The sequence below is a fragment of the Hemibagrus wyckioides genome, linkage group LG26 (genome assembly GCF_019097595.1).
Source record: "Hemibagrus wyckioides isolate EC202008001 linkage group LG26, SWU_Hwy_1.0, whole genome shotgun sequence".
NCBI lineage: Eukaryota > Metazoa > Chordata > Actinopteri > Siluriformes > Bagridae > Hemibagrus > Hemibagrus wyckioides.
Window position 1 is genome coordinate 17243917 of NC_080735.1, and position 120000 is coordinate 17363916.

Sequence of the window (120000 nt, forward strand, 5' to 3'; positions counted from 1 at the left end):
AGGATAGATAGATAGATAGATAGATAGATAGATAGATAGATAGATAGATAGATAGATAGATAGATAGATAGATAGACTCATTGATTGACAGATGGACAGACAGATAGATAGATAGATAGATAGATAGATAGATAGATAGATAGATAGATAGATAGATAGATAGATAGATAGATAGACTCATTGATTGACAGATGGACAGACAGACAGACAGACAGACAGATAGATAGATAGATAGATAGATAGATAGATAGATAGATAGATAGATAGATAGATAGATAGATAGATAGAGACAGACAGACAGACAGACATAGATAGATAGATAGATAGATAGATAGATAGATAGATAGATAGATAGATAGATAGATAGATAGATAGATAGATAGACTCATTGATTGACAGATGGACAGACAGACAGACAGACAGATAGATAGATAGATAGATAGATAGATAGATAGACTCATTGATTGACAGATGGACAGACAGATAGATAGATAGATAGATAGATAGATAGATAGATAGATAGATAGATAGATAGATAGATAGATAGATAGACTCATTGATTGACAGATGGACAGACAGACAGACAGACAGATAGATAGATAGATAGATAGATAGATAGATAGATAGATAGATAGATAGATAGATAGATAGAGACAGACAGACAGACAGACAGACAGACAGACATAGATAGATAGATAGATAGATAGATAGATAGATAGATAGATAGATAGATAGATAGATAGATAGATAGACTCATTGATTGACAGATGGACAGACAGACAGACAGACAGATAGATAGATAGATAGATAGATAGAGAGAGAGAGAGAGAGAGAGAGAGAGAGAGACAGACAGACAGACAGACAGACAGAGACAGACAGACAGACAGACAGACAGACAGATAGATAGATAGATAGATAGATAGATAGATAGATAGATAGATAGATAGATAGATAGATAGATAGATAGATAGATAGATAGATAGATAGATAGATCAGCCACACGCTGTAAACCTTATTCAAGGTAAAGAACTTAATTCTACAAACTGACGACTTTCTCAAACCGCCTCCTCCTCTGTTGCCGTAGCGACCTGTAAAATACAACCTGATTAATCAATATTAAAAACCAAACATATTTTCTGCTAGCATGCAGCAACCTGCTAACGCGGATCCTTTAAAGGTGCTAAGCAGACGCAGCAGGCATGAGCCCGACCCCTGGGGTTACCTCCAGTCCCGCGGCGGCTGTGAGCTCGTGTGGGTGTGCGGAGCTTTGGCAGCTCGCCTGCTGTGTACTGATTCAGCTCACATTAACATATTCAGCAGACTACTCCAGTCTTTCCCTCCTCAGGAACAGGTGTGGTGTCAGAACCGTGCGCTAGCTCACTCTCCACACACACAGGTGGGGTCTGTTTTGGTTTCAATGCCCTCACCTGAAGGCCTTCGCCGAACACACAGCAGTGTAGCGTAAGATATAAGAAGAGATAATGTTTAACACTCAGTCAGTATTGTTCTGGGTATTGAACTAAAGTTAATACACTTACAAAAATTAAACTGATCTGTTGTCTTATCTTCCATTAAAGTGTACTCAAGACAGCAGGTCAACTTTCATTTTTTAGATCTGGAGTGTCATAAATGCTTAATATACAGAATATAAATATATAAAATATTTTTTTAAATATTCTCCAAAACTGACAAGATAATTTTTATTTATTTATTTATTTTTTACTTACTTCTTCTATATTTATTTTTATTTTATTTTATTTATGAATTAGTGAATATTAAATATTTTAATTTCCCCTATTTTACTCAAATCTTATTTATTTCACGGCTCATTTCTGTCATTTTCCTTTTTCCTACGTTTCCTTATTCCTTTATGTTTCATTGTGCCATATATAAAGCTCTCTCTCTCTCTCTCTCTCATTGGTATTGGATTTGCTGCATTTATTATTATTTTCCCAGCTCAAACCCTTTATAGAAAATGCGCTCAGAACTAAACAAACTTGAACTCGAGGCCGCTTGCCTCCGTTGTCCTCCACACCTCCTCGTTCTTTTCTCTCCATCCTACACAGTGGAGGAGATTTCATAAGCCGGCTCAGATGGCCCTTCTTCTGAGCAGAGAAACTGAGGTACTAAGGCCATAAGGGGACAAATAACACTCAGGCGATCGCTTCATTATCCGCGAAGTGCACGATTAGGCTGAACAAGAGCTTTTCTTTTCAGTGGATTGAAATGAAATGCTTCAGAAATGACCCTCTGAACTACCAGGTATATTATTCATGTTCAGTTTTTTTGAAAAGAGTATAAACACTGGATATTATATATATATATATATATTTTTAGCTCAGACCCAAATGAGTTTAGTATAAAATCGCGTATATGTCTGTATCGTTCATACACACTCACTAATCTGTACCTTTAAATCTTCTTTGTTAGTTTTCTACTCATATATATCTTTCTCAACTTTTAGACTTTTATAGATTTCTGAAGAAGAGGTATAAGAGTGATAGACAGAAAGAGAGAGACAGACAGCTAGGCAGATAGACAGGTAAATAGGCACAGACAGAAGGATAGATAGACAGACAGACAGACTGACCGATTCATTGATTGATGGACGGACAGACAGACAAAAGAGGCCGATCAGGCATAACATTATGACCACCTGCCTAATATTGTTCTTAATATTATTCTGACCCCTTTCTATCAGAACCAGCATTACCTTCTTCAGCAATTTGAGCAACAGTAGCTAGTCTGTTGGATCGGATCACACGGGCCAGCCTTCTCTCCCCACGTGCGTCAGTGAGCCTTGACCACCCATGACTCTGTCACCGGTTCACCACTGTTCCTTCCTTGGGCCACTTTTGATAGATTCTAACATCAGCTTTGAGGATAAAATGTTGACTTGCTGCCTAATATATCCCACCCACTAACAGGTGCCATGATGAGGAGATCATCAGTCTTATTCACGGCTCCTCTCAGTGGTCATAATGTTATTCCTGGTCAGTGTATATTAAACTCCACTTTTATAAATAAAGGTTGTTAAATGGTTGTCACGGTGAATGACGACCGAACAAAAGGTGGTGGGGGGGGGGTCTTTTAAGAACCGTTTACTGAAATGTTATTTGAGGAACCAAAGACGGTTCTTCAAAAATGGCATCGCTGTGAAAACCCCTTTCTGTTTCGTCCTGGCACGTTTATTTTAACTCATTATTTACATTCGTATGTATATATTATGGCCGACGGAACGGTCCTCGCTGTGAGCATGGTTTGGATTAAACTCACTCAAACCAGGTGCTATTAACAATAAGAGCTCGATATTAACAGAGGGGACTGTGGTTTAGTGGTTAGCATGTTTGCCTCACACCACTGGGGGTTAAGGGGGTTAATTCCCGCCTGTGAGGGTGGGTACACTCTCCCCGTGCTGTAAGGGGTTTTCTCTGGGTGCCCCGTCTTCCTCCCCCAGTGACAGACATGTATTGTAGGTAGCGTCTCTGATTGGCCGTGAGTGTGTGACCTTAGCACCCTGGGCTTAGACTCTGGGTTTCCCATGATGCTTTGTTGTATTATGTGGGACAGAAATTGTAAGGAACTCAATCATAAATATAAGAACCTTATTGTGGTGTATAACAGAATTTGCCTCATGAATCCCAAAGAATTAATAAAAATGGTTCTTCACTGATTATTTAAGGCTTTGACGCTATGATAATGAAATGTTCTCCACTTAAACACAGCCATTCTGTTGTAACGTCTCAGAACGTCTCAGGACCAGGTTCTACAATGTCTGAGAGGGAAGGATTATATAAAGAGCAACTTTGGTGTCAGAAATCTTAATATTAGTAGGTGGAGCGCTGGTGCAGTGGGTAGCACTGATGCCTCACAGCTCCAAGGTTCCTGGATCTATCCTGCGCTCGCGTTATTGTGTGTGTGTGTGTGTGTGTGTGTGTGTGTGCGGAGTTTCATATGTTCTCCACGTGCCTGTGTGGGTTTCCTCCAGGTTCTCTGGGTTTCCTCCCACCTCCCAAAATCGATGCTTGTAGTTCGATTTGGCTGGCGTGTGTGTGTGTGTGTGTGTGTGTGTGTGGTGCTCTGTGATGGACTTGCATCATGTCCGGATCCCTGACACTGTTTTACGGAAAGAATTATGAAATATAATCATTCAGTTAAGCATAAATTATGGAACGTTTGACTGAATTAAGAACAACAATTGAGGTATTCTAAAGCTTTTAGAAGAGAAATGGATAAACATGTTGTTTTAAAGCACTCCCCATTTGTTTTAGAAACTCTACAGAACATTAAACACGTAAACACTGCTGTTGTTGTCACCTATAATAGAAGAAGTCGGGCTTCCTCACCTCCTAAATCCCAGAGCTCTGTCTCGAGCCAGCTAGCCACCTCAGCTTTATTTATAACTCTCAGTCAGTCTGCTCTGACCATAATGCCGAGCTGATGTTATTGTCATCGGTTTTCTTTTCCTCCCTTCTTTCCCACCCGTGGAGGGAAACTTTGCTAAAAGTGCTTGTTTTGATGTTTGGCTTAGAGTAGTTTTGTTTTGTTTTGTTTTGTTTTTTTTCTTTACAGGCGGTCGAGTTGCGTCTATGGAAACGAGACTACGCGAGCGAGCACTTCCAACCTTGTTTTTAATTTCTCGGTATTTCCTGGCAACAACGTCATGCATGCGGGGCATGGCCTGTTTCCAGCCAATAGGTGGCGTGTTGCGGGAGCACGGGACTATAAAACCAATCGAGCCAAGGCGCATAAAGTTTAGATACGCGTGCTGCGGAAGGAAGTGCGCGCGTTGACGGAGCGGAGCGTGCTGTAAATAAGTGTATCGGAGGGAGAGAGAGAGAGAGAGAGAGAGAGAGAGAGAGAAAGAGAGAGATTTTGGACATCATTTTCAGCCAGAAAAAAAGGAAACGCGTCTTGGCAACTTGGTACAGTAAACAAACCGTTTTTTTCCTCCTGGAAGTCTGTTTTTTATAGCCTGTTAATTTCTTTTCGTTAATATTTACGGAACGCACGAGATGTTTGGACAGTGTGCGCTATAGTGTACTCTCATATATTTTATATGTACATATATTAATCAAAACGAAAAACAAACAACAAATCCCTGCTCTCTAAATGTGTCACATATCAACCAAAATGGAGCAACCGTTTTATCATGACGACTCGTTTCTCTCTGCTTATGGCACTCCAGACGCCGTGGCCCTGCGCGACTACAAGCTCCTAAAGCAGAGCATGAGCGCCAGCTTTGTCGAGCCTTACCGCAACTTCAAGAGCGACTTCTACCCGGCCGGGAGCGCAGACGCCGGCTCGCTGAAACTTGCCTCTCCGGAGCTGGAGCGTCTCATCGCGCAGAGCGGCGGAGGCGTGATCACAAGCCCAACCCCGGGTCAGTACCACCTGTACGGTCGCTCCATCACAGAGGAGCAGGAAGGCTTCGCGGACGGATTCGTCAAAGCGCTCGACGAGCTGCACAAGATGAACCAGGTGGCGCCGCCGAACGTGTCGATCGGCGCAGGAGGAATTCCCCCGTCCGTGCAGTCCGAGACGCCCGTGTACGCCACGCTGAACAGCTGCAGCCCCAACACTAGCGTCCAGCAGCCCGCCTCGCCTGGCACCTACCCCAGCGCCACCATCAGCTACCTGCCTCACCATCATCAGTACCACCACCAACAGCAGCAGCAACACCACCACCAGCACCACGCTTTCCAGCACGCGCTGCACGCGCCGAGGCTCTCGGCGCTCAAAGAGGAGCCGCAGATCGTCCCCGACGTGCACGGCGCCTGCACGGACGGCTCCCCGCCAACGTCGCCGGTCGACCTGGAGCAGCAGGAGCGCATGAAGGCCGAGCGCAAGCGCCTGCGCAACCGGCTTGCGGCCACCAAGTGCAGGCGGCGGAAGCTGGAGCGCATCTCGCGGCTGGAGGACAAGGTGAAGGTGCTGAAGACGGACAACGCCGGGCTGTCCAACACCGCGAGCCTGCTGCGGGAGCAGGTAGCCCAGCTCAAACAGAAGGTCATGACGCACGTGAGCAGCGGGTGCCAGCTGATGCTGACGCCTAAAATCAAATCGTACTGAGAAGTTCACGGACTCATGGACAAACTGTGTTTATTTTATTTTTTTTATTTCATTATTTTTTTTAAAAAAAGGGTAAACACTGGAAGATTTCTTGATGTTGTTAATGCATTGCAGCACCGAATGAATACGAGCGTATTTTTCTTGTGGAAAACTTTTAATGTGTTGCTGTGTGTATGTTGTTGTTTTTGTTGGTGTTTTTTTAAGCATTTCCTTTATAAATATATTGTTCATATGATAGCAGACGAAATGCATACAAAAGAATAATGAAAAGACTGTCAGTCAGCAAAACTTCATCATCTTTGTGCGAGTGATATCCTATGAATACATTCAGATAAATTATTTTCACTGTTTACGTTCGGGTTATTCCGGATAAAACTGTAAATGTTTGGGTTTTTTTTTTATTTGTATTTAAGTAAAAGTTAAAAAAAAAAACACGCATACCTCTCAGTGTGTGTGTGTGTGTGTGTGTGTGTGGGGTGTGTGTGTGTGTGTGTATGGATCGATCCATACTTCTTAACTCCCTCCACAGTTCACGCGCGCTGAGCGTTAAAGTACGGGCGGTGTGCGCGCAGCGCGTGCTTACGTCAAACACAGAATCCCAAAATGGGCAAATATTTAACATGTACGTCATCGATAGTCGACACTGCCAGGAAACCCCGCCCACACTACCGGTTTAAGAAGAGTTTTGGTGTTTTTTTTTTCTTTTCTTTTCTTCTTCTCGAGCCCGGCTTTGAAGTTCAGTGAATGGGCCGCGTGTGTGAATGGGTGAAAAAATTAGCAACTCGGGAATTTCCCCCGACTCTCGAGTTCCCAAAACAGTTTCGGCGAAATGAAAAGCTGAGATAAAAATAAGAACCGCGGACATTTTCCGGGTAGCATGCACAAAATTAGAGCTATCGCAAGCACAAATGTCATGAAAAGAAATAGCTGAGAGAGAGAGAGAGAGAGAGATATCCAGGTCGCTTGGGTGAAAAGTAGTCCTATTTATAGACACGCGCTCATTTTCACACACTCTTAATCCACCTTTATACCTGTTACTGGGTCACGTGACGCATCCTTAAAAAATTAATAAAAAGAAAAACAAAATTAGTGAATCACAGATTGTCAAAAAAATATATAATATAGCTCACTTCCTATGTATCAGATCTACAATGTCTCTATCTATCCATCACTGTGTGTGTGTGTGTGTGTGAGGAGCAGCAGTGAAAGTAGTGTTAGATCTTTCAAGCACTTTTAATGTAACTGGTCTGATAAAACGACACACACTTTCTTACACACTTGTTAATTATTATTTTATGTTTTTTTTAGTCTAGTCAAAAAAGTCAAACCCGGGCAACGTTTTAAAGATTCACTGAAACCAGCAGAAAAGTGTTGTTTTTGTATTATTTGTCGTTTTCAGGTTTTTCCACAGGCAGTGTAGCGGTGCAGCGGTTAGCGCAGTCACCTGTGTGGAGTTTCACAATCTTTTTCCCCTTGCCTGCTCGGGTTTCCTTTTGGGTTGCTCGGTTTCCACCAACAAGTCGAAAACAGGGTGGATCGCTGATGTTAATATGCCTCGAGGCGTGAAGACGGACTGGCGTTTGGCCTGTGGTGAATTCCTCACCCGAGCGTCCAGGGGTTATGGGAAAGGATCCGGGTTTAAAGTCATCACTGAAGATGAAGAAATGTAAGGAAAAGCATTTCACTGCGCGCCTTTCTGCGTAGACGTTATGTATAAGCAGGTACGTTGTGGTTGTAAGAGAGTCCTGGCTTCGCTCCTGAGGCCGCACTGTGAGGAACTTTTGAGGTTCTGGCTCTTCACCCGCCTCCATTTCTGACCTGACCATCAACTAAACATCACCGAACATCATCTGATCCACCGGGTCAGGGTCAGAGCCGTGCTCAGAAGCTCCATCACACAACTAATAGCCAGCTCCACGTGGTGTTTCCTCAACACTGCTGAGATAAGATCGTTTTAGGATTGTTTACTGGACTGGACATTTTAGGATGCTCCCAAAGTGTAAGATTCGAGCGCAGTTCCTATTTAGGTTTCTTGCTCGTTGTTTGTCGCTTCACCATGCCAATTTCTGTAAATATGGCATGTGACCCATTTTGAGAGGCGCACCATGATGCAGCAGTGTGCAAATAATCCACGCCTCTTCAGACAGAGCTAGCATTAGCGAGCCTAGCGCAGTCTGGGTAACCCCAATAGAGGCATGATCTAGGGCACTTGACCGAGTCAACATTAATGCATGTTTATTGTACAGTTTGTAACAGAGGGCTAGCACACGATGGCCAATTTTGCTTGCACCACAGGCACATCATAGCATAGTCATAGCTTATATCTGTTTATAGCTACAATTAAAGCGTAATGTGAAACAAGTAGCTTCCTGTTATTACTTAGACGATGGCTATAAACAGTCATTCCCTGACCAGCTTCTGTTCTTTTCCTTCTTTTGAAGTTGAAACACATAGCTTGTCATGTTACCGAGAAACCTTCAGAAATAAGACAGCTGACTGTTACAAAGCGCAGAAACTGGAGACTCCTTTTTCAGTGAGTTTTTAAATCTATATATTTTTTAATGTACAGTGTGTACAGGGGTTAAACTGGTGGCTGAGAGCTTCTCTTACTTGCTAGCTTTGTAACTTCACACACTTAAGATTTATATTACAGAAGATAAGAGCATCATTATTTACTGCTGTGACGAGCATGACCTTAACCTCTTCCTCTAGACACTGATCATCAGAAATTAGTGAAATGTCTCCAGCTAGTGGTGAGTTAGGCTCACTGCAGCTTTAATACCTAGGAGAAGGTCTCCGTTTTCCAGGCAACTTTTATTTCTTAGAAGTCATCTGGAACAAATGCGATTCTTTTTTTCCTCCCTCGTTGTCATTAAACTTTTACATCAAGCTTTATATTGTGTATTCGATCAATTCTAAGTCCCTTGCATGTCCTCAGAGGTCCAGGGACTCTGGCTAGAGCCTGAGCTCAGGGGTTTAGTGTCTGTGTGGAGTTTCAAACGATCTCCGCATGTCCAGTTGGGTGGTAAATGACTCTTGGATAAATTCTCCAGCTGTGAGAATGTGTGTGTGAATGGACTGGTCATCCAGACCAAGGCATATTGGACCCGGTTCAGCTCACACCCTGCGTTCTGGTTCTGTACCTGATGACGTCGAGTTCAAGTGGATTGTTTGGCAGGGAGTTCAGGTGATTTTGGTGACATGTGTACACACGTAAACTGATGGAATTTACAGAATCCCAAAGTAGATTTTAGGGAAGGGGAGAGGAGAGTGTGTACGCAGATACACCGATCAGGCATAACATTATAACCACCTGCGTAATATTGCGTTGGTCCCCCCCTTTTTTTGCTGCCAAAACAGCCCTGAGGCATGGACTCCACTAGATCCCTGAAGGTGTGCTGTGGTATCTGGCACTAAGATGTTAGCAGCAGAGCCTTCAAGTCCTCCAAGTTGCAGGATTTAAACGATACTTACAGGACTTAAAGGACACTTTTGATAAGATACTGACCACTGCAGACCGGGAACACCTTCACAAGAGCTGCAGTTTTGGAGATGCTCTGATCCAGCCCTTCGTCAAACTCGCTCAAATCCTTACGCTTGTCCATTTTTCAAACATCAACTTTGAGGACAAAATGTTGACTTGCTGCCTAATATATCCCACCCACTAACAGGTGCCATGATGAGGAGATCATCAGTCTTATTCACCTCACCTCTCAGTGGTCATAATGTTATGGCTGATCGGTGTGTATGTGATCCGAAATGACCACCAGGAGAATAACTGTGGAAGACTTGAATGACAAAAACACACAAAACGAATAGAAGTCATCCCTGAAGGTGTTCTCCAAATGCGATTCCCTATTAAATGATTTAAAAAAGGTTGTTTTTCTTAAACCACCATCTTTATTGGACACTTCTAACACAGCAGGAAGGTTCACACAGCAGGCCTCGATGGTTAGCCAGTACAAAATACTGCATGCTGTTTTATTCATGACAGGAAATAAAAACAGACTTAAATTCAGGTGAGGTAACGGCAGACGGAAACAGGAGTCGTGTTAAATGTCGGGATTCACTCTCTAAGGCTCATAAACAGCAGAAAGAAAAAACAAAACAAAACCAAAAAATCAGAGCTCAGCATTAAGTGCTTCAGTGTACCCCGCTGTCCGAGTCTCCGGGGCAGACGTGAGGAGCGCCTCACTGCTTGGAGAAGAACTCCTTGCTCTTCTGAACGTCAGGGACGATGGTGTCACTTCCAGGTTTCCAACCAGCAGGGCAGACTGCAGGGTAAGAAGAGACAGAAATGAGACACACTGAGGAAATGGAAGATGGAAGTTGAGCTGGAGGACACAGTCATTGCTTGCATCTTCACTGGTAGGAGTTTTATAAGGAGAATCTCAAGCACCAACTCCACAAGTCAAATTTCACAACAAGCTGATTCAAGCAGTGAAATCTTGGAGGGACTGAATAATCAATCGCTGTGGATTTAAAGCCATGTCCACTTTTTCTATCCGTCTCGTCGTCCCGTCCGCACCGAGACGGAAACTTATCTTGTTGAAAACGCTCTCCAAAGTGGATAAATCTGATAACGCCGTTGTGTGTGGACCGTGAGGACGGAGGCTTTCGAAAAACGATGACACGTTTTTAGTCACGTGCACAAATTCAGCTAAGATGGAGTCTGCGTTCTGGCTCAGTTTTGCAGCTTTATACTCCTAAATAAACGCCAGGCGGAAACACAGGTGGAAACGTCTTACGCTTTACTCACGTGCAGTACAGGGACGTGAACGATTCAGACGTTTCAGTGCGGATGACCGACTTTTGGGAAATGATAAGAGAGCAGAGTGATTTTAGACCAAAACACCATTTTCAAATTTATCTGGATTATAGTGTAGACGTAGCCTAAAGGACCCTTTTTGTCTAGATAGATAGGTAGACAGATAGAAGGACAGATAGATAGATAGATAGATAGATAGATAGATAGACAGACAGACAGACGGAAGGACAGAGACAGACAGACGGAAGGACAGAGACAGACAGACGGAAGGACAGAGACAGACAGACGGAAGGACAGAGACAGACAGCTAGAAGGACAGAGACAGACAGCTAGAAGGACAGAGACAGACAGCTAGAAGGACAGAGACAGACAGACGGACAGAAGGCCAGATAGAAGGACAGGCAAATGGATAGATAGATAGATAGATAGATAGATAGATAGATAGATAGATAGATAGATAGATAGATAGACAGACAGACGGACAGACAGATAGCTAGAAGGACAGAGACAGACAGACAGAAGGACAGATAAATAGATAGAAGGACAGGCAAATGTATAGATAGATAGATAGATAGATAGATAGATAGATGGACAAAGACAGATAGATAATATTTTTATATATAGATATACATTGTAAGTGTATTTATGCACTTTATTTAAATTCTTTACAAATGTAGAATTCTGATCACACTGAAAAATGTAGATTTTTACACAAGGTTTTAATAGACGCTAATTTAATTTAAAAAAATCTAATTCAGATTTGAGGTTTATTAAAAACTCCATCCGGCACTTTGAGCCGTTTCAGCCAATCAGCGGTGGAGAAAGGATGCCCCGCCCCCAAAACTAGAAAAAACATGCTAAAATTTCACACATAATAAATAAATAAATGTGATTTAGAGAATCAAACCCCAGCAGTACGGCAGGACTCGGGCACACGTCCTGCGAGTGCGCAGGGTTGCCAGGTTGAACTCACCTTCTCCGTACTTGTCGGTGTGCTGGAAAGCCTGAACCAGACGCAGGGTCTCGTCCACCGAGCGTCCCACGGGCAGGTCGTTGATGGTGATCTGCCTCAGGATGCCCTTATCGTCGATCACAAACAGCCCTCTGCAAGAACAAACAATAAGCGAATGAAGTCGCTGCATTAGATCATCGTGTGCAGACAGCATGAGTGGGAGGTACTCACCTGTAGGCGATGCCCTCGTCCTCCTTCAGCACGCCGTAGTCGCGGGACACGGACTGGGTCAGGTCGGCCAGCAGAGGGATGTTCATGGAGCCCAGGCCTCCCTGCTTCCTCGGGGCGTTGATCCTAAAAAGGAGACGGATGATAAGACGTTCGGTTCGAGTTTGGTCGCCAAAGCCGTAACCATAGAAACAGTTTATAGCTCAGGTGTGAGATGTAAACCGCAGGTGATCAGGACAGTACAGCTGATGATTATAGATTATACAGGAACTGACCTCTTGTCCTGGAAAGAGCACACCTGGTCTCAGTCTTACTTTTATTAATTAATAATTAACTAATTAATAATTACCAGGGATTCTCATTTCAGCGAGTTGCTTCTTCCTAACCATATGCCTGCACTGGTCACTCCCTCGTATTACAGACTGATCAAACTCATGAGTTATCAGCAGGTGTTAATCTTCTAACCTGACACCAGATCAGTAAGGAGTCAGCTTGCAGTCACGTCTGTATTTCAGCCTGGGGGGCGTGGCCTCATTAATGACATCACAAACTTCTTGCTAGACTTATGCCTTTGGGTGAATTTTGTCCTTGTTGGAATCAGGTGAAGAGGACATGCTTTAAGCTCAGCCTGGACGTTCCAGAAGGTTCTAGAGCTAAACGTCCGTTACTCTTCTGTGTGTATCTGCGCTGCTCGTCCCATCGCTCTGCTCTCGCTGCTCTTATCAGGCAGACGCAGGTTAACAGGGGCAACGTTCGATAAGGCTGAAGCTGGTAAATCTTCAGACAAAACACCAGTCCAATGTGCACAAAGGCACGTACACACACACACTATACTACACACACACACTATACTACACACACACACACTATACTACACACACACACACTATACTACACACACACACAAGACAACACTATACCACACACACACTCATCTATACCACACACACACTATTCCACACACACACAATCTCTCAGTACATCCCACTGTATAAAATCTTTGTCATAAGATTTTTCCAGCAGTCAGAACCCAGAACACATGTAACAGATGTTCAGGATGGTGGCTATCAAAAAGCAGAAAAAACACACCATGTGTGTGTGTATGTGCATGTGTGTGTGTGTGTGTGTGTGTGTGTGTGTGTGTGTGGTAGACGCTCCTCACCAGGCCAGGTGACTGAAGTGAGAGTCGGTGGAGGCAGCGAGGACCTCGCAGCCGATCTTACGGAACTCTTCCACGCGATCGCTGAAGGCGATGATCTCGGTGGGGCAGACGAAGGTGAAGTCCAGAGGATAGAAGAACAAAATCACATACTTTCCTGGATGTGGAAAAATAAACAGAAATAAACGGTGTGCGTGTGAAACAGTGTCTCTCTCTCACTTCCTTTTAGTGTGAGAAGGAGATGATATGGGATTCCTGAATATTTATCCATCACATGAATGGACGTAAACAATATCGCAGTTATTATTTTCATAAAGGTATGTCCTGAAGCGTTTAATTCCATAGCAGTGGTTATGATTTCTTAAATAACCGAATAACACACATTTTATTTGTTTATATCCACATTAATTGATTAAGCTTCTCATTTCGGTTACAGCAGCTATAAACAGTCCTCTCCCCACATTATTCTCTTAATTGTAGTCAATAAAAAGCTTATTTGCTTAGCTTATTAGTTTAAGCCTTTTTATAGCGATAATACAGATTATCATACAAATCTGCCTGAACCCACACCTTCGGACCAATCAGAATCAAGCACCGAGCAAGGCGCATCGTGGCTCACTGATCAAGCCGAAGCTCACGTAGACATCCAGGAATTGAGTCTCGATAATTCATAATTAATCCGGATCTTCACGGAAAAGACAGACACGCCTTCTCGAACCTTGCCTGAGGAAACGGTGCATAGCGACGGTTGCCAAGCAGGAAACCCAGAAAATGAAAGGCTGGATCACTCAGCACATCCGATCCTATAAACAAACCCTTTACTTGTTTGACTTCGACGTACCTCTGTAGTCGGAGAGCTGGACATCTTTGAACTGGCCGTCCACCACTGCAGTGACCTTGAACTGAGGAGCGGGATGACCGATCTTGGCGTTTCCGGCAGACATCTTGAGGGCTTGGGTTCTGCTGACGATAAGAGCAGGTTTTAGAGCACAAAACACGTAACGCGCTCAACTTCATCTCCTACCGGCTTAATTAAAATCCCTTTTTAAATAAACGTCACTGATGTTCTGCCGCCACTGACCACAAAACCTAAATATCTCGAGACGAATCACGTTCAGTCTTCAGGTGAAGGTGATATGAAAATTATATGAAGCTATGATGCACATGTAAATGTCGTACAAAAATTCTGTCAATAAACTGACTTCAGTCACTAACAATAAGAGCATGAAAACATGAAGACTTTCCTGTGAAGGAAAAACGCTTGTCATGCATCACTGGCACTGGAGACTCCTTCCCTAAGTTTTACAAAACGGTGTCTGTACCGAAAATCAGTTAGTCTCGGATCATGTGAAGAGTTCGCCCTGTGAAAACGCCGTTTATATAGTAACGATAACCTGTTATGGATGTACATCTGCACTACAGTCAGCGCCAAAGCTAGACACCATTAAATCAACAGCTTCTGACCAATGAGAAGGGAGAATTCAGCAGGTAGAAAATAAACAACATCTGGAAGCACACCGTGGGTCACATGTGGGTCAGGAGGCTTTAGAGGCTTACAGCCAGGAGAGGAATTTTCACTTAAGCCAAAGCTTATTCACAGAGAGAAAATACTCCAAAAGGAGATCAGGGTGGTCAACTTTTCTTTTTTTCCCCTTGATAAAATAACACACACCCTTGACTTTGGGGGTTGTGGAGAGACTGATAACACAGAGCACAATGTTTAAAGCAAGATATCTGAACAAATACAATGTCAAAGCTGTTTAATAAAGTGTGTGTGTGTGTGTGTGTGCGCGCGCACGATAAACAGATAAACTGGGCAGGTCAACAACCCTCGAAACGACACGTTTCTTTTAATCCCAATCGTTTTCGAAAACTCCAGCCTTCTGCGCTGTGATTGGCTAGTGCTATGTGGCCTGAAGCACTATCCAATCACAGGACAGAAATAGGAGTCATGACAACCAATCGAAGCACAGTAGGCGGGGTCTACCCGAATACGGGTGGGAAAAATCTAAGTTATCGTTAGAAGGCCGTCAGGGAGCTAAAACCGCGAAATAACGCACAAGACACGCAAACCTGCTTTTATTGACACACCACAGCTGGTATTTCTATTAAAAGTGCCTGCACGCGCCATTTTATGTTTATTTGATTTCTATTTGTTTTGCTAATTAGCATGTAGGCTAGCCGGGATTAAAAAAAAAGTTACAAGCATGCACACTCATATCAACAACCACGATCGACATGACAAAATGCATGAAATCTGCACGTTTAATATTATAAAATAAACTGAAATTGTATACTAATAGATAAATAAATAAAAAACAGTTCCTGCACTGATTCTGCAGATTCTTTTGTCCAACACTGAGTCGTTTATACTCCAAACCTGACTCATACAATTCCCTAAACTGGTCATTTAAAGCTTTAGATGTGTAAAAATATAAATCAGAGATGTTATGGTGGCATTAAAAACTTACATTTTGTGTTCTCGGACAGTAAAAGTGGCTTTGGACGGATAGAAGACACTCCACTCTCCTTCAATGCACCGGCTGAGGAGGCTGGACTCAACCACGAGACGCACAGAAAATACGTAGGGGGCGGGATCTCTGTCATGCACCATTTGCATAAACCAATCGTAAACCAGAAACAGCCTCGAGAGAAGAGTTTGCATTGACCAATCAAAACGCGAACTGCGTTCAAACGCGAGGTAACGGATTATTGATTAAAAATGTATGAGGCTCGTGAAGCGCTGAATATTATATATTTATATATTGAATATAAATTTCGTATATTTGAATTATAAAGCCTTAATAAACCTCACATTAAATAAAAAATATTTTTTTAATGTGGTGTATTTAATAAATGTACAGTTTTGCCTTTTTATTTATTTATTTTTTATTTATTTATGCTAGCTCTAATTTATTTATGTATGGCTCTAATAATCTCAGGATTATCTGTCAGAAAGTCATCTGTTACACGGGTGGAATGATAAGGACATGTTCCAGACGACTTTCTGACAGATAATCCTGAGATTATTAGAGCCTGAAGTCAAGGTTAAAGCCAGCCTGCTACAAGCCTGTCAGCACATAGACATTAAACAGAACACTTGAGTTGAAAGTATTCAATAGTTATGTCTTGTAGGTCCTTCAAGGTCCCAGAGAGAAATGAGAAACCTTATTGTTGAATTAATGTCAGTGTTTCTTCTTTATCTGAATTTAGGAGAAGGACGTTTGTTGTGTCAGTCGTAGTAAGTCTGAGTACATGTGTGTGAATGAAATGGAGGGAAGTGGAACAGTAAGATTACAGGGTGAAGAGGTGAAGAAGGTACAGGTGTTTAAGTGATTGGGGTCAACAGTCCAGTGTAATGGAGAGTGTGGGAAAGAGGTAAAGAAGCGAGTTCAGGCGGGTTGGAATGGGTGGAGAAAGGTGTCAGGAGTTCTGTGTGATAGTAAAATATTGGCAAGATTCAAGGGGAAGGTGTACAAGACAGTGGTGAGACCGGCCATGCTGTATGGTTTATGGTTTAGTATGGTCAATGAGGAAGAGACAGGAGTCAGAGCTGGAGGTAGCAGAGCTGAAGATGTTGAGGTTCTCTTTGGGAGTGACAAGGTTGGACAGGATTAGGAACGAGTACATCAGAGGGACGGCTCATGTTGGACATTTGGGGGACAAAGTTAGGGAGGACAGATTAAGATGGTTTGGACATGTCCAGAGGAGGGAGAGTGAGTATATTAGTAGGAGAATGTTGGACATGGAGCTGCCAGGCAGGAGACAAAGAGGAAGGCCAAAGAGGAGGTATATGGAGATAATAAATGAGGATATGAAGCTAGTGGGTGCAAGTGTTGAGGATGCAGAAGATAGGGATAGGTGGAGAGAGATGATTCACTGTGGCGACCCCTGAAGGGAAAAGCCCAAAGAAGAAGAAGGAGAAATAAGTTTGTAGTCATTTTGTATCTCTGTCCTGCTGAATCTTATGGAACTGATCGGTTTAATTCAAGTGAAAGCCAGAATCATGTTTGCAAATTAAGACTCAAGGTTTTTTATATCTCACATATATAATTACGTACATGTGATATAATGTATTGAAATGGTTTTCCTTACTTCCTCATCCCACAATGGAACAACGAACAGAACCGTCAGCCAACGAAGGCCCTACACACACATTAAAAACACACACAATAACAATCTAGTGTATAAAAAAACATATCAACATATCTAGTAGACTATAGAGAAATGTAACTCGAACCAAACCAAATAGAAACTATATAGTGCACAAAATTTTAACTACTGTATTCCGAGTAAGTCCGCTAATGGGAGTACTGAGACGACGCAGTGTCCCGGGGCATGTCCGTATCTGCATCGGGATAAATATAACAGGAGAATTATAAAGGAGGCTAAAACGGACCCTTGTGGGACACTATAATGTACTTATTATGGTCTGGAGATTTGTAATTACTGCTTGAGTAAATATTCCGAAGGTGTTAAGTGCAATCTAAACAAGTCAAGACCTTGAGTATCATGGGTTCTGAACTCCACTAATACCAGGATAAAATTCATGCCTTAGGAAATATGTGCCTGGAAAACCTTCTGGAAACTAAAATGAACAATATCATGCATATGATTCATATTTTGATGATTGATGAACACTAATAAAGTCTCCTCTGAAACTATTCAGACTTGTACGAAACACCATTTTTGCACAATTTTAGGTCACTCTAAAAGAAATTCTTTCTTCTACCATTAATTAGTTTTTGAGAATAAATTTAGATGAGTGATTCCATCTAAAGGTTTCATTCTAAGGTGATTAGGTTCTGTGTCTCTGAAACAGTGCCCTATTCTTGTTCTCTACAGGAATGTAAAATATCCTAATCAGATAAGAAGCAAGTTTAAACACACTTACGGGCTTGTTGTTGGGGTTTTTTTTTTTAGTTTGGCTGGTTCGTTTTTTTTTCACTTCCAGCTGACTTGTAAACAAGTATCTTGATCCTGAGACTGTTCTTTATAAGGAATTGGTCATAAACAGACTAAACGGAACACTACGGCATGATCTATACAGCTCAAGGTCAGAAAAACTGTTTAAAGTCCCATCTGATAATGTTCAAGTTTCATTACAACAATAACAGGAAGAGGAAAACAAAAGCCATACAGTAGAAAGTCAGTGCCATATGTAATTAGCATCCATAGTGAGACACAATTAGAGAAATAAAAAGCCTTGAGATCTCCTCACTGAAGAAGATCTTCTTCACAATTACTTCACGGTGTGTTGTACGTGTTAGGACAGGCTGCTGAGTTTCAGTCTGGAATTCAGTCAGGACTACCTAGGACTCATTCAGCTGTGGGTCAGTAGAACCGCGCTTGGAAGAGTTGGGAGTACTAGAAGTTCTGGGTTCGTATCGTGGACAAGCCTATGTTTTGGGGCAGTGGTAGCTCAGTTAAAATGTTAGACTAGATATTTTTCATCTCTGTTCTGGTACCGAGGTGGTGGAATGAACTTCTCCTTAGATGTTCCAACAGGTGAGTTACTGGCTTCATCTTCAAATGACAGATGAAGGCCTACCTCTTCCTGAAACACTTAAACTAGCTCATTTATGTATTTATATATCTTTAAAAACTGTTATAATTCATCCCGAAAAAGTTTTATACTGATGGCATCCTAAGTCTGTGACCTACTGGTCTGTGACCAGTGTTGATGTATTGAATGATAGAGACTTCAAAAGTACTTTTGTACGTCGCTCTCGATTAGGGCGTCTTCCAAATGCCAGAAATGTAAAGAAGACGCATCCCAGCATTTCCAGCATTCCCAGCAAATCCCAGTATTACCAATCTGCCACTGCTGGACTCTCAAGCAAAGATTTTAGTCTTCAACTGCTCAGATGTACAAATAAGATGAATGTAAATTGTTTTGGGCCACCAAGATCTGTGTCCAGAAAAGCCTTTCTGACCTGCTGAATCCTCACACAGCTAGGATCTGTTGATGAAATTCAGACACAGGGATAGAAGCAAATCTCCATCATTGTCCATTCAAGTACAGAGCTGGTTGAAGAGCTGATGGGCTGAGACCTGGGACCATGGGATTCTCTCTAACCGGCCATTAATCCCTTAATCTGTAACATAATTTAACTTGGAGTTGGTTGTGAAGTCCAGTCCAGTGCTGAAGAAATCTTATGTCACTTCCTGAGGATTCAAGTGTTGTCATGTTTTATCCTGTCCTCAAATTTAGCTTGTAATTTTTTTGTAAATTCCTTTATGACACGCTTTACAATTGACACCGATCAGGCATAACATTCTGAGCAGTGAGAGGTGAAGTGAATAACACTGATGATTTCCTCATCATGGCACCTGTTAGTGGGTGGGATATATTAGAGGCAGCAAGTGAACATTTTGTCCTCAAAGTTGATGTGTTAGAAGCAGGAAAAATGGACAAGAGTAAGGATTTGAGTGAGTTTGACGAAGGGCAGAATTGTGATGGCGGATAGACGACTGGATCAGAGCATCTCCAAAACTGCAGCTCTTGTGGGGGTGTTCCCGGTCTGCAGTGGTCATTAATTATTAAAAGTGTCCTTTAAGTCCTGTAAGGTGCGACTTAGACAAATAAAAGAATTCAAATGTTATCTTTATTACGGTTCAAAGTCACAAGAGCCGTGAAAAATAGTACAAAGTACAGTCTATTCAAACTACATTAAGGTTAATTAATAACTGTGACTATTTAAAACAAATCCTATAAATACAGAACACCTTCATGAATCCTGTATGAATCCTGCAGACAGACTGATACGTCGATCAGAAGTCGATTAGAGAAATGGAGAGACTCGTGGTCTTACTCTCATTGTTTCTCCTCACCACAGCTGAAAGACAAGGTTTGTCTGTCGCTTCGCATTACTGAGAATATGAATGGATCGTGTTTAATGTATTGTTTACGATTTTTTTTATTTCCAATGTAAAGATCTTTCAGGTAAAATGTTCACGTTTCCTGTGGAGTCCAATACTCATCACGTGCTCCTGAGTCCTGAGCTGAATAAGATCATGTTCACCGTGAGCGTATGTCTGCGTTCCTTCTCCGACATCTCCAGAGCTCAGAGCCTTTTCTCACTTTCTCTACCATCGGCGGACAACGGATTTTTAATTTACAAGTCGAAGAAAGCGCTGTACGAATTGTACATATTAGGTGCAACAAACACTTTTTGGGGTTTACAGGATGAACCGAATGTCTGGAATTCGATCTGCGCTACCTGGGATGCTACCACAGGGCTCTCTCAGCTGTGGGTCAACGGAATCCCGAGCTCACGAAAAGGAATCAAGGCAGGAAGCTCTTTAATGGGAATTCCAAAAATCATCTTGGGTCAAGAGCAAGATTCCTACGGTGGAAAGTTTGACACCGCGCAGTCATTTGTAGGGATGCTGACCGATGTGCACATGTGGGACTCTGTTCTGTCTCCGGCTCAGATTGCGTATTATACATCCGGCGGACAGTTTCAGCCGGGAAACGTTCTCAACTGGAACTCACTAGAATTCACTAAAAACGGGTACGTGGTTGTGGAAAGCAAGGAAACGTCTTATAAAGTCGGTTTTTAGGATCAAGATTCGGATGCATGCTAACAAGTCATAAATACTCCATAATTTGAAGTTACATACGTTGAAAAATCCCATTGAAAAATCAAATGATTCATCATCTAATTCATTAGTTTTTTTAGGTGAGGGTCAGGACATAAAAAGTCATTTCCATGTGTAAGTTTAATATAAAACAATAACACAAACACCTAAAAAGAAACAAGCTCATTTATTTGAATATCCCGCCTTATGAATGTAAATATATTCAGGGCACATGACCGTAAAAGCACATGGCCTAGCAAAGACAACATAGATAACATTTCCCAAGAAAGCACAAACATGGTGTATAAAAGTTTGATACTCAGTTAGATAGTTGAAAAACAATAAAATCAATACACAAACAAAGCTAGTGGCTCGATGGATAAACATTATTATTTGAAACATTTTTTTAATTGGATTCAAGCTCATAGGCGATATATACGGCAGAGCGTTAGGGGATATCATTTAGCATTGAAAACCTGTCCAGCCCGTTACAGGCCGAAGCCGCACGTCTCTTTTTCACCGAATCTGTACATTTTTTCTCACGTTTCAACTCAATATGAGAACACATTGTTATTGTGGTATGCTAATGAGGACACGCGGAAGTGTCACGTGACTTTCTGCCCTTCTCCTGTCTCATTAGCATACTTGGATGGTTTTTTTTTTTTTAAATTCTGCTTTATTGTATTGTACTATTTGATGTTATTGAACACGGCTCAAAACATTGTTTATTTACTTGACCTTTACATTAAAGCTTTCTTTCTGCTCTATTTTGAGATGTACATGTTTTTTGGACTGTGGGAGGAAACCGGAGTACCCGGAGTAAACCCAAGCAGGCACGGGGAGAACATGCAAACTCCACACAGAAAGGCCCCTGCCTGTTCCCGGGATTCAGACCCAGGACCTTCTTGCTGTGAGGCAACAGCGCTAACCACTAAGCCACCACGCTGCCCCAATTGTCAGAACTAATCTATAACTCTACCATATTAATGTTGTGTGTTTTGTTCCGTAAAACCCAATAGACGCAAACTGCTGGAATGGTGTGATTTTTTTTTCCCTCCTCCCTCTTTTTATTTAGTAAACACTGAATTCAATCTGAAATGAATTTAAAGAAAAAGATCACATGAAGCTCATCCATGTCATACAGGTGTCTGTTTCTTCTTGACTGTTAAGACAAAAAGAAACGTGTCGCTCCGACTCCATTTAAATCCTCCTTATGATTTAAAAATGTGCTTAAATTCTTTAAAAATAAGTAAGTAAAAAAAAAATTCTGTATCAAAATAACTACTGAATTGAGAAGCAACAAGAAATCGGACCATGTTGTGTTACGAATCTGTAAATGACACCAAAATTAGATGCTATGGAAAATATATCGTGTTAGAGTCACGCCAACGCCGGATTTCCACCTGACCACATCACAGCCTACAAACACCTCGCTCCTTCATCACCACGCTCCTACACACCCCATAATAATCAGACAAACCTGTTCCCAGTCACTCCCTCACCCTGCACACACTCGCTTCACACTCTCACAGTGACTGTTTCCATAGTAACGCTTAAGCTACGTCCGAAATCGAGTATTTAACCACTGTTCTGTTCTGCTGTGTGGTATAGTGTGTTCACGCTCCAACAAGAGCACTTTAAAAACCCTGCTTCTTCTAAAAAGGCACCACTGTAACTCTTAACGCTGGTATTTTCACAGCACTGTATGTCAGAAGACTACAGACACGGTGAATCACGCCGAATCTCATTTCACACTGTTTTGCTGACGGTTCATATCTTAATGAAATGATAAACGATGATGGTGTTTTTTTGCACTTGGGGGAAAAAAAAGAAATGTTAAAAATACACTATATTGACGTCTGCCTTTACATGCCCATGACTGTAATATGGAGTTGTCCGGAAGAAAAAATAGCGACAAAAGTATTTGAGGCAAAAAAAAATGTGCTGAATAGCAGAAACTGAAAAAAAAAAAAAAAACAGTGTTTGCATTTTAAGGTTCTGCAATTCAACATGGTTGCATAATTAAGCTGTGATTTTTTCAAGTGGAGACACAAAATTGTTTAAAATTTCAATATTAAATATTCAGATTTTTAAAATACAACCTTTAATAATTGACAGGACATTTCGGTGCACATTATTTCACTTCAACAAATTCACTGATCCAAATTCGCCAAGAAATTCAACATTCTACATCCGGGTATCGCAGGAAGAGAACTCGAACATTGACGCATAATTGACACCTGCTGCTTGTCTGCTTCACCAGCAGGTGGTACAAGTGAGTTTGATGCGATAAAAGCAACAGGTAGACCCAGGCTATCACATCACACTCAGGGATTTGCCAAAATGGACCACAAAAGCATAGTTTACATTAAGTATATTTGTTTTTATCAGCCTTACTAGTCAAATAAATGAAACAAAAATAAAACGACAACATGTAAAAGAAAAACATTCAGGCCCAGATAATCATACATCTACTTACCCATTGGTCTATTTTGGCAAATCCCTGAGTGAGATGTGATGAGCCTGGGTCTACCTGTTGCTATTACCTCATCAAACTCACTTTTCAGCATCTACATATTCCTATAAGGCCACGTCATTGACAGGCATGGAGTCCATTGCTATGCCAATGATACTCAGCTCTATGTGAGATTAAACCCGACCTCTCTGTTGTTTCCATTAAGTCTCACTTGTTGCCTGGAGGAGATTACGGTGTGGATGTCAGAAAAATTCCTTCAACTGAATTGCACTAAAACTGAAGCCCTTCTAATTAGCACCCCTACCAGCTTTGTTCCTCCCCCATTACCTGTATCTCCTTTTCTGGCCACACCATTACTCTCTCCAATTCTGTTAATAACCAATTGTCATTTGAATCTCATGTCCACTAACTCTGTAAAACTGCATTTTTTCATCTCAGAAACATAGCCAAACTCCTCCCCTCCCTTTCCCTCTGTGATGCTGAAAGGTTGGTCCACGCCTTTGTCCCCTCCAGGCTTGACTATTGTAATGCACTCCTCATTGGGATCTCTGGCAAAATTTCCAACACATTCAAAATAGTGCTTCCAGGATCCTTATGAGGGTGCGGAAATATGAGCACATTACTCCAACCCTTCAGACACTCCACTGGCTCCCCATCCACCTCTGTATTGAATACAAACTCTGTCTACTCACCCACCAGCGCATCCATGGAAATGCCCCACTCTATCTTAAAGAACTCCGTACTCCACAATCTACAACAAGACACCTTCGCTCCACAAATACCCACTGTCCCTGCCCCCCCAGGACAAAACTTTACACAATGGGGGATCGAGCCTTCTCAGGAATGCACTGTCTGAGAACTTGCGGGCACCACAGACTGTGGACTGTTTTAAAAAATAGTTAAAGACTTTTCTGTTCAGGAAAGCTTACTAATGGGGGTGCATTACTCTTTTATTTTGTTTTTAATTTACATGTGTCGCACTTTGAGATTTGCCTGTAAATGTAAAGTGCTTTATAAATAAAATGAATTATTATTATTATTATTATTATTATTTATTTATTTTTTTTTATTATTATTATTATATTTTTTAGAGGCTGAATGAAGTGGGTTAAATTCACATCTCATCATCTTTAATATCTAACCCTCAACCTTGATACTACCCTCATTATTATACACTGTTCATTAACGGCACAAGAAGAATTCTTCGAGAGTCGATCGTAAAGAAAAGAATGAAACCACTGACTCCATCTGCTGAAGAGTTTAAAGTCGTGGTGCAGCTTAAAAATCTTTTTTTTTTTTCAATTGAATTTTATTAGTAGAGTGCTTTTAACAATGGACATTGTCTCAAAGCAGCTTTACAGAACATAAGAAAAATAGTCCAAGATTAATGTGAGACAAAATCATCCCTGACGAGCAAGACTGAGGTGACTGTGGCAAATTTATAGAACGTCTTAACGTAATAGTGATTCAAAAGACCGAACAAACTTTCTTCTTTAGAAATTAAGTGACAATAATTCTTTTTTAACAACACTAAACAATATCATTCTGTAAATATTTACAAAGTAACACTTCAGCGTCTTTCCAAAAAAAACCCTCAGTAATCATTTTGGTAAAAGCAAATAAACTTTACAGAATGTAAAAAAAAAAGACAATACAGTATGTGAAAAAATTCAACTTTAAAGTAATATAAGTTCTCAAAATAGAGCAGAAAGAAAGCTTATTTAATGTAAAGGATGGGTAAATAAACACTGATTAGAGCCGTGTTCAATAACATCAAATCCCCCAAACTGTACAATAAAATAAAGCAGAATTTAAAAAATTACAAGTTTTTTTTGTATACTAATGAGACTAACGAGGGCAGAAAGTCACGTGACACTTCCGCGTGTCCTCATTAGCATACCACAATAACAATGTGTTCTCATATTGAGTAGAAACGTGAGATTCAGTGAAAAAGAGGCGTGCGGCTTCGGCCTGTAACGGGCTGGACAGGTTTTCAATGCTTATTGATATCCCCTAACGCTCTGCCGTATATATCACCTATGAGCTCGAATCCAATTTAAATTTCCATCGAGCCACTAGCTTTGTTTGTGTATTGATTTTATTGTTTTTCAACTATCGAACTGAGTATCAAACTTTTATACACCATGTTTGTGCTTTCTTGGGAAATGTTATCTATGTTGTCTTTGCTAGGCCACGTGCTTTTACGGTCATGTGACCTGAATATATTTACATTCATAAGGTGGGATATTCAAATAAATGAGCTTGTTTCTTTTTAGGTGTTTGTGTTATTGTTTTATATTAAACTTACACATGGAAATGACTTTTTATGTCCTGACCCTCACCTCACATCTGACTATAAAAACTAATTAATTAGCCTATCATTTGTCAGAATGTATATTACTTTAAATTATGGAGTATTTATGACTTGTTAGCATGCATCTGAATCTTGATCCTAAAAACCGACTTTATAAGACGTTTCCTTGCTTTCCACAACCACGTACCCGTTTTTAGTGAATTCTAGTGAGTTCCAGTTGAGAACGTTTCCCGGCTGAAACTGTCTGCCGGATGTATAATATGCAATCTGAGCCGGAGACAGAACAGAGTCCCACATGTGCACATCGGTCAGCATCCCTACAAATGACTGCGCGGTGTCAAACTTTCCACCGTAGGAATCTTGCTCTTGACCCAAGATGATTTTTGGAATTCCCATTAAAGAGCTTCCTGCCTTGATTCCTTTTCGTGAGCTCGGGATTCCGTTGACCCACAGCTGAGAGAGCCCTGTGGTAGCATCCAAGGTAGCGCAGATCGAATTCCAGACATTCGGTTCTTCCTGTAAACCCCAAAAAGTGCCTTCTACACCCAAAATGTTTAAAATGTACACCCCTTGCTTCAACTTGTAAATTAAAAATCCGTTGTCCGCCGATGGTAGAGAAAGTGAGAAAAGGCTCTGAGCTCTGGAGATGTCGGAGAAGGAACGCAGACATACGCTCACGGTGAACATGATCTTATTCAGCTCAGGACTCAGGAGCACGTGATGAGTATTGGACTCCACAGGAAACGTGAACATTTTACCTGAAAGATCTTTACATTGGAAATAAAAAAATCGTAAACAATACATTAAACACGATCCATTCATATTCTCAGTAATGCAAAGCGACAGACAAACCTTGTCTTTCAGCTGTGGTGAGGAGAAACAATGAGAGTAAGACCACGAGTCTCTCCATTTCTCTAATCGACTTCTGATCGACGTATCAGTCTGTCTGCAGGATTCATACAGGATTCATGAAGGTGTTCTGTATTTATAGGATTTGTTTTAAATAGTCACAGTTATTATTTAACCTAAATGTAGCTTGAATAGACTGTACTTTGTACTATTTTTCGTGGCTCTTGTGACTTTGAACCGTAATTAAGATAACATTTGAATTCTTTATTTTTCCAGTTATTATTTTACCAGGTTTCGTCAGTCAGATATTATATATTATACACCCTGCATCAACAATGTTTCCTCATTTAAAGAAGCACATAGTTGTTGAATGGCTTTATTGGGTGCTGTTCAATAAACAAAAATCAAGGACAAAAGCACAAAATAATAAAAACAAACATGTACAAGCTAGCAAGTTATAAAGTGTGTCATGAACAAATTTACAGAAATTACAATGCAGCTAAATTTGAGGAGTGGAGAAACATGACAACAATTCTCAGGAAGTGACATAACATTACTTCAGCCCTGGACTGGACTTCACAACCATCTCTAAGTTAAACAGGTTTTATGTTACTGGTTAAGGGATTGATGGCTGGTTAAAGAGAATCCCATCTCCTATAGGACCCAGACACAGGATGCACCGTCTCAAGCCTTCAGCAGTTGCTGGGAATGCTGGGATGCATCATTGATTGGTAATGCTGGGATGCATCTTCTTTACATTTCTGGCATTTGGAAGACGCCCTTATCTAGAGCGACGTACAAAAGTGCTTTCAAGTGTCTCTATTAGTAAATACATCAACACTGGTCACAGACCAGTAGGTCACAGACTTAGGATACCATCAGCCTAAAACTTTATTGGGAGGAATTATAACAGATTTTAAGGATATATAAATACATAAAACAAATAGAGAAAATAAGAGCTAGTTGAAGTGTTTCAGGAAGAGGTAAGTGTCACGTCCGGGAGCCCCTACCCCGTGTGGGGTGCGAACCCGGACCTCCGTGGTCACTGTGAGTGTCCGTACGCCATGGAGTAGACCCATACGCAGGATTCAAAAGGCACTGCTTTATTAACATAAACACAAGAAATGGGGAAACTAAACTAATAACGAAGACATGACAACACTAACAGAAACCTAAACACTAACAGAAACCTAAAACCTGAATTCCAGACTGAAACCCAGCAGCCTGTCCGAACATGTACAACACACCGTGAAGTAATTGTGAAGATCTTCTTCATCTCAGGACAGAGAGCCACATGATGAACATTGGACTGACCGGTCAACACTTTAACTGAAAGTTCTAAACAATGACAACAATATTTTGCTTTTGATTGGACTTTAAACTGTTTTTGTGACCTTGAGCTGTACAGATCGTGCCATAGAGTTCCATTTAGTCAGTTTATGACTAATTCCTTAGAAAGATATAAAGATACGTTTTTATAAGTCAACTGGAAATGAAATTAAAAAAAAACAACCAGCCAAACTAAAAAAAAAACCCAACAACAAGCCCATGAGTGTGTTTAAAGATGCTTCTTATCTGATTAGGATAATTTACATTCCTGTAGAGAACAAGAATAGTGCACTGTTTCAGAGACACAGAACTTAATCACCTTAGACTATTCCCTAGTCATCTAAATTTATTCACAAAAACGAAAACATGAAAATTTGAAAAATTATGAAAGTCTGTAAGAAGAAGAGGTCAAAGATCGAGATAGAGAAGTAAACCAAGTGGTGGAAGCTGAAAAAGGAGGAATGTTGTGAGGAATTTAGACAGAGGTTGAGACAGACTCTGGATGGTCAAGTAGTGCTACCAGATGACTGAGAAACTACAGCAGATGTGATCAGGGAGACAGGAAGAAAGGTGCTGGGTGTGTCATCTGGAAGGAGAAAAGAAGATAAGGAGACTTGGTGGTGGAATGAGGAAGTTCAGGATAGTATTCAGAGGAAGAGGTTAGCCAAGAAGTGGGACATGGACAGGACTGAAGAGAATAGACAGGAATACAAGGAGTTACAGTGCAGAGTGAAGAGGGAGGTGTCTAAGGCCAAGCAGAAGGCGTATGATGAGTTGTACACTAGGTTAGACACTAGAGACGGACAGAAGGACTTGTACAGGTTAGCTAGGCAGAGGGATCGAGATGGGAAGGATGTGCAGCAAGTTAGACTTATTAAGGATAGAGATGGAAAGGTGCTCACAAGTGAGGAGAGTGTACAGAGAAGATGGAAGGAGAACTTTGAAGAGCTGATCAATGAGGAAAATGAGAGGGAACAAAGAGTACAAGTGGTGAACTCTGTGGAACAGAAAGTAAATAAGATTAGAAAGGATGAAGTCAGGAAGGCTTTGAAGAGGATGAAAAGTGAAAAGGCAGTTGGTCCTGACAACATCCCGGTGGAGGTCTGGAAGTGTTTGGAGAGGCAGCAGTGGAATTTTTCACTAGTATGTTTAACAGGGTTTTAAAAAGTGAGAAGATACCTGAGGAATGGAGAAGAAATGATCTTTAAGAATAAGGGTGATGTGCATCAAGGGGAAGGTGTACAAGACGGTGGTGAGACCGGCCATGCTGTATGGTTTAGACGCAGTGTCAGTGAGGAAGAGACAGGAGTCAGAGCTGGAGGTAGCAGAACTGAAGATGTTGAGGTTCTCTTTGGGAGGGACACGATTGGACAGGATTAGGAACGAGGACATCAGAGAGACAGCTTATGTTGGACGTTTGGGGGCAAAGTTAGGGAGGCCAGATTAAGATGGTTTGGACATGTTCAGAGGAGGGAGAGTGAGTATATTGGTAGGAGAATGTTGGACATGGAGCTGCCAGACAGAAGGCAAAGAGGAAGGCCAAAGAGGAGGTATATGGATGGAATAAATGAGGATATGAAGCTAGTAGGTGCAAGTGTTGAGGATGCAGAAGATAGGGATAGGTGGAGAGAGATGATTCGCTGTGGAGACCCCTGAAGGGAAAAGCCCAAAGAATAGGAAGAAGAAGAAGAAATAGTGATGACAACAAGAGAATTATAAGGGAGGCTAAAACAGACCCTTGAGCTCTTCTGATTTCCTCCATAAAGTTCCATTGTATGGGAGCCAGGATGACAGAGAATGGTAGGATGGGATCAGACTGACACTGTGAGTTTTTGACTTCCATTTGGCGGGACAGCACGTCAACTTTGCCGCTCTTGGAACCTGGACGGTAGGTGACGGAGAAGTGGAAGCGGGTGAAGAAGAGGGCCCAGCGAGCCTGATGGGGGTTGAGACGCTTGGCACCGCGCACTTAGGCAAAGTATCCTGTAAGGATGAGCCGGAGGCTGCAAGAGTCAAATCCATGCACGGATCTTTATTTATAAACACACAGGCTAAATCGTAGTCAGAAAACAAGTTTGAGTCAAAACCGGAAAAAACACTGATAGGAGAAAACAAAACCGAAAGCACAAAACAAAGCGTGCAGGCAGGGAAACAGGCAGGGTCATACACGGGAATCACTATCAGAGACAAGGCAAGAATCAGTCATGGAAAACAGGCAGGAATTATACACAATAATAGCAAAACAACATGCTCGGTAAGTCATGTGAGGACGATACTTCGCGTTAAACAATGGGTGCGTGGGGTATTTATGTCCGTGGGAAAACAAGCGGCGTGTCACGTGAGTAATTAGTATTCTGAGGAGGGTTCTCGTTCATGTTGGGATCTAACACTTCTACCATTAATTAGTCTTTGTGAATAAATTTAGATGAATAGGGTCTAGTCTAAGGTGATTAGGTTCTGAGTCTCTGAAACAGTTCCCTATTCTTGTTCTCTGCAGGAATGTAAATTATCCTAATCATTTAAGAAGCAAGTTTAAACACACTTATGGGCTTCTTGTTGGGTTTTTTGGGTTTTTTTAGTTTGACTGGTTCCCTTTTTTTTTTACTTCACTTCCAGTTGACTTAAACATGTATCTTGATTCTGAGACTGTTCTTTATAAGGAATTGGTAATAAACAGACTAAAGGGAACACTATAATAATATATAGATATAATAATGACATAATATATATATATATATATATATAATAAAATATAATATAATAATGAAAGGTTTATCTTATCTTATCTTATCTTATCTTGCGGCACGATCTATATAGCTCAAGGTCACAAAAACAGTTTAAAGTCCAATCTGATAATGTTAAAGTTTTATTACAACAATAACAGGAAGAGGAAAACAAAAGCCATACAGTAGAAAGTCAGTGCCATATGTAATTAGCATCCATAGTGAGACACGATTAGAGAAACGAAGAGACTTAAGGTCTGTGGCTGAATGACTGTGGCTGAATGACAACTTTTGCCTAAATGACATCTTTATATCATTTAGAATGGAAGTTCATTCTGTTTCAGAAAAGAAAAAAAATATTGTTGGCATTGGTTAGATCTTCATAATTGTTCAGTCCAAAGTTCATCCTGAGATGAAGAAGATCTTCTTTACGATTGCGTCACGCTGTGTTGTACGTTTTAGGACATGCTGCTGAGTTTTGAAGGTAAAAGCCAGTGTCTGGAATTCAGTCAGGACTACCTAGGACTCATTCAGCTGTGGGTCAGTGGAATCGTGAGCAGGAGCTTGGAAGAGTTGGGAGTACTAGAAGTTCGTATCATGGACAAGCCCATGTTTTGGGGCAGTGGTAGCTCAGTGGTTAAAATGTTAGACTAGATATTTTTCATCTCTGTTCTGGTACCGAGATGGTGGAATGAACTTCTCCTTAGATGTTCCAACAGGTGAGTCACTGGCTTCATCTTCAAATGAGGGGTGAAGACCTACTTCTCTCTGAAACACTTAAACTAGCTCTTATTTTCTCTATTTGTTTTATGTATTTATATATCCTTACAATATAGTATAATTCATTCCAGTAAAGTTTTAAGCTGATGGCATTCTAAATCTGTGACCAGTGTTGATGTATTTGACTTGAAAGCACTTGTGTATTTCGCTCTAGATAAGGGCGTCCATAAGCGAGGGGTGTACATTTTAAACATTTTGGGTGTAGAAGGCACTTTTTTGGGTTTACAGGATGAACCGAATGTCTAGAATTCAATCTGTGCTTCGTGGGTCAACGGAACCCCAAGCTCATGAAAAGGAATCAAGGCAGAAAGTTCTGTCTCCGGCTCAGATTGCGTATTATACATCCGGCGGACAGTTTCAGCCGGGAAACCTTCTCAACTGGAACTCACTAGAATTCACTAAAAACGGGTACGTTTCAACGTTAATATGAGAACATGTCATTATTGTGGTAAGCTAATTAGGATGCGCGAAAGTGTCATGTGATTTTCTGCCCTCCTCCTGTCTCATTAACATACAAAATACTTGTAATGTTTTAAATATGTTTTATTTTATTGTACAGTAACGGTTTGGGGGATTTGATGTTATTGAACACGGCTCGAAACACTGTTTATTTAACCGTCCTTTATATTAAATAAGCTTTCTTTCTGGTCTATTTTGAGAACTTTGAGTACTTTAACGTTGAATTTTTTCACATATTTTATTTCACTTGTCTTTTTTTTGCATTCTGTAAAGTTTATTCGCTTTTACCAAAATGATTACTGGGGGGTTTTGGAAAGACACTGAAGTGTTAATTTGTAAATATTTCCAGAATGATATTGTTTAGTGTTGTTAAAACTTTATCAGAAAGAATTATTGTCACTTAAAAAAAATTTTCAGCCTTTTGAATCACTATTACATTATGATGCTCTATAAATTTGCCACAGTCGCCTCAGTCTTGCTCATCAGGGATGATTTTGTCTCACATTAATCTTGGACTACTTTTCTTATGTTCTGTAAAGCTGCTTTGAGACAAGGTCCATTGTTAAAAGCGCTCTACTAATAAAATTCGATTGAAAAAAAAAAAAAGGTTTTTAAGCTGCATCACGACTTTAAACTCTTCAGCAGACGGAGTCAGTGGTTCCTTCTTTTCTTCACGATCGTCTCTCACTAAGTTTTGGAGAATTCTTCTTGTGCTGTTAATGAACAGTGTGTAATAATGAGTGTAGTATCGAGGTTGAGGGTTAGATATTAAAGATGATGAGATGTGAATTTAACCCACTTCATTCAGCCTCTAAAAAACATCATGGCAGAAGAAGTAGCAGAGGAAGATGTCCATCTTCAGCGCTATGACACTGAGGCTGGATGATCAGCTTATGGATACTTAAATGACACCCAGTCTACTAAGAATCTCTGTAGATTTCCACCTTAACTCTTTTTCCTATCTTTTAGAAACCAAAGAATAGAGTTTGCTCCTGTTGTTGTTGTGTTCTCCGAGTGCTTGTCCATCTAAAAAGCAGCTCAGATTTTATCTTCAACCAGTAAAATTCTGTGTAAGGTTCTCCAACAGAGGGAAAAACACGCGTCTAAAACACACTGAAAGCCGACAGACTCGTTTTAGATCAGACTGAACATCATTCATTACTTTACACTGATTGAAAATCTCCCATAAGTCCAGTTCTGTTAGTGAAAGTGAGACTGGATCAGCAGTGAACTGGTAAAATGGTTAATGAGAGTTCCACTCGTTCTTCATCACCACCAGGTGAACATCTACTTCTGCTTTTGATGAAAGACTGATAGCACTGATAGCAAGTTTGTCCAGAATTTGAGTCTGTGTTCATCCAGTAAACTTCTCCAAATTGCATAAAAAAAATAGCAGACTGGAAAATGTCAAAAAATAAAATGTTATTCTTCTCTATCGGCCCTCATTCCTGCTGTTTCAAAGAAAACAATTCGATATTTGATATTTTTAATAAGCAATAAACAAGTCTTCTTCAGTGTCATGCCATTTTTGCATTACAGTTCCTCTTTATACACTATATTGCCAAAAGTTTGGGACACCCCTCCAAGTTATTGAGTTCAGGTGTTGTTTTTCAGGGGTTGAGCTTCAGCTTCATTCCAGGACATTTTGGACAATTTCATGCTCTTTGTGGGAACAGTTTGGGGATGACCCCTTCCTGTTCCAATATGACTGCACACCAGTGACCAAAGCAAGGTCCATAAGGACATGGATGAGTGAGTTTGGTGTGGAGGAACTTGACTGGCCTGCACAGAGTCCTGACCTCAACCCCATAGAACACCTTTGGGATGAATTAGAGCGGAGACTGTGAGCCAGACCTTCTCGTCCAACATCAGTGCCTGACCTCACAAATACGCTTCTAGAGGAATGGTCAAAAATTCCCATAAACACACTCCTAAACCTTGTGGAAAGCCTTCCCAGAAGAGTTGAAGCTGTTATAGCTACAAAGGGTGGGACAACTCCATATTACATTCATGTGCATGTAAAGGCAAACGTCCCAAAACTTTTGGCAATATAGTGTAATAAAATAAAAATATAATGTTATTTTTAACATTTCTTTTTTTCCCAAGTGCAAAAGAACACCATCATCATTTACAGCAAATTATGATTTCATTAAGATGTAAAAGCGTCAACAAAACAGGGTAAAATGAGATTCAGTGAAAACAGAATATTTTATTTTTTAGTATTATTTTATTCAAATCAGCTGTCGCCCATTCAAAAAGATCTAGAACATTCAGAAGCTTTGATTAAAGTGTTAAAAAGAAAATCACGAGTGTAATTAATGTCAATACCAAGAGGTAAAATGATTTTTTTTTTAAATAAATGCAGCAAATGTGTCTTATTCCTGATTAACACACACAAACAAAATAATCTAAAGCCATAGTGAATATCGTGGCTTTCTCATGGTGTGTATTTGATGGTAGGATTTCAGATGACTTTCAGTTTTCAGTCCTAATAGTTCAAATCAAAGGATATGAAGCACAAGCAGCAAGACCGCACATGTTCTTCCCTCGCTCGATGTAGAAATATCTGCAGGAAGACAGGAAGGAGGACGTAATGTTTACATGTCATGCATGGTGCACATATCGGGGTATTTTTAAGAGTGTAAGTATTTAAGGCATGCCCAGGTCATCGTACCCGTCAATGCCCCAGGTGGGGCCCCAAGAGTTCTTCACGATCCAGTAGGGGGTGCCGTTCTCCTCGGCGTAACCCACAGCGAGCACGGCGTGATTCACCGTGTCTGTAGTGTTCTGACATACAGTGCTGCGAAAATACGAGCGTTAAGAGTTACAGTGGTGCCTTTTTAGAAGAAGCATCGCTACCGTGTAAGAAATCATCACCCTGATGGTGTTAAAGAAAAATATTCAAAAATAGTGAGAAAAAGAGGAGCTAGTTTTATCTCCATGAAGATAACGATTTTCTGATATCGTCCCATCTGATCTCAGTTTTTAAAATTTATTTTAATTATTTTTTATTCAGAATTTCTTGTGTATTTTTACATACAAATATTTATATTTATTATATCATATTTTTATATTTATATCTATATCTATATCTATCTATCTATATATACATACATACCTATATCTATCTATCTATCTATCTATCTATTTTTTTTTTTAATTTATCTTCCACTTAATTTCATTTTCCATTTTCACACAGCTAAATTCAATTGTACCTTACTGTATTTGATCTTTTATCTTATTCATTATTACTTAATTTTATTTTAATTTTATTTAATAAATAATATTAAAAAAATATTTTAAAAAAACTAATAATTTTATAAGAATTGAGCCCCTTTTATTACTCTATTAGATTATTTTCTAACACAGACAGCTACGGGAAAAAAAAGGTTGTGTTTTTGATTATGTATCTGAGCCATAAATTATAAATCTAATTTAAATTCTGAAGTGTTTTAATCCTGTTTATTTTTTAAACCACAGAAAAATTTCTTGAAAATGATTAAACGGTGGCTCGGTTTTTCAACATGTGCTTGTGGATACTGCTGGAGCCAGTGGGATGAATATCTATCTATCTATCTATCTATCTATCTATCTATCTATCTATCTATCTATCTATCTATCTATCTATCTATCTATCTATCTATCTATCTGTCTGTCTGTCTGTCTGTCTGTCTGTCTGTCTGTCTGTCTGTCTGTCTGTCTACCCATCTATCTCTCTCTCCATCTATCTACCTCTATCACTGTCTGTCTGTCTGCCAGTCTGTCTATCTATCTATCTCTCTATCTGTCTAGCTATCTACCTTTATCTCTATCTATCTATCTATCTATCTATCTATCTATCTATCTATCTATCTATCTATCTATCTATCTATCTGTCTGTCTGTCTGTCTATCTACCCATCTGTCTCTCTCTCCATCTATCTACCTCTATCTCTGTCTGTCAGTCTGTCTATCTATCTCTCTATCTGTCTAGCTATCTACCTTTATCTCTGTCTGTCTGTCTATCTATCTATCTATCTATCTATCTATCTATCTATCTATCTATCTATCTATCTATCTATCTATCTAATTGCATGAATGAGCAGCTGTTCCTGAAGTGCTGAATGTCATCCCTTGTTTTATTATGTTATGATCTGATTTATCATCGATCATTTTAAAGATCAGATCGTTTTAAATTATTATTATTATTATTATTATTATTATTATTATTATTATTATTTTAATACAGACGACTCAAGCTCCTCACCTGGTGTACACTCCGTCTTTGTAGTGCATGAAATCCGAGATGACCTCGAAAGCGATGCTGACCGGGTTGAGCCTGGCCACGGCGTCCACGATGCCCATCTCGTCATACTGACACAAACATCACAGACTCTTAGCAGCAAAATCTCCTTCTTTTCTTTCACTCAGTTCTGTTACTACACCAAGGTAAGGGGTCACTTACTTTTGTGATGTTCACCACATCCTTCACAAAGACAGCAGCAAGCTTGGGGTCGAACTTACACTGTCCATCCTGTGAGCAGGTCGGAGTTAAAATAGTTTATTACACAAGAATACAAGTTATTATATAGTTTATTACAGTCTTTGATGGATGTTAAGGTCGAGAACGTGCTCGTTTCCTCATGAAGATAAAACCTGCTGTAATGGGGTGGTTTTTTCTTCTTCATTTCACTTCCCTTTCACTGAATTTAATCGGAAATGAATTTAAAGAAAAATACCACATGGATATCATCCATGTCATACACACCTGTCTGTTTCTTCTCGCCTGTTAAGACAAACCAAACGTGTTTCTCCGGCTTCTTTTCAATCATTTTAATCCCCCAATCATGATTTAAAAATGTGCTGAAATTCTTTAAAAATAACTAAATAAAAAAAATATTCTGCATCAGATTAACAGCAACACGAACTCGAAACATGTTGTGCTACTAAAAGACACCAAAATACGTAGACAATATATCTAGTATATCAATTGTAGATAACATTCCTGTTGAATGCTATGGAAAATATATCGTGTTAGAGTCACGCCAACGCCGGATTTCCACCTGACCACATCACAGCCTCGCTCCATCATCATCACATTCCTACTCACCCCATAATAATCAGACAAACCTGTTCCCAGTCACTCCCTCACCCTGTACACACTCGCTTCACACTCTCACAGTGACTGTTTCCATAGTAACGCTTCAACCAAAATCGAGTATTTACCCACTGTTCTACACTAGGTGTGGTATAAATAGTGTGAGGTGTGTTCACGCTCCAACAAGAGCACTTCAAGAACCCCGATGATGAACTTATACGTATTGACCTTTGGAATGCTGGACACTTCATCAGACTCGACTCTTGCTGCTTTGCTTACGTAGCAGAAGAGGGGCGGAGCTACCAGCTACGCTCACGCCAAGTTAGAAACGGTTTCAAGATGGACGACGACACGAGACGTCTTTCAAACATTTTTTAAATTCAGCGGGTTCTAAATGCTAAAGCCACTTAAGCTGCGTCAAGCTATGACTGGGAGACGGCTCGTACGTCCGGTACACTAGCCGCTAGAGCACATAGAGACGCAGCTTTAGCGTGCGATTGTCTGACTTCCCAAGCCTTTTGTTTACAAGTATTTGCTCTTCTGTAATTTTTGGTTGTGTATGTTTTTAACCTCACCTTGCTTCCTGGAGTCTGTATGTTGGATTTTGCTCTAGAGATGTTGTTCTGCTTTATTAGATGATTTCAAGTTACGAGTTAGCATCCTGTTTACAAGTTACGACTTAGCTTCACGTTTTGGATTTGTTTTGGCAGATTAAATAAAATGATCAAAATTTCTCTCTAACCCTTGAGTTAGGTTTCTTGGCTGTAATTCCACACATTTCATTTCTCGCCTACGACACTGAAAAATAAAAGAGGAATATAACGGTGCAATATAATTACAAAATAAATTGCTAAACAGAAATAACTCTTTCCTCTGTGCACTTTACAGTGTATCTCTAGTGTCAATGAGTCAAAAACGTCCTCCTTTTTTCCTAGGGCTGCTTAAATATGTGTGTGTGTGTGTTTACTCACTCGCCCGACATAGGGATAGTCTTCCTCTGTCATAAGCCCTTTGTTGTACATGATGTACTCAAAGGCTTGACTGGGAAGTCCACTGAAACACAAAAGGAAGTACGATTTAAATACGAACCCGAATGAGGAAATAAAACATCGACAACAACAAAACTGTCTGAATGTAGCTTTTACTCCTGACTCGCGAGTCTGACAGGATCAGGTTGTAAGCGGCCAGTAAACATGACACAGGTGATTATATCTGTGTGTACTTTTTATTCAGCAGGAAAATCTCGCTCTTCGCTCTCAACAAATCATCTCCCGCCAAAAACCGGACGGAAAATAAAACGCAGAACAACAAATTCTAAAGGACGCATCAGACAGAGTAGAGATGCTGCAGTAGGCTTCATTTAATATAGACTTGAAAAGAGGTTTGACCTGCTTTACTCACTCACCCGTTACAGCCGTGGTTATTGAACGCACCAGCGCAATCCACCAACTGCTGTTCTGACTAGAGAGAGAGAGAGAGAGAGAGAGAGAGAGAGAGAGATAGATAGATAGATAGATAGATAGATAGATAGATAGATAGATAGATAGATAGATAGATAGATGCTAAATGGCCAGTTAATTCAGTGCTCATGCAACCAGTACACGCTCTGTGAAAGCACTGGTCAGGATCCTGGTCAGTAAAGGGATCTTACCAGTAAAGGGAGTTTCCCCGTGGCGATGGCCGTGACGGACTCCAGGCAGCCTGTGGTAGAGAAAGTCCAGCAGCTTCCACAACCACCCTGAAAGAGAGGGTCAGAGCATTCAGTTTCCAGTCAGAACGTCTGATCGCCAGTGTGATCACATCCACGTCTGATTCATCAGAGAAAATCTGATTCATTTCACTACAGGCACTCGAGACAATGCAGGCGAAGGTACAGTGTCTGTCATGTGACATGTTTAGTGAGTTTGGTGATGATTATTGATCACTATTGTGTTCTACGCTCACGCTGAACCTTATCGATGAAGACGCCTTCATCCAGAGCAACTTACATTTATCTCATGTTTATATAACTGAGCTGTTGAGATAAGATAAGATAAGATAAGATAAGATAAGATAAGATAAGATAAGATAAGATAAGATAAGATAAGATAAGATAAGATAAGATAAGATAAGATAAGATAAGATAAGATAAGATAGAACATTATTAATCCCAAAGGACTTTTTTTTGCCAGAGACTGCTTGAGATTATACAGGAAAAAAAATATAAATTAAATATTATATTAGATTCTATTCTATTCTATTCTATTACATTACATTACATTATATCAGATTCCATCATATCATAATATATTGCATTATATTAGATTAGATTCTATCATATCGTAATATATATATATATATATATATATATATATATATATATATATATATATATATATATGCTAAATGTATATAAAATGTACACAAAAGGTGCTAGAGAATTAAGACGATATTGCACATGATATGATGTTGCACATGATATTGCGATACTTCCCAGGATTTTACCTCACAACCTTCTGATCAACATCTTAACCATTAATATACACAACATATCTGACACATTAAGGTTAACGTTAACAATATCACAAGAGCTTTGCTCCTCACATGTCATAATGATGGAAAATCCATCTAACAAATAATAAAGAATTGACACAATATAGATAAAAGTCCCAGAACGCAATGCAGCTATTCAGCTCCGAGACTGCACTCTGCTAGTTCACGACCTACGAGATGACGAGTGATGGTGCCGATTGATGAGTTAGCATGAAATCTACGGAAGAATTGATCTGAACAGAGTGTGGAGGAAAGGACTAAAGCGCCGCCGCATCCTTAGCCCTAAAGTGGCCAGGTGAACAGAATGGTGTGTAATGTAGGAGAGAAAGTGTAAACAGATCACAAAGAGAAGAGACGTCCTGGATGCCTTGAAGGTCTACATGTTAATTATAAAGTTGTTCAGAGTAGATTTTTTATTTAAGGTACCTGATTTTTTACTTCAGAGACATAGTTTCCTTTCTTTCTCCAGTCAATGGAGTCTGGGTACAAGGCAGCACCTCGAACGTGATTCCCTTTGGTAGCGTTGCACTCCTGCCATGTTGGACAAAACACATGTTTAATATAAAGACCAGAAGATTCAGATGTTAAGAGTAAACGCTGTGTGTCACAAAGAAATCACATGATACCTGAGGCTCCTTGAGGAGGTAGAATTTCTTGAATTCAGCAAAGGTCATATCTGAGAACTGGTTCAGTCCCACTGGATCATAAAATAAATGACAGATTTACTTTTTTACAGCCAAACACTCCAGATTTCTCCTGAAAGATCAAGGTTTGCATTTCTGAAGCGTCTAACGTCAAACCTGAACACGTCTGAGACCAAAATATTACTTAAAAGTATAAAAAGGTGTAAAGTGGAAACCTTGTATCTGCTTTGACATTATTCATTTTTTATGAATTGTTATTTTTAATTTTAGTAACAACTTCCACAGACATTTAAATAAATTTGTACACATTGCTGGTGTATTACTGGGGGATTGGTGTTTAGAACCACCATCATAGATTAAATAAAAAACAAATTAAATCATCCATATAAGGCTTCATTTTTGGTATTTATCTTAGCTCTGCATTACTTAGGATTGACCAATCTCCATAAGTTCCAACAACTAATCACTGATTAACATTGTTATCATTGACCAATCACTAATCACCATTTTTTTATTGGCCAATCACCATTAGTCCCAACCAATTACTAATCACCACTGTTCCCACTGGCCAATCACTAGTCACCATTTTCCTATCAACCAACCACCATGAGTCCCAACTAATCAGTAATCACCACTGTTCCCATCGACCAATCACTAATCATCATTTTCCCCATTAACTAATCACCATAAGTTTCAACATCTACTCACTGACCAACCATTGTTCCTATTGACCAATCACTAATCACTATTTTCCTATCAATCACCAGTAGTCCACACTAATCCCTGATCGCCATTGTTCCACTCAACCAATCCCTAATCACCATGTCTCCCATTGACCAATCACCATAAGTTCCAACAACTAATCACTGATCAACACTGTTATCATTGACCAATCACTAATCACTATTTTCCCCATCAACCATTCACCATTAGTCGCAACTAATCACTGATCACCACTGTTCCCATTGACCAATTACTAATCACCATTGTTCCCTCTGACCAATCACTAATCACCATTTTTCCCATCAACCAATCACCATTAGTTCCAACTAATCACTGATCACCACTGTTCGTATCGACCAATCACTAATCACCACTTCTCCCAATAAACCAATCACCATAAGTCCCAACTAATCACCACTATTCCCGATGACCAGTCACTAATCACCACTGTTCCCAATGACCAATCGCTAATCACCACTGTTCCCAATGACCAATCACTAATCACCACTGTTCCCAATCACTAATCACTATTGTTCCCACTGACCAATCACTAATCACCTCTGTTCCCAATCACAAATCACCACTATTCCCACTGACCAATCATTAATCACCTGTGTTCCCGCTGACCAATCACTAATCACCATTTTCCCAACAAACCAATCACCACAGGTCCCAGCTAATCACCACTCTTCCCATCGACTAATCACTAATCACTACCAACAACATATTTCTATTAGAAACAAGGTTTGTTTGTGTTTTTTTTTAATTCAATTATTTTAACTATTCTATTCAAGGCTCTTCATAAAATTTTCCCTCTTCACAGAACCTAATCTTTAAGACGATGGTGACTTCTTCAGTCTTTTCGAGCGCAGGCTGTCCGGTGTGAAGTATGACCTGTAGAAAAGGCCAGGGTGCAAAGTACAGTGTAGGACAGTTCTGTTGACCGGTGTTTTTTTATTCTGAGGAACTACAGCTTGAAACCAGAATCCGTCTATGTAAATCTGTGTGTGTGTGTGCGTGTGCGTGTGTTATATTTAGCATATCATGAGCCCACATGATCACCATGCATCGCTCGACTTATCTCTCAGACTCACTTCTGAACTTGTGATTTCCAGCATTGTGTGTGTCAATTTTCTTCTTGTTCTCGGTGAAGATCTGCAGCCGGTGGTAATACTCATCCAGGTCGTACTGTTTACCGTGCTGTAGATCATCAGCATGATGGAAAGAAAAAACAGGAAAGGTGGTTGGCTGTTGTTTTCATGGTGGAGGGGAATTTCTACATACAGTGCACAGTTTCACTTCCTTGTTTGGGTAAAGTAATAGCTGGAAGAAAAGAAGTTCATCTCGGGTTTTGTTTTATAAAAGGATCGAGTTTTTTATTACCTCAGACATCCATGTTTTGAAGACATACTCCTCTGCAGCAGTGAAGAAGTCACAACCCAGGGGGCAAAGAGGAACAGATTATTATTATATATTATTATTATTATTATTATTATTATTAGGCATGAAGTCAAATCTCTAAAGCTACACAGTTCGTGCTGTAAAGCTGTCTTATCGTTTATAGCATGCTTAAAAGAAGAAATTAGGGTTTTTAACCAAAACAAAACAAAAACGAAAGTAAATGAGAAAGTTTAAAGAAGGAAAGCTCATGTCCTACCTTTTTCTGTAAAGAGAGGAGATGCACACACGCAATGCAAAAACGCAGCAGTTAAAATGAATAGCTTCATGTTTGAAGCGAATTACAGTGTTGCCGTGTGTGTGCGTGTGTGTGTGCGCGAGACAGGGAGAAAGAGTGTGTGCATGAGAGTGTGTGCAGAAAAGGCGCGTGAATACAACGTGTCTCTCAGCTGCAGCCACGTGACCCGTCGCCCGGGTTTAGTTAGCTTCTAACTTGTGGTGGTGAAAACGATTCTTATTAAAGACTCGGGTTTCGTTGAGTCACCCACTGAAATGAATCGAGTCAGTGATTCTTTTTGATTCAGTGATTCTTTTATATCCCTCGTTTCCTGTACAAACTCTAATCATGCTGGGAAATAGTGGTGGATTTGTTTTCACCCTATAGTAATTGAATGGTGGGATTAATGCAGGTGATTCTACGCTATAATAATTTAATGAGTATAGTTATGTACTGTTATGTGATGCCGTGTATGTAATAGTAATTGCTGTTTTTAGAAAATCTTTGACTGTTGCATGATGGGTAACCAACCGAATTTTCATGTTTGCCCCAGGGTGCAATGTGCTCTTGTTCCCCCACAGACAGGGGCAATAAACATGTCCCTGTGTAAAAGAATCAAGACTTACCACACCAGTGCAACAAACATTTATTTTAAAGTGCCACACAAACACACACACACACACACACACACACAAACTTTAACACAAATATAAAAATAAAAAATGTGCAAATCAGTTATATTAACCAAAAATTAAATATATTAAATGTAAAAGTATCCAAATGGAATTAAAATAAATATCTTAAATAAGGAATAAAACAACCAAACTGAACAAAAATGCAAAATGTGCTACTGTATATACATAAAGTGCTTTGCCTATAAACTGGCATTTAAGGATGTCAGTTCACACACTTTGGAGGTGCTGAGACTAAATGTAAGATTCTCTGCTGAATCAGTCCAGGACCCTGGTCCGCGAGTCCACTGAGAATCAGCTGAATCAGTCCATGACCCGACTCTGCGAGTCCACTGAGAATCAGCTGAATCAGTCCATGACCCGACTCTGCGAGTCCACTGAGAATCAGCTGAATCAGTCCATGACCCGACTCTGCGAGTCCACTGAGAATCAGCTGAATCAGTCCATGACCCGGCTTCGCGAGTCCACTGAGAATCAGCTGAATCAGTCTATAACCCGACTCCGCGAGTCCACTGAGAATCAGCTGAATCAGTCTATAACCCGACTCCGCGAGTCCACTGAGAATCAGCTGAATCAGTCTATAACCCGACTCCGCGAGTCCACTGAGAATCAGCTGAATCAGTCGATGACCCGGCTCCGCGAGTCCACTGAGAATCAGCTGAATCAGTCAGTGAGCACGGTAGCAGCCGTTTTCTTAATACATTAATTTCTTATACTATTTTTTTCTCTCTGCTATGTTTAATAATTACATGTATAATGTTAATGTATAATATATAATCTTCTGCATTGTTTCATTAAACAAAAAAGCACGGTAGCAGCCATAGGACAAATAAGAATCGGGTTAATTTAGACCTCAGACTCATGAATCATGTGTTGATATACGGACTCATTTAACTCGGGTGAGTCAGTCAGGGCCAGTACTACTTCCAACCCCCAAACTGGGAGCTTGAAGTTTGTGATGCCTTTTTACTTCTATTTCCGGACATTTTCAAGAAATAAAGTCTTGTCTCTGTGTAGACTCGATGTGAAAATGGGGTATTTTTAATGCTCAGCTCACTCACTCACTCAAACGGAGAGGTGAAGGTGAAAAGGAAAAAGAGAGAAAAAGCTCAAATGATCCCTTCAGCTCTTTTAATTCACATTTATAAAGCTAGTTTTATATTCTTCCCTTCTTTTTTAAACGACATATCTAGATTAACAGTAACACTAAAGTGGATATAAAGTTTACACAGCCCCGTTAAAAGTACAGTTGTTGCTCGAAAGTTTGCATACCTTGGGAGAATTTGCATGATGTGGACCGTTTTCAAAGAAAACATGAGTGAGAAGGCAAAAGAGATTAATTTTATTTTTTATAGGACTCTGTTATGTAAGGCATAACAGAATGGCAAGACCATGTTCCCATTTTTAACACGGAAGTTAAATGCTGCTGAAGATTGGTGTGAAGCGCTGGTACAAATGAGCGAATCTCAAAAAACATTGTAAGTCTTCTGAAACTGTGGTGAGTTCAGTCCAGTTTGGTACAGCGGTGTCCATGTTCCTGCCCATGAGATTCCCCTAGGTAGCCTACGGGAAGTGAAGGATGAGGATGAGCAACCAAAATAAAAAAAAAGCAAATTTTATGGAAAAATGGAAGGATGACGTTACAGAAAATGAGCAGTTTGTATAGTTCACAGTCAGCACTGTGGTCAGTTAGCCATATAGTGTCTCAAATCTCTGCAGTTTGGACCTGACTAAGAAAATTGACCTGATCCAGTTCCATGACAGTTCAAGGACTGAGATCAGAAAAAACACGGACAAAGTTTGCTGGTCTACAAACATTTAAGTTAATAAATAACAACAAACACCGGCTAAAATACAAATAAGTGTAGAAGACACTCAGCAGCACCGAGACCCAGACTGAGCCCTGGACTTGATTACAAAATGAAGAGGCTTGTGGTTTTATTCTCCTTGTTTTTCCTCGCCGTTACCGAAAGACAAGGTTAGTCCGCATTTATTATATAAAAAGTGAGTTGTATCTGTTGCAAGAAAAGAAATAAAAAAGCTAATTATTTGATTTATATTTAAAGATCTTTTAGGTAAAATGTTGACCTTTCCTGCGGAGTCCAATCGGAGTCATGTGGTTCTCACTCCTCAGCTGGAGAAAGAGACGAATCTCACGGCTATTACTGTGTGTCTGCGTGCCTTCTCCGACCAATCCCAAGGCCAGAGCCTTTTTTCTCTCGCACTCCCAGATTGTTTTAATGCCTTTTTCATTTTTAAGCCCAAACAAGGAGTGTACCGTTTACATGTGTCAGATTCATCTCTGGAGTTTTGGGGCATGCAGGATGAACTCAATGCCTGGAATTCAATCTGCACTACCTGGGACGGGAAAACCGGACTCAGTCAGCTGTGGGTCAACGGAAACCCGAGCACACGGAAAGGATTCTCTCGCTTAGGCTCTTTAAGTGGAACTCCAAGCATCATTTTGGGTCAAGATCAAGATTCTTATGGTGGAGGATTTGAAGCTAAACAGTCTTTTGTGGGCATGCTGACCGATGTTCACATGTGGAGCTCTGTTCTGTCTCCTAGCGAGATTTCGCAGTATATGCATGACCGGTGGTATCAGAGTGGAAATGTTGTTAACTGGGATTCCTTGGCATTCAGTAAAATTGGGTATGTGGTTACTGAAAATGTAAAAACTACTCAAAAACTCACAATTCTTTAGATTCTTTTAGATCCTGAAACAAGGAATGAATACAGATCTGTTGTGTCATGTAACATCCATGAAGTGATAATGTAATGATATTTTACCAACTGTGAAAATAATCACGTGGAAAAATAAAAACCTGCTTCTTATGATCCAGTGTTTGACCTTGTTTGTAAGTGTTTGCTTAATGAACTCTAAAATAGCATCATGTACCCTGTTGCGTCTGTGACAATAAAACATTTTTTTGTTATTAAAAAAAGTGAGATCTGTTGGAAAATTGGATCAGGTGAAAAAAAAGAAATACAACAGAATGTCGTTTATTCAGACAACTGTGTTTAGGGAAAACTACAATTTTTGCATTTAACAAACAAGTGAATCAAAGTAGTGGCTGATTTTAAAGTACAGAGCAATGAAATGTACAGATAGAAAATGCAATATTCCTGCAAGCTTCATAAATATATTCAAAATATCCGAGTAATTAAATGCTACAGCAGTTTTTCTTGGACTTCAGGAATTATCCTACACTACTACACTCTATACCCCTTTCTGTTGGCGCAAATTTCTAAGCACACAATTGTATAAGACGTATCTGTATGCTGCTGCTTTACAAATTTCCATTCGCTGGGACTAAAAGGTTTAACCCAAATATGTCTGGTGTTAAAATTAATTACACAATAAACTGTAGTAGGGCGCTGATTCCCAACCAGTGCCCAAACCCCAGCCACCGGATGCAGTGCCAGTCCCAAGCCTGGATAAAAATGGGAGGGTTGTGTCAGGAAGGGCATCTGGCATAAAACCTGTGCCAAGTTGTTGATCCCTCACACATGTAGGGAGCAGCTGAATCAATAACACTATACACAGTAGTCTGAGTCTTTTATGGAGGGATAATATTATAGAAATGGGGAATTGCAGTTGAGTCTCTTCGCCACAGTACACATCTGCACACAAAATCATCAAGGACTCCTCCCACCCTAGTTACAAACTGTTCAACCTCCTTCCATCCAGCAAGAGATACAGGACCATCCTCACCAGAACCAGCAGGTTCAGGGCCAGTTTTTTTGCCCCACCAAAATAAATCTACTGAACTCTACACTAGACAGCCAGGACACTCATGTATATATATATACACACACTACCAGTCAAAAGTTTGGACACACCTTCTAATTCAATGTTTTTTGTTTAGTGATTTATTTTCTTCATTCTAGAACAATACTGGAGATTTCAAAACTATGAAATAACACACATGGACTTATGTACATATGTAATGACAACAAAAAACAACAGTCAGGTGTTCTGGAATAGTTCTTTCAAGAACAGTATTGTCAAGGGCATTTGCAAAACCCATCAAGCACCATGATGAAACTGGTTCACATGAAGACCATCCCAGTAAAGCAAGACCAAAACTGACCTCTGCTGCAGAGGAGAAGTTCGTTTAGAGTTACCAGCCTCAGAAATCACCAATTAACAGCACCTCAGATTAGAGCCGTTATGAAGGCTTTACAGAGCATCAGTAGCAGACATATCTCAATATCAACTGTTCAAACGAGATTATTGTGTATTTTGGCCGCCTTCAGCATAGAAAGAAATAAACATCAGGAAAGACCATGGAATTAGAAGGTGTGTCCAAACTTTTGACTGGTAGTGTAATATATATATATAAAATATCTGTATATCTGTATCTCTGCTTCTTGTGTTGTACATACAATGTACATAATTCCATACATATTAAATGAATATATACATTTTTTTTCTTTACACATTATGTGCTGTAAATACAACTTGCACATGCACGTACTACCTGACATAGCCTTATTTACTGATGTAGATATTTATCCGCACTTCTTTTGCACAATTTCTACTGTTTACACTTCTGGTAGATGCTAAAAGGCATTTTGTTGTTATGTATCTGTACTTTGCAATGACAAAGTTCTATCTATCTATCTATCTATCTATCTATCTATCTATCTATCTATCTATCTATCTATCTATCTATCTATCTATCTATCTATCTATCTATCTATCTATCTATCTATCTATCTATCTATCTATCTATCTATCTATCTATCTAGGACACACTGAGGCATTGGGTCCATACTGCCGTGTGGACCTCAGTTGATTTGATAGCCACACTGGAAACTGCCAGTAAGATTTGGAAATGGAGTTATTTAAGAGTTTGATGACCTGCAAATGTTTGAGAAAAGCTAGACAAACATATAGGTTAATTAATAACAGTGAAAGATAACTAAAATAAATATGAATACCGAACAGAGTAAATAACATCGATAAGCAGGTTAACTTTTTGGAGCTTGAAGGATGAATCCAATGTCTGGAGTTCAGTATGAGCTTCCTGGGACGAGGACACAGGAGTCGATCAACGGAAACCTGAGTTCACAAACAAATTCTTCTGAACAGATTGTATATTATTGAAATTATGAGCCATTTCAGCCGGGGAATGTGCATTAACTGGAACTTCAGGATGTCTTTCAAATCAAGAGTAGACTCATGATCATGCAAAGGAAGAATAAATATAGACCAGTTGAGTAAAGTAACAAACGTGAGCGGACAATGTAAAATAAAATATCTATGAATATGAGGAAAAAATGAATCACAAGAGGAAAAAAATAGAAACATATGCACTAACCTGCGAGCAACTTTCTTTAAAAGACTTCAATGTTCCATTGAACAGCTATATACACCAATCAGGCATAACATTATGACCACCTGCTTAATATTGTGTTGGTCCCCCTTTTGCTGCCAAAACAGCCCTGACCCGTCCTGCACTGTGTATTCTGACACCTTTCTATCAGAACCAGCATTAACTTCTTCAGCAATTTGATCAACAGTAGCTCGTCTGTTGGATCGGATCACACAGACCAGCCTTCACTCCCCACGTGCGTCAATGAGCCTTGACCGCCCATGACCCTGTCTCCGGTTCACCAGTGTTCCTTTCTTGGACCACTTTTGATAGATACTGACCACTGCAGACTGGGAACACCATCCATCACAATTTGGCCCTTCATCAAACTCGCTCAAATCCTTACTCTTGTCCATTTTTCCTGCTTCTAACACATCAACCTTGAGGACAAAATGTTCACCTGCTGCCTAATATATCCCACCCACTAACAGGTGCCATGACGAGGAGTCTTATTCACTTCACCTCTCACTGCTCACAGTGTTATGGCTGATCGGTGTATTTGCAGATAACTAATCTAGTACAGAAATCATTCCTGTACTTTAGGGATATAACCAAATACCTAGCTAAGATGTAGTATATGCTGTAGAAAAATTAAACCAAAACCAAAAAGGAAATTTGAATTCCAGACTAAATGGAGGCTATTTAAGTAGAGCTTAGGCAGGTCGACAAGATTTATATAGTGGCACTGACTAATTATAAAATAAAATGTCACTTAATATGAAATTGTGTCTTGTTAAATCCACTTTTTTTTTTTTCTTTTCAGTGCTTCACAGTCCATTTATTTAGATGATTAGTGTGTAAAACCGACAAAACAACATACATAACATGGTTAGATTTTCTGTTATATTATTGTTGTTAATGTTATCTAACACTTGAGGCTGTTTCAGCTGCCAATTATTTTATAATAATTTTATTACAAGGATTTTTTTAAAACAGACTCGAGTCAGGGATCAACAAAGAAAATGGAGGTCAGTATACACCTATGAATGGAAATTAAAACAACATATTCTTTGAATATATATGAAGATATTTGATTTCTTTTTATTCATTAATGTGTTACAGACACGTTTATCTTTAAGAAGCATCTAAAAAATGAACTTTTAAAAAGGTAAAAACATTGCTTTTGCTACGTTAACACTTCTCGTCCGGCTTTACCATGAAAGCAATACATAAGTTGAGAGCGGCGCGTGAAAATGACGTCACGTGCCCACTCTCATCTTTTTTTTTCCCGGGCTTTTTGATTGCTTCAGCCAATCACACCCCGCCTCCTTAGCGTCAGAGACCTCAGAGCGGATTTTGTCCTTCAGATTAGCGTTGTTTAGTTTATTTTCTTCATTCTTTTTATGGTATATCCTTGTTAGCTTTCGTCTAGCGAGTGATAAATTGCCACAAATATATTTATGGAGCATGTAATGCTTTGCTATGGAGTTGTAGGATGCAAGTTAGCACGCAACCCTAAAGTAGGCCGTGTCCCTAATAGCGTCTGATTGGGTAAGTAGTGCACTACATAGGGCGCGGAAGCTATTTAGTGTAGTGCGCGTATATAGGGAGCGAGCAGCTATTTGGGTTTCGGCCACGCTTTGTTTATTGGGACGTGACCGGTGTTAGCTTTGAAGCTTTCTGTCGTCTCGAATATCAGAAAAAGTCCCATTTCTACCCAACTATGGACTTGAGTGACTTTGAGGCGGATAATTCGGTCAGTTGTCGACTGTCCTCTCCTATCCCTGATCTCTGCAGGACTGAGGACTGCTGTCTGGGCATCGACGAGGCTGGTAGAGGTCCAGTCCTGGGTCAGGAAACACTTTATTAACCTCTGCTGTTAAAATAGCTGTTTTGTTTTTCTTTTAAATGTGTCACTGTTTTTGGACTTCTGTGTGTTTCAGGTCCCATGGTTTATGGAATATGTTTCTGCCCAGTGTCCAGAAAGGATGACCTGAAGAACCTGAAAGTGGCCGGTCAGTTTAGGAGATTGTAGTGCACGTGCCAGGGGAGAAAGAAAACATACAGAGGAATGCTGTTTTAGGAAAACAATCAACAGTGTTCAACGATAAACAGCAGCAATTTGACTGTTTTTATCATACGATTATTGTTATCATAAATGTTATGGAACATCAAAAACAAGTTCTTGTTGTCACTTATGCTATCACAGCTGTAAACAGCAGTTCCCTCACCTGAAGTTAATAAGACACACACACACACACAAAACCCTCTTAAGGTGGGTTTAGTCCATGTTTAAGAGCGAGTTTTAGAACAAGTGTGTTGTAATGTAATGTGATATACACCGATCAGGCATAACATTATGACCACCTGCCTAATATTGTGTCTGTCCCCTTATGCTGTCCTGACCCGTCATGTGTGTTATGACCCCTTACTATCAGAACCAGCATTAACTTCTATGTACATTAGCTACTAACAGTATCTCGTCTGTTGGATCGTACGCTAGCCTTCTCTCCCCACGTGCATCAATGAGCCTTGACCGTCTATGACCCTGTCACCGGTTCACCACTGTTCCTTCCTTGGACCACTTTTGATAGATACTGACCACTGCAGACCGGGAACACCCCACAAGAGCTGCAGTTTTGGAGATGCTCTGATCCAGTCGTCTAGTCATCACAATTTGTCCCTTCATCAAACTCGCTCAAATCCTTACGCTTGTCCATTTTTCCTGCTTCTAACATCAACTTTGAGGACAAAATGTTGACTTGCTGCCTAATATATCCCACCCACTAACAGGTGCCATGATGAAGTGAATAAGACTGATGATCTCCTCACCTGTCAGTGGTCATAATGATATGCCTGATGGGTGTAAATGAGCTGCTGATGTTGAAAATGAATCAACACCACATTCTGACCAATCAGATTTGAGCATTTAACAGCGATTACTTCACTGTTGAAAAACAAAATAAACTAACAACCAAGACATGAAGATTTGAATCATGTATACAATATAATAATAGTTAATAATAAATGTATTGCAGATAGAAATGTGTTTGTATTGTGTGTCGTTACAGGGAAATGATATTCTGGTATGTTTTGCTGATTTTTCTGTCCAGACTCGAAGACGCTGACTGAGGCGGAGAGAGAGAATCTGTTTCTGAAGCTGGACAAGGCCAAGAGCTTTGTGGGCTGGGCTCTTCAGATCCTCTCACCCAATACCATCTCCACCAGCATGTTACAGAGGTATATGCATATACAGATATCACAACATCTGTTTGGTCTGTTAATAATAATAATAATAATAATAATGTTTCTCTTTTGTCTTGTTCCTCTGTCCTTGGTCAGGGTGAAGTATAATCTAAATGCTCTGTCTCACGATGCTGCTATTGGGCTGGTGCAGTACGCTCTGGACTGTGGAGTGCAGCTCAAAGAGGTAGGAAGAGCCTGTGTTGTCTTTTGTTTTCCACTTACGGAAGATTATAATAGATAAAAGACACCTGTAGGTACCTGTGTGTGTGTTTTCAGGTGTTTGTGGATACAGTAGGCCCGGCAGAGAAGTACGAGGAGAAGCTGTCTCAGCGTTTCCCCGGGGTGAAGGTGACCGTACGCCCCAAAGCCGACTCGCTCTTCCCCATCGTCAGCGCCGCCAGCATCTGCGCCAAGGTCAGTCTCTGTACACATCACAGCATCCCTGCTGCCCATCTACCAGCCATGAAACATCTTCTCTACAGCAGCTCATTATGACCTCCTCCTTATCCCAATCCCAAACTGTTCAACGCCCGAACATCCAGCAGGACTTCCAGGAACTTCACACCAGAACCAGCTTCATTCTCACAGCAGTTATCCTGCTAACTTTACACTTCTGCAATACACCATTAGGCCACTGATTGTTTCGTTGTCTCTAATCATCCTGCAGATCTCAATGGAATTATCGATGCATAGTACTTACATAATCCTCTTCGCTCCAGGTGGAGCATCAACAAATCTTCTCCAGCCTTTTCTGTCCTGGGCGAGCCTTGTTTACCCCTGAAACTGTCAGATATCAGAAATCAGACTTTAAAACACACCTGATTATTTTCTGCTCTGTTCTCCCAGGTGGCTCGAGACCACGCGGTGAAAGGCTGGAAGTTTGTAGAAGACCTCGGGGAAGTGGACACCGATTACGGCTCGGGATACCCCAACGGTCAGCACCCGTTTCCGTGTGTTCAAAACGCTAACTAAACCGTGGAAATACACTAAGGACGTGTATTTCAGCCCAGATTAGATTGCAGGATGTAACTAAACCACATCGCTGTTGACCGACGGCTCAGTAGTTTCTCTATAATGCATTTCACAGACTTACATTAACGCTCCCGTTATGGTACATCATCGTTTCCATAGTTACTGCTCACACAGGGACGGGTCCGCATGCTGGACGCTCAAGGTGAACGGATTTTTTAACCTTGAGGAGCTTGCGGTGTGTCATGGTCAGCACCATGTTGGTGATTTGCCTTTAACAGCACAACCTAAAGTGTTTCATTCCTTATGTAATCACTAAACTCCTTCACTGGGTGTAAATATCATAAAGTACACAAGTAAAAGTAATAGATCACAAAATACTCACAGTATCATTCATGTGTCTGGCTTTCTGATTCCGTCACAACCGTCTGGTCAACTGCGCTGAAGGATTTCTGCTAAAGGTTATTGAGTTTAAAGGTCCCCACAAAGGTGGTTAAACATGTCTCTCTGTGTGTTGGTGTGTTTAGACCCAAAGACTAAGAGCTGGCTGTTGAAGTATCTGGACCCGGTGTTTGGTTATCCTCAGTTTGTGCGTTTCAGCTGGAGCACAGCACAGACTCTACTGGACAGCAAAGCGGTCCCAGTGCACTGGTGAGTCCACCAGCAGGGGGCGGAGTCTCACAGACAGCGAGATGTCTGAACATTACAGGGATTTTTGTTAAAGATGATGCTGTGATCTGATATTGTGACAGTGTAAGTCATGTTTGATCTTCAGAGAGATTTGTGTGTGTGTTTTTGTGTAGGGATGATGACGAGGAGGACGGAGAGAAAGCAGCAGCTCGACAGAATAACACGTCTGTATTGTCCTACTTCAGCCGCAGCAAACCTGCCGGCATCGCACACACACGAGAGACACACCGCTTCTTCACTGAGCGCAGATTACAGAGCGTCAACACACTCTGAACACACACACACTGTACAATGTAAACCTCTGTGACTTTGTCTTCTGAAAAATATGGTGTTGTATTTGTTTTTAAACAATTTTCTTAATATTCAAGAAATAAAATAAAAATTTTATACATTACGGTTTGCACTTCTTGCTCCGTACATTGTGTTTGTGTTTAAATTTTTGTTTAATTGCTGCTCTTCTGGGTTGGATATTACATAGCAAGATTCTGACCACTGAGAGGTGAAGTGAATAAGACTGATGATCTCCTCATCATGGCACCTGTTAGTGGGTGGGATATATTAGGCAGCAAGTCAACATTTTGTCCTCAAAGTTGATGTTAGAAGCAGGAAAAATGGACAAGAGTAAGGATTTGAGCGAGTTTGATGAAGGGCCAAAGTGTGATGGTTAGACCACTGGATCAGAGCATCTCCAAAACTGCAGCTCTTGTGGGGTGTTCCCGGTCTGCAGTGGTCAGTATCTATCAAAAGTGGTCCAAGGAAGGAACAGTGGTGAACCGGCGACAGGGTCATGGGCGGTCAAGGCTCACTGATGTACGTGGGGAGAGAAGGCAGGAATGGTCTGATGAGCACAACAATGAGTTTGAGGTGTTGACTTGGCCTCCAAATTCCCCAGATTTTAATATATTTATATAGGTTTGTTTTTTTTTTTTAAAAAAGGCTGTATTTTTTTGTTGCGGTGTGTGTGTTCTGATTTCTCTTTTGCTTACTTTTCAATGCAGAATATTTAAGTCACATTTAAGCAGAAAATGGAAAAAAATACAAACCCAGATGAGGTGTTTAGTCAGCCTTGCCTGTGTCTATACAATTAACTGTGTGTGAACAGTGACCTGTTTTTCTCAAAAGATTTCTGAAATATTACGACTATTTTTCTCCTAATAGCTAGGACTACGAATTTTATCTTATAGATAGATAGATAAATTTACAACTTCCAGCAGTATCCACAAAATAGAAATATCACAAACGACATTAAATACTAGACTTTAAGGGTACAAAATATAATAATATACAATATAGTATAATTTATATATTTAAAAAAATCATATAAAAATGAAACAAATAATATATAATATAATAAAATGAAGTATAACAAAAAATACTAAATACTAGAATTTAAGGGTATAACAAAAAAATAAAAAATATAACAAATAAAATAAAATAAAATATGACAAAAAATATAATAAATAAAATATAATAAAATAAAACATAGCAAATAAAATAAATATAATAAAATAAAATATAGCAAATAAAATAAAATAAAATAATATAAAATACAACAAATGAAATATAATAAAATAACATAAATAAAATAAAATATAACAAATAAAAATAAATATAACAAAAAATATAACAAATAAAATATAATAAAATAAAATATAAATAAAATTGAATTAAATATAACAAACATATAACAAATAAAATAAAATATAGAAAAAATAAAATATAACAAAAAATACTAAATACTAAAAATATTAAGTTAAATCACTAACTTTAAAATGATAAATGTTTTCTAAAATTGTTTTTTTTTTTTACTGTTGTTGTTGTTATGCTAATAACTAAAACTACTTCATAAACAAAACCTTAGCCTTGATAGAGCGCAGTTCCTCCTCCGCTACAGCGGGCGGCGAAACGAGCGCGCGCTTGCGTCATCAAAACGCGCAGGATAAACCTGGAAGTGTGCCGCCGAAAAGTGTTTCCGTTGTAATAAGTGTGGTGAGTTTGAGACCTATTCATTCTTTATATGAATTATAGTCGCGGTTTAGTGACATGTTGCTGGTTTTGTTTGTTCAATATCTTAGATAGAAAGCAGTTCATTCAGTTCATTCGTTCTGAATGTTTTTTTTCTGTTGAATAATCGCAGGTGAAAGATCAGCATCATGGACATAAGACCGAATCACACCATATACATCAACAACCTCAACGATAAAGTGAAGAAAGAAGGTGCGTCACGTGTTTCTCGGTCAAACCGCTCGTTATCGTGCCTTAACATTGCTAACTTGCTTGTTAGTCGCCATGGAAACCTTTAAGACGTTGCATGCTGGGATGCTTTTATTCTCTTTGTCTTGGTTTAAAGTGTCCTTAAAATAAAACAAAATGGACGACATGTCTCCATAACTCCTCCTGCACTAGTCTTGTTTGTCCTCTGTGATGGAAATGTCCTGCAGTTTGGTAAGATTCAGCAGGAGCGTGTTATGGTCTCTCTCTCTCTCTGTCTCTCTCTCTCTCTCTGTCTCTGTCTCTGTCTCTGTCTCTCTCTCTCTCTCTCTCTCTCTCTCTCTCTGTCTGTCTCTCTGTCTGTCTGTCTCTCTCTCCAACCCTCTCACCATCTCTCTCTCCCTCTCTCTCCTTCTCTCTCCCACCCTCTCACCATCTCTCTCTCCCACCCTCTCACCATCTCTCTCTCCCACCCTCTCACCATCTCTCTCTCCCACCCTCTCACCATCTCTCTCTCCCACCCTCTCACCATCTCTCTCTCCTTCTCTCTCTCCCTCTTCAGAAATTTAGTTTTTTGTGATTCACCGTGTTTGTTTTATCCTCAGAGCTGAAGCGGTCCCTCTACGCCCTGTTCTCACAGTTCGGCCAGATCATCGAGATCGTCGCGATGAAGACCATGAAAATGAGGGGCCAGGCGTTTGTGGTGTTTAAAGAACTTGCTGCAGCGACAAACGCTCTGAGACAGCTACAAGGTTTCCCGTTCTACAACAAACCCATGGTGAGGGATGGCGCGTGTGTGTGTGAGATGGCGTGTGTGTGTGCGTGTGTGTGTGTGTGTGAGATGGGGCGTGTGTGTGTGTGTGTGAGATGGGGCGTGTGTGTGTGTGTGTGAGATGGGGCGTGTGTGTGTGTGTGTGTGAGATGGGGCGTGTGTGTGTGTGTGTGTGTGTGAGATGGGGCGTGTGTGTGTGTGTGTGTGAGAGGGGGCGTGTGTGTGTGAGATGGGGCGTGTGTGTGTGAGATGGGGCGTGTGTGTGTGAGATGGGGCGTGTGTGTGTGAGATGGGGCGTGTGTGTGTGAGATGGGGCGTGTGTGTGTGTGTGTGTGAGATGGGGCGTGTGTGTGTGTGTGTGTGAGATGGGGCGTGTGTGTGTGTGTGTGTGAGATGGGGCGTGTGTGTGTGTGAGATGGGGGGTGTGTGTGTGTGAGATGGGGCGTGTGTGTGTGTGTGTGTGAGATGGGGCGTGTGTGTGTGTGTGTGAGATGGGGCGTGTGTGTGTGTGGCGTGTGTGTGTGTGAGATGGGGCGTGTGTGTGTGTGAGATGGGGCGTGTGAGATGGGGCGTGTGTGTGTGTGTGTGTGTGAGATGGGGCGTGTGTGGTGTGTGTGTGAGGATGGGGGTGTGTGTGTGTGTGAGATGGGGCGTGTGTGTGTGTGTGAGAGGGGGCGGGTGTGTGTGTGTGAGATGGGGCGTGTGTGTGTGTGTGTGTGTGAGATGGGGCGTGTGTGTGTGTGTGAGATGGGGCGTGTGTGTGAGATGGCGCGTGTGTGTGAGATGGCGCGTGAGGGTGAGATGGCGCGTGTGGGTGAGATGGGGTGTGTGTGTGTGTGTGAGATGGGGCGTGTGTGTGTGTGTGTGAGATGGGGTGTGTGTGTGTGAGATGGGGCGTGTGTGTGTGTGTGTGAGATGGGGCGTGTGTGTGTGTGTGTGTGAGATGGGGCGTGTGTGTGTGAGATGGGGCGTGTGTGTGTGTGTGAGATGGGGCGTGTGTGTGTGTGTGTGTGTGTGTGAGATGGGGCGTGTGTGTGTGTGTGAGATGGGGCGTGTGTGTGTGTGTGAGATGGGGCGTGTGTGTGTGTGTGTGTGTGAGATGGGGCGTGTGTGTGTGTGTGTGTGAGATGGGGCGTGTGTGTGTGTGTGTGTGTGAGATGGGGCGTGTGTGTGTGTGTGTGTGTGAGATGGGGCGTGTGTGTGTGTGTGTGTGTGAGATGGGGCGTGTGTGTGTGTGTGTGTGTGTGAGATGGGGCGTGTGTGTGTGTGTGTGTGTGTGAGATGGGGCGTGTGTGTGTGTGTGTGTGTGAGATGGGGCGTGTGTGTGTGTGTGTGAGATGGGGCGTGTGTGTGTGTGTGTGTGAGATGGGGCGTGTGTGTGTGTGTGTGAGATGGGCGTGTGTGTGTGTGTGAGATGGGGCGTGTGTGTGTGTGTGTGTGTGTGAGATGGGGCGTGTGTGTGTGTGTGTGTGTGAGATGGGGCGTGTGTGTGTGTGTGTGAGATGGGCGTGTGTGTGTGTGTGTGTGAGATGGGCGTGTGTGTGTGAGAATGGGCGTGTGTGTGTGTGTGTGTGAGATGGGGCGTGTGTGTGAGATGGGGCGTGTGTGTGTGTGTGTGTGAGATGGGGCGTGTGTGTGTGTGTGTGTGAGATGGGGCGTGTGTGTGTGTGTGTGTGTGAGATGGGGCGTGTGTGTGTGTGTGTGTGAGATGGGGCGTGTGTGTGTGTGTGTGAGATGGGGCGTGTGTGTGTGTGTGTGAGATGGGGCGTGTGTGTGTGTGTGTGTGAGATGGGGCGTGTGTGTGTGTGTGAGATGGGGCGTGTGTGTGTGAGATGGGGCGTGTGTGTGTGTGTGAGATGGGGCGTGTGTGTGTGTGTGAGATGGGGCGTGTGTGTGTGAGATGGGGCGTGTGTGTGTGTGTGTGAGATGGGGCGTGTGTGTGTGTGTGAGATGGGCGTGTGTGTGTGTGAGATGGGCGTGTGTGTGTGTGTGTGAGATGGCGTGTGTGTGTGTGTGTGAGATGGGCGTGTGTGTGTGTGTGAGATGGGGCGTGTGTGTGTGTGTGTGAGATGGGGCGTGTGTGTGTGTGTGTGAGATGGGGCGTGTGTGTGTGTGTGTGAGATGGGGCATGTGTGTGTGTGTGTGTGTGTGTGAGATGGGGCGTGTGTGTGTGTGTGTGAGATGGGCGTGTGTGTGAGATGGCGTGTGTGTGAGATGGGGCGTGTGTGTGTGAGATGGGCGTGTGTGTGTGTGAGATGGGCGTGCGTGTGTGTGTGAGATGGGGCGTGTGTGTGTGAGATGGGGCGTGTGTGTGTGTGTGGGATGAGGCGTGTGTGTGTGTGTGTGTGTGTGTGTGTGTGTGTGTGTGTGTGAGATGGGGCGTGTGTGTGTGAGATGGGCGTGCGTGTGTGTGTGTGAGATGGGGCGTGTGTGTGTGTGTGTGAGATGGGGCGTGTGTGTGTGTGTGCGTGTGTGTGTGTGTGTGAGATGGGGCGTGTGTGTGTGTGTGTGTGTGAGAATGGGGCGTGTGTGTGTGTGTGTGTGTGTGAGATGGGGCGTGTGTGTGTGTGTGTGAGATGGGCGTGTGTGTGTGTGTGTGTGTGTGAGATGGGGCGTGTGTGTGTGTGTGTGAGATGGGGCGTGTGTGTGTGTGTGTGTGTGAGATGGGCGTGTGTGTGTGTGTGTGAGATGGGGCGTGTGTGTGTGTGAGATGGGCGTGTGTGTGTGTGTGTGAGATGGGCGTGTGTGTGTGTGTGTAGAGATAGGCGTGTGTGTGTGTGTGTAGAATGGGGCGTGTGTGTGTGAGATGGGGCGTGTGTGTGTGTGTGTGAGATGGGGCGTGTGTGTGTGTGTGAGATGGGCGTGTGTGTGTGTGTGTGAGATGGGCGTGTGTGTGTGTGTGTGTGTGAGATGGGGCGTGTGTGTGTGTGTGAGATGGGGCGTGTGTGTGTGTGTGAGATGGGGCGTGTGTGTGAGATGGGGCGTGTGTGTGTGTGTGTGAATGGGGCGTGTGTGTGTGTGTGAGATGGGGCGTGTGTGTGTGTGTGTGTGAGATGGGGCGTGTGTGTGTGTGTGAGATGGGCGTGTGTGTGTGTGTGTGAGATGGGGCGATGTGTGTGTGTGTGAGATGGGCGTGTGTGTGTGTGTGAGATGGGGCGTGTGTGTGTGTGTGTGTGAGATGGGGCGTGTGTGTGTGTGTGAGATGGGCGTGTGTGTGTGTGTGAATGGGGCGTGTGTGTGTGTGAGATGGGGCGTGTGTGTGTGAGATGGGGCGTGTGTGTGTGTGTGAATGGGCGTGTGTGTGTGTGTGAGATGGCGTGTGTGTGTGTGAGATGGCGTGTGTGTGTGTGAGATGGAGGCGTGTGTGTGAGATGATGGGGCGTGTGTGTGTGTGTGAGATGGGCGTGTGTGTGTGTGTGTGAGATGGGCGTGTGTGTGTGTGAGATGGGGCGTGTGTGTGTGTGTGTGAGATGGGCGTGTGTGTGTGTGTGTGTGAGATGGGGCGTGTGTGTGTGTGTGAGATGGGGCGTGTGTGTGTGTGTGTGAGATGGGCGTGTGCGTGTGTGTGTGTGAGATGGGGCGTGTGTGTGTGTGAGATGGGGCGTGTGTGTGTGTGTGTGTGAGATGGGGCGTGTGTGTGTGTGTGTGAGATGGGGCGTGTGTGTGTGTGTGTGTGAGATGGGCGTGTGTGTGTGTGTGAGATGGGGCGTGTGTGTGTGTGTGAGATGGGCGTGTGTGTGTGTGTGTGTGAGATGGGGCGTGTGTGTGTGTGAGATGGGCGTGTGTGTGTGTGTGTGAGATGGGGCGTGTGTGTGTGTGTGTGAGATGGGCGTGTGTGTGTGTGTGAGATGGGGCGTGTGTGTGTGTGTGTGTGTGTGAGATGGGGCGTGTGTGTGTGTGTGTGTGAGATGGGGCGTGTGTGTGTGTGTGTGTGAGATGGGGCGTGTGTGTGTGTGTGTGTGAGATGGGGCGTGTGTGTGTGTGAGATGGGGCGTGTGTGTGTGTGTGTGTGGGGCGTGTGTGTGTGTGTGAGATGGGGCGTGTGTGTGTGTGTGAGATGGGCGTGTGTGTGTGTGTGAGAGATCGGTCGTGCGTGGGTGTATGAGAGATGACGCGTGTGTGTGTGTGTGTGAGATGGACCGTGGGTGAGGGTGTGTGGGCGTTGGGGCGGGTGTGTGTGTGTGTGTGTGTGAGATGGGGCGTGTGTGTGTGTGTGTGTGTGAGATGGGTCGTGTGTGTGTGTGTGTGTGTGAGATGGGGTGTGTGTGTGTGTGTGTGAGGTGGGGGGTGTGTGTGTGTGAGGTGGGGCGTGTGTGTGTGTGAGATGGGGCGTGTGTGTGTGTGTGTGTGAGATGGGGCGTGTGTGTGTGTGTGTGTGTGTGTGTGTGTGTGAGATGGGGCGTGTGTGTGTGTGAGATGGGGCGTGTGTGTGTGTGAGATGGGGCGTGTGTGTGTGTGAGATGGGGCGTGTGAGATGGGGCGTGTGTGTGTGTGTGTGTGTGAGATGGGGCGTGTGTGTGTGTGTGTGAGATGGGGTGTGTGTGTGTGAGATGGGGTGTGTGTGTGTGTGAGAGGGGGCGTGTGTGTGTGTGTGTGTGAGATGGGGCGTGTGTGTGTGTGTGTGAGATGGGGCGTGTGTGTGAGATGGGGCGTGTGTGTGAGATGGGGCGTGTGTGTGAGATGGGGCGTGTGTGTGAGATGGGGTGTGTGTGTGTGAGATGGGGCGTGTGTGTGTGTGTGTGAGATGGGGTGTGTGTGTGTGAGATGGGGCGTGTGTGTGTGTGTGTGAGATGGGGCGTGTGTGTGTGTGTGTGAGATGGGGTGTGTGTGTGTGAGATGGGGCGTGTGTGTGTGTGTGTGAGATGGGGCGTGTGTGTGTGTGTGTGTGTGAGATGGGGCGTGTGTGTGTGTGTGTGTGTGAGATGGGGCGTGTGTGTGTGTGTGTGAGATGGGGCGTGTGTGTGTGTGTGTGTGTGAGATGGGGCGTGTGTGTGTGTGTGTGTGAGATGGGGCGTGTGTGTGTGTGTGTGTGTGAGATGGGGCGTGTGTGTGTGTGTGTGTGTGAGATGGGGCGTGTGTGTGTGTGTGTGTGTGTGAGATGGGGCGTGTGTGTGTGTGTGTGTGTGTGTGAGATGGGGCGTGTGTGTGTGTGTGTGTGTGTGAGATGGGGCGTGTGTGTGTGTGTGTGTGTGTGAGATGGGGCGTGTGTGTGTGTGTGTGAGATGGGGCGTGTGTGTGTGTGAGATGGGGCGTGTGTGTGTGTGTGTGAGATGGGGCGTGTGTGTGTGTGTGTGAGATGGGGCGTGTGTGTGTGTGAGATGGGGCGTGTGTGTGTGTGTGTGAGATGGGGCGTGTGTGTGTGAGATGGGGCGTGTGTGTGTGTGTGAGATGGGGCGTGTGTGTGTGTGTGTGTGTGAGATGGGGCGTGTGTGTGTGAGATGGGGCGTGTGTGTGTGAGATGGGGCGTGTGTGTGTGTGAGATGGGGCGTGTGTGTGTGTGTGTGTGTGTGTGTGTGTGTGTGTGTGTGTGAGATGGGGCGTGTGTGTGTGTGAGATGGGGCGTGTGTGTGTGTGAGATGGGGCGTGTGTGTGTGTGAGATGGGGCGTGTGTGTGTGTGTGTGAGATGGGGCGTGTGTGTGTGTGTGAGATGGGGCGTGTGTGTGTGTGAGATGGGGCGTGTGTGTGTGTGAGATGGGGCGTGTGTGTGTGTGAGATGGGGCGTGTGTGTGTGTGTGTGTGAGATGGGGCGTGTGTGTGTGTGTGTGTGAGATGGGGCGTGTGTGTGTGTGTGTGTGAGATGGGGCGTGTGTGTGTGTGTGTGTGAGGTGGGGCGTGTGTGTGTGTGTGTGTGAGATGGGGCGTGTGTGTGTGTGTGTGTGAGATGGGGCGTGTGTGTGTGAGATGGGGCGTGTGTGTGTGTGTGTGTGTGAGATGGGGCGTGTGTGTGAGATGGGGCGTGTGTGTGAGATGGGGCGTGTGTGTGAGATGGGGCGTGTGTGTGTGTGTGTGTGAGATGGCGCGTGTGTGTGAGATGGCGCGTGTGTGTGAGATGGCGCGTGTGTGTGAGATGGCGCGTGTGTGTGAGATGGCGCGTGTGTGTGAGATGGCGCGTGTGTGTGAGATGGCGCGTGTGTGTGTGAGATGGGGCGTGTGTGTGTGTGAGATGGGGCGTGTGTGTGTGAGATGGGGCGTGTGTGTGTGTGAGATGGGGCGTGTGTGTGTGTGAGATGGGGCGTGTGTGTGTGTGTGTGAGATGGGGCGTGTGTGTGTGTGAGATGGGGCGTGTGTGTGTGTGAGATGGGGCGTGTGTGTGTGTGAGATGGGGCGTGTGTGTGTGTGAGATGGGGCGTGTGTGTGTGTGAGATGGGGCGTGTGTGTGTGTGAGATGGGGCGTGTGTGTGTGTGTGTGTGAGATGGGGGCGTGTGTGTGAGATGGGGCGTGTGTGTGAGATGGGGCGTGTGTGTGAGATGGGGCGTGTGTGTGAGATGGGGCGTGTGTGTGTGTGTGAGATGGGGCGTGTGTGTGTGTGTGTGAGATGGGGCGTGTGTGTGTGGTGAGATGGGGCGTGTGTGTGTGTGTGAGATGGGGCGTGTGTGTGTGTGAGATGGGGCGTGTGTGTGTGTGAGATGGGGCGTGTGTGTGTGTGAGATGGGGCATGTGTGTGTGTGTGAGATGGGGCGTGTGTGTGTGTGTGTGTGAGATGGGGCGTGTGTGTGTGTGTGTGAGATGGGGCGTGTGTGTGTGTGTGAGATGGGGCGTGTGTGTGAGATGGGGCGTGGTGTGTGAGATGGGGCGTGTGTGTGTGTGTGAGATGGGGTGTGTGTGTGTGAGATGGGGCGTGTGTGTGTGTGTGTGAGATAGGGCGTGTGTGTGTGTGAGATGGGGCGTGTGTGTGTGTGAGATGGGGCGTGTGTGTGTGTGAGATGGGGCGTGTGTGTGTGTGTGTGTGTGAGATGGGGCGTGTGTGTGTGTGTGAGATGGGGCGTGTGTGTGTGTGAGATGGGGCGTGTGTGTGTGTGAGATGGGGCGTGTGTGTGTGTGAGATGGGGCGTGTGTGTGTGAGATGGGGCGTGTGTGTGTGAGATGGGGCGTGTGTGTGTGTGTGTGAGATGGGGCGTGTGTGTGTGTGTGTGTGAGATGGGGCGTGTGTGTGTGTGTGTGTGAGATGGGGCGTGTGTGTGTGTGTGTGTGTGAGATGGGGCGTGTGTGTGTGTGTGTGTGTGTGAGATGGGGCGTGTGTGTGAGATGGGGCGTGTGTGTGAGATGGGGCGTGTGTGTGAGATGGGGCGTGTGTGTGAGATGGGGCGTGTGTGTGAGATGGGGCGTGTGTGTGTGTGTGAGATGGGGCGTGTGTGTGTGTGTGTGAGATGGGGCGTGTGTGTGTGTGTGTGTGAGATGGGGCGTGTGTGTGTGTGTGTGTGTGAGATGGGGCGTGTGTGTGTGTGTGTGTGTGTGTGTGTGAGATGGGGCGTGTGTGTGAGATGGGGCGTGTGTGTGAGATGGGGCGTGTGTGTGAGATGGGGCGTGTGTGTGTGTGTGTGAGATGGGGCGTGTGTGTGAGATGGGGCGTGTGTGTGAGATGGGGCGTGTGTGTGAGATGGGGCGTGTGTGTGAGATGGGGCGTGTGTGTGTGTGTGAGATGGGGCGTGTGTGTGTGTGTGTGAGATGGGGCGTGTGTGTGTGTGTGTGTGAGATGGGGCGTGTGTGTGTGTGTGTGTGAGATGGGGCGTGTGTGTGTGTGTGTGTGAGATGGGGCGTGTGTGTGTGTGTGTGTGTGAGATGGGGCGTGTGTGTGAGATGGGGCGTGTGTGTGAGATGGGGCGTGTGTGTGAGATGGGGCGTGTGTGTGAGATGGGGCGTGTGTGTGTGTGTGTGAGATGGGGCGTGTGTGTGTGTGTGTGAGATGGGGCGTGTGTGTGTGTGTGTGAGATGGGGCGTGTGTGTGTGTGAGATGGGGCGTGTGTGTGTGAGATGGGGCGTGTGTGTGTGTGAGATGGGGCGTGTGTGTGTGTGAGATGGGGCGTGTGTGTGTGTGAGATGGGGCGTGTGTGTGTGTGAGATGGGGCGTGTGTGTGTGAGATGGGGCGTGTGTGTGTGAGATGGGGCGTGTGTGTGTGAGATGGGGCGTGTCTGTGCGAGCTGGGGGGCGTGTGTGTCTGAGATGGGGCGTGTGTGTGTGTGTGTGTGAGATGGGGCGTGTGTGTGTGTGTGTGAGATGGGGCGTGTGTGTGTGTGTGTGTGAGATGGGGCGTGTGTGTGTGTGTGTGTGAGATGGGGCGTGTGTGTGTGTGTGTGAGATGGGGCGTGTGTGTGTGTGTGTGAGATGGGGCGTGTGTGTGTGAGATGGGGCGTGTGTGTGTGAGATGGGGCGTGTGTGTGTGAGATGGGGCGTGTGTGTGTGTGTGTGAGATGGGGCGTGTGTGTGTGTGTGTGAGATGGGGCGTGTGTGTGTGAGATGGGGCGTGTGTGTGTGAGATGGGGCGTGTGTGTGTGAGATGGGGCGTGTGTGTGTGAGATGGGGCGTGTGTGTGTGTGTGAGATGGGGCGTGTGTGCGTGTGTGTGAGATGGGGCGTGTGTGCGTGTGTGTGAGATGGGGCGTGTGTGCGTGTGTGTGAGATGGGGCGTGTGTGCGTGTGTGTGAGATGGGGCGTGTGTGCGTGTGTGTGAGATGGGGCGTGTGTGCGTGTGTGTGAGATGGGGCGTGTGTGCGTGTGTGTGAGATGGGGCGTGTGTGTGCGTGTGTGTGAGATGGGGCGTGTGTGCGTGTGTGTGAGATGGGGCGTGTGTGCGTGTGTGTGAGATGGGGCGTGTGTGCGTGTGTGTGAGATGGGGCGTGTGTGTGCGTGTGTGTGAGATGGGGCGTGTGTGTGAGATGGGGCGTGTGTGTGTGTGTGTGTGTGTGAGATGGGGCGTGTGTGTGTGAGATGGGGCGTGTGTGTGTGAGATGGGGCGTGTGTGTGTGAGATGGGGCGTGTGTGCGTGTGTGTGAGATGGGGCGTGTGTGTGCGTGTGTGTGAGATGGGGCGTGTGTGTGCGTGTGTGTGAGATGGGGCGTGTGTGTGTGAGATGGGGCGTGTGTGTGTGTGTGAGATGGGGCGTGTGTGTGTGTGAGATGGGGCGTGTGTGTGTGTGTGAGAGGGGGGGTGTGTGTGAGTGAGATGGGGCGTGTGTGTGAGTGAGATGGGGCGTGTGTGTGTGTGAGATGGGGCGTGTGTGTGTGTGAGATGGGGCGTGTGTGTGTGTGAGATGGGGCGTGTGTGTGTGTGAGATGGGGCGTGTGTGTGTGTGAGATGGGGCGTGTGTGTGTGTGAGATGGGGCGTGTGTGTGTGTGAGTGAGATGGGGCGTGTGTGTGTGTGAGTGAGATGGGGCGTGTGTGTGTGTGTGTGAGATGGGGCGTGTGTGTGTGAGATGGGGCGTGTGTGTGTGTGTGTGAGATGGGGCGTGTGTGTGTGTGTGTGAGATGGGGCGTGTGTGTGTGTGTGTGAGATGGGGCGTGTGTGTGTGAGATGGGGCGTGTGTGTGTGTGTGTGAGATGGGGCGTGTGTGTGTGTGTGTGAGATGGGGCGTGTGTGTGTGTGTGTGAGATGGGGCGTGTGTGTGTTTGTGTGAGATGGGGCGTGTGTGTCTGTGTGTGAGATGGGGCGTGTGTGTGTGTGTGTGAGATGGGGCGTGTGTGTGTGTGTGTGAGATGGGGCGTGTGTGTGTGTGTGTGTGAGATGGGGCGTGTGTGTGTGTGTGTGAGATGGGGCGTGTGTGTGTGTGTGTGAGATGGGGCGTGTGTGTGTGTGTGTGTGAGATGGGGCGTGTGTGTGTGTGTGTGAGATGGGGCGTGTGTGTGTGTGTGTGAGATGGGGCGTGTGTGTGTGTGTGTGTGAGATGGGGCGTGTGTGTGTGTGTGTGTGAGATGGGGCGTGTGTGTGTGTGTGTGAGATGGGGCGTGTGTGTGTGTGTGTGAGATGGGGCGTGTGTGTGTGTGTGTGTGTGTGAGATGGGGCGTGTGTGTGTGTGTGAGATGGGGCGTGTGTGTGTGTGTGTGAGATGGGGCGTGTGTGTGTGTGTGTGTGTGAGATGGGGCGTGTGTGTGTGTGGTGTGTGTGAGATGGGGCGTGTGTGTGTGTGTGTGTGTGAGATGGGGCGTGTGTGTGTGTGTGAGATGGGGCGTGTGTGTGTGTGTGAGATGGGGCGTGTGTGTGTGTGTGAGATGGGGCGTGTGTGTGTGTGTGTGAGATGGGGCGTGTGTGTGTGTGTGTGAGATGGGGTGTGTGTGTGAGATGGGGCGTGTGTGTGTGTGTGTGTGAGATGGGGCGTGTGTGTGTGAGATGGGGCGTGTGTGTGTGTGTGAGATGGGGCGTGTGTGTGTGTGTGTGAGATGGGGCGTGTGTGTGTGTGTGTGAGATGGGGCGTGTGTGTGTGTGTGTGAGATGGGGCGTGTGTGTGTGTGTGTGTGAGATGGGGCGTGTGTGTGTGTGTGTGAGATGGGGCGTGTGTGTGTGTGTGTGTGTGAGATGGGGCGTGTGTGTGTGTGTGTGTGTGAGATGGGGCGTGTGTGTGTGTGTGTGTGTGAGATGGGGCGTGTGTGTGTGTGTGTGTGAGATGGGGCGTGTGTGTGTGAGATGGGGCGTGTGTGTGTGTGTGAGATGGGGCGTGTGTGTGTGTGTGTGAGATGGGGCGTGTGTGTGTGTGTGTGAGATGGGGCGTGTGTGTGTGTGTGTGAGATGGGGCGTGTGTGTGTGTGTGTGAGATGGGGCGTGTGTGTGTGTGTGTGAGATGGGGCGTGTGTGTGTGTGTGTGAGATGGGGCGTGTGTGTGTGTGTGTGAGATGGGGCGTGTGTGTGTGTGTGTGAGATGGGGCGTGTGTGTGTGTGTGTGAGATGGGGCGTGTGTGTGTGTGTGTGAGATGGGGCGTGTGTGTGTGTGTGTGAGATGGGGCGTGTGTGTGTGTGTGTGAGATGGGGCGTGTGTGTGTGTGTGAGATGGGGCGTGTGTGTGTGTGAGATGGGGCGTGTGTGTGTGTGAGATGGGGCGTGTGTGTGTGAGATGGGGCGTGTGTGTGTGAGATGGGGCGTGTGTGTGTGAGATGGGGCGTGTGTGTGTGTGTGTGAGATGGGGCGTGTGTGTGTGTGTGTGAGATGGGGCGTGTGTGTGTGTGTGTGTGTGAGATGGGGCGTGTGTGTGTGAGATGGGGCGTGTGTGTGTGTGTGTGAGAGGGGGCGTGTGTGTGTGTGTGTGAGATGGGGCGTGTGTGTGTGTGTGTGAGATGGGGCGTGTGTGTGTGTGTGTGAGATGGGGCGTGTGTGTGTGTGTGTGTGTGAGATGGGGCGTGTGTGTGTGTGTGAGATGGGGCGTGTGTGTGTGTGTGAGATGGGGCGTGTGTGTGAGATGGGGCGTGTGTGTGAGTGAGATGGGGCGTGTGTGTGTGTGAGATGGGGCGTGTGTGTGTGTGAGATGGGGCGTGTGTGTGTGTGAGATGGGGCGTGTGTGTGTGAGATGGGGCGTGTGTGTGTGTGAGATGGCGCGCGTGTGTGTGTGAGATGGCGCGCGTGTGTGTGTGAGATGGCGCGCGTGTGTGTGTGAGATGGCGCGCGTGTGTGAGATGGCGCGCGTGTGTGAGATGGCGCGCGTGTGTGAGATGGCGCGCGTGTGTGAGATGGCGCGCGCGCGTGTGTGTGAGATGGCGCGCGTGTGTGAGATGGCGCGCGTGTGTGAGATGGCGCGCGCGCGTGTGTGTGAGATGGCGCGCGCGTGTGAGATGGCGCGCGCGCGTGAGATGGCGCGCACGCGTGTGTGTGTGAGATGGCGCGCGTGTGAGATGGTGTGTGTGTGAGATGGCGCGCGCGCGCGCGTGTGAGATGGCGCGTGTGTGTGAGATGGTGTGTGTGTGTGAGATGGCGCGCGCGTGTGAGATGGTGTGTGTGCATGGGCCTGTATGAGAGAGAGAGAGAGAGAGAGAGAACCTTCACCTCCCAGAGTCTGAAGTTGTGGGAAGCGAGGATTAGAGTTAATTCCACTGATGTTCCAGATGTTAATCCACATGTTGTGCTCTTGCAGCGAATCCAGTACGCGAAGACGGACTCTGATATCGTGGCTAAAATGAGAGGCACGTACGGAGACAAGGAGAAGAAGAAGGAGAAGAAGAAGAAAGCTCAGGAGCAAGCCGCCAACGCTGCCAAGAAACCAGTGGTGAGTTACAGCTTTACTCATCACACGTGGTCGATATCACCGAAATCCTACAGGGGATAGATTAGATTAGATTAGATTAGATTAGATTAGATTAGATTAGATTAGATTAGATTAGATTAGATTAGATTAGATTAGATTAGATTAGATTAGATTAGATTAGATTAGATTAGATTAGATTAGATTAGATCAGAAAACTACTGAAACAGACTATGGGCGGAGCTACGGCGCTATCTCAGTCATATTCTTTTGCATGTCAGCTTTATTTGTAGCTCCGCCCACAATTCCCTGTGTCTCCTGAACTTTGTTAATGTTAATGTGTTTTGTCTTTCAGAATGCAGTAAACACACAGCCACCTCCACCAGCTACGGTCCAGGTACAAGAAGACATCCCATACATCCTCTTTGTTTTTTAGTTCATATATTTTGCATTCTTGGACCAAGAACCCTCTGTACTGAAGACTCTCATTTCTGCTGTTGTTGTAGGTTCCTGATAATCCTCCCAACTACATCCTCTTCCTGACCAACCTTCCTGAGGAGACCAACGAGATGATGCTGTCCATGCTGTTCAACCAGTGAGTACCGTTTCCCTGCCCTCGTCCCTCTCCACCCTCTTCCGTCCTTTCCAGAGGAAACGTCAAAGCTGAAAATATCCCGGAAACGTCACGTCTCGGGGAGTCCGTCATATTACTGACCGTTTAGACTTCCCGTTCCTGACTTCCACAGCAGAGACTGTGAGCCAGGTCAAAAGTTTTGGGACGTCTGTCTTTACATGCACATGAATGTAATATGGAGTTGTTCCTCTTCTGAGAAGGCTTTCCACAAGGTTTAGGAGTGTGTTTATGGGAATTTTTGACCATTCCACTAGAAGCACATTTGTGAGGTCAGGCACTGATGTTGGATGAGAAGGTCTGGCTCACAGTCTCCGCTCTAATTCATCACAAAGGTGTTCTATGGGGTTGAGGTCAGGACTGTGCAGGCCAGTCAAGTTCCTCCACACCAAACTCACTCCTCCATGTCTTTATGGAGCTTGCTTTGGTCACTGGTGTGCAGTCATGTTGGAACAGGAAGGGGTCATCCCCAAACTGTTCTCACAAAGAGCATGAAATTGTCCAAAATGTCTTGGTATGAAGCTGAAGCATTAAGAGTTCCTTTCACTGGAACTAAGGGACTGAGAGCAACCCCTGAAATACAACACCTGAACTCAATGATTTGGAGGGGTGTCCCAATACTTATGGCAATATAGTGTATCATACATTTATCAGGTGAAGTTTACAGCAATGTCCTGATTTTAATTTATTTTTTCCTCTCAGGTTCCCTGGTTTTAAAGAGGTGCGTCTGGTCCCCGGAAAACACGACATCGCCTTTGTGGAGTTCGAGAGCGAAGGCCAGGCGGGAGTCGCTAAAGACGCACTACAGGGTTTCAGAATCACCGCTACCTGTGCCATGAAGATCACCTACGCCAAGAAGTGACCACACACACACACACACACACATAACATGATCATTGGACTGGAACTGAAACGCAGCCCTGCTGAATGAATCCTACGTTCCATCATTCTGCTTTGATCTGATTTCCTTCTCATGTTTATGACTGTACAGGATTTTTGGTTTTTGTTGAAACTGCCCCAGCAGCAGGGAGACTTATAGGTTTGGGCATTGGGGCTGATGGTATTGTAATTTTTTTTATGTTAGAATATTAAAAGACGTTTTTAACATTTTGGTGGAACACGCTTGTTTTTTGTTTTGTTTTTTTTGTTTTGTTTTTTTGTTGTTTTTTTACCAGGGGTGTGAATACTTCTGGACCCACACACTGCTGATGGATATGCTGGTCAGTTGTAGGTCTGCTTTGTAGCATCTTCTCCTGAATTTGTTAAAAACCCCTTTGTCTTCTGCCATGTGAGGCATTTCCCCAGGTGAGCTGGACCGGTGATCTACTCCAGTCTGGAATCATCATGAAAACACCACAGACCTCACAGAGCAGGAAGGAAAATAAAACACTTCTTTATTTACTGTAGTAAGAGAGAGAAAATGTTCCACACTGAAAAGCAGAACTTTTGATGAAGTCAAGGGAAACAAATTGGTGGTGCTCTCAGGGTGGGAGGGGCATTCTGTCTCTCTGTCTCTCTCTCTCTCTCTCTCTCTCTCTCTCTCTGTCTCTCTCTCACACACACACACACCCTTCCCCCTTTCTCTTTCACTCTTTCTCTCACCCTCTCTCACTCTATTTCGGGCTCTCTCACGCTCTCTCTCTTTCTCTTTCTCTCTGTCTGTCTGTCTCTCTCTCTATCTGTCTGTCTGCCACCCCCACCCTCTCTCTCTCTCTCTCTCTCTCTCTCTCTCTCTCTCTCTGTGTCTCTCTGTCTCACCCTCTCACTCTCTCACCCTCTCTCTCTCTCTCTCTCTCTCTCTCTCTCTCAAAGTCATCTTTTACACATTAAGTCATCTTTTACACACTTTTCTGTCACTTCAATCAGGAGTGTAGATAATCTAGTAGACATTTAAATAAGAAAAAATATCAATAAACACTGAAGTCATTAGACTCAAACGAACCGTATTTAAAGTATCCAATAAAGTACGCTTATCGCTCGTGTATATCAGTAATCATCAGGGCGCTACAGTGACGACAAGCTACTCAGACTTGTGGACGAATTTGTGGACAGTTCGTCCACTCTTTTTTCTTTTTTTTTTTCTCCCCGTCTTGAGCTGAGAGGCTTCAGAAAATATGAGGTCATTTCCAGTAAGGGAACATGGTGGACATCGATGCTCCCTGGATTTAATGATGCACTGGAAGGATTTTGAGAGAGAAAGTCCTTAAAAATGCCGACTCTGCAGTAAATCTAATCCCGTCTGAATAGGGCAAAGTGGATCACTGAGAGCATCGCGGTCATTACCAGTCCACCTCCAAGACTGATGGTTGATCTCTGTTACACAGCTGCAGTGTTTAATCCTGTAATTGCGATGAAACTCAGGTGAAGTGTATTGATGAGAAGTTTTCCAGAGAGCAGATTTTGACGTGACTGGCCACGGCTCGGCCCCGTCTGGACCGTCTAAAGGTCTGTGTTTTGATGCTTGAGGTTTTTCCCCGAGGTGAGTTCGAGGTGATGGACTCTGTTGTGAATTTCAACTCCATAAATACGCTGGCTTTCGACGGTCTCGCTATTAAGTTAACAGCCTGTAAAGGTTTTTAGCGCATTTCTTTTTTAGGGTGACGTTCAAAATATAAAAATAGTGGTTCATTAAAGTAACATTGTTTTAAAGCCGATGTGAAATTTACAGCCTCCGAATGGGGAAAAAAAACTTGAAGGAACGTGTGTTGTTTTTTTATTCGCTCATTAGTCGAAACGCAGGAGGAAGCTTGGAGCTCTCGGATTACCGCCGTCTACATCTGAAAAACAGTTCAACTTTTTTATTACGCTGAAAATCTCTCACTCGTCCAACCTCGGGGTACTGGAACGGCGGGTGGAAAACATCTCCATGTGAAGTTTTAATGCTGGAGAGATGTAGTAAGAACCTGCTCCTCGCTCTCTCCGTGCATCATTCAGCCTTGATCTCTTTCCTACTGGGGTTATTTATGAGGCTTGTAAACAATTTGGCCCATCTGAGTGACCGTAAACGCAGCTTTTTATTTCCGTTCGCCATCTGAAGAAGCGTTCATAAAGTACGCAGAGACATGGGATGAGAGTGACTCTATTATAGTGAGGGCTGCTGTACAGTAGCTTCTCTTTCTGTCCCTGTCGTTAGGGTCAAGGAATGGATTCTTGTTTAACTGAGCGTCTATTATTATTATTATTATTATTATTGTTGTTATTATTATTATTATTATTATTGACACATTCATTACACCCTCCACACTATTCTATTAAACGCTTTTCTGAAAGTAAAGAAAGGCTGGAGGCGGGGCTAGAGTTCACATGTGAACAGCAAAGCAGTATACACAGTTCATTATTAATCAGTGATTTGGATTTGGGGCAGCTCAGTGGCTTAGTGATCACTGTTGCCTCACAGCAAGAAGGTCCTGGGTTCGAATCCCAGGTTCGAACAGGCAGGGGCCTTTCTGTGTGGAGTTTGCATGTTCTCCGCGTGTCTGTGTGGGTTTACTCCGGGTACTCCGGTTTCCTCCCACAGTCCAAAAACATGTACATTAGGTTGATTGGTCATTCTAAATTGCCACTCCCATAGGAGTGAGTGTGTGTGGTTGTCTGTCTATATGTGTGGCCCTGTGATGGACTGGTGACCTGTCCAGGGTGTACCACTGTGTGCTGGGATAGGCTCCAGCAGATCCCCGTGACCCTAATTTGGAATAAAGCGGGTATAGACAATGGATGGATATTTGGATTGGATCGCATGGATTTTACTGGAAGTCTTTCAAAAACATGCCGTTTGTAGAAAACTAACCCACAACCTAAGTGGCCACAACGAAGCCCAGTTACTCCTCCACCTGGACGTTGATTATTTTCCCATTACTGCACATTACAGCGTTTTATTTCTCTCGTCTCCCACAGCAGGGTAGCGGACGATTACGACCTTTATTTATGAATCATTGACAATTTGTTTGAACCAATTTACAGTTGTGGGACGTCTGCGAGAGACAAATTAGTTCCCTGAACGAACCCTGAAGGGAGAAACACAGAAGGGCTTTTCACACTGCGCTTAACCCCGGGTTATCGTCGTTCTAAACACCGATGCGATCCCGGGTAAAGACCCGTTTCACATCTGGAATTTGAAAGCGGTGTTAGCACGGCTATTTACCCTGGGTTATGAAACCCGTTAGCACCGCATTTTCCATGTTAACCCTGGATTTGCGGTGCTAATTTTGTTCAGTGTGAATGAAAGGGAGCGGTGTTTGCTAGTTCCTGCTGGACGCTTCAGCCGGTCAGAAAGTGAGCAGCGAGGCTTATGTCACTGCAGCTTACACTATGTTACGGAGAAAGCAGGAAGCATTACGATCTCCTCGGTCTCATCTGTCTAATAAACTTTCCCATATCTTAAATAAAACTGCAGACGGTAACAAAGTGCACCCGCGTCAGACTCCGTCCGAAAATAAACGGCTCCCCAAAGGAAACTTTAAGAAACATCACGTTAAAGAAAGTACGTTTTTCTCTGACACGGAGGGCGTGAAGCGTCCTCGTGACGAGTCCTCGTGAGGCTGTTACTATAGAAACGCTGGCAGTAGTGACTTGCTGCTGAGGGAAAGGAAGCTGACCAATCAGAATCGAGAATCCAACTTCGCTGTGGTTTAAACAAAGTATGTGAAAGCTGTGGGGAGGGGGGGATAATTAATTAAATAAATAAATAAATAAATCTGTCTCTGAATAAATAAATAAAATAAATAAATAAAATAAAAATAATTAAATAAATTAAAAAATGTCATGTTAATGGAATTCGATAAGAGCAAAAATATTTAGTGAATAATATTATACCCAAATATTTAAAAAAAAATTTAAAAAAATTTGATTTCTACTCTATTAGGAAAATTCTAGAACCTTCAAGATTTTCCTCAGAGACACTGACTGCTTCGTCTTCAGTCACGTGATTGACGTTTCAGCCTGGGTTGTGTGTTATTTTTATTAATATTGTCCTCTTTAAGGTCATCTTTTTAAGGAAAAGAAAAGAGCAGAGTTGAGAAACAGGTGAGAAAATGATCTAACTTGGCGCTAAAACTGTGCACATGGCAACACTGACGCTAGCTAACAGGTTAGCAGAACGTTATCCTGAATATGCTAGCTCCTTTAGAGGAAAACACAACTAGCGGTTTTAGATGGCAAAATATTCATGGATATCTAACGGATTAGCAGTGTTGTTGTTGATCTTTCGGCTGCTCCTGTGTTATCCTAAAATGCTGTGCTAGCACCTGTAGAAGCGAGCACAGCTAGCGGTTTGGGATAAAGTGGCAAAATATTTGTAGCTCGCTAACAGATGAGTAGTAGTTATCCTAAATACTCTGCTAGCTCCTTTAGAGGCAAACACAACTAGCGGTTATAGATAAAGTGGAAAACTATTTGTAGCTAGCTAAGGGGTAGTTAATCTAAATACTATGCTAGCTGCTTTAAAGACAAACGCAGCTAGCAGTTTTAGACAAAAGTGGCAAAATATTTGTATTCGTAATTTACGTATGATTACACAATCATCTAGCTGAGACATATTTCTCTGCATCTTTATCCATTTTAAGTCTCCTTAGCAAGGCACTAGCATTAGCAGGAATGTCTGGAAATGATCTGACGTTAGATTTCTTCCTCTTCAGTGATGTGACTGACGTTTGAGGCTGCTTCGTGACTTTCCTGGGCCGATCTCAAACCTCCATGTGGATTAAACCGTATGATCAGTGGCATCTCTTATTTTTTAGTCGTAAAGAACACGGGTCCCTAGAGCGTATACAGGTTTGCTTTTTTTAACATAAAAAAAATTCACAAATAGATTTACTTTCTTCTGAGAAGACGCCACACTGACTTTTAACGACCACCCGACTGTCCCTGTCTTCCATCATATATGGCATCTGCAGAAATCCTGTGTGAAAGAACAGACTGCTCTCTCTCACTGTCTGAAAAATATTTCATACCCATATTTCTCTCAGCTTTTACTGGGACATTTAGTCACGGATTGATTATGTAGCCGTTAAATCAAGAGGTTGACATGTGGGATAATAATTGGGCTACGACTCCATAAACCTCTCGTCTAATGGATGATTGTAGCGGAGGCGGTGTAATTACATTTGCGTGCTGGATGGAGCTTATGACAGGGACTATTAGTGAAATGAAAAGAAGAGAAAGAGTATATGAGTGATAGCCTGTTAGCTAAATAAAGCGGGATCGCATCGCGGGATACGCGAAAAGCCCTCGCTGAGATATTAGATATTAAATCGCTTCTGATGTGGAGTTTGTTCACGGATCAGCAGATGCCTCTCTTATGCAAACCAATCCTGAATCCGACCTCTGGATGACGTGATGAACTGAACCTAATACAACACTCCATCTAAACCAGGTGATTGGACGTGTATTTACAGCCGGGAGACAGCATTTTAGAGACTGGCTTGTTTTATGGGTTTTTTTACGAGCACTAGCAGCTTCTTGACCTTAAAACTCGTTTGTAAGGATTTATACATACACGGAAATGTGACTCTTTGTTGTCACGTATTTATAATGAAGACAAAAATCAGTACATGTGTATGTATTTATTCATATTATCATCCTCAAGGTCACTTTACGAAAAAGAAAAGGGATTTGCTCTATATCTGTGCACATGGAAACCGGGACGCTAGCCAACAGTAAATATGCAATATGCTAGCATCTGTAGGAACAAAGAAAACTGGCGGTTTTACATAAAGTGGCAAAATATTTGTGGATATCTAACAGGTTATCTAGCGTGTTATCCTAGAACGCTATGCTAGCACCTGTAGAAGCGAACACAACTTTTAGAAAAATGTGGCAAAATATTTGTAGCTAGCTAACAGATGAGTAGTAGCTATCCTAAATACACTTGCTAGCTCCTTTAGAGTCAAATATTCATAGCATTCATATTCATACTATTTAAAAAAAAAAAAAAATTAAATACTATGCTAGCACCTCAAGAAGCAAACACCACTAGCGGAATTAGAGAGAAGCAAAATATTCATAGCTAGCTAACAGGTTATCTTAAGTTCTATGATAGCACATGTAGAAGCAAACACAATTAATGGTTCTAGATACATTTCAATGGGATTTATCCCATCTAATGGGATTTATTTGACCTGTTTCTGTATTTCTGGATATCTAGCATTAGCCTTAGCACTAGCTTAGCAAGAAATTCCATAAAGAAACGCGATCACATGTGAGCCAAAATGTCTACAAACAAGATGGTGTCAGGGTTTTTAATTGTATTTTTGTGTTTACACAAGCTTTTTTTCATTATTAGCATGAAATGACCCCTAGCCGAGCCGAACGCTTAGCCGCATAGCAATACTGAGGTGAAAACTTCAAAAACTAGTGCCTCAGTGTGAACAAAATATCCTAACTTTGTAGCATTTCTGCTTCTGTTTACAGAAAAGGACAAAATGCTAGCTAGTGTGTGTGCTAGCTGAAATACTGTGAGTGAAAATATTAGCAAATTCTAAGCTGTTAAGCTAAGATAATTGTCGTGTTCAGTTCACTTTAGCTTACGTGAAAGCACGAGCCGTTCCCGGACGTCTGGTGTCAGCTGGAGATACCAAACAATTCTACACAAAATGCTAAACAGAACATTCTGAGCATCTTTTAACTAAAAAAAACAATAAACAACAATAATTTATTCTTAATCTGCTGAAGGTGAGGTGAGGAACACAGCTGTGTGGATTTGTGCAGCACTGCAGCGGCTGATGGTCTGATTATTAGACAACGTTTTGGCGAGAGATCAGCGTTTATCCCCAAACCAATCATTACTGGGTCAAATGGATAAATTACACGTCCTACCAAGAAGCAGAGAGGTTTATTACTCTGGCTATAACTCCTGCCATTTCAGTGGAAAAGCAAAGAAGCGTCTGTGGGCTGCAGAAGATAACCGGCGTGTAACAAGAAAAACATCCAGCTCTCAGGGTCAGCCTGAGCAGATCAACACAAAGTCAAGGATCTCTGAAGGCTTCAGGACTCGCGACAGTAATAATATTCTCCTTCTCAGTAGGAGGTGGTAGAGCCAAACCCATCCATCCATCCATTTTCTATACCCGCTTTATTCCTAATTAGGGTCACAGGGATCTGCTGAAGTCTATCCCAGCACACATTGGGCAAAAGGCAGGGGTACACCCTGGACAGGTCACCAGTCCATCACAGGGTCACACATATAGACAGACACACACTCACACTCACTCCTATGGGCAATTTTGAATTACCAATCAACCCAATGTACATGTTTTTGGACTGTGGGAGGAAACCGGAGTACCTGGAGTAAACCCACACAGGAGAACAAACCACCTCCACACAGAAAGTCTTTTCGAACCCAAGATTCGGACCCAGGACCTTCTTGCTGTCAGGCAACATGCCAACCACTAAGCCACCGTGCTGCCCTAGAGCCAAACCAACGTTCCTGATCAAACTAGATTGTTCTAGAAACCTAAAGGAGAACTCGGTTTGTCTCTTTGGGGGAACAGTTAGAGGTTTAACAATACTAGAACACACTCAGACGTCTGAAGGAGGCCATGTTGTGTGTTCTTCATCCACTCTTAGAGAACAATCTAGAACCTTAAATAAATAATTACTATTATTCATCCCTGTATACGAACGGTTTTGTGTAGAACTCGACAACTTTACAAAACTCTTAATTGGCCTATAACCCTCTTGCTGTATCATATCTGCCCCTTAAACTTCTCTCTGTATCATATCTACCCCTTAAACCTCACTGTATTATATATGCCCCTTAAACCTCACGCTGTATCATATCTGCCCCTTAAACCTCTCGCTGTATCATATCTACCCCTTAAACCTCACTCTGTATTATATCTGCCCCTTAAACCTCACTCTGTATTATATCTGCCCCTTAAACCTCACGCTGTATCATATCTGCCCCTTAAACCTCACTCTCTATTATATCTGCCCCTTAAACCTCACGCTGTATCATATCTGCCCCTTAAACCTCTCGCTGTATCATATCTGCCCCTTAAACCTCACTCTCTATTATATCTGCCCCTTAAACCTCACGCTGTATCATATCTGCCCCTTAAACCTCTCGCTGTATCATATCTGCCCCTTAAACCTCTCGCTGTATCATATCTGCCTCTTAAACCTTATGCTGTATCATATCTGCCCCTTAAACCTCACGCTGTATCATATCTGCCCCTTAAACCTCACGCTGTATCATATCTGCCCCTTAAACCTCTCGCTATCTATCTATCTATCTATCTATCTATCTATCTATCTATCTATCTATCTATCTATCTATCTATCCGTCTGTCTCTCTCTCTCTCTATCTGTCTGTCTTTCTCTATCTCTGTATCTCTCTCTCTCTCTCTCTCTCTCTCAGTGCCATAGGTCAAGCATTTTGATACAGAGAAGTCTCAGAAATCTATCTGTCTGTCTTTCTCTCTCTTTCTCTCTCTCTCTCTCTCTCTCTCAGTGTCAGAGGTCAAGAGTTCAGATACAGGTAAGTCTTCAGAACGACAGAGTTCAGGCTTTTATTCCTCTGTGCTTCAGACCTTCAAGAAAGAGAAGAAGGTGTGGCTCGGTGACAGAACCAGGGCTTCTAGCTGCTGTAACTGACCTGTTTCTGTGTGTCAGAATAATTATAGAAAAATAAAAAGGTTAAAGACGATTTAAAGAAAGCGTATCACCACCATACCATCCCCTTGTTGATGATATTCCTCGCAGCGCTCCTGTCATTTTATTTATTTTTTATTCCTGCTGCACGGCTGCTGATTTATATCCTCATATGCAATAAATCGCTTCAGTTGTGGTAACCCTGCTGTTTTTATTTCACTCCCAGTCAGAGAGAGACTTCAGGATTCATAAACAAAGACATCAGACAGCGTATCAGATGGCTTGTTATTCTGGGTTTACGGGATTAGCAAATAGGAATAAACGTGAGTGCCATTTCATCAGAATAAATGGAGTGCGACGGTCAGGGTCAGGCGGTTTGAAATGAGGGCACTCTGAAAGACTGCGAGAACCGGACACAGGAACGTAGAGCGAGCTGAGATGAGGATGAAGATGAGGATGAAGATGAAGATGAGGATGAGTGAGAGCAGATAGACGGGGGAAAAGAATGACAGAATAATATAATGTAATATATCGAATGAGTGACAAAAGGTGATTGTGAGATAAATCGAGGGGAAGGAGCGTGACAAGGAAGGTTGTGTGTGTGTGTGAGAGAGAGAGAGAGAGAGAGAGAGAGAGAGAGAGAGAGAAAAAAATTGCAATGCTGTCTATTATGTAGATGTTCCACTTATTGTTTTTACATCCTGATGCCTTTCAAATCAAATTAATAAACTATAAATCTTGCAGTTTGCCATGGTCACTCTATCACACACACACACATTCAAAAGAGTTGTTATTGACAGATGAATCGGATGATCATAAGACGAGGATGAGGTTAATGTTCCTCAAATGTGTGTCTCTACACGGCCGTGCCCGACGTGTGTGTTAGTGCACGTGAGAGTGCAGGAGAGAAGGTACACCTGAGTGATCCTGTAATAAACGTCAGCCTGAGAGAACAGCGTACGTGTCAGGATCACGTCGTGTCTCACGCACCAGCCTGAGCTGATTAGCCTGGAGATTTATCAGGACACTGGACCTGTGCACACAGACGTTTCCTGCTCCGCTCGTCTCTGATGGTTTCTGCAGCTTCATGTGTTACACAAGCATCTGCTGCACACCGGCTACATCTGCTGCTGAGGTGTAGATCAACTTATCCTCACACATCTACATCCATCCTTCTGTGCATCCATCCAACTATACATCCATTCATCCATCCATCCCCCATCCATCTGTCCATCCATCCAACTATACATCCAGTCATCCACCCATCCATCCATCCATCCATCCATCCATATATCTATACATCCACTATCTACCCATTCATCCATCTATCCATCCATCCATCATGACTTAGTCTTATCTGTCCCTCCCTCCATCCATCCAAGCACCCACCCACCAGAACACCCCTCCATCCATCATGATTTAGTCTTATCTGTCCCTCCCTCCATCCATCCATCCATCCATCATGATCTCCTTCCCTCCCTCCTTTCATCCATCCATCCATCCATCCCACCCATCTATCCATCCATCGTGATATTGTCTTATCTGTCCCTCCCTCCCTCCATTTATCCATCCATCATGATTTGGTCTTATCTGTCCATCCATCCATCCATCCATCCATCCATCCATCTATCCATCCATGCATGCATGCATCCATGATTTATTATTATCCATCCATCCATCCATCCATCCATCCATATACTGTCTACCTGACCATGAATCAATCAATCAATCAATCTATCTATCTATCTATCTATCTATCTATCTATCTATCTATCTATCTATCTATCGAATACTGAATTAGTCTCATCCATCCATCTTATACTCGTCTGTATAAGTATAATCAGTGATTAGTTATAAACGTTGCACTCTCCGCGCTCCTGTGTGTGTGTGTGTGTGTGTGTGTGCCAGTAGATGGTCAGTTCTTCACTCAGAGGGAGACACAGCTGTACTTTAGATGAAGTGCTGCAGCTGTTCCGGAGAACAAGAACACTGCGGATGCCCGCGGCGGTAAGATGATGGATATAAACCTTTATTTCTGAACAAACGACATGTTTAACGCGTCGTTAACGTCTTCTCCTTTCCGTGATTTTGCCGAATAAACTAACTAACTAAATAAATAAATAAAAATTGTTTATTTTGTTGGATCCGAGAACAAGATCGCGTTTTCTGCGCAAATTAATGATTCCGCACAGCTGGAATTACAGATGTTGGCAGAAGTTGTTGTGTAGAATTTCTGTTTGTTTTTTTAGTCACAAGAGAAATGTTTTTGTTTTCTTTCTTCACGATGCGGAGTCATTTATTTAAAGGCTTTAAATAGCGGTGTGTGTGTGTGTGTGTGTGTGTGTGTGAGCGCCTTATATTAATATCTCACGCCTTTAGTTTTAGTTCGAAAATAAAAATAAAATTAAAAACAATTTTCCGATCACAATCAGTGTAAAACTATAACAATCCAATATCCAGATACTTACTGCTAACATTTCATCTCCCAAAACCTGAATAATTAAAGAATTAATTAATAAGTTCAGCCTCTCCCATGAATATGCATTATGCAAATGATACCCTCATTTGCATATATTTGCATACAGACTACTGCTTCTCTATAACTGGTCAATTTATTTACAGTGAAATGCGATGCTGGGATTAATTTTATTTCCCTTCGGGCTGTAAACAGTGTGCTGCAAAACACAACCATTAATTATATCTGCAATAACTTTGATAGAAAAATCATTCTAGGAGAGATTTAATTACAAAAAAACAAACAAGCCAAAACATTAGTTTTAAAATGTTAACATCTTTATCCCTTTCTTTCCATGGCTCATAAAGTTAAATTAAGAGCAACTAAATTTAATAACAAGAATAAAAATAAACAACTACCTGTTTATAATTTAAACATGAAAAAATTATTTTTTTTTAATTATATTTTTTTAATGATTTTTTATTAAGACAGAAACATCAGAGCCGGATCAATACACAATAATATAAAATATATGAAACAATATATTGTTAGTATGAAAGAGTGACCATGGAAAAGACAAAGAGCCAGACGGCCCAGCAAAAGAAAAAAAAAATATGGGGGAAAAAGAGAAGAAAATAAATTGGAAAAAAATAAAGTCAGGACTAAGATCTCGATTGTAGAATTAATTTTTAAATAATTATTTCTTCTGGTAATAGAGTTGCTTCATTGTTGAGACCGGCCATGCTGTATGGTTTAGAGGCAGTGTCACTGAGGAAGAGACAGGAGTCAGAGCTGGATGTTGAGGTTCTCTTTGGGAGGGACACGGTTGGACAGGATTAGGAACGAGTCCATCAGAGGGACAGCTCATGTTGGACGTTTGGGGGACAAAGTTAGGGTGGACAGATTAAGATGGTTTGGACATGTCCAGAGGAGGGAGAGGGAGTATATTGGTAGGAGAATGTTGGACATGGAGCTGCCAGGCAGGAGGCAAAGAGGAAGGCCAAAGAGGAGGTATATGGATGGAATAAATGAGGATATGAAGCTAGTGGGTGTTGAGGATGCAGAAGTTAGGGATAGGTGGAGAGAGATGATTCACTGTGGAGACCCCTGAAGAAGAAGAAGAAGAAGAAGAAGAAGAAGAAGAAGAAGAATAGTGTTGCTCCATATTAGAGTACACTTATAAACCAACGGTCTAAATAATGTTTACTGCTGTAGTAGTGACTGAATGCTAACAATTCTATTACACAGTGATTTAAATTGAATATTAAAAAATAATAAAACCAGAATGAATTTTTTGTTCTTTTTGACCCCGAGTTCAATTTTAAAAAGGATTTAAAAAATTGTCAAATCTGACCGAATGACCCAACTCAACATTATAACAGAGATGATTTTAAATAAATAAATAAATAAATAAAAAAGCTCTTAGGAACTGAACAAATAATTGGAGTATAACTTATAAGTTTTTGTAACATAAAATAACAATTACTCTCCTAACCCTTTCTGATCGACTGGCACAAAAATTGACCTTATTTAAAGTTAGTGGTTAATAAACATGACAGAAGCCATGGACCGAGCCCAGAACGCTGAGGTCAGCTTATCTGATTCTGCACAAACAAATCTGGTTCCAAGCTCAGATTAGAAATCTAATAGGAGTGACTAACAGGTCGGAGTGTGTGTAGTGTGTAGTGTGTAGTGAACCGTACAGACTTCAGTGATCTTCTTTCTTCTGTGTTTTTCAGACAGTTATGCACAGCTAGGGAACAAAGAGAAGGAAGAGAGTAAAGCAGCCCATGTCCCTTGATCAACGAAGCAGACTAAAGGAGAACCGATGGGCGAAAGAAACTCCACAACATGGACTCAGGGTCAGAGCCCTCAGGACCCGCTCATGGCCAGCTATGACTTTACGCTGGATTACGACATTCCCGTGGACCAGATTCCGGACACGACTCAGGGAAGAGCCTTTTTCGTCTCCACCATCATCATCGCCATGGTCCTGGTCTGCATCATGCTCGTCTGCGGCATCGGGAACTGCCTCTTCATCGTCACGTTAGTGCGCTACAAAAAGCTGCGCAACATCACCAACCTGCTCATCGGAAACTTGGCGGTGTCGGACTTCCTGGTGGCGGTGGTCTGCTGCCCCTTCCTGGTGGATTACTATGTGGTTAAGCAGCTCTCCTGGGACCATGGGATTTTCCTGTGCATTTCCATCAACTACCTGAGGACGGTGTCTCTCTATGTGTCCACCAATGCACTGCTGGCCATCGCTGTGGACAGGTCAGTGTTCATCTATTACTGTTTTGTACTATATTTCCTCTCACAGAGCTGATCTCAGGTGCTTGGGTTCTCTTCCTTGGTTCTGTCACTGTCTACCCTACTGTGTTCGCCTGTTCTGTATTAAGCCTTTAAGCCTGATTTACTCTTAATCACTGCGCTGTCCTGATTTCTGAAATATGTATTCTCCTAATTTAACCTCTTCTGTCCAGGTTTTAACCCACGCTATGGACTCTATAGATGGAAGATATTTGGATTTGGCCAAATAAAACCAAACATTGTATCCTGCCTTCAATAACCACATGTAACGATAATAATCAGTAACCAGAATTCACAGTATTTCTGATGAAACTTCATAAACACTAAGCACTTCTTCATCCAGCTTCATGCTGGAGATTCACCCAGGAGTTCCTAAATATTCCCGAGATCCACATTGCTTTCCTTTAATTTCTAAATTAAACATTAATCTAAATAAAAACATTTGAGTTTAAATCCAAGACCTAGGAGAATGCTCCTCTAGACCCTGGAGCAAGGCTCTGAACCTTGAACTGCTCAGTAATGTGTTTGGATTATAAACACTCAGTCGTGTAAATGTTGTCAGAAAGTATTTCAGAAATCTTTTGTAAACTGCTAAGAAGATTTTACACCATTTAGGTCCATGATGCTTAACACTTTTTTACTAGTACACTAGTGTTCCATCACACTGGTGGGATAGAAATGGACTTATGAGATGTTTTTCAATCAGAATAAAGTAATGAATGATGTTCAGGCTGTGAGTCTGATCTAAAACAAGTCTGTCGTCTTTCGGTGTGTTTTAGACGTGTGTTTTTCCCTCTGTTGGAGAACCTTACATAGAATTTTACTGGTTGAAGATGAAATCTGAGCTGCTTTTTAGATGAACAAGCACTTGGAGAACATCTCAGAGAGCAGAAATGGGTTTAAGATCAACATTTACTTTGAAGATACAAACATTTCTGTGGACAAAACGAACCCTATTTTGTTGTTTTGGAACTTTTCCATGAATATATCGCCTCTAGTAGGTTAGATAAAAAACAGAAATACTTATAAAACACTACAAATTCTTAAAGCTCCGAGTGTCTGCTGTCATGTGAGCTTCATATTAACCTCCACTATGGAGTGAGACGTGATAAAGACACTCTAACATCAACATGGACACAACAAAAAACAGAGGAAACTCCAAAAACGTAGAGGAAAAAATAATGTGGTTTAAATATTGAGTGTAATATTTGAGTATTTGTTCATGAAATAAATCTACACTCAGGTAGGTGTCCCTTGGTGCAAAACCCCTCTCATTTGTTCAAATTTCTCTTCTGTAGTTCAGGGAGTCATTGTTATTGTTGTTGTTTTTGCGGTTGCTCCCTGTTCAGGGTCGCCACAGCGGATCATCCAATCTGCATATCTTCGATTTGGCCGGATGCCCTTCCTGATGCAACCTTCTCATTTTTTATTCGTTAACCCCTCAGTGGCGGGGTCAATTCAGGTCACGGCTGCGAGAGGACGGGATCCTGCCGCTGGATCATCAGGGAACTTCTGTAGCTCAGGAAATACGAAATATAAAATGCACAAGAAAAACGAAACAGTTGGGTCGCGGGGGCAGCAGTCTAAGCAGGGATGCCCAGACTTCCCTCTCTCTAGACACTTCCTCCAACTCTTCCGGGGGGATTCCGAGGCGTTCCCAGGTCAGCCGAGAGACATAGTCCCTCCAAGGTGTCCTGGGTCTTCCCCGGGGTCTCTTCCCGGTGGGGCACGCCTGGAACACCTCCCCAGGGAGACGTCCAGGAGGCATCCGAAACAGATGCCCGAGCCACCTCAACCGGCCCCTCTCGATGTAGAGGAGCAGCGGCTCTACTCCGAGCTCCTCCTGGGTGACAGAGCTCCTTACCCTATCTCTAATGGAGCACCCCACTACCCTACGGAGGAAACTCATTTCAAAACGATGACTTTGTAGAGTCCAGACACTATAAAATTCCAAGTTTTAGCTTCTGACATGTTTCTTAAAACAGATGATGTTCTAGTAAGGAGAAGGAAATCTAGAAATCTAGACATCCTTGTTGCCTTTTTTTTCAGTCTGTTTTGTGTTACACTTATTCCATATCCATATGCTTATTTTTCTTATTAGTTTCCGTGTCTGGTTTTCACCTTTGTCAGCCTGGTTTGGATAACGATTATGACTCGTGTCCTCCTCAGGCTTGATGCCTGTTATGGATAAAGATCCTGTTTGGAGAAGACTTCACATTCTCCCAGATTGCTCTTATTATTTAATAATAAATAAGAGTCCATTGTAGAATTATAGCAATATGTTGACTCAAAGCAGGAATTTTTGTCCCCTGTGTGGTGACTCGATCTCGTCCGTCTCTAGGGGACGTGTATGTGTCTTATGACACGCTGACATATCTCAAAAACTGGATTAAAGTGAAGGAGAACGCCGTCCGTTCCCTGCTGAATGGATCTGAGGGAAGATAGTACAGCCAAGTGTGTTCAGATTTAAGGAACTGTATAAACGCTGATTTTATTTCATTTTTCACTCTCTTCATAATTCTCATCGCTGAAATCAGTTCAAAGTTGAGCCGCAGAGGAATATTGACATTTTGGCCATATCGAGTATAAGGGACATGGTGTCCAGAGGAGCAAAGTACAGCCCGTTTGTTTCACGGGTGAGACGTTAATTAATAACCGCTGACATACAGGACTGCATGTGAACGGAGGGACTGAGTAAGGTTCCTAAATGTCAAACAGGTTCCAACTTCATTCATCACTAAAACCCAGAACCAGTTTTCGGCTGGCTTGTGAAGTGTTGTAAAGCTCGTCTGCATGTTGGACTTTTCGTCCGGTTTATTGGTTAATCATTGCTTTATACTTTTACCTCATAGTCCACTTTATCTGGTTGACTGACTGGATTTGTTTCTATGGACAAACCAACAAGAAGTTAGATAGCATCATCAGTCTGAACAATATGGACAAAAACAATGCAAGAAACTCGTGCAAGAGAAGGTTATACCTGATAACTTTGTGTAGAGTATTCCTCTCTCTCTCTCTCTCTAGTTTGTAGACTCACTACTGATAAACTCATACCATCACTACAAACTACAATGGCATGGTCACTCTGGTGATTAGGGATGGATCCAGTATCTAAATAACATCTAAATGGTTCTATGATGGTCCCTTTGCAATGCATAAGGGCAACAGGTTTACCTGATAAACAGCAGAAGTGCAGCTTTGTGTTATATATTTTTGTTGTGTCTCTCTGACTTAGTGTGAATATTACTGCCTGTTTTCATAAAAGCCTTTGCAGATGAGATTAGATGGTCCATCTGGTGTAATATGGAAGACTAAAAGAGATTTCATTTCATTGTGTGTGTGTTTGTGTGTGTGTTTCCTAGATACATGGCCATCGTGCATCCTCTCAAGCCCAGAATGAAGTACCATACCGCCTACTGGCTCATATTCGGAGTCTGGATCTTGCCGATCCTCATCTCGGTGCCCTCTGCATACTTCGCCACGGAGCACGAGTACCCTCAAGGGGCTGTAGCCCATGGCAGCAAGATCTTCTGTGCCCAGATCTGGTCAGCAGACCAGCAGCTTCTTTACCGCTCTTACTTTGTGTTCATTCTGGTGGTGGAGTTTGTAGGGCCTGTGGCAGTCATGGCGTCATGCTACGCTCGGATCTCACGTGAACTCTGGTTCAAGAATGTTCCAGGGTTTCCGACCGAGCAGCTGGAGCGGCGTTTGCGTCGGAGGCGACGGACTGTCGTGGCTCTGATCGCTGTCCTCGTGGCTTACGTGCTTTGCTGGGCGCCGTATTACGGCTTTGCACTTCTGAGGGATTTCTACCCGTCGGTGATCACACGAGAGCGCAATTCACTGGTCGCTTTCTACATCATCGAATGCATCGCCATGAGCAACGGGGTCATCAACACGCTGTGCTTCGTCAGTGTGAGGAACAACGCTGCTAAGTGTCTCAAGAAGGCCACGTGTTCGCAGTGGCACGTCGTGTCGAGGAACGCCACCATCACCGCCGTGAAGGTGGTGGTCGAGGGCGATATGAGGACTTCTTCACTCAAAGTGACAGAGGATGTGGAATGTACACGAATAAGATGAAGAGATAAAAGATCTAAAGGAGGAGGAGGATGATGAGGAAGAGGAGGATGAGGACAGCGTTCCTGGTGTAGCCAAGTCTTTTATATTAGCAAGAGAGAATTCACAAAAGGTCACTCAGATTCCTTCAGATCTCCAGATAATATCAAAATATAATCAAAATATAATCAAAAATAATATTATAAGTCTACACTCTCAGAAAAAAGGGTTCCTCAAAGGTTCTTTGGATAGTTCATGGAAGTATCTCTGGTAGAGGAAGACCTTGTTGTAGGTTCGAATGCTTTAGATGGATTGGTCGATTGAACGTTCTCTTCTCAGCTCCTCCTCAAGCTTTCTTAGTATCTTAAAGGGTTTCTGTTAGTGCAGGATTCCAGTGTAGGGTTCACTGTTAGAACATTTTTCCAGAGAGAAACGCTGAAGATTCAATATATCTGATACCAACATATTAGTTCTCCTCAGCTCCATCCATCAGTGGAAAGGAAAACTTAACCCCATACAGAACACTGATGCGGTCTATACAGAGGACAATATTTGGGATGAAACTGACCCACAAGTCGCACCAGCAGTGGAATTAAGCGTGATCCAGAAGCTATCATCATCATCATCATCATCATCTTGGAGGACTTTGTCCAAGAAGGAGATCAAATTCACTCGCTGCACAAATGCAACCTCAGACATACCTCAGAAATCACTCATCTCCAGGATTTCTCTGTTTCTACTATAATTTAACTAGGTCATATTTGCATATCGGGGCTCTGCTTTACCCCCTGCACATCCAACTAAATCTCACAGTGCATTTTTCCGAAGCGTGGCTAATGGAGAAAAACTGACGAGCATGTTTTACACATTCTGTTCCACTAATTTCATCTCCAAATCCTTTTTGCTTGTTGAGTGACCGTGGATGTTAATCATTAGTGAAGCGGGATTTATGCTATTATTGTTAACTATTAGCTTGCCTTCCACGTTCCTTTCTCTTTTCTCATTATCCTGTAGCTCTTCCTCTTCTCGCTCATGACAAATAATGCAACCTGAAGATCTCAAGTATCTGTTTAGATTTTATTGAATGATTATTTGTTTGTATTTTGGTGGATTTCTGAGAGGGAAGGGTTCATGTTCATTTTTCATATACAGAATATTTGTATTTAAATATTTAATGAAGCGCCAGCGAGAACAAATAATTCACGTGTATTAAAAAAGTAATGGGGTCATACGCATACATATAAGGTAAGTGTCCTGAAATAAATAAATAAATAAATAAATACACAATGTTCTTTAATATAATTTGCTGCTGTTTTAGTACTAAAAGTACTTCTTAAATGGAAATATTGTCCTGCAGTTCAGACTGAGAATTTATAGTACTTTATTATTATTTCGCCTACGTAGCCGTCTACATGTCTGGCATACGCTCTGGTGTGATTTTTGATTTCTTTCATTCTTTTTATGAGCAGTTTTCAGTCCATAAAACGAAACATTTCTTTCCGAATATGAAGAAACACAAATCTTCTAAAGGCAAAGCAATATTGCAGAAGGTAAAGCTGGACACCGTGAGCCAGAAGTGAGGATTGTATCACTTCTGAACGTCAATCTTTAAGCTCAGTGTTTAGTATTTTGGCAGAAACACACTGGAAACTAGTTACCCAATGTTATGCTAGATGTATGTTTCCAGGCATTAATTTTTCCCCCGCAATATTTGCGGGTACAAATAGATTTTTTTTCTTTCTTACCAAAACAGAAAGCAAGACATTTGCTGTAACTTCTAACTAGTTAAAGTTGCATTATTAGCACCAAGGAGATACGAATGTTAGAAAACTACGCTGATATGCCTTGCAGCCTGTATTTAGGACTGAATGCTAACAATAATGTCTTTCTCTCTCTCACACACACATAAAATAGTTCCTGAGAAAAATTGGTCGAAAGGGGAAAGGACATGAGACATGATTAAAGTGCCTGGCTGTTTCTGAGAGAGGTCACTTTGGCTTTGTTAGACTTTTGCTGGATTGGAATGACCTCAGAAACAGGAAGTTTGACTTCGGAGAACATTATTTACAAGCTAGCCAGCTAATTGGAATTAGAGTCAGTGATTATTATGTCGGTGTAATAAGCCAATATGTACTGATGTTGATTGATTTACAGCTAGCAATTGTGTGACGTACACTGATCAGGCATAACTTTGCCTAATATTGTGTTGGTGCTGCCAAAACAGCCCTGACCCGTCCTGCACTGTGTATTCTGACCCCTTTCTATCAGAACCAGCATTAACTTCTTCAGCAGTTTGAGCAACAGTAGCTCGTCTGTTAGATCGGATCACACGGGCCAGCCTTCTCTCCCCACGTGCATCAATGAGCCTTGGCCGTCCATGACCCTGTCGCCGGTTCACCACTGTTCCTTCCTTGGACCACTTTTGATAGATACTGACCACTGCAGACCTGGAACACCCCACAAGAGCTGCAGTTTTGGTCTAGCTATCACAATTTGTCCCTTGTCAAACTCGCTCAAATCCTTACGCTTGTCCATTTTTCCTGCTTCTAACACATTAACTTTGAGGACAAAATGTTGACTTGCTGCCTAATATATCCCACCCACTAAAAGGAGCCATGATGAGATCATCAGTCTTATTCACTTCACCTCTCACTGCTCACAATGTTATACCTGATCGGTGTAAATTATTTTATGCTAAAAAGGGTTACTCTGCGAGCAGCCATGCAGATTTGATGTCACTTGCTGAACTCGGGGGTTGTGGAGACCTTCCTAAGTGGGAATTCCAATTCAAGGGGGTGTTTTCTTTGGAGATAATAAATTACGAGGTTTCACACAATGAGCATGAAAAAACGTTAAGCAAAAAAAAACAAAACACCAATATCATTTACAGTGATATATTACAGTATCGTTGGAGAGTATTGTGGTTTCTATTGATGTATTAAATACTCCACATTTTAAATGCAGCAAAATAACACAAAAAGTACACAAAAATACTCCACATTAATTTGTGACTTCTCAAAAATAACACAGGTACACCATCAACATTCTTGGAATGAAAGTTTATTAAAAGAGCATGAAGTAAGAACATTCGATTAAAAACAAAACAAAATAAACCTTTTTACAACAAGTACTGGAGAAATAACTCTGAACGAAAGTGTTACACAACTACATTCTCCTTCTGAGATTATGAACTTTAAGGCCACAGATCTCTTCTAACTGTAGTAAAAGACTAGTGTAAACAAGTTAAAAACACATTCTAATCAACAGACATGTGAAGTGCAGATGAAACTTATCCCTGGGTTTGAGTCGTTCCAGAGGCAGGACGCTGCACAGACTGACCTGAAGCCCAAATATCCATGCTGCGAGGCGTCTGGAAAACGTAGTAGTGCTGGAAATCTGGAAGCTCTTTGGACAATACATTCAGCTGTTGTGATGCTGACGTCACAGATGACCTTCACGTTCCTTTCTGCTGACCCCACACCTCCACCCCAACTCAGACAGTCAGCATCTTCACACCCATTTGATTCGATCAGCCTGGAATTCACCTGAGCAGAAGATCTCTGGTTATTTCTTCCTCTTTAGAAAGGCTTTGGCTTCCTTCTGCAGCCGTTTAACGTCCTCCTTCTCGCTGTCCTCCGACTCGGGAACGTAATCTGAGTCTTCGTCCACGTCCTCGTCCTCGCTTTCGTCGTTAATGAAGCTGTTCTCGTATCGGTCTTCGTCTTCATCTCTGTCGTCGTCGTAAACTGTAGAGAGAGATAGAATATGAATGAAAACGCAAGCGACATATCAGACCAGAGATCAGAGCTACATTTCAGTGTGCCTTTAAATTATAATACTGTGTTCTGAAGAATGAAGAATTATAGTCTCTCGTGTCTTATTATAAATAACGAATGGCAAAATTTCTGCCGCTGGAAAACATCTGGCTTGCTGTTCACGTAGGTAAAACAGCCGATTCGTAGCTTGTAATATATTTGTGTGAAAGTTCTTTTCTGTTCACACACGCAAACCCAAATATTCAAGATTCAAAGAACTTTATTAATCCTTTGGGGATTCCTTTGTCATGTTCCTTCCTATGTATATATACACGCTCATGTACACATACGCACTGATTCTCGAGCTAGGGAGCCGATTGGTGACGCAGCTGAGGACTTTCACAGTGTTTACATTGCAGCTGCTGTCCTTCGGCTTCTCCCTGTCCAGGGTCGCCGGTACGGGGTTAGCCAGGGGCTGGTGTTTTCATTGCGACAACTAAACAAAATACAAACTGCCCCTTTAATCAAAAAACCTTGTACGTGATTGGCGGTGATTTTACACGAACTCTATTTAATTTCCGTCTGCGATCAGAATTGTTTCCAAGTCTTGAAGCGAATTCAACAACCTCAAGAGTCTCGGCCTGGGTTGAAGTGTTCTCTATGGAGTATCCGAGTCCATCTGGCCCAGGCGTGATCGTGTGCATTTCAAAGAGAAGAGAGTAAACTAGGTGGGTGTGAATAACAGATGTGAGTAATTACCCCTCTTCCATCTCTCTGCCCCGTCCTGAGTGGCTTATAAAAGCTGTCTAATCAATGAAAGCTCCATATCCTTTTATTCAGCATGTCTCAAGTGGACAGCCAGCGTGAGAGAGTCAGAGAAAGATACGAAGAGCTGCATCATTGTGGCTGTACTACCCCCCACCCCCACCCCTCTGTTTGGGTCACTTTATGTTGTCGTTGTTGTCGCGTACTTGGCAGCGGAGAGCTTGGCAGGCGTCCTAGAACACGCTCCGGTCCGAGCCGGCCACATATCAAATGGTGTTAAACGAGATTATTTCAAATTTTAGCAGCCGGTCAGGTGGTCGTATTTCAAGAAGGATTACTTTTGAGATTTTAGAGAAGGGGAAAATACAAACCTGGAGGTTTCGTGTGCTTGTACTCTTTTTTGTGGAGTGGATTCTTCCTGGTGGTGGGGGGGGAAAAAACACAACACAAGCATGTAAAGTTACATCTGGAACAACGTGTACAGGAGGAACGCGGATAACAGGCTGAAAAGTCTTTCTTGGACTCGTGTCACTTTTTGGATGTATAGTGAACATGGTTTGTAATTCAGCCACCAGTGCTCTACCAGTTTGAGTAGTGGTTTGGTAACTGGTCAGACTTTCAGCAGCAGTTTGAACAAAGAGGGGTCAGTGGAATTTATTATCCCGAGATCTGTTCAGAATATGAGGTTGACCACAGACACCTGTAGCAGTCGGTGCCGTACGGACACTCCGGGCGGTCGTCGTCTTCGTCGTCCGCGTTGTTTTGCTCTTCCTCGTAGTCGTCGTCTCCGGGGTGACTGCACTCCTGAAAATGGATGGGGTTTTTCCTGGAGAAGGAACACAAACGTTCATGTGAGATCTTTGGCGTGGCAAGGCGAAGACGTGATAGGCTCAGTGTTGCCAAGCAACAGGGAAACACAGGAGACACACATGTGCTAGATATTGACTAAGAGAGCTAGCGTGTGTCTGTTAAAGCTTTTGAACAAACAACATGAAAGGCAGAGAAAGAGACACAAAGATGAAGAGTTTCCTCAGATGTGGAGGGAGTTGAAACCAAAATGAAACTAATGAAACTATTTAGCGCTTAGCATCAAACACCAACTGACCTTGACTTCAAAGCAGTGGGGGAAAAGGCGACGTTATCTCACACCACGCGACACGATTGGACTCGATTTAGCCGATGAATGGAGGTTTTTTTGTGACGTTTAGGTTGTGAATGTTTTCTCTCATTACTCATCAGTATCTTTCACAGCGTCACAGTCTAAATGAGGGCAACTGCAGGAGAACATTTATATGGTCGAGCGAGCATCAGATTGAACTCTCTCTCTCTCTCTCAATTTCTAGCTCCATCTCTTCCCCAAGCTCCCTATATCATCCCACCTCTCCTTCCCTCTCCTTTCCTCCCTATATCTCTCTAGCTCCCTTTCCATCTCCCACCCTCCCTCTCTCTCTCTCCATCTCCCACCCTCCCTCTCTCCCTCTCTCCATCTCCCACCCACCCTCTCTCCCTCTCTCCATCTCCCACCCTCCCTCTCTCTCTCCATCTCCCACCCTCCCTCTCTCCCTCTCTCCATCTCCCACCCTCCCTCTCTCTCTCTCTCTCCCCATCTCCCACCCTCCCTCTCTCTCTCTCTCTCTCTCTCTCTCCATCTCCCACCCTCCCTCTCTCTCTCTCTCTCTCTCTCTCTCCATCTCCCACCCTCCCTCTTTCTATCTCTCTCTCTCTCTCTCTCTCTCCCCATCTCCCACCCTCTCTCTCTCTCTCTCTCCATCCCTTTCCCTCACTCCCTCTAGCTCCCTCTCTATCTCCCTTCCTTTTCTTCCCTCACTTTCACTCTCTAGATTCCTTTCTCTCCACCTCTCCAACTCCCTCTCCCCCAATCTCCATCTCTCTCTCTCTCTCTATCTCCTTCCTCACTCACTCTCTCTCCCTCTATCTCTCTAGCTCCCTTTCTCTCTCTCCTCCCCTCTATCTTTATCTCTCCCTCTAGTTCCCTCTGTCTCCCTTCCTTTTCTTCCCTCACTCTCTCTCTCTCTCTCTCTCTCTCTCTCTATCTCTCTAGCTCCTTTTCTCTCTCTCCTCCCCTCTATCTTTATCTCTCCCTCTAGTTCCCTCTCTGTCTCCCTCCCTTTTCTTCCCTCACTCTCTCTCTCTCTCCCTCTATCTCTCTAGCTTCCTTTCTCTCCCCCTCTCAAAATCCCTCTCCCTCCAACTCCCCCCCCCCTCTCCTTCCTCACTCGCTCTCTCTCTCCCCTTATCTCTCTCTCTCCCGCTCTATCTTTATCTCTCCCTCTTCTTCCCTCACTCCCTCTCGCTTCCCATCTCTCTATCCCCCATCTCCTTCCCTCACTTGCTTTCTCTCTCTCCTTCTATCTCTCTAGTTCCCCCTCTCTCGCTCCCTCTCTCTTTCTCGCCCAGTCTCCGTCTCTATCTCCCTCTACTTCCCTTACTTCCTCACTCCCCCTATCCCTGTAGCTCTCTCTCTATCTCTCTCCCCCTACCTCTCTAGCTTCCCCCCTCCAACTCTCTCTCTCTCTACTGGTTTAAACAATCAGTATAAAGTTTCTGAGATGCTTAGGGACACCAAGTCCCCTAAGTTACAGTGAAAGAGTGAAAGAATTGGCCTTAATGACATAACTCAGGGAAGATCACGGTAAAGTGATACATCATGTTCTCTTTCAAGCCTGCAGATCTGAAGAGTTACTTAATGGATAAAACATGTCACATGCCATGTGGGATTCACCACAGACTTGACTATGGAGCGCTCTCGGCCCGTTAGCGGTCAGCCGTAAAAAAACAGGAAATCAGAGACATAAAAGAGTGCAACAGGCACAACGTCCTTTTGATATACGCAACAATGGAAGCAATTTATCCGTGGTAAAAGTTTATATGATGTGATTTCTCAGATTTTAAACAAAAAAAAAACAGGGAAAAGAAGATCATGAAACGGTCTTATCTTAAAGCTGGAGGAAATCGAACAAAGCATGGACTTTAAATTAAATTATCATCTCTGGAGATTCTGCTTGGGGGACGGATTTAACATGCTGAATATTTCTGCTTTTTAATTAATTAATTAATAAATAAATAAATAAATAAATAAAAATTTGGATTGGTACCTGTAACAGGAGGTGCCATAGGGACACGGCGTCCTGCGCTGAACTTTAGCCTCCTGCTGCACGTCTGTCCGCGAGTTTCCGGAGCTTTCCGGCTTTAAGGTCGATCCTCCTGCTCTGGACCTCTGACTGCTGTCAGCTTTCTTTACTTTACTTTCTTTCTTCTTCTCCTGTTTGTCTGTTTTCCAAGCTGCTTTGGCTGCGGTGGTGTCCTCGTCCTCGTGTGGACTCTCTGGGCTGGACTTCGACACCGGAGTCTGGTCCTGTTGAGGAGGAATTTTATTTTTGACTTTTTGGTGGCCAGAAGGTTCAGTGTGTAAACGCACGTCACTGTCATGATGCTGAGTTGATGCTGAATATCAGTGAAGATGATCTAAAACACACCGCTTCACTGAGGCATCATTAGATCTTATATCTTTACCCAGCCTGAATGTCTCAAAAGCTCAGGCTCTGAGCTACTGAGAAGGTTCAGAAGGTTGTGAGTTCAATCCTCCAAGCTGCCACTGTTAACCCTTGAGCAAGGCCCTTAACCCTTTCACCTCCAGGAGTGCTGTAGCATGGCTGACCCTGTGCTCTGACCCCAACTTCTGGTATATGTGAATAAAATCATTTTTTCTTTTAAATCTGAGCGTACCTGGCTCTCCTCCGTGTCACTTTTCAGCCTCCTTGCTCTCTTCCTGGGGGCTTTGCTGCATCCTTGCTCCTCATCCTCATCCTCTTTAACCCCTTTCTCCTCTTCCTCGTCTCCTGAGGATGAAGGCAGCCTCGCTCGGGGTCGTTTGGGTCCTGCTGAGGGTTTGGATGAAGGCGTGTTTCGGGCGGCTGTGCGTGCTGGAGCTCGTTTCGCTGATGCTGGAATAAAAACACACACACACACACAATTTAACACAGGGATGTATCGATATAAACCAATGTTTACGAAATTAGACAGGAAAGAACACTATACAGGAAGTGATTTCTGTATTTTTCAGTATTTCAGAGGCTGTTGAAAAGAGTGGAGCGAGTGGAGATTCTGTGAGCGGAAACTTGACTGGTTTGAGCTTAGAGAGAGGAAACGTGGTGAGCAGAAAAGCATCTCGGACCACGACATGCTCTAACCTTGAGGCGAATCTGGACACCTGAAGATCAGATGATGATTTGATTTTATTTTTTTTAATCTTCAGCTGTCCAGGTTCCTGGTGGTGCAGAGATACTACAAAACATTAGGTACAGAAGCTACTTCTCTCCAGTGTTGGAAAGTTGATCTTTTATAAACATCATGAGAAACAGATTCTCCTGATCCTTTCGCAATCTTATTACAGATTCCAAAAGACACAAAAGACCGCTGCTTTTGTCAGCCTCTGAATGGAAAAGTGCGAACGTCTTTTCAGGCCTGAGGAGAAAAAAATTGCACGTTTTGTAGACAACTTCTCAAAAGGGAGTGAAAGCGAGCAAGTGCATGGGCGAGTGCACTAGAAAGAGCGAAGAGGAAGAAGGTGGGGAAAAAAGGGAGGGGGAAAAAAAATGGATCATACCAGCGACTTTTTTCAATGTTTTTCGAACGTCTTGGTGTGAGAAAGAAACGTCGGTGGTTATGACAGCCGGTGCTGACAGACAGCTTTTGTCAGCCTGCAAAACAGCAGGTTTGTTTCAGTGAAGAATCTCTACACAGTTTCCACTGAACCGAGTTTATAGAGGAAGGAATGTTTTTAAAAGGCCACAGTGACTTTAATGATGGCTTTTAAAGGAGAGAGTAAAGATTTTAACATCATCTTATCCTCATTCTATTCACTTCGGACCTAAGCTCAGATAATCTGCTCATCCTCTCATCTTCTATCGCATATCAGTTTAAGGAAAAACTCAGCCAGTAGCACAAAATTCACTTATTATAATAATAATAATATAAGAAGAATTTGATGATTGACTTCCTGATATTGCGTTCTGCATGATATAACTCTCTCTATCTCTTTCTATATATATATAGAAACATTATATATAATTATGCCTAATATTGTGTTGGTCCCCGTTTTGCTGCCAAAACAGCCCTGACCCGTCGAGACATGGACTCCACTAGATCCCTGAAGGTGTGCTGTGGTATTTGGCACCAAGATGTTAGCAGCAGATCCTTTAAGTCCTCTAAGTTGCGAAGTGTCCAGCACATCCCACAGATGCTGGCTTGGATTGAGATCTGGGGAATCTGGAGGCGGAGTCAACACCTCAAACTGGTTGTTGTGCTCAACAAACCATTCCTGAACCATTTCTGCTTTGTGGCACGGAGCATTATCCTGCTGAAAGAGGCCACAGCCATCAGGGAATACTGTTTCCATGAAAGGGTGTAGATGGTCTGGAACAATTCTTAGGTAGGTGGTACGTGTTAAAGTAACATCCACATGGATGGCAGGACCCAAGGAATCCCAGCAGAACATTGACCAAAGCATGACACTGCATCCGCCGGCTCGCCTTCTTCCCATAGTGCATCCTGGTGTCATGTGTTCCCCAGGTAAGAGACACATGTGATGTAAAAGAAAACGTGATTCATCAGATCAGGCCACCTTCTTCAATTGCTCTTTGGTCCAATTCTGATGCTTACGTGCCCATTGTTGGCGCTTTCGGCGGTGCACAAGAGTCAGCATGGGCACCCTGACTGGTCTGCAGCTTTGCAGCTCCATATGCAACAAACTGCCATGCACTGACACCTTTCTATCAGAACCAGCATTAACTTCTTCAGCAATTTGAGCAACAGTAGCTCGTCTGTTGGATCGGATCACACAAGAGCTGCAGTTTTGGAGATGCTCTAATCCAGTGGTCTAGCCATCACAATTTGGTCCTTCATCAAACTCGCTCAAATCCTTACGCTTGCCCATTTTTCCTGCTTCTAACATCAACTTTGAGGACAAAATGTTGACTTGCTGCCTAATATATCCCACCCACTAACAGGTGCCATGATGAGGAGATCATAAGAGTTATTCACTTCACCTGTCACTGCTCACAATGTAATGGCTGTTCGGTGTATAACTGAAATCTTGTAATTATTCCTCTTCGTAAGCATCATAATTCTTAATATATACTTTGGTGAAATGTATTTTTCATGGCTCTAAAAATCACATTCTTCTAGTTAAAACAGATGTTTCTCAGAGAGTCACATAGAATGTTTGGCTTTATGATGTCATAACGTAAGCCACAACATCTTAAACCTATCATGTGTGATATGCAAATTAGCAGGGGCGTGTCAGTCAGAGAACACGGTGGGATCAGTAGCTGTGGGAAAATTTGCTGAACGTTTCCTCGTCTCAGAAAGCTGATTTGGGTCATTTTTTTAGTTCTTATGTGTTTAATTTATGCAAGTTACTGAAGCTAATCGGTTAACGACTACGGGAGAGAAATGGTTTGCGATATAAGACATATCAATAAAGTTTACAGCTGCTTCATGAACTGATTAAAAAGCATCAACAATAAACAAAAACACACCTGAGGGTTAAGGGCCTTGCTCAGGGGCCCAGCAGTGGCAGCTTTGGTGATCTTGGGATTTTAAATTACAACCTTTCCTATCAGTAGTCCAACACCTTAATCACTCAGCTACTACATCCCCATCACAACCAATCAAAATTACCGACTCATCAGTATGAACATCTCAGGAGAACTTGAAGGAAAATCACGGTTGCTATGGTAACATTTCTATCGAATCCATGTGACATATCCTGTGACACATGAGCTAGCCAGCTAGCGGCAGGAAGACATGGTGAGGTTTAGAAATTTTTTATGTTTATGAATATTCATAGTCACTGTGCTACTCGGACATCTGAGGCAAACCGTCAGTGACCGTGTTTCGAGGCCGGACGCGATGGAAAATCGTCCACTAAGCGATCTGAGCTGTCGCTCGAGCGAACACGACTTTCTCCTTCTGGTACCTTTCGCTGGTGATGTGTTCAGGGCTGCAGGAGCGGCGGCCATCATCCAAGCAGGAAGAACTCGGGTTTTACGAGGAGTCAGAGGATCAGGAGTGTCCGATTTACAAGACGAGCGGGAATCACCACTGACCTGCACACACACAGATACAGAAACCTCAAGGATATCTCCTGAAAATCACTTCTCTAGCTAAATATGTTGGGGAGTACTTTAATGAAGGCTGGTGGTTATAGAGCTTCATTACACCTTCATATGGCTGTAACAGAAACATAGTCATTATTTCTGATCCTTAAGATACCATATTGTCTTTGACTACAGTGTCTAAGGCAAAGCAATAACACTCTAAAGGCTTAGGGACGTTTTTTAGCCCTTAAGTCATGCGAAGCATTGTTCACAACACCTTAATTAAGCTCTTATGACACCACCTTGACAACGTTATGATGGTCCCTAAATTATAAACAGTGTCATGTGATGTCCTTGTGCTGCTAGAAACTTGCCTGCCTCAGTTAATTTGGTAGCATTTTAAATATAAGGGCATGTGGTTATAGAGCTTCATAACACCTTCATAAGCCTCTAACAAATGATTTTAAATAAAAATAGCTTTATTTTAAAATGCATGACACTATCAATGACATTCTAATGACACACTGATCAAACAACCGTTATATGTATGTTTTCTGTCCCTCTAAATAAAACAATTTTAGGCTTTTACTATTTATAACACCTTAATGTCACTCCTACGACACCATAATGACATCATTATTAAGGTCATTTTTGTCCCCAAATTATAAACTGAGTCCAATTATGTCCTTATCCTGCCAGGACATTCTTTACCTGAACATTTCAGTATCACTTTACATAGAGATGGTGTTCATAGGGCTGCATAAGCCTGTTATAGCAACTTTAAACTTTCATCAGCTGCCATAAGATGTCATGTTTGCCAAATCTGATGTCAAGTTGAAATAATACCCAAGTCAACTGGCATACATTGCTGTTGACGTAAGGCTGTTATAACACATTATGAACTGCCATACTGTACCCGTTTCAAACAGTGTGCCAGCTGACATAAGCCAACACTGACTAAACTAAAATTAAAAATCTGTCTCTTACGACAGATGACGCCTGTCATAAGCCTTCTTAATAACTAACATTAAAAGTGATTTTAATATGAACAAAAGCAGCCTCTTATGACTGCTGTTATAAGCCTTTATATCAACTTGACATCAAAATGGACTTTGTTCCAGCTTCTAGCTTGATTCCAGGTTTTCAGCATTTCAGTACAATTTATGTCCTGCTTCCGGATTATCTGGGATTCAAAATTCACAATTCAACTCTCATTCTCTCTCTCTCTCTCTCTCTCTCTCTCTCTCTCTATTTTTCTCTCTCTCACTTTCTTTGTCTCCCTCACATTCTCTCTCCATCTCTTTCTCTCTCTTGCTCTCTCTCTCTCTTTTTGGTTCTCTCTCACTCTTTCTCTCTCTCTCTCGCTCACTCTCTCTCTTTTGCTCTCTCCTTTTCTCTCTTGCTTTCTTTCTCTCTCTCTCTCACTCTTTCACTTGCTCTCTCTCACTGTTTCTCTCTATCTCGCTCACTCTCTTTCATTCTCTCCTTCTCTCTCTCTCTCTATTTTTCGCTCACTCTCTCTCTCTTTTTGGTTCTCTCTCACTCCTTCTCCCTCTCTCTTTCTCTCTCTCTCTCTTTTGCTTTCTCTCTCTCTCTCTCTCTCTCTCACTCCTTTTTTTGAGTGTGTGGGTGAGCAGGAGCTACAGCGGCTTCCCACGTCCCGTAGCGTAATTAGGACGGTGTTTTTTTATGCTATAGAAAGAGGAATAATAGATAAACAATCTGTCTCTCTTTCTTTCTCTCTTTTCCTCGGGTTCTTTTCCATCCGAGTTTGGTAAACCTATTATGTACACACCGAAGACCCATAAACTCCCCGGGACGTCTAGCTGAGATATCGATGAACATGGCGTCCTGATAAGCGGTGAGCGATTTTATGTGTAGCTGTGGGGGCGAGACTCCAAAAAAATACATCATACCAGGACAGTGGAGGGCGGACTGACCATCCGAGATACACATCATGAGATTCAGTTTAACGGTCAAAGCAGCAGTCAGACATTAAAAAAACATTAAAATAAAATAAAAGATAATAAAAGAGCCCGAGTAAGAGACAGGGATGAAAATGTTACTATTTACCGCTTTAAAGGAAGGGTACAGTTCATATTTTGTAAGAAATATGATTCCACAGCTGGCACAATTGTTCTATATAACAATAATTCAGGTCAGGCATTTGTATGTAAAGTGTTGTTAAACAGCAGAAAGTTGCTTATTGCTCCTTTAATAAGAAATGGACCCGCTCTGCTGTCACACATCTGAACTACAGCTAGTGATGTAGAAATATGGCAATCAGAACAGTCAGGAGTGGTAATATGTATAGTGTTCCAGTGAGAATTAAACATGATAATGTTGCTTATTGCACCTTTAAAATGAAGTCTGTAGACTCTAGATATTTCAGACTTCTTCAAAGAAACTATATTACACAGCAGGCAGCAGTTAGTACCGTAATACAGATCAGGGGTAGGTGAGGCGTTGTATGTAAAGTGTTGCTAAACATCAGAATGTTGCGTATTGCTACTTTAAAAGGAAATGGACATGCACTGCATATCTGTTCCACCCCTTATACATATCTAATCTACAGCTAGTGATGTAGAAATATAGCAATCAGAACAGTCAGGAATAGTGATTTGTGAAGTGTTCCAATGAGAGCTGAACAAGATAATGTTGCTTACTGCTCCTTTAAAAGGAAGTCTGTGGACTCTAGATATTTCACACTCCTTAAAAGAAATTTTTATTTCAAACCAAGAGCAAAAGGTTAGGTGATGTTGCTCATTGCTTCTTTTAGTTAAACAGGTCCAAATAAAGTGTTCCAGTGAGAACTTAAAATGATAAGGTTGCTTATTGCACCTTTAAAAGGAAATGGACCTGCTCTGCATATCTGTTCCACCCCTTATACATATTGAATCTACAGCTAGTGATGTAGAAATATAACAGAACAGTCCGGAGTAGTGATTTGTAAAGTGTTCCAATGAGGCTTAAGCTTGATCATGTTGCTTACTGCACCTTTAAGAGAAACTATATTCCCAATCAAGGGCACAAGGTTAGATATAGGTGATGAACTTGTTCCTGGATGTTGCTTATTGCCTCTTTAAAAAGAAATGTATGTGCTACAACAGCATGATGGTGATTGCTTTTATGAAATATTTCTATTAGCAACAATTAAATCACTGAAATTCTAGGCACAATACAGGTTTATATTATATTAATATTTGTTTAATATTTGGCATTGCTTGTTGCCATGGTAATGCAGAGACTGATTGACAGCCCAGAGTAAGTGAGGTAATGGCTTCAAAGTAATGTTAGGAATTGTTGCTAGAATTGGATATTTACATTGCAAGCACCAACAACTGGATTGGTGCTTGACAGAGCTAACTGTTATATAATGTTGCTTATTGCTTCTTTAAAGGGAATAATCAGACTCTGACTAAATGTCTTTTCCACTGCTACTACTAGTGATGTCTGATATCATTTATGGCCATGAGAAAGTTCAGGTGAAGGTGATATCTAATGAGCTGTACTGAGAGACAAACGTTGCTTATGGCACCTTTAAAGCCAATGAACAGGCTCTTCGTCAGGATCTGTTCCACTCCTGTAGATGTAACCTACAGCTACTGATGTACAATATCACTTCTGGCTCTGCAGATACTATCTAAACTGATAGTCAAACATGCTAATGTTGCTTACTGCACCTTTAAACAGGCGTTAGATACAATATATGGCCAAAAGTATGCGGACACCTGACCATCACATCCATGTGTGGTTCTTCCCCAAGCTGATGCTTTCAGGTTAGAAGCGAACAATTGTATAGAATGTATTTGTGTGCTGTAGGTTTGCAATTTCCCTTCAATTGAGAGAATCTGTTCAAAGCCCCTGAGCTCCATGAAGACATGGGGTGGAGGTGAAGGTTGGAGAAAGTGGAGTGTCCTGCACAGAGCCCTGCCTCTGACTGACTCAACCCCATTGAACACCTTTGAGATGAACAGGAACAACATCAGAGTCTGATCTCTCTAATGATCTTGTAGCTGAATGAACACTAATTCCCACATCCATGCTCCAAAATCTAGCGGAAAGCCTTCACAGAAGAGAAGAGCAGAGTTTTGGGTCTTATAACGTCACGGCCCTGTCACACCCTTTCCAGGTGACTACAGCATTTAAGCCCCACCTGTTCACACTCGGCAGATTGGGGCTCGTCTCTCGACGTCGTCTCGTAGCTGAAAGCCGGACAGTTCTTGGCCTGAGGTGTGTACGCGAGTGTCTCCTCGCACGATCGTGAGGATTTAGAGTTCTGCTCCGTCTCCGACACCGCCTCCATCTCCTCTTCCTCGAAACCCTGGCTGTTCCTGTTACAATAAAAAAAAAAAAATTCATATATATGTGGTGAGTTTCTGAGTATCTTTTCCTACAACATTTACAAATCATCTGATGAACTTTTGGACTCAGGGTTTTTTTACGGTATGATAATTCAATTAAGAGAAGATTTGCCAGGAACCTGCCAGGCAAAAACAGACCCGAGCCAGTTCTCCTGCGCCGTGCCATTCAGACAGACAGCAAAACAAACCTGATTTATTTCCCCCTGCCTTCAAACACAAACAAACCAGTCACATTGGCTTTATTTTTATAAAAAATTGGCAATGAAGAATCAAATCAGCGAGGACGTCGGGCGCTCCCTTTAATCCAGGACCCACGATGTTTGTGTGACAGAAAAGAAACACATTGCCTTTATTTGTCATGCATATTTAATATTATTACGATCCAATCTGAACACAGCTTCAGGAAATCATCTGGAGTCTTATAAAGAGCCATGAGCAGATATAACGCACCGGTCTGTCGCACACAGCATATTGTCCACACTGTGAGCTACGAAGGATCGCCCGGTCCAAAACTCGTCTAAAACGTCAAACCTGATCTACAACAGCAGGACAGGGAACATTATGGATTTCATCCAGAAAAATAAGTACAAGATGTCTGTGTAAGGACAGAGAGTTAATCCTTGTCACACACACACACACGCAAATGTTTTGACTTTGAAATGCATGCAAATGACAGCGTGGTGAATCAATTCCTCATGAATGCACCGGAGAACAAATGAGCATCATTTATTTCTCCCTATCAGCCGTGTGTCACGTGGGTGCGGCTGTGATTGGGAAAGCCTGCGTGATGAACGACTGAACAGAACCCATCTGAAAGGGCGTCCCTGATGTCTTTTTGGGTTTAATGGTACAGAACACGCTCGGGGTTTTAACTAGTGTTTACATTCACACTAGCTTTTTAAAACAACTTCCAGGCAGGAGCGGAGATATGGTTGAACGCCCTTCATTATATTACCTGACACACTGATATTCAGTATTTTTTTCACACATTTCGTCTTCTAATGTGGCCTTTTTTTATATTGTGACTCTTCAAAAAGCCTAAAGACTAATCCGTGTCTATTTCAAGTCTAATCCAAGTCTAATCCATGCATAATCCAAGTCTACTTCATGTCTAATCCATGTCTAGTCCAAGCCTAATGGCATTTTTTTATATTGTGACTCTTCAAAAAGCACTTCCATGTCTAATCCATGTCTAATCCAAGTTTAATCCATGCCTAATCTAAGTTTAGCCCAAGTCTACTTCATGTCTAGTCCAGGCCTAATGGCAATTTTTTATATTGTGACTCTTCAAAAAGCACTTCCATGTCTAATCCATGTCTAATCCAAGTTTAATCCATGCCTAATCTAAGTTTAGCCCAAGTCTACTTCATGTCTAGTCCAGGCCTAATGGCAATTTTTTATAGTGTGACTCTTCAAAAAGCACTTCCATGTTTAATCCAATTCTATTCTGTGTCTAATCCAAGTCTAGCCCAAGTCTACTTCATGTCTAATCTAAGTTTAATCCATGTCAAATCCAAATCTAAACATGTCTAATCTGTTTCTAATCTAAGACTATTCAATGTCTAATCCAAGTCTCATTCATGTCTAATCCATGTCTAGTCCAAGCCTAATGGCCATTGTGACTTAAAAAAAAACTTCAAAAAGCACTTTGCGCTTTAGTCCAATCCATGTTTAATCCACATCTAATTCAAGTCTAATCCAAGATTAATCCAAGTCTAATTCAAGTGTAATCCAAGTCTAATTCAAGTGTAATCCATGTCTAATCCAAGTCTAATTCATGTCTAATCCAAGTAAAATCCAAGTCTAATCATGTCTAATCTGTTTCTAATCCAAGTCTAATTCATGTCTAGTCCAACCCTAATGACTTTTTTAATATTGTGATTCTTCAAAAAAGGCTCAAAAAGCACTTTACACTTTAGTCCAATCTATATCTAATTCAAGTCTAATCTAAGATTAATCTAAGTTTGAGTCAACATCAGGGTTGTACCCAGGTGACCTCACCGCTCTTGTGTGGATGTATTGTACTGTAGGAGTTACCTGGGTGTCCCTCCCTCTGTCACAACACGCACTCTGTACACGTATTTCCCCGGGAGCAGGGAGAAGACGGAGCCGTCCTCCAGCAGGTGCCACTGGTCCTTCTCCAGAGGCTGCGGGGACGCTTCCACAGACGTCTGGACGAAACAGGGGTTCACGTGCGTCTGCGGTGGACACAGGAAGTGTGTGTGAGGAGGAACAGCTCTTGTGCAAACAGTGTGTGTGTGTGTGTGTGTGTGTGTGTGTGGCGGCCGGGGAAATCCCTTCACACGCTGAAACGCAGTACAGTCACTGAGACGAGGCGTTAAAGAACTCCGGGTAAAGAATGAGCAGTGTGACACCTCTAACTACATAATCCCAGGATTCTGTTTAGTCTGAGATTATAATTTATATATAATTTATATATAACCAGGGAAATATTTCACTTTTAAAAATCCACAACTGATGATGTGGATCTAAACAAGTCATAGACAAAGACAAAGAAAGAAAAAGACAGAGAGAGAGAGAGAGAGAGAGAGAGAGAGAGAGAGAGAGAGAGAGAGAGAGAACAGGAACAGAGAGAAAAAAAGAGACAGAAAATAGAGAGAGATGACACACACGTGATTTTCATGATTTAGAAAGAGAGAGAGAGAGAGAGAGAGAGAGAGAGAGAGAAAGAAAGACAGACAGAGAGAGAGAAACAGCAATGGAGAAAGACTGACAAAGACAGAGAGAGAGTGATAGATAGAGAGAGAAAGAGAGAGAGGTGAGAGAAAGGGAGAGAGAGAGAGAGAAAGAAAGAAAGAAAGAAAGAAAGAAAGAAAGAAAGAAAGAAAGAAAGAAAGAAAGAAAGAAAGACGGACAGAGAGAGAGAAACAGCAATGGAGAAAGACTGACAGAAAGACAGAGAGAGAGTGATAGATAGAGAGAAAGAGAGAGAGAGGTGAGAGAAAGAGAGAGAGAGAGAGAGAGAGATAGAACTGATCTTCACTCCTCTGATATGTAACACAGCTCCATCTAGTGGGTGTGGATCATCATGTAGAGAGAGAGAGAGAGAGAGAGAGAGAGAGAGAATATTTGGACAGAATGAAGAAGTTAAAGAAGATTAAGGGATGCAGAAGAGACAGAAAATAGAGACAGTGAGATGAGACACATGATTTTCAGGATTTAACAGGTGCAGGGTAGAGAGAAAGCGGGAGAGCAAAAGAGCGAAAGAAAGAAAGAGTGAAAGAAAGAGTGAAAGAAAGAAAGAAAGAAAGAAAAAAAGAAAGAAAGAAAGAAAGAAAGAAAGAAAGAAAGAAAGAAAGAAAGAAAGAAAGAAAGAAAGAGAATGATAGAGGGAGAGACGGAGAGAAGCAAAGCTGAGGTATAGAGTGATGAAAGACAAAGAAAACAGAGAGAGAGAGAGAGAGAGAGAGAGAGAGAGAGAATGACATCAAAGACGTTTTGATCCTGTCGTTGGTTTGATGTTGAAGCCTCTCATGTGAACACTCCAGCACAGCATAATAAATAAACCCTCACAGTACCGTCACCATCAGCACATACGAGATAAAAAAAAAAACATCCTGCTGGACATACGGGTTTGAGGCGCAGCTGTCCGTCCACATTCTCCAGAATCCCATGGTTCCTGGACACTCGTTTATCGCTCACCTGTTCGGGGACAGACAGAAAATACAACAGCTCTTCTAACGACAAATAAATTCTTCAAATCATATTCACATTAAACAAATCCATTTTGTAAATCAAGACATGTCTTGAACACGTGTATCTCACGTCTCGTGTCATCATAGCCAAAAGTTTGTGCACTATTGACCAGTATCTGACCATCACGTCCATGTGTACTTGTAGAACATCTCACTCCAGATTTATTCCTGTTATAATCAGCTCTTCTCTTCTCTTCTCTGAAGGCTTTCCACTAGATGTTGGATCATGGCTGTGGGGATTAGTGTTCATTCAGCTACCAGATCATTAGTGAGATCAGACTATGATGTTGTTCCAGTTCATCCAATAGGTGTTCAGTGGGGTTGAGTCAGAGTCAGGGCTCTGCGCAGGACACTCCAGATCTTCCACTACCAACCTTCACCTCCACACCATGTCTTCATGGAGCTCAGGGGCTTTGTGTTATTCACAGGAACATGGTCATGCTGGAACAGTGTCTGAGCCTCTATAGCTCCTTCTATAGAATTGTGTACTTCGGATTTTGTGGAAACAGTTTGAGGAAGAACCACATATGAGTGTGATGGTCAGGGGGTGCACATACTTTTGACCATAGGGTGTAGATGTGTGATCTAGTTCAGTAAGATTTTTGTTCCTTATTATCTCTTGTACATTTCTAGCACTTAGTATTTTCTGTTATATTTTATTTGTTATATTTTTTACCCTTAAATTCTAGTATTTTGTTATATTTATTTTATTTGTTATATTTTGTACCCTTAAATTCTAGTATTCAGTATTTTTGTTATTTATTTATTTATTTATTTATTTATTTATTTATGTATGTATGTTTTACCTTTTTACCTATGCTTGTGGATACTGCTGGAAGTTGTAAATTTTCCATTGGGATAAATAAAGTATCTATCTATCTATCTATCTATCTATCTATCTATCTATCTATCTATCTATCTACCCCTATCTAAAGAAGGCTGCATGTTTGAATCAGTAAAGATAGAGACCACTAGACTTCTGTACTTATTTTATCAGAAAACCCATTTAACCTTCAGTTATTTCTAGGAGATACTGTTGTATTAAATGTAATTTGAAAGCATGTTTACTGAGTAGGGTGGTCTCTGGTCAGGTCCTGAGACACACCATGCAGCGCCATCTAGAGGACCGGGATTGTAATTGCGACAGGAGAAAATGTGTTTTTCTCGTGCAACCGAAAGTGAAAGTTTGATCCCAAATCTTGAAGTTATTGCTTCATGCATTGCAACTGGGATTGGGATTGAGATTTTCAGACGCTGATCCGGGAACAGATCCTGCTCATGGAGGGAGAAACAACACAACACTCCCCCGAACCCGGACCTGTTGATGTTTTTTCCCGGCTCTGGCACAGCAACCATCAGCTCATGTTGATGAGTTTAACAGCTAGTAGTAGTGTTTAACATTCTGGCAATCCTCCATCTTGATGTAACAAGCTGTAATAAAAGACTCACGCCCAGAAATGGTCCTCTCCCTAGGACAGTGTCTCCGTGTGGAAGGTCAATGGGCGCTCCTTCTCCGTCAACCTGCTCCAACTCAAAGCCTGGCATTCTGAGGCAGAGAGCAAACGAAAGAATTTTAATTGCATTAACACTCTAATCAGCACACATTTACAGCATAAACACCAGAGATATCAGTGCAGGTCTATGCAATGATCTCGAACACATGCATTACGGTTAGTGAATTAATTACAGCCATTCAAAACTTTATTTTGTTTAACCATTCTTATAGGTCAGCAAATAAATAAATTGTGCATAAACAAACGCAATGACATACCTGATTGATCAGCTTTGTATATGTAAAAAAAAATACAATAAAAAGTACAAATATTCAGTAGCAAAATAAACCCTTCATCCTGACACGTTTTTTGCAGGCACTTCCGGATAGGACCTGCGCATGCGCATATTTTTTAAAAGCCAAGTTCTTCTTTTTTTAAACCATATTAAAATGAACAATTATTGCGCTAAGCGAATTGCTAGACTATTTTTATTTCTTATTAATTGGTTAATTTTGGTTTGGTTCGGTTTATGCGTTTTTAAAGTTGTGTATATACACATTTAAACCGTCGCCTTCGGAAACCTATGCGAATATCTACGCATGCGCAGAAACGCAAACCGCATGTCTTTCGAAACCTTTGTTTTGTTTTTTGTTTTTTTACAAATGATTCATTGACTGCTTTAATCGATGTAAATTAATTTGACACTTTCATTTAGTTTGATTTATATATATGGAAAAAACAATATGTATTCGTGTTGAAAAGGCGTCCTGTCTGCAATGTTTTGAAACCACACGCGCATGCGCAGTGAGAGGATAGGCGGTGTCCTGAAGACATAGCCGTCAATAAACAAGGAGATTTAAAGGGTGAGCTGTCACACGAAAGCGAAACCAGCTGGACAAACAGGGGTAAATCTTAATTATTTTTACATAAATTGTTCTGATTATGATTCTTAAATAATGGTTTATACAGTTCCGGATTAATTTGTCCAATTGTATGTTTCGGGAAAAGACGCTGCAGATATTTAACTGTATGCTTTTGTGTCCAGTCTGCTGTATAGAGCTGTATAATGTTATGGTAGCTCGTGATCTCATTCTCTCCTTCACACTTTAGGGCATTGAACTCATATTTATTCGAGACAAACGGTTAGATCTCTAGATATTGCAGAGGTTTAGGGAGAATTTAGCACTGATAATAGCGATAGTAATCATTTCTGTCTACACTATATTGCCAAAAGTTTTGGGACACCCAAATCACTGAATTCAGGTGTTGTTTTTCAGGGGTTTGGACTCGGCCCCTTAGTTCCAGTGAAAGGAACTCTTAATGCCAAGACATTTTGGAAAATGTCATGCTTTGTGGGAACAGTTTGGGGATGACCCCTTCCTGTTCCAACATGACTGCACACCAGTGCACAAAGCAAGGTCCATAAAGACATGGAGGAGTGAGTTTGGTGTGGAGGAACTTGACTGGCCTGCACAGAGTCCTGACCTCAACCCCATAGAACACCTTTGGGATGAATTAGAGCGGAGACTGAGAGCCAGACCAAAATTGGATCATCTGCCTTTACATGCACATGAATGTAATATGGAGTTGGCCCACCCTTTACAGCTATAACAGCTTCAACTGTTCTGAGAAGGCTTTCCACAAGGTTTAGGAGTGTGTTTATGGGAATTTTTGACCATTCCTTTAGAAGTGCATTTGTGAGGTCAGGCACTGATGTTGGACGAGAAGGTCTGGCTTGCTAATTCATCCCAAAGGTGTTCTATGGGGTTGAGGTCAGGAGTCTGTTCAGGCCAGTCAAGTTCCTCCACACCAAACTCACTCATCCATGTCTTTATGGACCTTGCTTTGGTCACTGGTGTGCAGTCATGTTGGAACAGGAAGGGGTCATCCCCAAACTGTTCCCACAAAGAGCATGAAATTGTCCAAAATGTCTTGGTATGAAGCTGAAGCATTAAGATTTCCTTTCATTGGAACTAAGGGGTCGAGCCTGACCCCTGAAAAACAACACCTGAACTCGATGATTTCGAGGGGTGTCCCAATACTTTTGGCAGTATAGCATAGCTAAAATCACAGTATTACTCACTGAAAATTCCACCATGGAAGGTCTTAGTTTTGGCAATCAGGACTAAGATTTGTCATCATCAAGTGGCCTTTGAGCTGCTTGAGTCAAAGCCATGTCATGTTCTGTTGCAGAAAACGAGAAAAAATTAAGAGGAGTGTACGACGATGCTGAGAGATGCAGCATGTCTCTAAAAGGAACATCAATCCCCGTGCTGCTGGAGAAGAAGTCGTTTCCTTGTTATCCATCAGGAATGGAGTACCGGAGCTGAACTTCACAGAGATGCTCCCTACAGAGATGAGTGTGAAGATCTTCAGCGAGCTGGACGTGAGGAGCCTGTGTCACGCCTCGGTCACCTGCAAGCACTGGAACCTGATCATCGAGGGCAGCGATAACCTGTGGAGGAGCCACTGTCTGAGCGCGCTGGCCGTCTCCCACAGGGAGGTGGACGGGGACCGGAGCAACGGACTGTCCTGGAAGGTTGGGCACTCGGTTATATGGTGTATAAGATATTATCAGAGATAAGGAACACCCAGTGAGTGTGTTGACACTTTTCCATTCTTCGCTTTTTTCTCTCCAGGTGACTCTGGTTCGTAATTACCAGAAGAGCTGTGTGAAAAGAAGATGGCTGAAAGGAAAGTACAGCAACATCCGCTGTGTTGAAGATCTGCCCCCGAACAGCATGTGCTCTCTGGATGTAGAGACCTGGGGAGAGATCCTGGAGGCAGAGCTGGAGAGATAAACCGCCGAACACAGACTTTTGCGCTGGTGATGAACCGCTGTAAGGACTTTCTGCTGAGCACAAACATGTCTTCTGAAGCACAAAAAAAAAAAACTGAATTGATTGTAAATGTTTTTAAAAAATAAGATTTTATGATGGAAATGAATTGAATGTCGTCGTTGCTGGATGTTGATAAGAAATTATCTTATTCGTGCAGTTAATCCGGACAGACATTTTTTATTTCGAAGGTCAGAAAATTGTCAGAAAGGACGGATGGAATTGTAGATCAGAGATTTCAGCAAACATTTTCCAGCAAATAAGGTGAATACGTTTCATACTGTTAAATCAACAAGGAAAATTTTTAAACATTTTTTTTGTACTGTTTGTGACTGAAATCATTATGTAATAATAATATTATATTATATATTATTATTATTATTTATTATTACATATATATTATTATTATTATTATTACCATTATTTTAGCACTTTTTAAAAAATGTAATATATTACCTGTATGTTAAATTCTTAAGCTAATCATCATGTCTAATGTTGTCACTCATATTGTTGTGCCAATTTAATGCAAAAAAGGACATAAAACAAAAAAACAATACCCTCTGCTGCTTGCTCTTTCATTTCCTTTTCATAAACTTCAAAACTCAAACCAGAATAAACCAATTATATAAAGATAATCCGCTTCATCTTTGGATGTGTTTTATTCTTTTTTAATTTTATTGTTTTAAACAGAACCAAAAGTTAAACTCATTTAAGTGTGTGGGGAAAAGGTACACCAGGATTTACAACAACAGTCTGAAAATATCTTATTTAATGCAAATTCATCAGTCATCAGATATGTTCATGATGTAAAATTGTTGTCTGAATTCATAATTTATCTGAAACTGAAAAATGTTTGATTTGATATTCAGGATGTTTTAATGTTTAGGGAATTGAGAAGGATATTAATCGTTCAGTGGATGAAGAATAAACTGAGATTGAAAGAAGAACACTTCACTGTGATGACCGCTGAGGAAATGTCTACTGCCCCTTTATCTTGACTTCATGAGCCACCTGGTACCTGGTGGAAACCTGAATACACCTCTAACCCTAACCCTATGCAGTTTACTGGCAGTGATACTGGGATATTGTTTGTATTTATTGTCCTCTGGTCATCTTTTAGATTTTCATTCCATTTTTTTTCATTTTGTGTTTGAGAAAGAAAAAATACAATCAATCAATCAATCAATCAAAATTCACTCACTCACTCACTCACTCATTTACTCAATCACTTAATCAATCAATCAATCAATCAATCAATGAACCAACCAATCAATCAATCAATCAATCACTCAATCAATCAGTCAATCAAAATTCACTCACTCACTCACTCACTCACTCACTCACTCACTCACTCATTTACTCAATCGCTTAATAAATCAATCAATCAATCAATGAACCAACCAATCACTCAATCAATCAATCAATCACTCATTTACTCAATCACTTAATAAATCAATCAATCAATCAATGAACCAACCAATCACTCAATCAATCAATCAATCACTCATTTACTCATTCAATCAATCAATCGATCTATGAGACAATCAATCAATGAACCAACCAATCACTCACTCACTCACTCAATTACTCATCCAATCAATCAATCAATCTATCTATCTATCTATCTATCTATCTATCTATCTATCTATCTATCTATCTATCTATCTATCTATCTATCTATCTATCATTCACTCACTCACTCAATTACTCATTCAATCAATCAATCAAACAAACAAACAAACAAACAAACAAACATTCACTCACTCAATCAATAATAAATAAATAAATAAATAAATAAATAAATAAATAAATAAAAAAATAAATAAATAAATAAATAAATATAAGGATAAAATGTTACATGCTGTTGTGTAATTTTAAAAACATGAATCATCATCATCATCATCATCATTTGTTAAACTTGCACCAATAAAGTCTGATACAATCCCAAGAAGCAACAACACATCTGCATCTTATCGGTACCGGAACATTCATAGAATAAAATATCAGAATGATATAAAACAGTAAAATGTGTGAATGTAAAACATTAATAAGCTACAAAACATCTGCAGTGTAATGTTCAGATCAGACCTGTGTGTTGAAGTGTTTACATTACAGACTGGTTCCTGCATCACAGCATCCCCCAGTGCAGCTTCCTGCCATCCGCCAGCACCCGGGTTGCCAAGTCTTCATTTTACACCTCCTAAATAAGACCCTTTTGCTGCAGTTCATCGGTTTTTTGAATACATATGTCTAATATTCAGTGCAACTGAACTATGAACGTACAGAAATGTACAGAAATTATGTAATTAAAAAAAAGTTTAGAAATAGTAGGCTTTTACAGAAAGACTTTTAACCTGGTCTATAGATCATATTAAACAGTATATCAGTAAGTATATATTTTGAAGATTTCATTTTCTTTAATTAAAGGTAATATGTCTTTAAATGTAGCATGTGTATAATAAATAAATAAATAAATAAATAAATAAATAAATAAATAAATGCTACTAATAAAATATTGAGATCAATCATTGGCAATTACTTTATACACAGTATGAAAGTATGCAAGTTGAAAAATATCTGATGTCTAGATATTTTTAGACAATACTTTAAACTGATGTATGGTTTTCATTTAAAGTGGAAATTGGTTGGATCCGGTAAGTTTTATGACAGACCTTATGCTCATTTGGGGATTGTTGTTTGGGGTCTGGTCTTGAAAATCATCCCTGTTTGGGAGCTGGTTTTGACTGGACATTGTCCTTGTTTAGGGGCTGATTTTGATTGGACATGGGTTTATTTTTAGTTTTTTTTTTTGGAAATTGTTCTTGTTTGGGGTGGGTTTTGATTGGACATGACTCTTGTTTGGGGATTTATTTTGATTGGACATGAGTCATGTTTGTGGTGGGTTTTGATTGGACATGAGTCTTGTTTAGGGGTTATTTTGTGATTGGACATGAGTCTTGTTTAGGGGTTGTTTTTAATTGTACATGAGTCTTGTTTAGGGGATGGTTTTGGTTGGACATGTGTCTTTTTTAGGGGTTGGTTTTGATTGGACATTGTCCTTATTTGGTGGTTGGTTTTGACTGGATATTGTTCTTGTTCAGGGGCTGTTTTTGATTGGACATGGGTTTATGTTAAGGTTTAATTAGAAATTGTTCTTGTTTGGGGTTGGATTTGATTAGACATGGGTCTTGTGTTGAGGTTGGTTTTGATTAGACATGGGTCTTGTGTTGAGGTTGGTTTTGATTAGACATGGGTCTTGTGTTGAGGTTGGTTTTGATTAGACATGGGTCTTGTGTTGAGGTTGGTTTTGATTAGACATGGGTCTCGTGTTGAGGTTGGTTTTGACTGGACATGGCTCTTGTTTGGGGGTGGGTTTTTAATGGATATTGTTTGGGAGTTGCTTTTGATTGGACATGGGTCTTGTTTGGAGGTTGATGTTGATCGGACATTGTCCTTGTTTGGGGTGGGATTTGACTGAACATGGGTGTGGGAATTCGGTTTTGACTGGTGAAGGGGTGTCCCTGTCACGCGGATCTGGCAACCCTGCCTGGGATCTTCCACCACCCATTTACATGCAGGGAGCGCACGAGACGTCCAAAGGCCCGTTATTACTAGTTTCTTCATCATGGCCGACGTTCCAGCGTTAATCAACATCTGCGTGTCGTTAAAGATCCAGCCGAACGACGGCCCGGTGTTCTTTAAAGCGGACGGGTCGCGGTTCGGACAGACGCGGACTATAAAACTGCTGACGGGCTCCAAATATAAAATCGAGGTGGTGTTAAAACCTGGGAGCGTCGAGCCGGTGTAAGTGTCCTGCATGGAGCGCGTGAATGCGAGGATGTTTATTTAACCGGAATTATATTAGTGGGATGATTGAAATAACGCGCGTGCGTCCGTGCGTGCGGTTTCATGTATTTTCTGGGTGTGGTGCTCGGTGCACCTGTCCGGAAAACGGTCACATGCGTGATAAATTTGGCTATAGATGCTTCAAAGAGACATTCAGTGTACAGCTCTGTTTTTCCAATTCAACCGTAAATACCTCATGACCTTAGAGGTCTTTATTTATTATTAAGGCCTGGTGAAATGGTTGTCTTGGGGATGGACATTTTAGATGACCGGCTATATCTTTTTTTTTTTTTTTTTTAAATAAAATATATTAATGAAACATAACCAAACCACCTAAACCCAGTTGTTGTTGTTGTTGTTGTTGTTGTTGTTGTTGTTTTCAGATCAATGGGAATCGGTGGAAAAAGCTTTGATCTGGAGCAGCAGTCTAAAGATGAAGAGTCTGCCGTATATCACGGGTTTTACGACACCGAGGGTGTTCCTCACACTAAGAGCGGAGACAGACAACCCGTACAGGTTTCAATACAGGTACACACGTTTATAAACAGGTTACAGCTTACTATAGGCATGTGTAAGGAAGATGATGCTGTGTGTGGAGTAAAAACGCTTGATATTTCAACCTCTGAGGTTGTAACGGGGGTGCGCTTATCATCTGGGGTTTACGGTAAACACTAAGCCGCTTGTATCTCTCACGACAACTCAATAGCCTCTATCTTAAACGGGACACATAATATCTAATGACTTTTGGGGGACTCTATTGTTTAGATATTTGCTATTAATAGAAATCACTCTGTAAATATTAGAAATCCTATAAATAATAATAAGAATAATGTGTTCTAGCACCTTCTGTAACCTTGCTATCACCCATGGTGGCTGAATATACGCACACTAGGGATTCAATGCCAATAATGCCGAGGTCCTTAGGGATGCTGGTCACTATAGCGACACTGGAGACTCCTTCCATAATCGCTTAAAGAAACATCTGGTCACAGAAAATATTTCCACAGATCAATAGCCGTGCATGTTTTATAAATAAAAAGTGTCTGTAAGTCCCAGTGTAAGTTGTTGCTATAGCAACAACACTATATTGCCAAAAGTTTTGGGACGTCTGCCTTTACATGCACATGAATGTAATATGGAGTTGTCCCCGCCATTCGCAGCTATAGCAGCTTCAACTCTTCTGGGAAGGCTTTCCACAAGGTTTAGGAGTGTGTTTTTGGGAATTCTTGACCATTCCACTAGAAGCACATTTGTGAGGTCAGGCACTGATGTTGGACGAGAAGGTCTGGCTCACAGTCTCCGCTCTAATTCATCCCAAAGGTGTTCTATGGGGTTGAGGTCAGGACAGTCAAGTTCGTCCACACCAAACTCACTCATCCATGTCTTTATGGACCTTGCTTTGTGCACTGGTGTTGGAACAGGAAGGGGTCATCCCCAAACTGTTCCCACAAAGTTGGGGGCATGAAATTGTTCAAATGCCTTGGTATGAAGCTGAAGCGTTAAAAGTTCATTTTACTGAAACTAAGGGGCCAAGCCCAACCCCAGAATAACAACAATTTTTCAAAATGTTCCTAAAGAACAGTTTGGAAAAAAAAGTCTAAAAAAGTCCTAAAAAAATCTGATCATTTCCAAAGACACTTTCGTAAATTTTTCACTTACAGCAATGCAGCGCTGTAACAGACCTGGCTCTTACTCTATACACTGATCAAGCATAATATTATGTCCCCCTTTTGCTGCAAAACAGCCCTGACCCATCGAAGCATGGACTCCACTAGATCTCTGAAGGTGTGCTGTGGTATCCTCCATGGGCCCCACCTCGCAACTTACAGGACTTAAAGGACTTATAGGACTTAAAGGATACCTTAATAGATACTGACCACTGCAGAACGGGAACACCCCACAAGAGCTGCAGTTTTGGAGATGCTCTGATCCAGTGGTCTATCCATCACAATTTGTTCCCTTCGTCAAACTCGCTCAAATCCTTACGCTTGTCCATTTTTCCTGCTTCTAACACATCAACTTTGAGGACAAAATGTTGACTTGCTGACTAATATATCCCACCCACTAACAGGTGCCATGATGAGGAGTACTCGGTCTTATTTTCTTCACCTCTCAGTGGTCATAATGTTATGGCTGATCGGTGTAAATATAGTAAAATATATAACCACACAGTTGTATACACCACTTATATCACCAACATTAGCTAGTTATAGATTGTTATTTACAAAAGACAAACATAGAGGCATCCATGTATTTTGTTTTTTCTTTTAACAAAGGGGGGTGTGGTCAGTTTATGTCGCTAAACTGAACCAAAATCAATTAGCTCTTGCTTATCAAACCCAGTGTCTGACGTTCTGCTCTGTTTTGTCGTGTCAGTTCAAGGAGGCGGGCGTCTTCGAGACGGTGTGGCAGGTGAAGTACTACAACTACTACAAGCGTGAGCACTGCCAGTTCGGCAACAAGTTCACCTCCATCGAGTACGAGGTGAAGCCCAACGAGACGCGCAGCCTCATGTGGATCAACAAGGAGCTCTTCCAGTAAAACCCGGCCCTCGCGCCGTCCTCCGATCCGAGTGCGGCACGGCAGCACTACACGTCTGTGTGAACAGTAACCATCACTGGGCAGATCGTGTATACTGTGTAATAATGAATTCAAGATGGTGGGCACCCGGTATCATGGTTAACTCTCTTCTACTTCTACTCTCTGAGCCATGCTAGCTAAGAGCACGGGACCTGTGGAGATCAATACTATAGATATTTATATTTTGACATTGGTTATTGTTTGTGTTTTTGTGCATGTACACTTTTACACATATCTTTATTTGAGTCAGGAGCTGTCGCCTGGATGAATACTGGTCTCACAGTTTGTGATTTTCGTGCATGTTTTATGTTCACACATATCAGCTAGTCTTTAGAGACACTAAGATCGTTCCTATTATCGTTCCAACTGACATAACTATGGGCGTAATATACAACAGAAATCGCTCACAGGTAACAGTCATGCCAAGTTTATTTATGAAACCGAAAATGACAAGCAGGTCTCAGGAGCTAATCGAGGACTTCCTCCAGGTAGGTTGTTCGCTTGGTTACGCTTGGTCATTTCACACATCTTGACGTTCAGATTATTATAGAGTCGCCAACATCAGCAGTGAGCATGTGCAGCACCTATTGGAAGGGTTTTTTCTCCCCATGTATATCTGGTCTTTTTAATATCTTGAGTCGGTGCCTCAACTGTAGCATCAGATTCAGGTTCTTGTCATCTGAACTGCTTTTGTAGTTCGTCTGCATTACGGGTTCAACACGTTGAGATGCTTTTCTGCTCAACGCAGTTGTAAAGAGTGGTTAGGTGAGTTCCTGTCAGGATCCACCACCGTTGCAGATCAACAACAAAAATACTCAAACTGGCACCAGCAACCCTTCCATGGTCACTGATTATCCCATCATTCTGATACTTGACGTCCTTCCTGATGCATTGTCCTACTGTTGTGTGATTGGCTGATGGGGTAATTGCATGAACCAGCAATATATATTTCTGGTATTTGGCAGACACCCTTATCTCATTTTATACAACTGAGCAATTGATGGTTAAGGGCCTTACTCAGGGGCCCAGCAGTGGCAGCTTGGTGGACCCCTGGGATTCAAACTCACATCTTTCCGGTCAGTAGGCTGGACACCTTAAGGTTAACACCTTAGCCACTAAGCTACCACATCCGACAGGTGTAGCTAATAAAGCGGCCACTCAGATTTAAACTACCATGCAGGACGTCAGAGATGCGTTTTCTTCTCATGTTACACAAATGTAAATGAATCTGTTTCTCCAATTAAACCCTGTCCAAAATACGTCATGCACATGCTCGGACAACAACCGTCTTCATCAAACAGCTAAAACTTAAGCGCTGGACATCTGTGTTTAAATGTAATGAGCAGATACACTATATTGCGAAAAGTCTTGGGACATCTACCTTTGTATGCACATGAATGTAATATGGAGTTGTCCTATAACAGCTCCAACTCTTCTTCACAAAGTTTAGGAGTGTGTTTTTGACCGTTCCTCTAGATTTGTGAGGTCAGGCACTGATGTTGGACGAGAAGGCCTGGATCACAGTCTCCACTCTAATTCATCCCAAAGGTGTTCTATGGGGTTGAGGTCAGGACTCAACTGGTGCAGACCAGTCAAGTTCCTCCACACCAAACTCACTCATCTATGGTGTGCAGTCATGTTGGAATCCCCAAACTGTTCCCACAAAGAGCATGAAATTGTCCAAAATGTCTTGGTATGAAGCTTAAGCATTAAGACTTCCTTACACTGGAACTTAGCACAACCCATGAAAAACCAACACCTGAATTCAATGATTTGGAGGGGTGTCCCAAAACTTTTGGCAATATAGTGTATTAACATTTGGCTACCGATATCAATAGAAGCATTTGTTAAAATCTTATCAGGAAGCAAGAAGTACAAATACAAGCTGTGTGAAATGATCTGAAGGTCAGTTCCGTTAAGATAGACAGGATTGTTGACCACAGTACATTTGTTCTGCCCCGTTATGGTTACACACAGCTTCACTGACCTGGCCATGCAGCTCCTCCAGTATTCTCGCTGAAATAAAAATAAAAACAGAGCAGGGGTCAGGAATGCTTGCTCAAAAAGGGTGCTGTCTT

The 120000-nt window shown here is 42.5% G+C and overlaps 12 protein-coding genes across 18 annotated transcripts; 8 read left to right on the forward strand and 4 right to left on the reverse strand.

Annotated features, from left to right (window-relative positions):
• Positions 1-4744: 4744 nt before the first annotated feature.
• On the forward strand, positions 4745-6287 carry junba (JunB proto-oncogene, AP-1 transcription factor subunit a). Of its 2 annotated transcripts, XM_058380150.1 has the most exons (2): positions 4745-4925; positions 5189-6287. In XM_058380150.1, the coding sequence occupies exon 2, from the start codon at positions 5230-5232 to the stop codon at positions 6070-6072; it is 843 nt and encodes a 280-aa protein (XP_058236133.1). In that variant the 5' UTR covers positions 4745-4925; positions 5189-5229; the 3' UTR covers positions 6073-6287. The 2 variants fall into 2 exon arrangements, with proteins under 2 accessions (XP_058236133.1, XP_058236132.1); XM_058380149.1 differs by having other exon boundaries at positions 4745-6287.
• A 3662-nt stretch (positions 6288-9949) lies between these two features.
• Positions 9950-15784, reverse strand: prdx2 (peroxiredoxin 2). 2 transcript variants are annotated; one of them, XM_058380155.1, is made up of 6 exons: positions 15651-15784; positions 14021-14139; positions 13183-13336; positions 12024-12146; positions 11814-11944; positions 9950-10346 (listed from the first exon to the last, which is right to left on the reverse strand). In XM_058380155.1, exons 2-6 carry the CDS (start codon positions 14121-14123, stop codon positions 10264-10266), a joined length of 594 nt encoding a protein of 197 aa, XP_058236138.1. In that variant the 5' UTR covers positions 14124-14139; positions 15651-15784; the 3' UTR covers positions 9950-10263. The 2 variants fall into 2 exon arrangements, with proteins under 2 accessions (XP_058236138.1, XP_058236140.1); XM_058380157.1 differs by having other exon boundaries at positions 14021-14142; positions 15651-15768.
• Positions 15785-18382: 2598 nt separating this feature from the next.
• On the forward strand, positions 18383-20810 carry LOC131346623 (serum amyloid P-component-like). 3 transcript variants are annotated; one of them, XM_058380153.1, is made up of 3 exons: positions 18383-18687; positions 19937-20030; positions 20117-20793. In XM_058380153.1, the coding sequence occupies exons 2-3, from the start codon at positions 19973-19975 to the stop codon at positions 20743-20745; spliced, it is 687 nt and encodes a 228-aa protein (XP_058236136.1). In that variant the 5' UTR covers positions 18383-18687; positions 19937-19972; the 3' UTR covers positions 20746-20793. The 3 variants fall into 3 exon arrangements, with proteins under 3 accessions (XP_058236136.1, XP_058236135.1, XP_058236137.1); XM_058380152.1 differs by having other exon boundaries at positions 18386-18687; positions 19904-20030; positions 20117-20792; XM_058380154.1 differs by lacking the exon at positions 18383-18687 and having other exon boundaries at positions 19970-20030; positions 20117-20810.
• A 3747-nt stretch (positions 20811-24557) lies between these two features.
• Positions 24558-26555, reverse strand: LOC131346621 (serum amyloid P-component-like). Its single transcript, XM_058380151.1, has 2 exons — positions 26406-26555; positions 24558-26320 (listed from the first exon to the last, which is right to left on the reverse strand). Exons 1-2 carry the CDS (start codon positions 26461-26463, stop codon positions 25692-25694), a joined length of 687 nt encoding a protein of 228 aa, XP_058236134.1. The 5' UTR covers positions 26464-26555; the 3' UTR covers positions 24558-25691.
• A 7327-nt stretch (positions 26556-33882) lies between these two features.
• On the reverse strand, positions 33883-42542 carry ctsh (cathepsin H). Its single transcript, XM_058380148.1, has 12 exons — positions 42326-42542; positions 42052-42083; positions 41763-41868; positions 39928-39998; positions 39728-39832; positions 38421-38507; positions 38175-38230; positions 37741-37822; positions 36137-36205; positions 35939-36045; positions 34368-34493; positions 33883-34259 (listed from the first exon to the last, which is right to left on the reverse strand). Exons 1-12 carry the CDS (start codon positions 42393-42395, stop codon positions 34190-34192), a joined length of 981 nt encoding a protein of 326 aa, XP_058236131.1. The 5' UTR covers positions 42396-42542; the 3' UTR covers positions 33883-34189.
• A 2311-nt stretch (positions 42543-44853) lies between these two features.
• LOC131346870 (serum amyloid P-component-like) lies at positions 44854-45873 on the forward strand. Its single transcript, XM_058380596.1, has 2 exons — positions 44854-45013; positions 45102-45873. Exons 1-2 carry the CDS (start codon positions 44956-44958, stop codon positions 45737-45739), a joined length of 696 nt encoding a protein of 231 aa, XP_058236579.1. The 5' UTR covers positions 44854-44955; the 3' UTR covers positions 45740-45873.
• Positions 45874-49661: 3788 nt separating this feature from the next.
• On the forward strand, positions 49662-53655 carry rnaseh2a (ribonuclease H2, subunit A). Of its 2 annotated transcripts, XM_058379963.1 has the most exons (9): positions 49662-49907; positions 50154-50206; positions 50300-50371; positions 51470-51596; positions 51699-51786; positions 51879-52016; positions 52449-52536; positions 53099-53222; positions 53375-53655. In XM_058379963.1, exons 3-9 carry the CDS (start codon positions 50305-50307, stop codon positions 53532-53534), a joined length of 792 nt encoding a protein of 263 aa, XP_058235946.1. In that variant the 5' UTR covers positions 49662-49907; positions 50154-50206; positions 50300-50304; the 3' UTR covers positions 53535-53655. The 2 variants fall into 2 exon arrangements, with proteins under 2 accessions (XP_058235946.1, XP_058235945.1); XM_058379962.1 differs by having other exon boundaries at positions 49662-50206.
• Positions 53656-55140: 1485 nt separating this feature from the next.
• snrpb2 (small nuclear ribonucleoprotein polypeptide B2) lies at positions 55141-70146 on the forward strand. The gene is made up of 7 exons (XM_058379991.1): positions 55141-55250; positions 55399-55478; positions 56078-56250; positions 68298-68429; positions 68761-68802; positions 68912-69000; positions 69739-70146. The coding sequence occupies exons 2-7, from the start codon at positions 55415-55417 to the stop codon at positions 69896-69898; spliced, it is 660 nt and encodes a 219-aa protein (XP_058235974.1). The 5' UTR covers positions 55141-55250; positions 55399-55414; the 3' UTR covers positions 69899-70146.
• A 10427-nt stretch (positions 70147-80573) lies between these two features.
• On the forward strand, positions 80574-88706 carry prokr1a (prokineticin receptor 1a). 2 transcript variants are annotated; one of them, XM_058380029.1, is made up of 3 exons: positions 80574-80631; positions 82819-83353; positions 86752-88706. In XM_058380029.1, exons 2-3 carry the CDS (start codon positions 82908-82910, stop codon positions 87467-87469), a joined length of 1164 nt encoding a protein of 387 aa, XP_058236012.1. In that variant the 5' UTR covers positions 80574-80631; positions 82819-82907; the 3' UTR covers positions 87470-88706. The 2 variants fall into 2 exon arrangements, with proteins under 2 accessions (XP_058236012.1, XP_058236011.1); XM_058380028.1 differs by lacking the exon at positions 80574-80631 and having other exon boundaries at positions 82713-83353.
• A 1779-nt stretch (positions 88707-90485) lies between these two features.
• aplf (aprataxin and PNKP like factor) lies at positions 90486-109169 on the reverse strand. Its single transcript, XM_058380939.1, has 11 exons — positions 108938-109169; positions 108616-108712; positions 107042-107113; positions 105488-105648; positions 103243-103420; positions 98966-99095; positions 95713-95930; positions 95082-95341; positions 92666-92791; positions 92337-92383; positions 90486-91191 (listed from the first exon to the last, which is right to left on the reverse strand). Exons 2-11 carry the CDS (start codon positions 108709-108711, stop codon positions 91010-91012), a joined length of 1470 nt encoding a protein of 489 aa, XP_058236922.1. The 5' UTR covers position 108712; positions 108938-109169; the 3' UTR covers positions 90486-91009.
• Positions 109170-109417: 248 nt separating this feature from the next.
• On the forward strand, positions 109418-112131 carry LOC131347078 (F-box only protein 48). Its single transcript, XM_058380940.1, has 3 exons — positions 109418-109564; positions 110853-111198; positions 111299-112131. The coding sequence occupies exons 2-3, from the start codon at positions 110896-110898 to the stop codon at positions 111458-111460; spliced, it is 465 nt and encodes a 154-aa protein (XP_058236923.1). The 5' UTR covers positions 109418-109564; positions 110853-110895; the 3' UTR covers positions 111461-112131.
• Positions 112132-115038: 2907 nt separating this feature from the next.
• On the forward strand, positions 115039-119939 carry cnrip1a (cannabinoid receptor interacting protein 1a). The gene is made up of 3 exons (XM_058379898.1): positions 115039-115300; positions 115726-115870; positions 117719-119939. Exons 1-3 carry the CDS (start codon positions 115122-115124, stop codon positions 117881-117883), a joined length of 489 nt encoding a protein of 162 aa, XP_058235881.1. The 5' UTR covers positions 115039-115121; the 3' UTR covers positions 117884-119939.
• The last annotated feature ends 61 nt before the right edge of the window (positions 119940-120000 follow it).

Excerpts from the sequence above, each read along its gene's own strand:
- snrpb2 (XM_058379991.1), top strand. The coding sequence starts at position 55,415 with ATGGACATAAGACCGAATCACACCATATACATCAACAACCTCAACGAT. Across the intron at positions 68,803-68,911 it reads CTCCACCAGCTACGGTCCAG|GTTCCTGATAATCCTCCCAA; the intron begins GTACAAGAAGAC and ends CTGTTGTTGTAG. Across the intron at positions 69,001-69,738 it reads CTGTCCATGCTGTTCAACCA|GTTCCCTGGTTTTAAAGAGG; the intron begins GTGAGTACCGTT and ends TTTTCCTCTCAG.
- rnaseh2a (XM_058379962.1), top strand. The coding sequence starts at position 50,080 with ATGGACTTGAGTGACTTTGAGGCGGATAATTCGGTCAGTTGTCGACTG. Across the intron at positions 50,372-51,469 it reads GAAGAACCTGAAAGTGGCCG|ACTCGAAGACGCTGACTGAG; the intron begins GTCAGTTTAGGA and ends TTTTCTGTCCAG. Across the intron at positions 51,597-51,698 it reads TCCACCAGCATGTTACAGAG|GGTGAAGTATAATCTAAATG; the intron begins GTATATGCATAT and ends GTCCTTGGTCAG.
- LOC131347078 (XM_058380940.1), top strand. The coding sequence starts at position 110,896 with ATGCAGCATGTCTCTAAAAGGAACATCAATCCCCGTGCTGCTGGAGAA. Across the intron at positions 111,199-111,298 it reads GCAACGGACTGTCCTGGAAG|GTGACTCTGGTTCGTAATTA; the intron begins GTTGGGCACTCG and ends TTTTCTCTCCAG.
- ctsh (XM_058380148.1), bottom strand. The coding sequence starts at position 42,395 with ATGAAGCTATTCATTTTAACTGCTGCGTTTTTGCATTGCGTGTGTGCA. Across the intron at positions 39,999-41,762 it reads TGGAAATCACAAGTTCAGAA|TGGGACTGAACCAGTTCTCA; the intron begins GTGAGTCTGAGA and ends TTTATGATCCAG. Across the intron at positions 37,823-38,174 it reads AATAACCACGGCTGTAACGG|TGGACTTCCCAGTCAAGCCT; the intron begins GTGAGTGAGTAA and ends TTTGTGTTTCAG.
- LOC131346870 (XM_058380596.1), top strand. The coding sequence starts at position 44,956 with ATGAAGAGGCTTGTGGTTTTATTCTCCTTGTTTTTCCTCGCCGTTACC. Across the intron at positions 45,014-45,101 it reads CGCCGTTACCGAAAGACAAG|ATCTTTTAGGTAAAATGTTG; the intron begins GTTAGTCCGCAT and ends TTATATTTAAAG.
- cnrip1a (XM_058379898.1), top strand. The coding sequence starts at position 115,122 with ATGGCCGACGTTCCAGCGTTAATCAACATCTGCGTGTCGTTAAAGATC. Across the intron at positions 115,301-115,725 it reads CCTGGGAGCGTCGAGCCGGT|ATCAATGGGAATCGGTGGAA; the intron begins GTAAGTGTCCTG and ends TGTTGTTTTCAG. Across the intron at positions 115,871-117,718 it reads CCGTACAGGTTTCAATACAG|TTCAAGGAGGCGGGCGTCTT; the intron begins GTACACACGTTT and ends TTGTCGTGTCAG.
- LOC131346621 (XM_058380151.1), bottom strand. The coding sequence starts at position 26,463 with ATGGAGAGACTCGTGGTCTTACTCTCATTGTTTCTCCTCACCACAGCT. Across the intron at positions 26,321-26,405 it reads CACCACAGCTGAAAGACAAG|ATCTTTCAGGTAAAATGTTC; the intron begins GTTTGTCTGTCG and ends TCCAATGTAAAG.
- prdx2 (XM_058380155.1), bottom strand. The coding sequence starts at position 14,123 with ATGTCTGCCGGAAACGCCAAGATCGGTCATCCCGCTCCTCAGTTCAAG. Across the intron at positions 11,945-12,023 it reads GACGAGGGCATCGCCTACAG|AGGGCTGTTTGTGATCGACG; the intron begins GTGAGTACCTCC and ends TTGTTCTTGCAG. Across the intron at positions 10,347-11,813 it reads CACCGACAAGTACGGAGAAG|TCTGCCCTGCTGGTTGGAAA; the intron begins GTGAGTTCAACC and ends CTTACCCTGCAG.
- junba (XM_058380149.1), top strand. The coding sequence starts at position 5,113 with ATGTGTCACATATCAACCAAAATGGAGCAACCGTTTTATCATGACGAC.
- aplf (XM_058380939.1), bottom strand. The coding sequence starts at position 108,711 with ATGCCAGGCTTTGAGTTGGAGCAGGTTGACGGAGAAGGAGCGCCCATT. Across the intron at positions 105,649-107,041 it reads GACAGCTGCGCCTCAAACCC|ACGCACGTGAACCCCTGTTT; the intron begins GTATGTCCAGCA and ends TGTCCACCGCAG. Across the intron at positions 103,421-105,487 it reads ACAGAGGGAGGGACACCCAG|GAACAGCCAGGGTTTCGAGG; the intron begins GTAACTCCTACA and ends TTATTGTAACAG.
- LOC131346623 (XM_058380153.1), top strand. The coding sequence starts at position 19,973 with ATGGAGAGACTCGTGGTCTTACTCTCATTGTTTCTCCTCACCACAGCT. Across the intron at positions 20,031-20,116 it reads CACCACAGCTGAAAGACAAG|ATCTTTCAGGTAAAATGTTC; the intron begins GTTTGTCTGTCG and ends TCCAATGTAAAG.
- prokr1a (XM_058380029.1), top strand. The coding sequence starts at position 82,908 with ATGGGCGAAAGAAACTCCACAACATGGACTCAGGGTCAGAGCCCTCAG. Across the intron at positions 83,354-86,751 it reads CTGGCCATCGCTGTGGACAG|ATACATGGCCATCGTGCATC; the intron begins GTCAGTGTTCAT and ends TGTGTTTCCTAG.